The 124,879-nt window shown below is 60.6% G+C and overlaps 16 protein-coding genes and 2 non-coding genes across 28 annotated transcripts in view; 12 read left to right on the top strand and 6 right to left on the bottom strand.

Moving 5' to 3' along the window:
• Window positions 1-3,732, top strand: part of STX5 (syntaxin 5) — a 7,694-nt gene extending 3,962 nt beyond the window's left edge. For both annotated transcript variants that reach the window (XM_053968075.1, XM_053968076.1), the window contains 4 exons: window positions 483-558; window positions 1,157-1,257; window positions 1,346-1,467; window positions 2,588-3,732. In XM_053968075.1, coding sequence (XP_053824050.1) covers window positions 483-558; window positions 1,157-1,257; window positions 1,346-1,467; window positions 2,588-2,747 — 459 coding nt within the window. In that variant the 3' untranslated portion in view covers window positions 2,748-3,732. The remainder of the gene's footprint in view (window positions 1-482; window positions 559-1,156; window positions 1,258-1,345; window positions 1,468-2,587) is intronic.
• Window positions 3,733-3,854: 122 nt separating this feature from the next.
• Window positions 3,855-18,733, top strand: NXF1 (nuclear RNA export factor 1). 2 transcript variants are annotated; one of them, XM_053968069.1, is made up of 21 exons: window positions 3,855-3,934; window positions 4,615-4,795; window positions 5,340-5,463; window positions 6,123-6,206; window positions 6,508-6,612; window positions 7,086-7,166; window positions 7,766-7,835; window positions 7,934-8,022; window positions 8,933-9,040; window positions 9,811-9,920; window positions 10,599-10,635; window positions 11,308-11,376; window positions 11,495-11,550; window positions 12,325-12,432; window positions 14,235-14,293; window positions 15,030-15,145; window positions 15,215-15,257; window positions 15,924-15,996; window positions 16,602-16,784; window positions 18,019-18,079; window positions 18,597-18,733. In XM_053968069.1, the coding sequence occupies exons 1-21, from the start codon at window positions 3,901-3,903 to the stop codon at window positions 18,633-18,635; spliced, it is 1,830 nt and encodes a 609-aa protein (XP_053824044.1). In that variant the 5' UTR covers window positions 3,855-3,900; the 3' UTR covers window positions 18,636-18,733. The 2 variants fall into 2 exon arrangements, with proteins under 2 accessions (XP_053824044.1, XP_053824045.1); XM_053968070.1 differs by having other exon boundaries at window positions 14,241-14,293.
• A 65-nt stretch (window positions 18,734-18,798) lies between these two features.
• On the top strand, window positions 18,799-20,123 carry TMEM223 (transmembrane protein 223). Its single transcript, XM_053968088.1, has 2 exons — window positions 18,799-19,290; window positions 19,610-20,123. Exons 1-2 carry the CDS (start codon window positions 19,026-19,028, stop codon window positions 19,900-19,902), a joined length of 558 nt encoding a protein of 185 aa, XP_053824063.1. The 5' UTR covers window positions 18,799-19,025; the 3' UTR covers window positions 19,903-20,123.
• A 751-nt stretch (window positions 20,124-20,874) lies between these two features.
• Window positions 20,875-21,065, top strand: LOC128802026 (U2 spliceosomal RNA). Its single transcript, XR_008435289.1, has one exon. It is a non-coding gene; the product is annotated as a U2 spliceosomal RNA (small nuclear RNA).
• A 1,072-nt stretch (window positions 21,066-22,137) lies between these two features.
• Window positions 22,138-37,620, top strand: HNRNPUL2 (heterogeneous nuclear ribonucleoprotein U like 2). The gene is made up of 14 exons (XM_053968060.1): window positions 22,138-23,050; window positions 25,683-25,809; window positions 26,649-26,725; window positions 27,512-27,651; window positions 28,616-28,706; window positions 29,295-29,407; window positions 30,403-30,669; window positions 31,448-31,570; window positions 32,181-32,312; window positions 33,118-33,286; window positions 34,571-34,771; window positions 35,631-35,716; window positions 36,400-36,507; window positions 37,488-37,620. The coding sequence occupies exons 1-14, from the start codon at window positions 22,411-22,413 to the stop codon at window positions 37,554-37,556; spliced, it is 2,343 nt and encodes a 780-aa protein (XP_053824035.1). The 5' UTR covers window positions 22,138-22,410; the 3' UTR covers window positions 37,557-37,620.
• A 2,816-nt stretch (window positions 37,621-40,436) lies between these two features.
• Window positions 40,437-43,295, bottom strand: GNG3 (G protein subunit gamma 3). 2 transcript variants are annotated; one of them, XM_053968097.1, is made up of 4 exons: window positions 43,108-43,295; window positions 42,236-42,341; window positions 41,591-41,671; window positions 40,437-41,061 (listed from the first exon to the last, which is right to left on the bottom strand). In XM_053968097.1, exons 2-4 carry the CDS (start codon window positions 42,332-42,334, stop codon window positions 40,933-40,935), a joined length of 309 nt encoding a protein of 102 aa, XP_053824072.1. In that variant the 5' UTR covers window positions 42,335-42,341; window positions 43,108-43,295; the 3' UTR covers window positions 40,437-40,932. The 2 variants fall into 2 exon arrangements, with proteins under 2 accessions (XP_053824072.1, XP_053824073.1); XM_053968098.1 differs by lacking the exon at window positions 41,591-41,671 and having other exon boundaries at window positions 43,108-43,251.
• Window positions 43,296-43,762: 467 nt separating this feature from the next.
• Window positions 43,763-51,481, top strand: BSCL2 (BSCL2 lipid droplet biogenesis associated, seipin). 2 transcript variants are annotated; one of them, XM_053968073.1, is made up of 10 exons: window positions 43,763-43,803; window positions 45,442-45,701; window positions 46,952-47,033; window positions 47,648-47,791; window positions 48,260-48,394; window positions 48,927-49,024; window positions 50,277-50,409; window positions 50,495-50,540; window positions 50,860-50,931; window positions 51,253-51,481. In XM_053968073.1, the coding sequence occupies exons 2-10, from the start codon at window positions 45,487-45,489 to the stop codon at window positions 51,420-51,422; spliced, it is 1,095 nt and encodes a 364-aa protein (XP_053824048.1). In that variant the 5' UTR covers window positions 43,763-43,803; window positions 45,442-45,486; the 3' UTR covers window positions 51,423-51,481. The 2 variants fall into 2 exon arrangements, with proteins under 2 accessions (XP_053824048.1, XP_053824049.1); XM_053968074.1 differs by lacking the exons at window positions 43,763-43,803; window positions 45,442-45,701; window positions 46,952-47,033 and adding exons at window positions 47,164-47,301; window positions 47,464-47,548 and having other exon boundaries at window positions 47,633-47,791.
• A 683-nt stretch (window positions 51,482-52,164) lies between these two features.
• On the top strand, window positions 52,165-56,724 carry UBXN1 (UBX domain protein 1). The gene is made up of 8 exons (XM_053968087.1): window positions 52,165-52,281; window positions 52,441-52,494; window positions 53,072-53,191; window positions 54,046-54,189; window positions 54,725-54,776; window positions 55,122-55,220; window positions 56,037-56,244; window positions 56,617-56,724. Exons 1-8 carry the CDS (start codon window positions 52,202-52,204, stop codon window positions 56,664-56,666), a joined length of 807 nt encoding a protein of 268 aa, XP_053824062.1. The 5' UTR covers window positions 52,165-52,201; the 3' UTR covers window positions 56,667-56,724.
• Window positions 56,725-57,475: 751 nt separating this feature from the next.
• Window positions 57,476-58,243, bottom strand: DMAC1 (distal membrane arm assembly component 1). Its single transcript, XM_053968099.1, has 2 exons — window positions 57,875-58,243; window positions 57,476-57,642 (listed from the first exon to the last, which is right to left on the bottom strand). The coding sequence occupies exons 1-2, from the start codon at window positions 58,089-58,091 to the stop codon at window positions 57,575-57,577; spliced, it is 285 nt and encodes a 94-aa protein (XP_053824074.1). The 5' UTR covers window positions 58,092-58,243; the 3' UTR covers window positions 57,476-57,574.
• On the bottom strand, window positions 58,112-58,795 carry LOC128801930 (ubiquinol-cytochrome-c reductase complex assembly factor 3-like). The gene is made up of 2 exons (XM_053968100.1): window positions 58,478-58,795; window positions 58,112-58,391 (listed from the first exon to the last, which is right to left on the bottom strand). The coding sequence occupies exons 1-2, from the start codon at window positions 58,595-58,597 to the stop codon at window positions 58,260-58,262; spliced, it is 252 nt and encodes an 83-aa protein (XP_053824075.1). The 5' UTR covers window positions 58,598-58,795; the 3' UTR covers window positions 58,112-58,259.
• A 938-nt stretch (window positions 58,796-59,733) lies between these two features.
• On the bottom strand, window positions 59,734-59,867 carry LOC128802031 (small nucleolar RNA SNORA57). Its single transcript, XR_008435293.1, has one exon. It is a non-coding gene; the product is annotated as a small nucleolar RNA SNORA57 (small nucleolar RNA).
• Window positions 59,868-60,160: 293 nt separating this feature from the next.
• On the top strand, window positions 60,161-61,067 carry C32H11orf98 (chromosome 32 C11orf98 homolog). Its single transcript, XM_053968096.1, has 4 exons — window positions 60,161-60,278; window positions 60,431-60,495; window positions 60,595-60,683; window positions 60,758-61,067. The coding sequence occupies exons 1-4, from the start codon at window positions 60,162-60,164 to the stop codon at window positions 60,844-60,846; spliced, it is 360 nt and encodes a 119-aa protein (XP_053824071.1). The 5' UTR covers window position 60,161; the 3' UTR covers window positions 60,847-61,067.
• Window positions 61,068-61,227: 160 nt separating this feature from the next.
• INTS5 (integrator complex subunit 5) lies at window positions 61,228-64,974 on the top strand. The gene is made up of 2 exons (XM_053968056.1): window positions 61,228-61,299; window positions 62,124-64,974. The coding sequence occupies exons 1-2, from the start codon at window positions 61,244-61,246 to the stop codon at window positions 64,888-64,890; spliced, it is 2,823 nt and encodes a 940-aa protein (XP_053824031.1). The 5' UTR covers window positions 61,228-61,243; the 3' UTR covers window positions 64,891-64,974.
• A 970-nt stretch (window positions 64,975-65,944) lies between these two features.
• Window positions 65,945-69,241, top strand: POLR2G (RNA polymerase II subunit G). 7 transcript variants are annotated; one of them, XM_053968095.1, is made up of 8 exons: window positions 65,945-66,139; window positions 66,269-66,378; window positions 66,711-66,870; window positions 67,477-67,527; window positions 67,829-67,894; window positions 68,369-68,440; window positions 68,854-68,887; window positions 69,059-69,241. In XM_053968095.1, the coding sequence occupies exons 1-8, from the start codon at window positions 66,128-66,130 to the stop codon at window positions 69,070-69,072; spliced, it is 519 nt and encodes a 172-aa protein (XP_053824070.1). In that variant the 5' UTR covers window positions 65,945-66,127; the 3' UTR covers window positions 69,073-69,241. The 7 variants fall into 7 exon arrangements, with proteins under 7 accessions (XP_053824070.1, XP_053824065.1, XP_053824066.1 ...); XM_053968090.1 differs by having other exon boundaries at window positions 66,107-66,139; window positions 68,384-68,440; XM_053968091.1 differs by having other exon boundaries at window positions 66,107-66,139; window positions 68,387-68,440.
• Window positions 69,242-69,447: 206 nt separating this feature from the next.
• Window positions 69,448-80,516, top strand: EEF1G (eukaryotic translation elongation factor 1 gamma). Its single transcript, XM_053968072.1, has 10 exons — window positions 69,448-69,521; window positions 71,549-71,707; window positions 73,748-73,811; window positions 74,248-74,390; window positions 74,997-75,140; window positions 76,310-76,439; window positions 77,161-77,353; window positions 78,018-78,190; window positions 79,429-79,553; window positions 79,786-80,516. The coding sequence occupies exons 1-10, from the start codon at window positions 69,507-69,509 to the stop codon at window positions 79,942-79,944; spliced, it is 1,305 nt and encodes a 434-aa protein (XP_053824047.1). The 5' UTR covers window positions 69,448-69,506; the 3' UTR covers window positions 79,945-80,516.
• Window positions 80,517-84,533: 4,017 nt separating this feature from the next.
• On the top strand, window positions 84,534-107,239 carry AHNAK (AHNAK nucleoprotein). The gene is given in 7 exon segments (XM_053968055.1): window positions 84,534-84,602; window positions 88,016-88,107; window positions 88,502-88,655; window positions 88,969-89,156; window positions 89,921-91,659; window positions 91,661-105,605; window positions 107,169-107,239. Coding segments are annotated over 5 exon segments (16,092 nt in total). The 5' UTR covers window positions 84,534-84,602; window positions 88,016-88,107; the 3' UTR covers window positions 107,235-107,239.
• A 272-nt stretch (window positions 107,240-107,511) lies between these two features.
• On the bottom strand, window positions 107,512-111,075 carry B4GAT1 (beta-1,4-glucuronyltransferase 1). The gene is made up of 3 exons (XM_053967971.1): window positions 109,912-111,075; window positions 108,949-109,818; window positions 107,512-108,480 (listed from the first exon to the last, which is right to left on the bottom strand). The coding sequence occupies exons 1-3, from the start codon at window positions 110,629-110,631 to the stop codon at window positions 108,289-108,291; spliced, it is 1,782 nt and encodes a 593-aa protein (XP_053823946.1). The 5' UTR covers window positions 110,632-111,075; the 3' UTR covers window positions 107,512-108,288.
• Window positions 111,076-121,205: 10,130 nt separating this feature from the next.
• MRPL11 (mitochondrial ribosomal protein L11) lies at window positions 121,206-123,343 on the bottom strand. Its single transcript, XM_053968145.1, has 5 exons — window positions 123,193-123,343; window positions 123,013-123,108; window positions 122,833-122,926; window positions 122,028-122,187; window positions 121,206-121,405 (listed from the first exon to the last, which is right to left on the bottom strand). The coding sequence occupies exons 1-5, from the start codon at window positions 123,322-123,324 to the stop codon at window positions 121,294-121,296; spliced, it is 594 nt and encodes a 197-aa protein (XP_053824120.1). The 5' UTR covers window positions 123,325-123,343; the 3' UTR covers window positions 121,206-121,293.
• Between the last annotated feature and the right edge of the window lie 1,536 nt (window positions 123,344-124,879).

The following is a 124,879-nucleotide window of genomic DNA, read 5'->3' on the forward strand; positions in this document are numbered from 1 at the left end:
CTTTTTCTCTTTTCCTCTTTTTATCTTTTCCTTTTTTTCTCTTTTTTTATATATTCTCTTTTTCTCTCTTTTTCTCTTTTCTCTTTTTCCTCTTTTTTCTTTTCCCTCCTTGCTGTGCCATTTCCTCTTTTCCCACTTTTACCTTTTTGCCCTTTTCTCTTTTTTTTTTTCCTTGTTCTTTTCACCACATCTTTTCTCTTTCATGTTTTTTCCCTTTTCCTCTTTTTTTTTCCTACTTTCTCCTTTTCCCCCCACTTTTCCTTTTTTTACTTTCCTGCTGCTTCTCTCACTTCTTTTTCTCCACTTTCTCCAATTCTGTTCTCCTCCTTATTCCACATTTTCCGCCTTTCTTTGCTCTTTCTCCCCCTCATTTTTTCCCCTATTCCTCCCCAATTTTTCCTGACATTCCCCCCTATTTTCCCCTATTTTTTCTCCCCATTTTCTCTCCCTTTTCTCCCCATTTTCCCCTCGTTTTCCCCCAGAACCTGAAGCAGCAGCGCAGCCGACGGGAACATTTCTCCCGCGCCCCCGTCTCCGCCCTGGCCGCCAACAACCTCAGTGAGCTGGGAATTCCTGGGAATTCCTGGGAATTCCTGGGGGATTTGGGTGGGAACTGAGAATTCCAGGGGAATTGGGGTGGGAAGTGGGAACTTCAGGGGAATTCCAGGGGAATTTGGGAGGGAATTGGGAATTTCAGGGGAATTTCGGGGGAATTCGGGTGGGAACTGGGAATTCCAGGGGAACTTGGGTGAGAACTGGGAATTTTGGGGGAATTCCAGGGGAATTTTGGGAGAATTACGAGTGATAAAATGGGAATTCTGGGGGAATTTGGGTGGGAACTGGGAATTCCAGGGGAACTCCAGGGGAATCTGGGAGGGAACTGGGAATTCCAGGGGAATTTTGGGGGAATTTGGGAGGGAACTGGGAATTCCAGGGGAATTTTGGGGGAATTTGGGAGGGAATGAGAATTCCAGGGGAATTGGGGTGGGAACTGGGAATTGCAGGGGAACTCCAGGGGAATTTGGGTGGGAACTGGGAACTTTGGGGGAATTTGGGAGGGAATGGGAATTGCAGGGGAACTCCAGGGGAATCTGGGAGGGAATGGGGGTTCCAGGGGGACTGGGGTGCCGAGGATTCGGGGGCTCCCCCTCCCCAGGCAGCCCGGCCGTGCTCCAGGCCGAGCCGCAGCGCTCGGGGGCCGTGGCCATCGACATGGACAGCAGGACGAGCCAGCAGCTGCAGCTGCTGGATGAGCAGGTTTGGATCCCCCCCCATAAAAAAAAAACAAAGAAAAAGGGATTTGGGGGCTGTGGGGCAGCCCCAGCAGCCGTGGCCCTGCCCCCAGGACTCGTACATCCAGAGCCGGGCTGACACCATGCAGAACATCGAGTCCACCATCGTGGAGCTGGGCTCCATCTTCCAGCAGCTCGCACACATGGTCAAGGAGCAGGAGGAGACCATCCAGAGGTGCCAGAATCCCCAAAATTCCCCTTCCTGAGCCCCCAAAATTCCCCTCCCTGAGCCCCCAAATTCCCCTCCTTGAGCCTCAGAATTCCCCTCCCTGAGCCCCCAAATTCCCCTTCCTTGAGCCCCCAAGTTCCCCTCTTTGGCTCCCCAAAATTCCCCTCTTTGAGCCCCCAAATTCCCCTCCCTGAGCCCCAGAATTCCCCTCTTTGGCTCCCCAAAATTCATTTCCCTGACTCCTCAAATTTCCCCATAATTTCCCCCCATTTCCTCCAATTTCTCCCCCATTTCCCCCCCATTTCTCTAATTTCCCCCCTGATTCCCCCCATGTCCCCCCATTCCCCCCCCAATTTCCCCGCAATTTCCCCCCTAATTTCCCCCCAATTTTCCCCCTGAATTCCCCCCATGTCCCCCAATTTCCCCTTAATTTCCCCCCTGAATTCCCCCCAATTTCCCCCCAATTTTCCCCAATTTCCCCGCTAATTTCTCCAATATTCCCCCCATTTCCCCCCAATTTCCCCCCAATCTCCCCCTAATCTCCCCAATTTCTCCCCCATTTCCCCCCCATTTCTCTAATTTCCCCCCCGAATTTCCCCCCAAATTTCCCCCCAATTTTCCCCCCAATTTCCCCCCCATTTTCCCCCCTAATTTCCCCCCAATTCCCCCCAATTTCCCCCCATTTTCCCCCCATTTTCCCCCCATTTTCCCCCCCAATTTCCCCCCCAATTTCCCCCCATTTTCCCCCCTAATTCCCCCCAATTTCCCCCCCAATTCCCCCCAATTTCCCCCAATTTCCCCCCATTTTCCCCCCATTTTCCCCCCAATTTCCCCCCAATTTCCCCCCCATTTTCCCCCCTAATTCCCCCCAATTTCCCCCCATTTTCCCCCCAATCTCCCCATTTTTCCCCCCAATTTCCCCCCCATTTCCCCGCAATTTTCCCCCAATTTCCCCCCTGAATTCCCCCCATTCCCCCCAATTTCCCCCCAATTTCCCCCCCAATTTCCCCCCAATTTCCCCCCCATTTTCCCCCCTAATTCCCCCCAATTTCCCCCATTTCCCCCCAATTTTCCCCCAATTTTCCCCCCGATCTCCCCGGCTTTCTCCCCCGCCCGGCCCTGCCAGGATCGACTCGGGCGTGGAGGACGCTCAGCTCAACGTGGAGGCGGCTCACGGCGAGATCCTCAAATATTTCCAGTCGGTCTCGTCCAACCGCTGGCTGCTGCTCAAGATCTTCCTCATCCTCATCGTCTTCTTCATCGTCTTCGTCGTCTTCCTGGCCTGAGACGGCTCCTCCGGGCCCCAAATTCCCGCTCGGACTCGGCCCCGCGGGGCTCGCGCACGGACACGGGGCTGGGACCCCCAGATCCCCCCTGGGACCCCCCAAAACCCCCCCTGGGACCCCAGAACCCCACTGGGACCCCAAAAACCCCTCTGGGAGGTCCCAAAAACGCCCTGGGACCCCCCAAAAACCCCCCTGGGACCCCAGATCCCCCCCCCCCGGGACTCCCCAAACCTCCCGGGAGTTCCCAAAAACCCCCCAGGACCCCCCAAAAACCCCCCTGGGAGCTCCCAAACCCCCCCCTGGGACCCCAAAACCTCCCAGGACCCCAAAACCCCTCAGGCCCCCCCTTTTCCCTTCCTTGGGGGGGGGTTGGGGATCCTGGAACTGCTCTGAGCCCCCTCCCCATGGACCACGGGAGCCCCAAAAAGGGGCTGGGGACCCCCACAGAGCCTGGGACCCCCCAAAAAGGGGTTGGGGAGGGAGGAGACACCCCAGGAGATCTGGGGTGGGGGGGCTGCAGGACCCTCCCCTGGGGGATGGAGACCCCAATGGAAGCTGTGAGACCCCCGGGGTGGGGTGGGGGGGGAGCTGTGAACCCCACGGACATTTGGGGGGTGCGGGACCCCCGTGGGAGCCCCGGGACCCCCAAAAAGGGGGGGGGTGGAGCTCGACACAAAGCCTGGGGGGGCCGTGGGACCCCCTCGGGTCTCCTTCAGCCCCCGGTCAGAGCCTTGGGACCCCGTTCAAGCGCTCGGGGTCCCTCCGGGGGGGCGCAGACCCCCAAAAGGGGCTGCAGGACCCCATTTCCGACCCCCTTGAATTACCGGGGGGGGGGGGGCTGCAGGACCCCCGTGGGAACAGAAGCCCCCCGGTGAAGCCTTGGGACCGCCAGGAAGGGGTCTGGGGGCTGGCCTGAAGCCCGCGGGGAGCCTTTGGGGCGGCTGCAGCCCCCCCCGAGCCCCCCAATAAACCCTGCGCCCCCCCAGCCCCGCCTCGTGGTTTTTTTTCTTCCCGGGCCGGGACTCGAACCCGCGGCCTCGGGGGGGGCGGAAGGGGGGGGAGCGCTTGTGGCGGCCGCGCGTGCGCGGGCGGCCCGGCGGGCGGAAGTGACGTCAGCGGGACGCGCGGCGGGGAGGCCGCGGCGGCGGCGGCGATGGCGGAGGAGGGGAAGGGGGGCGGGTACAGCGGTGAGCGGGGCGGGGGCACCGGGGGCTCGGCGGGCACCGGGGGCGCGCGGGGGGCACGCGGGGAGGGCCCGCAGGGCAGCCCCGGGCCGCGGCGGGGGCCGGGAGGGAGCCCGGCCGGGCAGGCCCGGGGGGGGCGGTAGGCCCGGGAGCGGGGGAGGGGCGGCACCGGGAGGGGAGGGGGGGACACGGGAACGGGGAACGGCACCGGGAGAGGAGGGGAGGGGGACACGGGAACGGGGAACGGCACCGGGAGAGGAGGGGGGGACACGGGAACGGGGAACGGCACCGGGAGGAGAGAGACCCCGGGGAGGGGGCGCGGGGCCGGGAGCCCCGGGGTCGGTGACGGTGCCGGGGGAACGGGGAGAGAGGAGGGAGCACCGGGGAGGGGGACGGCACCGGCAGCGCGGCGGGAGGGCGCCCGCGGCCGCTCCCGGTGTCCCCGGGCCGGCGGCGGTGCCCGGTGTGAGGCTCTGGAGCGGGACGGGGCCGCTCCCGGTGCTCCCGGTGCTCCCGGAGCGGCGGGGAGGGGGCTCGGGGTGATGGAGCCGCGCTGGGAGAGCCCCGGGGCCGGTGCCCGGTGAGGGGTCCGGGATGGGGAGGGCAGCCCGGACCGGGGGAGGGCCCGGGGCCGCTCCCGGTGCCGCTGCCGGTGCCGGTGCCACCCCCGCCGTCCCCCCCAGAGCACGATGACCGTGTGGGCGGGCGGGCGTTCCCGGGGCGGCGGCGGAAGGGCCGGGGGCCGTTCCGGGGGAAGATGTACAGCGAGGTGAACCCCCGGGGCCGCCCCCGCCGCGCCCGCCCCGACGAGGACGACGGCGACGTCGCCATGGCCGAGCCGCACGACGGCCCCCGCGGGCGGTAGTGAGTGCCGGGACACCGGGGCACCGGGGGGCACCGGGGCACCGGGGGAGGTTCCTGGTTATTCCCGGGGTGATTCCCGGGGTGATTCCCGGTTGTTCCCGGCTGATCCTGGCCCATCCCGGGTTATTCCCGGTCATTCCCGGCTGACCGATACCGTTCCCATTCCCGTTCCTGTTCCCGGTTATTCCCAGTTGGGCATTCCCGATCCTGTTCCTGGTGATTCCCCGTTATTCCTGGCTGACAGTTCCCGGTTATTCCCGGGTTATTCCCGGTTATTCCCAGTTGACCGTTCCCGGTTATTCCCGGGTTATTCCCCATTATTCCCGGCTGACCGTTCCCATTCCCGATCCCATTCCCGGTGATTTCCGTCTGACCGTTCCCGTTCCCATCCCGTTCCTGGTGCTTCCCGGTGATTTCTGGTGATTTCTGGCTGATCATTCCCATCCTGTTCCCGGTTATTCCCGGCTGACCGTTCCCGTTCCCCATCCCGTTTCTGATCCCGTTCCCGGTGACTCCCGGTGACTCCCGGTTCTCCCGCCGGCAGCGTGCCGTACGCGCCGCGCTCCGGCCGCCTGGCCAACATCAACATCACGGTGAAACGGGAGCCCGGGGAGCGCGGGGGCGGCGCCGGCCGCGACGGCGGCAGGAGGAGCTGGTTCAAGATCACGGTGCGGGAATTGGGAACGGGAATTGGGAACGGGAATTGGGAATTGGGAACGGGGATTGGGAATTGGGAACGGGAATTGGGAACGGGAATTGGGAACGGGAACTGGGAACGGGAATTGGGAACGGGAATTGGGAACGGGAACTGGGAACGGGAATTGGGAACGGGAACGGGGCCAGGAACAGGATCGGATTGGGAACAGGGGCGAGAACAGGATTGGGAATTGGGAATGGGATTGGGAATTGGGAACGGGAATTGGGAACGGGATTGGGAACAGGATTGGGAACGGGTTTGGGATTGGGAGTGGGAATGGGGTAGGAATGGGATTGGATTGGGAACGGGAATGGCAGTGGGATCGGGTGGGAATGGGATTGGGATTGGATTGGGGGTGGGCACAGAAATGGGGTGGGATTGGGAATGGAATGGGGATTGGATTGGGAACGGGGATTGGGATTGGGCTGGGGTTGGGATTAGGAATGGGATTGGGGTGGGAGTGGGATGGGACTGGGTTTGGGATTAGATTTTGGATTGGGTTTGGGATTGGGATTGGGATTGGGATTGGGTTTGGGTTTGGGATTGGGTTTGGATTTCAGATTGGATTTGGGATTGGGATTGGGATTGGGATTGGGAGTGGGGAGTTTGAGCTCCGCTCCCGTCCCGCAGATCCCCTACGGGAAGAAGTACGACAAGTCCTGGCTGCTGAGCTCCATCCAGAACCTCTGCAGCGTCCCCTTCACCCCCGTCGAGGTCAGCGCCGTTCTGGGGGATTTGGGGCATTTGGGATCCCGGCCCCGTTCCAGCCCCGGGTCCTGAGGGGATTTTGGGGGGATTTTGGGGCATTTGGAGTCTTGGCTCTATTTCAGCCCCAGATCCTGAGGGGATTTTGGGGGGTTTTGGGGGGATTTTGGGGCATTTCGGATCTCAGGAGGGCCCTGTTCCAGCCCCGGATCCTGGAGGGATTTGGGGGTGATTTTGGGGTGATTTTGGGGTGATTTTGGGGGATTTGGGAGCCCAGCCCAGCCCCGAACCCCCCCCGGCCCCGTTGCAGTTCCACTACGACCACAACCGGGCCCAGTTCTACGTGGAGGACGCGACCACGGCCAGCGCCCTCAAACAGGTGTCGCGGAAAATCACCGACAGGGACAACTACAAGGTGGGATTGGGATTGGGATTGGGGTTTGGGGGATTGGGGTTTGGGGTTTGGGGTTGGGGTTTGGGGATTGGGGTTTGTGGGATTGGGGTTTGGGGGATCAGGAGAATGGGATTGGGGTGGGATTTCTGAGATGGCATTTATGGGATGGGATGGGATGGGTTCAGGGATATGGGAGCGGGATGGGATGGGGTTTATGGGATGGGATTTATGGGATGGGTTGGGATCAGGGAGATAGGAATGGGATGGGGTTTATGGGATGGGATTTGTGGGATTTAGGGGATGGGATCGGATGGAGTTTATGGGATTGGATTTATGGGATTTCTGGGATGGATCAGCGAGGTGGGAATGGGATAACTGCAAGGTGGGGGTTGGGATGTGACCGGGCTGGGATTGGGAAGGATGGGATGGCCGGAGTGGGGTTGGAACGGGGCTGGGAACGTTCTGGAAGTTTCTCAGCCCAGCCCCTCCCCCAGGTCGTCATCGTCATCAACTCCTCGGCGCCGCCGCAGTCGCTGCAGAACGAGCTCAAACCCGAGGAGATCGAGCAGCTCAAGGTGGGCCGGGGGCTTGGGGGGCTTGGAGTGGATTTGGGATGGCGCCGGGGTGCTTTTGGGGCTCAGGGAGAGTTTTGGGGTGGTTTGGGGGTGGTTTTGGGGCTCAGGGAGAGTTTTGGGGTGGTTTTGGGGCAGTTTTGGGGATCAGAGGAGGTTTTGGGATGGTTTTGGGGAGGTTTTGGGGCTCAGGGATGATTCGGGGATGGTTCTGGGGTGGTTCTGGGGTGGTTCTGGGGCTCAGAGGAAGTTTTGAGGTGGTTTTGGGGAGGTTTTGGGGCTCAGAGGGGGTTTTGGGGTGGTTTTGGGGCGGTTCTGGGGCTCAGAGGGGGTTTTGGGGAGGTTTTGGGGCTCAGGGATGATTCTGGGATGGTTCTGGGGTGGTTCTGGGGCTCAGAGGAAGTTTTGAGGTGGTTTTGGGGAGGTTTTGGGGCTCAGAGGGGGTTTTGGGGTGGTTTTGGGGAGGTTTTGGGGCTCAGGGATGATTCGGGGATGGTTCTGGGGTGCTTTTGGGGCTCAGGGAGAGTTTTGGGGTGGTTTTGGGGCGGTTCTGGGGCTCAGAGGGGGTTTTGGGTCGGGGGTCTCACCCTGTCCCACCCCAGCTGTGCATGAGCAAGCGCTACGACGGCTCCCAGCAGGCGCTGGACCTCAAGAGCCTCCGCGTGGACCCGGGTGAGCTCAGGGGGTTTGGGGGGCTCTGGGGGGTTTGGGGGGGCTGCAGGGGCCAGCCCTGACCCCGTGTCCCCACCATGTCCCCCCCCTGTCCCCAGACCTGGTGGCCCAGAGCATCGACGTGGTGCTGAGCCAGCGCAGCTCCATGGGGGTGGTGCTGCGCATCATCGAGGAGAACATCCCCGAGGTGGGACCCCAGACCCCTTTGGGACCCCCCTTTGGGACCCCCCTTTGGGACCCCCCTTTGGGACCCCCCTTTGGGACCCCCTTTGGGACCCCCCTTTGGGACCCCCCTTTGGGACCCCCCTTTGGGGACCCCCCTTTGGGACCCCCCTTTGGGACCCCCTTTGGGACCCCCCTTTGGGATCCCCCTTTGGGACCCCCCTTTGGGACCCCCTTTGGGACCCCCTTTGGGACCCCCCTTTGGGATCCCATTCTGATCCCCTCAGACCCCCCCTGGGACCCCAGGGACTTTTGCCCCCGAAATTCTTTTCCTTTCTCCCAAGCTCTCTGTTCCCCCAATCCTCTTTTTTGCCCACCCAAAACTCCTCGTTTTCTTTCTCCAATCGCCATTTCCCCCCATTTCCCCCCATTTCCCCCCATTTCCCATTTCCCCCATTTCCCCCCCATATCCCCCATTCCCCATATCCCCCCATATCCCCCCATTTCCCCCCATTTCCCCCCATTTCCCCCCATTTCCCATTTCCCCCATTTCCCCCCATATCCCCCATTCCCCATATCCCCCATATCCCCCCATTTCCCCCCATTTCCCATTCCCCATATCCCCCATTCCCCATATCCCCCCATTTCCCCCCATTTTTCCCCCCATTCCCCATATCCCCCATATCCCCCGTGTCCCCATGTCCCCCCCATCCCCCATGTCCCCATATCCCCCATTCCCCATTTCCCCCCATATCCCCCATTTCTCCCATTTTCCATTTCCCCCATATCCCCCATTTCCCCCCCATTTTTCCCCCATTCCCCCATATCCCCCATTTTCCCCCCCATTTTTCCCCCATTCCCCCATATCCCCCATTTCCCCCCCATTTTTCCCCCATTCCCCCATATTCCCCATTTCTCCCCCGTGTCCGTCCCAGCTGCAGTCCCTGAACCTGGCCAGTAACCGCCTGTTCCGCCTGGACGACCTGGCCGAGCTGCCCCTCAAGGCCCCGCGCCTCAAAGTGCTCGACCTGTCCCGCAACGAGGTGGGTGCGGCACCCCGAAACTGCCCCTGGGACCCCAAAACTGCCCCTGGCACCCCAAAACGGTCCCTGGGACCCCAAAACTGCCCCTGGAACCCCAAAATGGTCCCTGGCACCCCGAGACCCCCCTGGCACCCCGAGACCCCCCTGGCACCCCAAAACTGCCCCTGGGACCCCAAAACGGTCCCTGGGACCCCAAAACCATCCCTGGCACCCCAAAACGGTCCCTGGGACCCCAAAACCATCCCTGGCACCCCAAAACCATCCCTGGCACCCCAAAACTGTCCCTGGGACCCCAAAACTGTCCCTGGCACCCCGAGACCCCCCTGGCACCCCGAGACACCCCTGGGACCCCAAAACTGTCCCTGGGATCCCAAATCTGTCCGTGGGACCCCAAATCCCCTCTCTGAGCCCCCCCCAGCCCTGCCTGAGACCCCTCTAGGAGCCCCCAGCCCTCTCCATGAGCCCCCCCAGGCACGCCCAGGTGTGCCCAGCTGTGCCAGCTGTGCCCCAGCTGTGCCAGCCATGCCAGCTGTGCCAGCTGTGCCCCAGCTGTGCCAGCCATGCCAGCTGTGCCAGCTGTGCCCCAGCTGTGCCAGCCATGCCCAGTTGTGCCAGCTGTGCCCCAGGCACGCCCAGCCATGCCCAGCTGTGCCCCAGCTGTGCCCCAGCCATGCCAGCTGTGCCAGCCATGCCCAGCTGTGCCCCAGCTGTGCCCCAGCCATGCCAGCCGTGCCAGCTGTGCCCCAGCTGTGCCAGCCGTGCCCTTGCAGCTGAAGTCGGAGCGGGAGCTGGACAAGGTGAAGGGGCTGAAGCTGCAGGAGCTGTGGCTGGACGGGAACCCCCTGTGCGACGCCTTCCGCGACCAGGCCAGCTACATCAGGTACAGGGCACCCCGAAATCCGGGGCACCCCGAAATACAGGGGCACCCCAAAACCCACAGGGACACCCACAGGGACAGCTACATCAGGTACAGGGCACCCCGAAATACAGGGGCACCCCGAAATACAGGGGCACCCCAAAACCCACAGGGGCACCCCGAAACCCACAGGGACAGCTACATCAGGTACAGGGCACCCCAAAATACAGGGGGGACACCCCAAAACCCACAGGGACACCCCAAAACCCAGGGCAGCTACATCAGGTACGGGGCACCCCGAAATCCGGGGCACCCCAAAACCTACAGGGGCACCCACAGGGACAGCTACATCAGGTACGGGGCACCCCAAAACCCAGGGCAGCTACATCAGGTATGGGGGGCACCCCAAAACTCACAGGGACCCACCCAGGGACACCCCAAAACCCACAGGGACCCCCGCAGATCTCCAGGAACTCCCCAGGGTACGACCCCCCCCCAGGCCCCCCCCAAAACCCCCCGGGGGGGGAGGGGCAGGGACAGAATTGGGGGTGTGTGGGGGGGTGACACCAGACCCCCCCCCCCCCGAGTGGGGGTGGGGCAGCTTTGGGGGGGTCTCCTGGGGTTGGGGAGGTTTTGGGGGGGGTTTGGGGGTCCCGGGGGGGCTGCTCAGCCCCCCCCACCCCCCTGTGCCCCCCCCGGCAGCTCCGTCAGAGAGAGGTTCCCGAAACTGCTGCGCCTGGTGAGCGGGGGGGCTGGGGGGTTTGGGGGGGGCTCAGGGGATTTTGGGGGGGCTCTGAAGTGTTTCAGGGGCTCTGAGGGGATTTGGGGGTATTGAGGATTTTTAGGGGGGATTTTTGGGGGATTTGAGGGGCTCTGAGGGGATTTGGGGGAACTTTGGGGAGTTTCAGGAGATTTGGGGGGGGCTCTGAAGAGATTTTGGGGGTCTGGGGGGGGCTCTGAGGTGTTTTAGGGGAGTTTGGGGGGGCTCTGAGGGGATTTTGGGGGAATTTTGGGGGGGTTTCAGAGGATTTGGGGGGTCGGGGGGGGGCTCTGAGGTGTTTTAGGGGAGTTTGGGGGGGCTCTGAGGGGATTTTGGGGGTCTGGGGGGGGCTCTGAGGGGATTTGGGGGAATTTTGGGGGGTTTCAGAGGATTTGGGGGGTCGGGGGGGGGCTCTGAGGTGTTTTAGGGGAGTTTGGGGGGGTTCTGGGGGGGGTTTGGGGGGGCTCTGTGGGGATCCCCTTTTTGGGGGGGGGGACATCCCACGATATTTTTGGGAGGTTCTGACCCGTTTTTGGGGGTTTTTTTTTGGGTTCTCTGAGCCATGGGGGGGTTCGGGAACACCCCCAAATATTTTTGGGGGGGTCCCCATGGATCCCCACCCCCCAAATTTCCCCCTGTGCCCCCCCCCAGGACGGCCACGAGCTCCCCCCCCCCATCGCCTTCGACGTCGAGGCGCCCACGACGCTGCCGCCCTGCAAGGTGGGACCCCCCCCTTTTTGGGGGGTTTCCCCCCTTTTTTCGGGGGGTTTCCCCCCTTTTTGGGGCTCCCCCCCACCCTGGGGGGGTCTCACTGTGTGTCCCCCCCCCCCATTTTTAGAGCAGCTACTTCGGCTCTGACGACCTCAAGGCTTTGGTGCTGCGGTTCCTCCAGCAGTGAGTGCCCCAAAAAAAAACCCCAAAAAACCCCAAAATCCCCTCAAAAACCTTCCCCAAAACCACCCAGAACTCGCCTCAAACCCCCCCCCCCCACCAAAACCCACAAAGCCACCCAAAAATCCCTCAAAAAATCCCTCCCAAACCCCATTTTCCCCCCAAAATCCCCTTTCCCTCACCCCAAAATCCATTTTTTACCCCCATACATTCCATTTTACCCCCCTACATTACCCCCTAAATTTCCCCCCCAAATCCCATATTTCTACCCCAAATCCACATTTTCCTCCCAAATTCCCATTTCCCCCCCATTTTCTCCCACATTCCCATTTTTCCCCCCAAATTCCCATTTCTCCCCCATTTCCCCCCCAAATTCCCATTTTTCCCCGCCCAAATTCCCATTTTCTCCCCCTCAAATTCCCATTTTCTCCCCCCACATTCCCATTTTTCCCCCACATTCCCATTTTTCCCCCCACATTCCCATTATCTTCCCCAAATTCCCATTTTTCCCCCCAAATTCCCATTTCCCCCCCCAAATTCCCATTTTTCCTCCCCAAATTCCCATTTTCTTCCCCCCAATTCCCATTTTTCCCCCATTCCCCCCCCCATTCCCATTTTTCCCCCCCAATTCCCATTTTTCCCCCCCCAATTCCTATTTTCCCCCCATTTTTCCCCCCCAATTCCCATTTTTCCCCCATTCCCCCCCCCAATTCCCATTTTTCCCCCCCCAATTCCCATTTTTCCCCCATTTTTCCCCCAAATTCCCATTTTCCCCAGGTATTACTCGGTGTACGACTCCAGTGACCGGCAGGGGCTGCTGGACGCGTACCACGACGGCGCCTGCTGCTCGCTGAGCATCCCCTACGGCCCCCAGAACACCCCCAGGTGCCAGAGCCCCCAGAACAGCCCAAAAACAGCCCAAAACCAGCCCAAAAACAGCTCAAAAACAGCCCAAAACCAGCCCAAAACCAGCCCAAAAACAGCCCAAAAACAGCCCAAAAACAGCCCAAAACCAGCCCAAAAACAGCCCAAAACCAGCCCAAAAATAGGCCAAAAACAGCCCAAAAACAGCCCAAAAACAGCTCAAAAACAGCTCAAAACCAGCCCAAAAACAGCCCAAAAACAGCCCAAAAACAGCCCAAAAACAGCCGAAAAACAGCCCAAAAACACCCCCAGGTGCCAGAGCCCCCAAAACAGCCCAAAAACAGCCCAAAAACAGCTGAAAAACAGCTCAAAAACAGCCCAAAAACAGCCGAAAAACAGCTCAAAACCAGCCCAAAACCAGCCCAAAAACAGCCCAAAAACACCCCCAGAACACCCCCAGGTGCCCGAGCCCCCAAAACAGTCCAAAAACAGCCCAAAAACAGCCCAAAAACAGCTCAAAAACAGCTCAAAAACAGCTCAAAACCAGCCCAAAACCAGCCCAAAAACACCCCCAGGTGCCAGAGCCCCCAAAACAGCCCAAAAACAGCCCAAAAACAGCCCAAAACCAGCCCAGAACAGCCCAAAAACAGCCCAAAAACAGCCCAAAAACAGCCCAAAAACACCCCCAGGTGCCAGAGCCCCCAAAAACAGCCCAAAACCAGCCCAAAAACAGCCCAAAACCAGCCCAAAAACAGCCCAAAACCAGCCCAAAAACAGCCCAAAAACAGCCCAAAACAGCCCAAAACAGCCCAAAACCAGCCCAAAAACAGCCCAAAAACAGCCCAAAAACAGCCCAAAACCAGCCCAGAACAGCCCAAAACCAGCCCAAAAACAGCCCAAAAACAGCCCAGAACAGCCCAAAAACAGCCCAAAACCAGCCCAAAACCAGCCCAAAAACAGCCCAAAAACAGCCCAAAAACAGCTCAAAACCAGCCCAAAAACAGCCCAAAACCAGCCCAAAACCAGCCCAAAACCAGCTCAAGAACAGCCCCAAAACACCCCCAGAACACCCCCAGGTGCCAGAGCCCCCAAAACAGCCCCAAAACAGCCCAAAAACAGCCAGAACACCCAAAACCACCAAAAAAACCCCAAACAGCCTGAAAACAGCCCAAAAATCCCCCAAATACCCCTAAAAAACCCCAAAAACCCCACAGGGAAAAGGGGAGCAGAGCAGCGCCCCCAGCCCTGTTAAAATCCCATAAAAATTCTGTTTATTCCCATTAAAATCCCATAAAAATCCCAATCATTCCCTGTTAAAATCCCATTAAAATCCCAATTAAAATTCTGTTAATTCCCCGTTAAAATCCCAATCATTCCCTGTTAAAATCCCATTAAAATCCCAATTAAAATTCTGTTAATTCCCCGTTAAAATCCCAATCATTCCCTGTTAAAATCCCATTAAAATCCCAATTAAAATTCTCTTAATTCCCCATTAAAATCCCAATCCTTCCCTGTTAAAATCCCATTAAAATCCCAATTAAAATTCTGTTAATTCCCCGTTAAAATCACATGAAAATCCCCTTAAAATCCTCTTAAAATCCCATTAATTCCCTGTTTATTCGCTGTTGAAACCCCATTAAAATCCTATTAATTCCCCATTAATTTCTCCATAAAATCCCATTAAAATCCCATTAATTCCTCTATAAAATCCCATTAAAATCCCATTAAAATCCCATTAATTCCTCTATAAAATCCCAGTAAAATCTTGTTAAAATCCCATTAAAATCCCACTAAAACCCCACTAAAATCTGCTTTTTGCCCAGGAACAGCCTGAACGAGTATTTCAAGGACAGCCGGAACGTGAAGAAGCTGAAGGACCCCAGTGAGAGCCGGGGGGGTTTGGGGGAAATTTGGGCTTTTTTGGGGTTTTATTTTTAATTTTTAGGGTTTTTTTTCTGGGGAAATTTGGGGTGGTTTTGGGCTTTTTTTGGATTTTTTTTTAGGGAGGTTTTGAGGATTTTTTTTTTTTTTTTAAGGTTTTTTTAGGGGGTTTTGGGGTTTTGTTTTTTTTTTTTTCCCAGGGGGTTTTGGGGGGGATTTTTGGGGATTTTTTAAATTTTTTGTGTGGTATTTTTTTTTTTTTCTGCAGCAGTTTTAGGGAGATTTTTGGGGTATTTTGAGGTATTTTGGGGCAGACTTTGAAAAGTTATTTTGTGGGGTTTTTTTTTGATTTCTGGGGTGGTTTTAGGGATATTTTAGGGAGGTTTTTGGGGCGTTTTGGTGTTTTTTGGGGCACACTTTGAGGTTTTTTTTTGCAGATTTCTGGGACAGTTTTAGGGATATTTTTAAGTTATTTTGTTGTTTTTTGGGGCGCACTTGGAGGGTGTTTTTTGGGGATTCCTGGGGCAGTTTCAGGGATATTTTTAAGTTATTTAGTTGTTTTTTGGGGCACACTTGGAGGGTGTTCTGGGGACCCCCGGGGCGGTTTCAGGGATATTTTTTGGGTGTTTTGACGGTTTTTTGGGGCACACTTGGAGGGTTTTTTTGGGGACCCCCGGGGCGGTCTCAGGCCGCTCTTCCCTCGCTCTGAGGCCGTGCTCGGGCTCTCCCCTGCCCAGCCATGCGCTTCAAGCTGCTCAAGCACACCAGGCTGAACGTGGTGGCGTTCCTGAACGAGCTGCCCAAGACCCAGCACGACGTCAACTCCTTCGTGGTGGACATCTGCGCTCAGACGGTGAGGGGGGGGCTGGGGGACCCCCCCCCCGGGCCCCCCGGAGCCCCCTGACCCCCCCCTGTGTTCCAGAACACGCTGCTCTGCTTCACCGTGCACGGCATCTTCAAGGAAGGCGAGTCCCACTTCCTGTTCTCCCTTCTTCCCTGCTTTTCCTGTTTCTGCCCCCTCTTTTTTCCTCTTTTTCCCCTTTTTTTCCTGCTTTTTTTTTCCCTCTTTTTTCCCTTTTTTCCTCCTTTTTTCCCCCTCTTTTTTCTCTTTTTTCCTCCATTTTTACTCCTTTTCTCCTCTTTTTTCTCCTTTTTTTACTATTTTCCTCTTTTTTCCTCCCTTCTTCCCTCTTTTTCTCTCTTTTTTTCCTTTTTTTCTTCCTTTTTTCTTCCTTTCCCCCTCTTTTTTCCCCTTTTTACTATTTTCCTCTTTTTTCTTCTCTTTTTCCCTCTTTTTTCTCTTCTTTTCCTTTTTTTCCTCCTTCTTCTCTCCTTTTTTTTTTTTTCTTCCTTTTCCTCCTTTTCCCCTCTTTTTTCCCCATTTTCCCACCGTTTTTCCCTTTTCCCCCCATATTTCCCCCACATTTCCCTTATCCCCCCTCCTTTTTTTTCCTTTTTTTTCCCTTTTTTTCCCTTTTTTTCCCCTTTTTTTCCCTTTTTTTCCCTTTTTTTCCCTTTTTTTCCCTTTTTTCCCTTTTTTTCCCTTTTTTTCCCATTTTTCCCCTTTTTTCCCCTTTTCCCCCCGTTTTTCCCCCCTTTCCCCTGTCTCTGACCCCGCCGTGTTCCCGCAGTGGACGGGAAGTCGCGGGACTCGGTGCGGGCGTTCACGCGGATGTTCATCGCCGTGCCGGCCGGGAACAGCGGGTGAGCCTGGCCTAACCTGGGCCTGGATTAACCTGGGCCTGGATTAACCTGGGCCTGGCCTAACCTGGGCCTGGATTAAACCTGGGCCTGGATTAACCCTGGGCCTGGCCCAAACCCTGTGGCTTGTCCCTAAACCCCCTGGTTTGTCCCCTCATTCCCCATTTTTCCCCCCCAAACCCCGATTTTTTCCCCCATAACCCCCATTTCCCCCCAATCCACATTTTTCCCCCCCAACCCCCCTTTTTCCCCCCCAAACCCCATTTTCCCACCCCCAAACCCCGATTTTATTTCCCATAACCCCCATCTACTCCCCCCCAAACCCCCTTTTTCCCCCCCCAAACCCCTTTTTTTCCCCCCAAACCCCGATTTTTCCCCCCCAAATCCCCTTTTATTCCCCATAACCCCCTTTTCCCCCCCAAACCCCCTTTTTTCCCCCCAAATCCCGATTTTTTCCCCATAACCCCCTTTTACTCCCCCAAACCCCCTTTTTTCCCCCCAAACCCCATTTTTACCCCTCAAAACCCCATCTACTCCCCCCAAACCTCCTTTTTTCCCCCCCAAACCCCCTTTTTCCCCCCCCCACCCCATTCCCCCCGTCCCCCCAGGCTGTGCATCGTGAACGACGAGCTGTTTGTGCGCGGTGCCAGCCCCGAGGAGCTGCGCAAAGCCTTCGCCCTGCCCGCGCCCACGCCCTCCTCCAGCCCCGTGCCCACGCTCTCGGCCGAGCAGCAGGAGATGCTGGCGGCCTTCGCCATGCAGTCGGGCATGAACCTCGAGTGGTCCCAGAAGTGAGTGCAGAGCGCCCCGAAACACGGCAGAGACCCCCCAGAACCGCCTGAAAAACGCCCCGAATTGTGTAAAAAATCACCCTGAACTGCCTGAAAAACCCCCCAGAACCGCCTGAAAAACACCCAGAATTGTCAAAAAAAAATCACCCAGAATTGTGTAAAAAATCACCCAGAACCGCCTGAAAAATCACCCCAAATTGTGTAAAAAAACCCTCCAGAACCGCCCGAAAATCACCCCGAATTGTCAAAAAAAAATCACCCAGAATTGTGTAAAAAATCACCCAGAACCGCCTGAAAAATCACCCCAAATTGTGTAAAAAAACCCTCCAGAACCGCCCGAAAATCACCCCGAATTGTCAAAAAAAAATCACCCAGAATTGTGTAAAAAATCACCCTGAACTGCCTGAAAAACCCACCCAGAATCATCTAAAAACCACCCCAGAATGGCCTAAAAATCACCCAGAACCGCCTTAAAAAAACACCCAGAATTGTGTAAAAAATCACCCAGAACGGCCCAAAAATCACCCAGAATTGTCAAAAAAAAATCACCCAGAATTGTGTAAAAAATCACCCCGAACGGCCCAAAAATCACCCAGAATTGTGTAAAAAAAACCCCCCAGAACTGCCTGAAAATCCCACCCAGAATCATGTAAAAACCACCCCAGAATGGCCTAAAAATCACCCAGAACCGCCTGAAAAACACCCAGAATTGTGTAAAAAATCACCCAGAATTGTGTAAAAAATTATCCAGAACTGCCTGAAAAACCCACCCAGAATTGTGTAAAAAACCCCCCAGAACCGCCTGAAAAATCACCCCAAACGGCCCAAAAACCACCCAGAATTGTCTGAAAAATCGCCCAGAACTGCCTGAAAAATCACCCAGAATTGTCTGAAAAAATCACCCAGAATCATCTAAAAACCACCCCAGAACGGCCTAAAAATCACCCAGAATTGTATAAAAAATCACCCAGAACTGCCTGAAAAATCACCCAGAATTGTCTGAAAAAACACCCAGAACTGCCTAAAAACCCCCTGAAAATGGGTCCAAAATCCCTTCAAAAATTGCTTCAAAATGGCTCAAATCAGCCCCAAAAATCCTTTCAAAATTCCCTAAAAATCCCTGGAAAACATCTCTGAAATCTCCCCAAAATCCCCTTGAAAATTGCTCCAAAAAATCCCCCCAAAATCCCCAAAACTCCTCAAAAATCCCCAAAATCCCCCCAAACTCCCTCAGGTGCCTCCAGGACAACGACTGGGATTACGGCCAGGCCGGGCAGGTCTTCACCCAGCTCAAGGTGAGTTGGCCCCAATTCCCTTTTTTCCCATTTATTTCCCATTCCCCCCCCTTTTTTTTTCCCTTTTTCCCCCTCATTTCTTCCATTTGTCTCCCGTTTTTCCTGTTTTTTCCCATTTCTCACCCATTTTTTCCCATTTCTCTCCTGTTTTTCCCCCGTTTTTCCCATTTTTTTTCCCATTTCTCACCCGTTTTTCCCATTTTTTTCCTGTTTTTCCCGTTTTTCCCATTTCTGTCCCATTTTTCCTGTTTCTCTCCTGTTTCCCCCCGTTTTTTCCCGTTTCTCACCCGTTTTTTCCCGTTTCTCACCCGTTTTTCCCCATTTTTCCCATTTCTCACCCATTTTTCCCTGTTTTTTCCCGTTTCTCACCCGTTTTCCCCGTTTCTCACCCATTTCTTCCCCGTTTTTCCCGTTTCTCACCCGTTTTTCCCCGTTTTCCCCGTTTCTCACCCATTTTTTCCCCGTTTTTCCCGTTTCTCACCCGTTTTTCCCGTTTTTCCCGTTTCCCCCGTTCCAGCTGGAAGGGAAGATTCCGGAGGTCGCGTTTCTCAAGTGAACGTTGGAGATCCCCGCCCCCTCCCCGGGCCCCCGTCCCGTGTTCGAGTCCTTTCGGTGCCCCCGAGTTTTGTAAATAAATCGATCGATTATTGATTATTGATTAGTGATTAATGAGTGATCATTGGCTAATGAGCGATAATTGCCCGCGGCGCCTTTAAGGGGGGGGGCACTGAGGGCAGGGCGGGAGCGCGCCAGCAACAAAGATGGCAGCGCGGGGACGGAATCTGATTGGCTGAGCCGGAATTGGAGCCACAGCCGATTGGCTGAGCCGCTACGTGAAAGCCGATTGGCCGCGGCTCCTCTTTCGCCGAAGCCGATTGGCTGGTGCGCTGCGTGACCCGGAAGTACCGCGCGGTGTGACCCGGAAGTACCGGCGGCGCTGCCCGTCATGGCGGCGCGGGCGGCGCTGGAGGTGGCGGCGGCGGCCGCGTCGCGGGACGTGGTTCTGTACGAGCACGACCGCAGCCGCTTCTTCCGCCTCTTGGGGCTCTTCTGCGCGGGGCAGGGGCTCTTCTGGGCCTACCTGGCGCACTTCGCCTTCACGGCGCTGCGCCCCGCGCCCGCTCCCGCTCCCGGTCCCGGTCCCGACGACCCGCTGCGACCCCGCGACAACAAGTGGCGCTTTGCGTACACGGCGTCCTGCCTCACCGTCGGTACCGCGGGAGCGGGGCCGGGGCCGGGACGAGCTCGGGGCGGCGGGAGCGGAACCGGGAGGGAACCGGGAGGAACCGGGAGGAACCGGGATCACCGCGGGCCCGCGGGAGCGGAGCCAGACCGGGCTCGGGGGAGGAGACCGGGACACCCCGGGGTCACTCCAGGGTCACTCCAGGGGCACGGGAAGGGCTCGGGGGGGCGGCACCGGGAGCGCACCGGGACCGAACCGCGCCGAGGGCAGCGGCACCGGGCCCGGGCGGGGGGGAGGTGCCGAGGCTCCCGGGCCGTCCCCAGCGCGTCCCCCCGCCGTGTCCGCAGGCTCGCTGACGGTGGCCGCGGGCTGGCTGCTGCCGCTGCGCTCGGTGCACCGGGTGACGCTGCTGCGGGGCGGCTCCGCCGTGGCGCTGCGCACGCCGGGCCCGCTCGGCCTGGGCCGCCGCACGCTCACGGTGCCGCTGCGGGACGTGTCCGGCCGCGCCCACCGCAGCGAGGCCGCCGCCGCCGTCCCGGTCAAGCTCCGGGGCCGCCCGTTCTTCTTCCTGCTCGACACCGGCGGCATCCGCGAGCCCCGGCTCTTCGACGTCACCGTGGGCGCCTTCCGCGGCTTCTAGGGGACACCGGGACAGCGGGACACCGAGGGGACACCCCGGGACACCCCGAGCACACCGTGGGGACACCGGGGGGACACGGGCAGGACACGGCGGCGGTGGCACCTCCTGACCCCCGGTGTGCCCCCCCCGGTGTCCCGGGACAGCGCCGTTGTCACCCGCTCTCCCCCCCCGCAATAAAGGCTTGGACCCCCCCCGGCTCTCGGGGGGGGATTTTGGGGTCACCCCGGGATTGTCCCTTTGTGTCACCCCCCCCCCCCCCCAAAGCAACGGGGGGCACCGAGGCGGGGGGGGCGCCCCGCAAACCGCGGCACCCCCGCGTGTTTTGGGGGGGGGATTTGGGGTCCCCCCTGCCCTGGGGGGGATTTGGGGTCTCCCCCCCCCACCCGGGGCAGGTTTTGGGGCGCTCGGAGCCGTTCCGGGGGTTTGGGGTGCGGCCTTGGCCTCAGCCGGGGCCCTTTTGGGGGTCCCAGAGTTCCCCGGCCCCCGCCGGGTCCTTGGGGGGGAGGTGGGACCCCAATGGGAACAGCGGCGGGGGCGGGGCGAATGCAAATGAGCGGGCGGGAATTAAAATAAAAACGACAAGAGGCGGGGTTATGCTAATCAACAGCCGCTGGGAGATGAGGCGGGGCGAATGCAAATAAGGGAGCGCAGTCGGCCAATCACGATGCGAGGCGGGGAAAAAAAAAGCGACGGGCGGGGCCATGAAGGAATGCCGCGTGACTGTTTGCGTAAAGGGCGGGGTTATGTAAATTGTCCGCGACAATATGCGCGAAGTGCATCATGGGAGGATTTTTTGGGGGGCTATTTCGGGTTTTCGGGGTCAGGGGCGTGCGGGACGCGGGCGGGAGGTGCGGGGCGAGGCGGGGAAGGAGGCGCGGAACGGGAGCGGGCGGGCGCGGCGGCGGCGCGGGGGTGTCCGTGAGGTGCGGGCGGGCCGGGCGGGCCCGGGCGCTGCGCGGGCCGAGGGCCGGTATCGCTTCTCGGCCTTTTGGCTAAGATCAAGTGTAGTATCTGTTCTTATCAGTTTAATATCTGATACGTCCTCGATGAGAGGACTTCATATTAAACGGATTTTTGGGCTCGGGAGTTGGACCCGGAGCTTGCTCCCTCCGCTCCGCGCATCGTCCCGGTATTGCAGTGCCTCCGGGAACGGTGCACCCCCACCGGGGACCTAATGCAGTGAAAAACAGATTTAATTATTTTTAACGTTTATCTTTCAACATTTTATCGCGGGTTTACCGGCGAGGCGCGCCCGGTTCGGTACCGGAGCGGCCCCGCGGGTCTCCGTGAGGGCTCTGGCCCGGCCCGCTCCGGGTCTCCCCTCACAGCGCGCCGCAAAATGGCGGCGCCCTCCCCGCGCGGCTTCCTGAGGTTAAACTGCGTCATTTCGGCGCTTTCCGGGTGAAAGCGGAGATTTGTGCGGGTAAAAATAAACGTTAGCAATGTTTGAAGTGTGCGAACGGAGATTCGAAGGGTTTTATTGAATGAATCCTTGAGTTAGGAGCGGCAAGGGGCGGAGGGGCACGCGAGTTTCCTGAGTGAAACGCGGCGCAGTCTCCGCCTCCGCGCTTCTTCCGCGCCCGCTCCCAGTTTCAAAGGAAGCAAATCTCGTTTATTTTCTGTATTTTACACATTTTCAACCCTTTTCCCGCTCCCCCCCCCGCCCGCGGGCCGCGCGCGCTCCCCGCTTCATCCACCGAAACAAAATGGCGGCGGCGCGGCGGGCGGGAAACTGCGCGTGAGGCGAGCGCCCCCCTCCCGTCCCCCCCCCTTCGCCCTCATCCACCAATCGGAGCGCGGCTTTTCGCCGTCGCCGGGCAGAACAGCGCGGCCGGGGCCAATCAGAAAATCCGAGCGGCTGGGCGCGGGCCGCGCGCGGGGGGAAGGAGGAGGAGGAGGGAAGGAGGGGAAGAGGCGAAGCCGCCGCCACACTCGCGGCGACCGTTGCGCACGTAGGTGGGGCTGAGGGGAAGAAGGGGGGGGGAAGAAGGGCGGGCGCGGCGCCTGCGCGCGGCGCGCGCCGCCCCGACCGCGCCTGCGCGGCGCCTGCGCGGCGCGGCGGCGCGGGCGGGGCCGGGCGCGGCGCGCAGGCGCGGCGCAGGCGCGGTGGCGGCGGCGCGCGGCGCGCGGGGGGGGGGCGCGGCTGAGGGGCGGCGGCGGCGCAGGCGCGGCTGAGGCGGCGGCGGCGGCGGGAGCGGGACGGGCCCGGCGATCGCTCCGCGCTCCGGCCGCCCCCTCCCCGCGCCAGCGGCGGCGGCCCCGCCTCGCGCTCTCGCTCTCTTCTCCCCCCACCCCCCCCCCTCCGCCCCGTCCCTTCTCCGCCCCCTTCCTTCCGCCCCTTTCCTCCCTCAGTCCCCGCCCCGCGGCCTCGGGCCCGGCCCGGCCTCGCGCTCCGGCCTCGGCGCCGCCGCCTCAGCGCGCCCGCGCTTCCGCTTCCCTTCCCCCCCCCACCCCGGCCCCGCGGCCGCTTCCCTCCCCCCCCCCCTTTCCCCACACACCGGCCCCGCCATGGACGTGAAGCGGCTGAAGGTGACCGAGCTGCGGGCCGAGCTGGGCCGGCGCGGCCTGGACGCCCGCGGGCTGAAGGTGGAGCTGGCGCAGCGGCTGCAGGAGGCCCTGGACGCCGAGATGTTGGCGGCGGGGCCCGAGGAAGGCGGCGGCGCCGGCGGCGGCGGGGGAGGCCCGGCCGCGGCCGCCTCGAGCTGCGCGGGGGAAGCGGGGCCGGCGGGAGCCCCCGGCGGGCGGCCCCGCGGAGGGGATGAGGAGGAGGAGGAGGAGGAGGAAGAGGAGGAGGAAGAGGAGGAGGAGGAGGACGAGGAAGCGCTGCTCGCCGACGAGGACGAAGCGGCCGCCGCGGCCCCCGAGGCGGCGGCGGCCCCGGCCCAGCCCGGCCCCCCCGGGGAGGAGGAGGAGGAGGAGGAGGAGGAAGAGGAGGCGGCCCCGGCCGAGCCCGCGGGGTCGGAGCCGCTGCAGCCGCCGCAGGAGGAGGAGGGAGCGGCGGCCGCGGCCGAGGCTGAGGCGGCCGAGGGAGGAGGAGGAGGAGGAGGAGACGGCGGCGGCGTGAACGGGGCCGAGCGGCCGCCGGAGGAGGCGCCCAGCGGGGACGAAGCGGCCGCGGCCGAGGCCAAGGAGGAGGAGGCGGCGGCGGGTGAGCGGTGGGGGAGAGCCCCGGGACCGGGAACGGGATCCCCGAAACCGGGAAAAGAACTCCCGGGAACGGGAAAGGGATCCCCGAAACCGGGAAAAGAACTCCCGGGAACGGGAAAGGGATCCCCGAAACCGGGAAAAGAACTCCCGGGAACGGGAAAGGGATCCCCGAAACCGGGAAAAGAACTCCCGGGACCGGGAACGGGATCCCCAAAACCGGGAAAAGAACTCCCGGGGCCGGGAATGGGATCCCCAAAACCGGGATCGGACCCCCGGATCTTCGGGAGGGACCCGCGGGACCGGGAAAAGAACCGGGGGATGCTCGGGAAGGATCCCAAAAAGTGGGAAAAAAATCCCCCAAAAACGGGGAAAATCCCCCAAAATGGGGAAAAAAATCCCCCGGAGCCTCGGGAGGGACCCCTCACGAAATTCCCGTTTTTCCCGAAATCCCGATCTCGGTCCCATTGCCGGGTGTTTGGGGGATAAAATCGGGATAAAATCGCATTATTGACAGGGAAAATCGGGATTTCCGGGAGAAAATCGGGATAAAATTGGGATAAAATCCCGTTCTCCACAGGGAAAATTGGGATTTTGGGGAGAACATCGGGATTTTGGGGATATGGGGAAAAAACATGAGGGAAAAATTAGGGAAAATTCCGGGTTTTTAAGGGAGAAATTTGGGATGTGGGAAAGTGAAAGTTTAGGAGGGAAAAACCCTGATTTTTTTTGTGGATTTTGGAGGGAAATTTCACAGGTTTGAGGGGGAAAATCGTGAATTTAGAGAAATAATCCGGGGAGAAAATGTTGGGAAAATTGAGGGGATTTGTTTGAATGAGAAATTTCTGGGTTTGGGAAAAGTTTTGGGAATGGGGGGGGGGAAAAAAAGTGGATTTTTGGAGGGAAAATCCTGGGATTTGAGGGGAAAAAATTGCTCATTTTGAATGAAATAATCTGATTTTTGTGGGAAAATTCATATTCTGGGTGGATTTGTGGAGCTTGGATCAGCACGGAACAGAACTTTATTGGGAACAAAGTGAAATTTTTCCCATTTTTGTCCCGAATTTTGATTTTTGAGGGATAAGAGCTGGAGAATTTCCATTGTAGGACGTTGGGTAAACCCCAAAACTGGAAATATTTCCACTCGTTGGATTTTTTTAGGAAGTTTTTGGCCAAACAAATGGAAAAATTGGGAATTTTTTGTGTTTCCTTGGATTTTCCTGTTGAATTTTTAAATTTTTTCCATTTGGATTTTCCAGTTTTTAGTAAACCAACGGATCTGGAGCTGGAATTTTCCCTTTTCCATGAGAAATCCATGAAAAATCCCAGGGGAATTTTACTTTTTTTGAAGGATTAGAAGCATTTTTGTGGCTTTTTTAAGCCTTTCCCACATTCCAGCTGGGAAAACTCATTCAAACTCCAAGAGTTTCACAAAATTTAATTCATTTTTAAGGAAAAAAAGAGGAATTTTAGGTGCTTTGCACCACTTTAAAAACTGGGAAAATCCAGAAAAGTGGGAAAAAATTCCAAAAACTGAAAATCCTCATGGAATGCTTTGATGGAAGGAATTTTTAAGGAAAAAATTGGAATTTTAACTCCTTTTTGCCACTATAAACCCCAGAGAATCCATCCGAACTCCCTGGTTTCCGTGGAATACCCATTAAAAACCCAAGATTTTCATGGAATATTTAGCTTTAATTTGATTTTTAAAGGAAAAAAATCGGATTTCAACCAATTTTTGTCACTGAAAATCTGAAATTTCATTAAAGCTCCCAAATTTCCCGGGAATTCTTTGACTTAATTAATTTGAAGGGATTTTAATCCTTTTTGAGCTTTTGAAACCAAAGATCCCCATTAAACCTTTGGAATTCCCATGGAAAATTGGGGTTAAATTCAAATTAAAAAAAAAAAAAACAAAAAACAATAAATCTGAATTTTAACCCTTCTTCACCCGGGAAATTGTATTTCCTGGGAAAAGCTGGGATGTTTTGGGGGTAAATCAGTAAAATCAGGGATGTTTTGGGGTGAAATCAGGGATGTTTTGGGGATAAATCAGTAAAACCAGGGATGTTTTGGGGATAAATCAGTACACCCAGGGATTTTTGGGGTAAAATTTGGGATGTTTTGGGGTGGAATCAGTAAAATCAGGAGTATTTTGGGATGATTTTGGGTGAACTCGGGGATGTTCTGTTGTGAAATCAGTAAAATCAGGCATATTTTGAGGTAAAATCAGGGATTTTTGGGATGGAATCAGTAAAATCAGGGATATTTTGGGATGGAATCAGTAAAATCAAGGATTTTTGGGATGGAATCAGTAAAATCAGGGCTGTTTTGGGGTGAATTCAGGGCTGTTTTGGGGTTAACCCAAGGCAGTTTTGGGGTGAAATTTGGGGTTATCCCAGGGCAGTTTTGGGGATGTTTTGGGGTGAATTCAGGGATGTTTTGGGGTAAATTCAGGGATGCTCTGGGGTTAACCCAGGGCAGTTTTGGGGTGAATTCGGGGCTGTTTTGGGGTTATCCCAGGGCAGTTTTGGGGATGTTTTGGGGATGTTTTGGGGTTAACCCAGGGCAGTTTTGGGGTGAATTTGGGGCTGTTTTGGGGATGTTTTGGGGTTAACCCAGCGCTCTCCTGGCAGGGGAGGAGGAGGAGGACAAGGCCAAGGCGGCCGAGGCCGAGCGGCGCGGGGTGAAGCGGCTGCGGGACGAGAAGGACGAGCACGGGCGCGCCTACCACGAGTTCCGCGAGGAGGCCTACAACAGCCGGTGGGCAGCGGGCACGGCTGGCATGGCTGGCACTGCTGGGCATGGCTGGGCATGGCTGGCACTGCTGGGCATGGCTGGGCATGGCTGGCACTGCTGGGCATGGCTGGGCATGGCTGGGCACTGCTGGGCATGGCTGGGCATGGCTGGCACTGCTGGGCACTGCTGGCACTGCTGGGCACAGCCTGGCACTGCTGGGCATGGCTGGGCACTGCTGGGCATGGCTGGGCATGGCTGGGCACGGCTGGGAACTGCTGGGCACAGCCTGGCACTGCTGGGCATGGCCGGCACTGCTGGGAACTGCTGGGCATGGCTGGCACTGCTGGGCACGGCCTGGCATGGCTGGCACTGCCGGGCATGGCTGGGCATGGCTGGCACTGCTGGGCACTGCTGGGCACAGCCTGGCACTGCTGGGCAAGGCTGGGCATGGTTGGCACGACCTGGCACAGCCTGGCATGGCTGGCAGGACCTGGCACTGCTGGGCACTGCTGGGCACAGCTGGGTAATGCTGGCTTGGCCTGGCACTGCTGGCACAGCCTGGCACGACCTGGCGCTGCTGGGCATGCATGGGCCCTTCATGGGCATTTCCTGGCATTTCTGGGAGTTTTCCCCCGGAATTTGGGATTTTTTCCCAAACTTTGAGATTTGCCCCCCAGAGTTTGAGATTTCCCTTCCAGAATTTTGGATTTTCCTCCAGATTTTGGGATTTTCCCAAACTTCGGGATTTCCCCCCCAGGATTTGGGATCTCCCACCCAGAATTTGGAATTTCCCCCCCAGAATTTGGGATTTCCCCCCAGGATTTGGGATTTTTCCCAACTTTTGCCATTCCCCAACCCCACAGATCCAAATCTCCGCTGCCGCCCGAGGAGGAGCCGCCGGAGGGGGAGGAGGACGAGACCCTGGTGATCCTCGACACCTGTACGGGAATTTGGGGAATTTGGGGAATTTCTGGCATGAGCTGGGAGATTCCTTTTGGGATTCCGGGCGTTCTTCAGGGATTTCAGGAATTTGGGGCCATTTTGGGGGGGGGATTCTTTGGAATTTGGGGAGAGATTTTGAGACCGTCTGGGGATTTTTTGTGGATTTTGGAATTTTTGGGATGATTTGAGGTTTATTGGGGTGATTTGGGAAATTTTTGGGATGATTTGAGGTGGGTTTGGCTCCATCCAAGGTGGGTTTTGTGAAAAAAATCCAGGAATTTTGGGGTTTGAGGTGACTTTGCCTCAATCCCAGGCGGAATTTTGGGGTAAATTTGGGGATTTTTGTTGGGATTTCAGGGATTTTGGTTGGATTTGGGGTGGGATCGAGAAATTCCAGGTGGATTTTTGGGGTCATTTGGGCCATTTTGGAACTTGAGCTGGATTTGAGGCACCCCAAGGTGAATTTTGGGACAATTTGAGAATTTTTACTTTCGGGGCCATTCTGCCCCAATCCTGGCCAGGATTTTGGGGTAAATTTGGGGATTTTTGTTGTGATTTCAGGGGTTTTAGTTGGATTTGGGGTGGGAATGAGAAATTCCAGGTGGATTTTTGGGGTCATTTGAGCCATTTCAAAACTTGAGCTGGATTTCTGATATCCCATTGTGGATTTTGGGACAATTCAAGGATTTTTGCCGCTCTGCCCCGATCCCGGCCGGGATTTTGGGGTAAATTTGGGGATTTTTGTTGGGGTTTTGGGGCTGGAATTGGGGTTTTGCCTCCCCAGACACGTCGGACCTGCAGTTCCGGGCGAGCCGGGACCGCTACGGGGGGCAGCCGCTCTTCTCCGAGCGCTTCCCGGGGCTCTGGGCCGGCGCCCGCAGCACCCACGGAGTCACCCACGGCCGCGTCTGCTTCCAGGCCAAGGTGGGACCTGAACGGGGGGAAACGGGGAAAAATCCCGGGGGAAAAGGGGAAAAATCCCGGGGGAAATGGGGAAAAAATCCCGGGGGGAAATGGGGAAAAAATCTCTGGGGAAATGGGGGGAAATCCCGGGGGAAATAGGGGGAAATCCTGGGGGAAATGGGGAAAAAATCCCTGGGAAATGGGGAAAAAATCCCTGGGAAAAGGGGAAAAATCCCTGGGAAAAAAAATCCCTGGGAAAATGGGAAAAATCCCTGGGGAAATGGGGAAAAAATCCTTGGGAAAAGGGGAAAAATCCCGGGGGAAAAAGTCACAGGGAAAATGGGAAAAATCCCTGGGGAAATGGGAAAAAATCACAGGGAAAATGGGAAAAATCCCTGGGAAAAAGTCACAGGGAAAATGGGAAAAAATCCCGGGGAACATAGGGAAAAATCCCAGGGGAAATGGGAAAAAATCCCCAAGAAAATGGGAAAAAATCTCAGGGAAAATGGGAAAAAGTCCCCAGAGAGCAGAGGGAGTGCAGTGGAGGGGAAAAGGGAATTTGGGGGGAGGTTTAGGGGATTTTAGGAGGTTTTTGGGGATTTTTGGGGTGTTTTGGAGGGGATTTAGGATTTTTTTGGGAGAGTTTGGGGTTTTTTTGAGTTTTTCGGGGATTTTGGGTGGGTTTGGGGTGTTTTGGAGGGGATTTAGGGTATTTTGGGGTGGGTTTTTGGGGGGTTTTGGGGTTTTTGGCAGTGTTTGTGGTTTTGCAGGGTAGTTCAGTGGTATTTTGGGATAGTTTTAGGAGGATTTGGGGGTTTTGGTGCCTGTTTTGGGGTTTTTTGGTGCTTTTTAGGGGGGTTTTGTGCCTATTTTAGCGGGTTTTGGGACTATTTGGGATTTTTTGGGGGATTTTTGCTGTCTTTGTTTCCCTTTCCCTGCTCCGTTCCCGAATTTTTTGGAGCCCAAATCCCGAATTTCCCTGCAGGTGTCGCAGATCCTCCCGGGGAAGGAGGGGAGCTCCGAGGTGCCGCTGCTGCGCGTGGGCTGGTCCGTGGACTTCTCCCACTCCCAGCTGGGTGAGACCCCAAACCCCTGAAATCCGCCCCAAATCCACCCCAAACCCCTGAAATCCGCCCCAAATCCACCCCAAATTCCCTGAAATCCGCCCCAAATCCACCCCAAACCCCTGAAATCCGCCCCAAATCCACCCCAAACCCCTGAAATCCGCCCCAAATCCACCCCAAATTCCCTGAAATCCACCCCAAATCCACCCAAACCCCTGAAATCCACCCCAAATTCACCCTAAACCCCTGAAATCCACCCCAAAGTCACCCCAAAACCCTGAAATCCACCCCAAATCCCCTGAAATCCACCCCAAATTCACCCCTAATCCCCTGAAATCCACCCAAAATCCACCCTAAAGCCCTGAAATCCACCCCAAATCCAGCCCAGAATCTGAAATTCCAGCCCAGGACCCCCAAATCTGTCCAGGATCCCCAAAATCCAGCCCCAAATCCAGCCCAGAATCCCCAAATCCACCCCAAAATTCCCTTTCCCCATCCCCAAATCCCATCAGTATTCCCCCAAATTCCCCTCCCCATCCCAAATCCACCCCAAAATTCCCCAAATCCACCCCAAAATTCCCTTTTTTTGCCCCGTTCCAGGGGAGGACGAGTTTTCCTACGGCTTCGACGGGCGGGGGCTGAAGGTGGAAAATGGAAAATTCGAGGAATTTGGGGAGAGCTTTGGGGAAAACGACGTCATCGGCTGCTTCGCGGTGAGAACGGGGGAAAAACGGGGGAAAACGGGAAATTTATGGGGGAAAAACTGGGGAAAATGGGAAAAAAATGGAAATTCATTGAAAAAAACTGGAAATTCATGGGAAAACACGGGGAAAAATGGGGAAAAAAATGGAAATTCATTGAAAAAAACTCGGGAAATCAGGAAAAAAGGGAAAAACAGGGAAAAACAGGAAAAATTAGGGAAAAAAGGGGGAAATCAGAGAAAAAGGAGAAAAATGGGCGACACCGAAAAATTGGAGGAAAAAGGGAATAAATCAGTAAAAAAGGGGGAAGATCAGGAAGAAAACAGGAAAAATCAGGAGAAAATGGGAAAAATCAAGAAAAAAGGGAAAAAAATCAGGGAAAAACTAGGAAAAAGACAGGAAAATGCTGGGAAAAATCAGGGAAAAATCAGGAGAAAATGGGAAAAATCAAGAAAAAAAGAGGAAAAAATCAGGGAAAAACCAGGAAAAATCAGGAAAACACTGGGAAAAATCAGGAGAAAAAGAGGGAAAAACCAGGAAAAATCAGGAAAAAGGCAGGAAAATGCTGGGAAAAATCAGGAGAAAATGGGATAAATCAGGGGAAAACCAGGAAAATGCTAGGAAAAAATGGGAAAAATCAAGAAAAAAGGGAAAATGTTGGGAAAAAAGGGAAAAATCAGGAAAACATTGGGAAAAAAATGGGAAAAATCAGGGAAAAAACAGGAAAAATCAGGAAAAAATGGGAAAAATCAAGAAAAAAGGGGGAAAAATCAGGGAAAAACCAGGAAAAAGGCAGGAAAATGTTGGGAAAAACAGGAAAAATCAGGAAAACATTGGGAAAAAAACAGGAAAAATCAGTAAAAAACCAGGAAAAATAGCAAAAAAAAGGGAAAAATCAGGGAAAAGTCAGGAAGAATTGGGAAATCTCGGGGAAGGAGGCAGGGGATGCCGGCGCGGCCTCGCCGCAGCCGCAGCGTGGCCGGGGCCGCCCCTCTCCGCTCCCGCAGGACTTCGAGGACGCCGAGCTGGTGGAGCTGTCGTTCTCCAAGAACGGGCGGGCGCTGGGCGCGGCGTTCCGCGTGCCCAAGGCGGCGCTGCGGGAGCGGGCGCTGCTGCCCCACGTGCTCTGCAAGGGCTGCGCCGTCGAGCTCAACTTCGGGCAGCGCCCGGAGCCGCTGGCGCCGGTGCCCGACGGCTTCGTCTTCATCCACGAGGTGCCCGCGCCCGAGAGGGTCCGGACGCCCGCGGGGCCCAAGAGCACCGAGGAGTGCGAGGTGGGCACGGGGCGGTGGGAATGCGGGGAGGGGTCTGCTGGGAATGAGGGGAGGGGTCTGCTGGGAATGAGGGGAGGGATCCGCTGGGAATGCGGGGAGGGATCCGCTGGGAATGAGGGGAGGGATCCGCTGGGAATGAGGGCAGGGATCCGCTGGGAATGAGGGGAGGGATCCGCTGGGAATGAGGGGAGGGGTCTGCTGGGAATGCGGGGAGGGATCCACTGGGAATCCTGGTGTTCATCACTCTGGATCCGCTGGGAATCCAGGCGGGGATCCTCTGGGAATCTGAGAAGGGATCCACTGGGAATCCTGGTGTTCATCACTGGATTCACTGGGAATCCAGGCGGGGATCTGCTGGGAATGTGGGGAGGGATCCACTGGGAATGCGGGGAGGGATCCACTGGGAATCCTGGTGTTCATTGGTCTGGATCTGCTGGGAATCCAGGCACAAATCCACTGGGAGTCCTGGCAGGAATCCAGGCAGGGATCCACTGGGAGTCCTGGCAGGGATCTGGCAGGAATCCAGGCAGGGATCCACTGGGAATCCTGGTGTTTGTTCCTCTGGATCCGCTGGCAATCCCAGCCCTGTTCCATCTGGAATCCTGTGCCCCGTTGCTCTGGATCTGTTCTGCTGGGAATCCCTGAATTCCCTCCCTGTGGATCTGCTGGGAATCCCAGTGTTGATCCCTGTGGATTTACTGGGAACGCCAGCAGGGATCCCCTGGGAATCCTGTGCCCCTTTCCCCTGGATCCATCGGGAATCCCGTGCTCTCCGCAGGTGCTGCTCATGGTGGGGCTCCCGGGCTCCGGGAAGACGCAGTGGGCACAGAAACATTCCCAGGAAAACCGGGACAAGCGCTACAACATCCTGGGAACCGAGCGGGTCCTGCACCAGCTCAGGGTCGGTGTCGGGCGGCACGGGGGGGGATCCGTGGGATCCTTGGGAATGGTGGGAAGAATGGGATTGATTGGATAATGGGGTGGGTGGGATCTCCCTCCTGCACCAGCTCAGCATCATCAGGAAAAACTGGGAATTTGGGGTGGGAATGGGATCAGGGAAACGATCCCATGGATGGAATCCACGGGATAACGAGATCCACGAATAACGAGATCCATGGGATTACAGGATCCATGGGATTATGGGATCAGGGAGATAATGGAATCCATGGGATTACAGGATCCATGGGATTATGGGATCAGGGAGATAATGGGATCCATGGGATAACAGGATCCACGGATAACAGGATCCATGGGATAATGAGATCCATGGATAATGGGATCATGGGTTGGGATCTTTGTCCTGCACCAGCTCAGGGTGGTGGAGGGAAAACAGGAACGATGGGATGGATAGGATGGAATAACGGGATGGCACGGCCGGGAAATCTGGGAATAACAGGATGGGATTTCTGGGATTTGTGGCCCGGACAGAGCCAGGCTCCCCAAGCCGGAGCTGCCCCAGGCTTCCCCCCTCCCCGTGCTCATTCCCAAATTCCGGAATTCCCGGTCCGCAGACGCGGGGGCCGGAGCCCGAGGAGGAGCTGGACGCCAAGAGCCGGGATCTGCTGACTCAGCAGGCGGCGCAGTGCCTTAGCAAGCTGGTGCAGATCGCCCCCCGCGCCCGCCGCAACTTCATCCTCGACCAGGTACCCGGGGAGTCCGGGGAATCGGCTCAGGGATCCGGGGAATCGGCTCAGGGATCCGGGGAATCGGCTCAGGGATCCGGGAAACCAACCCAGGGACCTGGGAAACCGACCCAGGGATCCAGGGAATCAGATCAGGAATCCGGGGAATCGGCTCAGGGATCGGGGAAACCGACCCAGGGATCCGGGGAATCGGATCAGGGATCCTGGGAAAGTGGCTCAGGGATCCGGGAAACCGACCCAGGGATCCGGGGAAAGTGGCTCAGGGATCCAGGAAATCGGCTCAGGGATCCGGGGAATTGGCTCAGGGATCAGGGAAACCGGCCCAAAAAACCAGCCCAAGGACCCAGGGAAAATTGGCATAGGAATCAGGGAAAACCGGCTCAGGAGTCCAGGGAAACTTGCTCGGGAATCTGGGAAAACCAGCCCAGAGATCCAGGGAAAACCCTTCCAAAAATCCCAGGAAAAGACCCCAAAAATCCATGGAAAGCCCCCAAAAATCCCCATTCCAGATCCCAAACCCCTGGTTTTTTCCCTGAATTCCTCATTTTTTCCCCCCAAATCCCATTTTTTCCACCCAAATCCCCATTTTTCCCCCCAAATCCCCATTTTTTCCCCCAAATCCCCATTTTTCCCCCAAATCCCCATTTTTCCTCCCCAAATCCCCATTTTTCCTCCTCAAATCCCCATTTTTCCCTCCAAATCCCCATTTTTTTCTCCCCAAATCCCCATTTTTCCCCCCCCAAATCTCCATTTTTTTCCACCCAAATCCCCATTTTTCCCCCCAAATTCCCATTTTTCCCCCCAGTGCAACGTGTACAACTCGGGGCAGCGCCGGAAGCTCTCGGCCTTCAAGGGCTTTTCCCGGAAAGTCGTGGTGATCGTCCCGCCGGAGCCGGAGTGGGAGCAGCGCCTGCAGCAGCGGCGCCAGGCCGAGGGCGACGACGTGCCCGAGTCCGTCATGCTGGAGATGAAAGGTGGGAAAAACGGGGGGAAAAAACTGGGAAAATATGGGGGGAAATCCCGGGAAAATGGGGGGAAATCCCTGGGAAAATGGGGGAAAAAACGGGGAAAATATGGGGGGGAATCCCTGGGAAATGAGGGAAAAAAATGGGGGAAATCCCTGGGAAAATGAGGAAAAATATGGGAGGAAATCCCAGGAAAATGAGGGGGGGGAATATCCCTGGGAAATGAGGGGGAAAATGGGAAAAACCCCTGAGAAATGGAGGAAAATCCCTGAAAAATGAAGAGGGGAGAAATAGGGAAAATCCCTGGGAAAAAACAGGGAAAATCCCCGGAAGTGTCATGACATCAGCACCAATTTTCCCCCGGTAAATTCTGTGTTTTCCCCCGTTTCTGAGCCGGTTTTTCCCATTTTCCCCCGTTTCTGATCCGGTTTTTCCTGTTTTCCCCCATTTCTGAGCGGGCTTTTCCTGTTTTTCCCCGTTTCTGAGATGGTTTTTCCTGTTTCCCCTTGGCTTTTCCTGTTTTTCCCCATTTCTGAGCCTTTTTTCCCTATTTCCAAGCTGGCTTTTCCTGTTTTTCCCGTTTCTGAGCTGTTTTTTCCTGTTTCCCCCCGGCTTTTTCAGTTTTTCCCAGTTTCCAAGCCAGTTTTTCTCATTTTCCCCATTTCTGGGCCAGTTTTTCCCCATTTCTGATCTGTTTTTTTCTTGTTTTTCCTGTTTCTGAGCTGTTTTTTCCTGTTTTCCCCCTGGCTTTTCCCGTTTTCCCCCGTTTTCGAGCCAGTTTTTCCCTGTTTCCGAGCCGGTTTTTCCCTGTTTCCAAGCTGGTTTTTCCCGTTTTCCCCCGTTTCCGAGCTGTTTTTCCCCATTTCTGAGCCGTTTTCCCCCGTTTCCGAGCCGTTTTTCCCCATTTCCAAGCCGTTTTTTCCCGTTTCCGAGCCGTTTTTCCCCATTTCCGAGCCGTTTTTTCCCGTTTTTCCCCATTTCCGAGCCGTTTTTTTCTGTTTTCCCCGTTTCCGAGCCGTTTTCCCCCGTTTCCGAGCCGTTTTTTCCCGTTTTTCCCCATTTCCGAGCTGTTTTTCCCCATTTCCGAGCCGTTTTTTCCCGTTTTTCCCCATTTCCGAGCCGTTTTTTTCTGTTTTCCCCGTTTCCGAGCCGTTTTCCCCCGTTTCCGAGCCGTTTTTTTCTGTTTTCCCCGTTTCCGAGCCGTTTTCCCCCATTTCCAAGCCGTTTTTTCCCGTTTTCCCCCGTTTCCGAGCCGTTTTTCCCCATTTCCGAGCCGTTTCCCCCCTTTCCCAGCCAACTACTCGATCCCGGAGAAGAGCGAGTACGTGGACGAGGTTCTGTTCGGGGAGCTGGGCCGGGACGAGGCGGCGCCGCTGGTGCTGCGCTGGAAGGAGGAGGCGCGGAAGCAGCTGCCGCCCTCGGAGAAGCGCGGCAACCGCCGCAACAACCGCAACAAGCGCAACCGGCAGAACCGCAACCGCGGCCAGGGCTACGGTCAGGGGCAGCGACGGGGAAATGGGGGAAAAACGGGGGGAAACGGCATCAAAATGGGGTAAAATGGGGAAAAAACTGCATCAAAATGGGGAAAAATGGGGAAAAAATGGGGTAAATGGGGAAAAAACTGCATCAAAATGGGGTAAAAATGGGGTAGATGGGGAAAAAACTGCATTAAAATGGGATACAATGGGGTAAAAATGGGGTAAATGGGGAAAGAATTGCATCAAAATGGGGTAAAAATGGGGTAAATGGGGAAAGAATTGCATCAAAATGGGGTAAAAATGGGGTAAATGGGGAAAAAATTGCATCAAAATGGGAAAAAATTGGGTAAAAATGGGATAAATGGGGGAAAAACTGCATCAAAATGGGATGCAATGGGGTAAAAATTGGATAAATGGGGAAAAATTGCATTAAAATGGGATAAAATGGGGTAAAAAAGGGATCTGGGATCTGGCAGAACCACAGCCGCGGCCAGGGCTACGGTCAGGGGCAGAAATGGGGGGGAAAATGGGATATAAATGGGGAAAAATTGAGGAAAGTGGGATAAAACGGGGTAAAAATGGGATCCAGCTGGGATAGGGAGTGGGAATGAGATTGGGATGTGGGAGAGAGAAAACAGGGATGGGGGTGGAGGTAGGGATGGGCTTTGGGCGGGGTTTGGGCTGGGTTTGAGGGGTTTTGGGCTGGGTTTGGGGTTTGGGTTTTGGGCTGGGTTTGGGCTGGGTTTGAAGGTTTTGGGCTGGGTTTGGGCTGGGTTTGAAGGTTTTGGGCTGGGTTTGGGCTGGGTTTGAAGGTTCTGGGGCCGCTCCCCGTGCCCCGCTCTGATCCGTTGCCGTTCCCGGTGCCGGTGCCGCAGTGGGGGGGCAGCGCCGGGGCTACGACAGCCGCGTCTACGGGGGCCAGCAGCAGCCGCAGTACTGGGGCCAGCCCGGCAACCGCGGGGTGAGCGCCCTTCCGGAACCTTCCGGGCATTCCAGCATTTCCTGGGGCGTTCCTGGGCCCTTTTGGGGCATTTTTGGGGCATTTTTGGGGCATTTCCCACTTCCTGGTCATTCCCAGGGTCACTCAGGGCATTCCTGGGGCATTTCCAGACCAGTTTTGGGCATTTTGGGGCATTTCCAAGGCAATTCCAGCAGTCCCAGAGTCACTCAGGGCATTCCTGGGGCGTTTCTGGGCTGGTTTGGGGCATTTTTGGGGCATTTTTGGGGCATTTTTGGGGCATTTCCCACTTCCCGACCTTTTCCTGGCTGTTTCCCATTGCTCCCTCCGGGCACTTCCCGGCGTTCCTGGGGCAGGTCCTGGGCATGAACTCCTTTAAAGTGGGTTGCACTGGGTTCTTTTCCTGGTTTTAAACTGTTTTTTCCTGGTTTTAACTGCTCTGGGCTGGTCTGAACTGGTTTGTGGACCAGTTTAAACCGTTTTGGACTGGTTTAAGCGGGCCTGAACTGGTTTGATGTGGTGTAGACTGGTCTGAGCTGGTTTAGATGGGTCGTTGCCACTTTGAACTGTTTTTTTACTGGTTTTAAGGTTTTTTGCCATCCTTTCCTGGTTTGCCCTTGTCTGAACCGGTTTGTACCGGTTTGTACTGGTTTGTACTGGTTCTAACTGGTCTCCCTTGCCCCCAGGGCTACCGGAACTTCTACGAGCGCTACCGGGGCTACGACGATCGGTTCTACGGCCGCGACTACGACTACAACAGATACCGCGACTACTACCGGCAGTACAACCGCGAGGTGGGGCTCGAACTGGGCCAAACTGGGCTAAACTGGGCTAAACTGGGCTTAAACTGGGCTAAACTGGGCTAAACTGGGCTTAAACTGGGCTTAAACTGGGATCTACACCAGGGTTAAACTGGGGTTACACTGGGGTCAGTACAGCAGATACCGCGACTACTACCGGCAGTACAACCGCGAGGTGGGGCTCGAACTGGGCTAAACTGGGCTTAAACTGGGCTAAACTGGGCTTAAACTGGGATTTATATCAGGGTTAAACTGGGATTTATATCAGGGTTAAACTGAGATTAAACTGGGATTTATATCAGGGTTAAACTGGGGTTAAACTGGGATTTATATCAGGGTTAAACTGGGATTTATATCAGGGGTAAACTGAGATTAAACTGGGATTTACACTGGGTTTAAACGGGGGTTAAACTGGAATCTACACCAGGGTTAAACTGGGATTAGACTGGGATTTATACCAAGGTTAAGCTGGGCTTTACTCCAGGGTTAAACTGGGATTTACTCTGGGGTTAAACTGGGATTTACTCCGGGGTTAAACTGGGATTTACTCCGGGGTTAAACTGGGATTTACTCTGGGGTTAAACTGGGATTTACTCTGGGGTTAAACTGAGATTTACTCCAGGGTTAAACTGGGATTTACTCCGGGGTTAAACTGGGATTTACTCCAGGTTGTAAACCCCAGAAATGCCCGAGTCTAACGGGAACTTTGAGGTGGAACTGGGGCAATTCTGGGGTGAAATTTGGGGATTTTGGGGTGAAATTTGGGGACTTTCAGGGTGAAATTTGGGGATTTTGGGGTGAATTTTGGGGATTCTTGGGGTGAATTTTGGGGACTTTCAGGGTGAAATTTGGGGATTTTTGGGGGTGAAATTTGGGGATTTTTTGGGTGAAATTTGGGGATTTTTGGGGGTGAATTTTGGGGATTTTTTGGGGGGGTTCTGCCCTCCCAGTTTAAACCAGTTCCCCTCCCCCAGTGGCAGAACTACTACCAGGACAGAGACCGGTACTACAGGAACTACTACGGCTACCAGGGCTACCGGTGAACCCCGGCCCATCCCAAAAAATTCCCGAAAATTTTGGGGAGGTGGGGGCGGGGCAGGGGGGGGAGGGGAAAAACAAAAAAAAAAGGGGGGGGGGGGGAGAAAAAAAACGGGGAGGGGGGAGGGGCTGGAAAAAACAACGTGGGGGAGGGGAGGGTGGGGGAAAGAGAGGAAAAAAAAGTCAAAAAAAAAAGGGGGAGAAAAAGGAAAAAAAAAAAAAGATGGAAAATGTAAATTTTTTTTTTAAAGTTTGTTGAAAGAATTTTGTTGTAATTGTATAAAAAAAAGCGCAAAAAAAGAGGGAGAAATGAACAAAATCGCAGGTGTTGGCGGCGGGGGAGGGGCGGAGGAGGCGAATTTGGGGGGAAAAATGGGAAAAACGGGAAAATTTCCCTCCCTGGGGGAGACTGGGGCGGTGGGGGAGGGGTTTTGGGGGGAAAAAAGGGGGAAAGGGGCAAAAAATCCCCCCCAAATCTTCCCCTCCCCCCCTCCCCCGCGATTCCCTGGAAACCCTTGGGGTCTTTTGGGGGATTTCAGTGGAATTTGCTGAATTTTGGGGAGATTTTGGGGAATTTGGGGGCAATTCCCAGGGAAAAGGGGGGGGTTGGGCCCCCTCCCCCCTCAGGGGGTCGTTAATTGCTGTTAATGAGGAGGTTTTCATTAATTAATCATTAATTTGAATGGGGGGCCTGGGTTAATGAGCAGGCCTGTCCTTGATTGGGGTCCCTTCGTGAATCTGTTAATTAACAGCTCATTATTTCATTAATTATTTCATTAGTTCATTAACGGCTCTTTCATTATCAGAGGATCTCCGTTAATTAGCGGAGCCCCTAAATTTGGGGTTTTTTTCCTTTAACTTTGGGGATTTTTAGGGGGATTTTTGGGGTTAATTTTTGGGGTGTTTTTGGGGGACTTTGGTTTTTTTTTTTAATTATTTTTTTTTTTTAGTTTTTTTTTTTTTTCATTTTAAATTTTTTCCTTTGTTTTTGTTTTTTTTTTCCTTTTTTCTTTGGAATTTTGGGGATTTTTCCTCCCTCCTCCCCTCCCCCATCCTCCAGCGTGAGAACCCCCCCTCCCCAAAAAAAAAAAAAAAAAAAAAAAAAAAGAAAAAAAAAACCCAAATTTGGGATTTTTCTTGGTTGGGGGGGGGGGAGGGGCGGCGCTGCCGCTTTCGGGGCTTTTTTTCAAATAAAACAAAAACACCAAAAAAAAAAAAAAAAAAAAAAAACTAAAAAAACCCCAAAACCAACCCCAAAAATCCGTGGAAAATTCTTTTTTTTGGTTTTTTTGGTTTTTTTTTTTTCCTGGGTTTTGGGGGTCCCTCCCCGCCCCTCCCCCCGCCGGGTTTCGCCCCCTCCTCCCCTTCTGGTGTCGTTCCTTCCCTTCTTGGGGTCAAAAATGACAAAAAAAAAAAAAAAATTCCCCAAATTCCCCCCCCGAGGTGGGGGAGGGGCGGCCTCGACCCCCCCTCACCCCTCCCCTCCCCCCCCCCCCCCCAGGCCGTGTCGGGCGGTTTTTGTCCCTTTTTAGAAATAAAGAAAATTCGCTTGAGCCCAGGGCGGCCTCGGGTGCTGTTTCTGGGTTAAAACTGGGCCTAGAAGGGCTTTGGGGGGGTTAAACCCGGTCTGGGGGGGTTAAAACTGGGTCCAGATGGGCTTGGGGGAGGCTGGAATTGGGTCTGGGGGGGTTAAAATTTGGCTTAGGGGGTTAAACTCGGTCTGGGGGCTTAAACTTGGTTAAAATGGGGTTGGGGGGGGTTAAAACCGAGGTGGGGAGTTTAAAATGAGGGTTAGTGGAGGGGGAGGGGTTAAAACTGAGTTTGGGATGGTTAAATTGGGTTTAGAGGAAGTTTAAGGCTTAAACTCGGGCCTGGTGCTGAATTTGGGGCTTAAACCCAGTCCTGGGACTGGCAGGGTTTAAACCTCGGTGGCTCTGGGGTTAAACCCAGGCCGGAGTGCGAACTTGGGCCGGGTTTAAAGGAGCTGGGCTGGGTTTTGGGGCCTGGGCTTAGGCCTGGGCCTGGTTTTATCCTTTGGGCCTGACCGGGGGCCCCAGACCAGGTTCTGGGCTTATTTCTGAGGCCGCTGTGAAGCCGCGCCGTCTTTAAGCCAAAGCGCAGCTGCTAAACGCTAATTAATGACTGCAATTAAAAGATTTAATTGTTTTCTTTCCTTCCCGCGGGCCGGGCCTGCTCCGAGGCCTCAGGCTTGCTCTCGGTTGCCATGGCAACCGGGCGGGCCGTGGGTGCCGCCATCTTGGCTGCGGCCGGCGATGACGTAGCGGGAAAGGGGGGGGAATAACGGGGGGGCTCCCCCGCCCCCCACGGGGATTTTTGGGGGTCTCGAGTGGGGGAGGGGCTCCCGCAGAGCCCCCCCGTGGGCCCCTTCTCCCTCCCGCCGCCATTTTGGAAGCGGGCGCGGAGGCCGCGCCGCGTGCCGCCATTTTGGGTGCTGGGAGGCGCCATCTTGGGGCGGCCGGATGTCCAATGCGCATGCGTAAGTGTCATGGCGGCGTCCTCTGGAAGGAGTGGGCGCCGCCATGTTGTACGTGGGGCCCTGAGGGGCTCGGGCAGCTCTTCCTCCTTTATCTTCCTCTTCCTCCTCATTTCTTCCTCCTCCTCTTCCCCATTTTTCTTCCCCCTTCTCCTCCTTCCTCTTCCTCCCCTTTCCTCCTTTTCCTTCCTCCCTTTTCTTTCTTCCTCCTCCCCCAACCCCAAATTCCTCTCTCTGCCCCCTCCCCCCATCCCCCCACCCCAAATCCCCATCCAAAATTCCCCTCCTCCCCTTAATTTTGGGAAATTCCTCCCCCCACCACCCCAATTCCTTGCCTCCCACCCCCCAATCCCATTCTTCTGGGGATCCCCAAAAAGGCCCCGGCCCCGTCTGTGCCGCCAAGTGTTTATTTGGGGGGGGGGCACCCCAAAACGGGGGGAACCCCCCCCTTTAACCCCCCCGGGGGTCCCTCAGAGCCGGAATTGGGGTGGGGGTCGGTGCTGGGGGAGGTGAGAGATGAAATTTTGGGCGTGTCCTAAAGTTTGGGGGTCCCCATTTTGAGGGGGGGGGTGGGGAGTGATGAGGGGAGGGGGAATTTGGGGGTGATTTTAGGGGGGGGTCTCCAGAACCTTCCCTGAGTCCATCCTTGAAGCCTTTTTGGGGTGGGGGGACCCTCAAAACCCCCCAAATTCTGAGCTGGGACCCCACCCATGGCTTTTTGGGGGGGGGGGTCCCCAATTTAGGGGGGAGGTCCCGGCTGTGGGGGGGACCCCAAATGAACCCCCCCCCCCCTTCATTTCCGCCTCATTTTTGGGGTGAGATCGGCGTTAAATTTTACGGGGGTGTCCCGAAATGTGAGGGGGGGTCCCCCAAAACGCGGGGGGGGCTCAGAGGAGGGCGCAGAAGAATTTCTTCTCGCGGAAGGGATTCTCGGAGGTGGGCACGGGCGTGAGCAGGGGGTCCTCGCACGCGTGCGCCTCGCAGTAGCTCAGCAGCTCCGCGGCCGCCTTGGACACCTGGGACGGGGAGAAACGGCCCGAAAACACAGCTGGGACCCCAAAAATTACACCTGGGACCCCCAAAACCACACCTGGACCCCTAAAAACACACCTGGGAACCCCGAAAACACAGCTGGTACCCCCGGAAACACAGCTGGGACCCCCAAAAACACAGCTGGGACCCCAAAAAACACAGCTGGGACCCCGGAAACACAGCTGGGACCCCAAAAATTACACCTGGGACCCCTGGAAACACACCTGGAACACCCAGAACCACCTGGAAACCCCAAAAATTACACCTGGAACCCTGGAAACACAGCTGGGACCCCAAAAAATTACACCTGGAACCCCCGAAAACACACCTGGGACCCCCGGAAACACCTGGGACCCCAAAAAACACAGCTGGGACCCCAAAAATTACACCTGGAACCCCTGGAAACACAGCTGGGACCCCGGAAACACAGCTGGGACCCCAAAAAATTACACCTGGGACCCCCAGAACCACTAGGAAACCTCAAAAACACACCTGGAAACACCAAAAACACACCTGGGACCCCCAAAAATCACAACTGGAACCCCCAAAACCACCTGGAATCCCCGGAAACACACCTGGAACACCCAGAGCCACCTGGAAACCCCAAAAATTACACCTGGAAACCCCAAAAATCACAACTGGAACCCCCAAAACCACCTGGAAATCCCAAAAACACACCTGGAAACCCCAAAATACACCTGGATCCCCCAAAAACACACCTGGAAACCCCAAAATACACCTGGATCCCCCAAAAATTCACCTGGAAACCCCAGAAATTCACGTGGGACTCCCCAAAACTCCCCCAGAGTCCCAAATCCATCCCTGGAACCCCAAGTCCTGCCCTGGTCCCCCCCAGCCCCTCCCAAATCCTCATTTTTACCCCCCCAAAATCCACTTTTAACCTTTCAAATCCCCTTTAAATCCCCCCAAAATTTCCTAAATTCCCTTTTTTTTACCCCAAATCCCCTTGAAACGCCCCCAAATCCCATTTTTTACCTCCCAAAAGCCCATTTTACCCCCCCAAAATCCCTTCTCACCCTTCAAATCACCTTCAAACCCCCCCAGACCCCCCAAATTCCTCATTGTTTCACCCCAAATCTGCCTTTTCCCCCTTTTTGCCCCTATTTTTTCCCATTTTTTCCCCTTTTTCCCCCAGACCTTCACCCGGCACAGGCTGGCCTCGATCTTCAGCTGCTCCACCATTTTCCGGGCCTGGCCCACGCTCAGGGTGCTGCTGGGGGGGGGCTCGCCCTTCATGGGGGGGCTGCGGGGGCACCCCAAATTTGGGAACGCCCCCAAAACCCAAAAACCCTCTAAAAATCCCCAAAACCCCCCAAAAACTCCCCCCCAAAAATTAAAAAAAAAGAAAAAAAATCAGAAAATCTCCCATAAATGAGATGTTTCCCCTCTAAAAAAAAAAGCCTCTTCCCCAAAAGCCCAAATTAACCGCTCGAGCCAAAATTTGGGACCCCCCAAAACCCAAAATTCCTCCAAAAAAAAACCCCAAAAAATCCCCCCAAAATTAAAAAAAAAAAAAAAGAAAAATCCCTCATAAATGTGATGTTTCCCTTCTAAAAAAAAAAAAACAAAAAACCAAATCCTTCCCTGAAAACCCAAATTAACCCCTCGAACCAAAATTTGGGACCTTCCCAAAAATCCCAAACCGCCCAAAAAAACCCTCAGAAATAACCCAAAAAATTAAAAAACGCCCAAAAAAATTAAAAAAAAAACAAAAACCCACCCCAAAATCCCCAATGAAAACGGCGTTTCCCCCTCAAACCCTCCTGGGAAAATCCCAAATTTCCCCCAGCCATAAATCCCCCCCCCCCAAAATCCCAAATTCCAGCCCCCCCAAATTCCCCCCCCCGACCCCAAAATCCCCAAATTCCCCCAATTTTCACCCCAAATCCCTCCCCCATCCTCCCCCCCCTTTCCCCCCGACCCCCCCCAAATTCCCGGGATTTTTGCCCCCCCCCCCCAATCCCCTCCCCCACCCCCCCGACCCCCCAGTCCCCCCGCCCCTCCCCCACCTGTGCAGGACCCGCGGCCGCTCCGGTCCCGGCGATGCTCGGAGGGGGCGGGGCCTGCGGTGGGGGAGGGGCGGGGGCCACGCCCTTGCCCCTCCCTCCCCTTCCCCCCCCCTCCCCAATTTTGGGGGCGCCTCTAAACCCCGCCCCTCCCCCCCTAAATGGGGAGGGGGTGGGGGAGGGGCGGATTTCAGACACCCCTCCCCCCAATTTTGACCCCACCCCAAACCCTTCCAGCCCCACCCCCCCAAAATCCCCCTCAGGACGCCCCAAAATCCTCATGGGGCCCCCCCCTCCCCAAACTCCCCCTGACCCCGCCCACCCCCTTGGGACCCCTCCAAACCCCCCCAGGAACCCGCGGTGCCCTCAGGGAGCCCCGCCCAGACCCCTGGGGACCCCAAAATCCCCCCGGGACCCCCCAAAATCCCCCAAATCCCCCCCCCAAAAAAAACACCTCCCCCTGTTGCCATGGAAACGGGGAGGGGCCCGGCGGGGCCGCAGTGGGCGGGGCGGGGGCGGGGCCAGCGCAGGCGGGCCCGCAGTGGGCGGAGCCAGTGGGGAACGCTTAAATACAGGGAGGGGCGGGGTTAAAGCTAAGCGCGACCAATGGGGTGAGTTGTGGGCGGGGTTTGCAGCCGGAAGCGGCGGGCCCGGGGGCGTGGCCAGGGCGTGGCGGGAAGCGGGAGGTGCCGGCGTTCGGTAAGGGCTAGGGGGCCCCCCAAAAAAACCCCCAAAATTTCCCCAAAATCCCCCCCAAAACCCCGAAATTCGCCCGGAAAACCGCCGGAATCGCATCCGGGAGCCCTGAAAACCCCCGGGATCCGCCCGCGGCGCCGAAAATCCGACAAAATTCCCTCAGAAACTCCTCGGGAATCCCGAAAATTCTCCCCGAAATCCCAAAATTGGCACCAAAATCCCCCAAATCCTCCCCAAATCCCCTCCGAGACCCCCGAAATCTGCTGCTTACCCCGAATATCCCCCAAAATCGCCCCAAAATGCCCCAGACTTCCCTCCGGGACGCCCCAAATCCATTCCGGGACCCCCCAAAATCTCCCGAAATCCCCAAAAAAATCTCCGGGAATCCCCAAAAATCTCCCGAAATCCCCCTAAAAATCCTCCCTGGGATCCCAAAGCCTCGAGTTGCCCCGAGTTTCGGGACTGGGGATGGAAATTTTGGGCATTCCACCCAAATTTTGGGGTGGGGGAGGGGTGGGGCCGCCCCTCCCCCCCCCTCACCTCTGCCCCGAATTCCGAATTTTGGGGTGGGGGAGGGGATTTTGGGGTGGGAAAGGGAAATTTGGGACCCCGCTGGAGATTTTGGGGTCTGGGGAGGGAATTTTGGGGTTCCCCCACGGATTTTGGGGCGGGAAGGGTGTCCCGGAATTTTGGGTTGGGAATTTTTAGGGAGGGAAATTTTGGGGAAGGAATTTTGGGGTGGGAATTTTGGGGTGGGAATTTTGGAGAGGGCATTTTGGGGTTCCCCCAGGGATTTTGAGGTGTGGGAGGGAATTTTGGGGTGGAATTTTGGGGAGGGGATTTTGGGGAGGGAATTTTGGAGAGGGAATTTTAGGGAGGGAATTTTGGAGAGGGAATTTTGGGGTGGAATTTTGGGGCAGGAATTCCGGGGAGGGAATTTTGGGGTGGGAATTCTGGGGAGGGAATTTTGGAGAGGGAATTTTAGGGAGGGAATTTTGGAGAGGGAATTTTAGGGAGGGAATTTTGGAGAGGGAATTTTGGGGCAGGAATTCCGGGGTGGGAATTTTGGGGTGGAATTTTGGGGTGGGAATTCCGGGTAGGGAGTTTTGGGGTGGGAATTTTCGGGAGGGAATTTTGGGGTAGGAATTTTGAGGTGGGAATTCCGGGGTGGGAATTTTGGGGTGGAATTTTGGGGTGGGAATTTTGAGGTGGGAATTTTGGGGAGGGAATTTTGGGTCGGGAAATTTTAGGGAGGGAATTTTGGGGTGGGAATTTTGGGTAGGGAGTTTTGGGATGGAATTTTGGGGTGGGAATTTTGGGGAGGGAATTCCGGGGAGGGAATTTTGGGGCGGGAATTCCGGGGTGGAATTTTGGGGCGGGAATTCCGGGGTGGGAATTTTGGGGTGGAATTTTGGGGCGGGAAATTTTAGGGAGGGAATTTTGGGGTGGGAATTCTGGGTAGGGAGTTTTGGGATGGAATTTTGGGGCGGGAATTCCGGGGTGGAATTTTGGGGAGGGAATTTTGGGGTGGGAATTTTGGGGCGGGAATTCCGGGCTTCCCTCGCGGCGGGGGGCGGGGCACATCCCCTCCCCTCCCCTCCCCCACCCCTGACCCCTCCCCTCCCCCCCCTCTCTCCGCAGCTCCTCCCCCTCCCATGGGGTTCCCCTCCCCTCCCCCCGCCCGCCATGGCTCCGGGGGGGTTCCCCGCGGCCCCGCCCCCGCCGCTGCTCACCTGGGGGGCTCAGGTGGGGCGGGGGGCGCGGCGGGCGCTGCTGCGGGGGGCGCTGGGGCTGAGCCTGGCGCTGCTGCTGCTCTGGGCCTCGCTCTTCCTCTACGGCTCCTTCTACTGGGCCTACCTGCCCGCGGCCGCCGTGCTGCGCCCGCTGCACCTGGCCTTCAGGTGAGGGGCTGCGGGGCTGGGGGGGGGTTTGGGGGGTTCAGGTGGGGCTGGGAGGGGGTTTGGGGGGTTCAGGTGTGTTCAGGTGTGTCCAGGTGGGATTCAGTTGTGTTCAGGTGTGTCCAGGTGTGTCCAGGTGGGATTCAGTTGTGTTCAGGTGTGTCCAGGAGGGGTTTGGGGGAGTTCAGGTGTGTTCAGGTGGGGCTGGGAGGGATTTGGGCGTGGCCAGGTGGGGCTGGGAGGGGTTTTGGGGGAGTTTTGGGTGTTCAAGTGGGGCTGGGAGGGGTTTTGGGGGGTTCAGGTGTGTCCAGGAGGGATCCAGGTGTGGCCAGGTGGGGTTTTGGGGTAGTTTTGGGGGGTTCAGGTGGGGCCAGGAGGGATTCAGGTGTGGCCAGGTGGGGCTGGGAGGGATTTTGGGGGGTTCAGGTGGGGCCAGGTGTGTCCAGGAGGGGTTGGGGGGGTCCAGGTGGGGTTGGGAGGAGTTTTGGGGGCTTCAGGTGGGGTTGGGAGGGGTTTTGGGGGAGTTTTGGGTGTTCAAGTGGGGCTGGGAGGGGTTTTGGGGGGGTTCAGGTGTGTCCAGGAGGGATTCAGGTGTGGCCAGGTGGGGCCGGGAGGGGGTTTGGGGGGTTCAGGTGTGTCCAGGAGGGATCCAGGTGTGGCCAGGAGGGGCTGGGAGGGGTTTTCGGGGGTTCAGGTGTGTCCAGGTGTGTCCAGGAGAGATTCAGGTGTGGCCAGGTGGGGTTTTGGGGTAGTTTTGGGGGGTTCAGGTGGGGCCGGGAGGGATTCAGGTGTGGCCAGGTGGGGCTGGGAGGGATTTGGGGGCAGTCAGGTGTGGCCAGGTGTGTCCAGGAGGGGTTAGGGGGGGTTCAGGTGTGTCCAGGTGGGGTTTTGGGGTAGTTTTGGGGGTTCAAGTGGGGCTGGGAGGGATTTTTTGGGGGTCCAGGTGTGCCCAAGTGGGGTTTTGGGGGGTTCAGGTGTGCCCAGGTGAGCTTTGTGGGGTTCAGGTGTGCCCAGGTGTGCTTGGGGAGGCAGAATTTGGGGTGAACAACCCTAAAATAACCCTTTAAAAAAAAAAACCCACCAACACCAAAAAAAAAAACCATTAAAAAAAAACCCCTAAAAGTGCCCCGTTGGTTTCCCTGAGCACACCTGGGCCAGGTGAGGCTCGGGGGGGTTCTGGGGTGGTTTTGGGGGGTTCTGGGGGGCTTCAGGCCCCGATTCCGCAGCCCTGAGCCCGATTTTGGCCCCCCCAGGTCGGACTGTGACAGCCCCGGGCCCGAGCTCTGCTCCTTCCCCTCGGCCAACGTGTCCCTGCTGGGGGAGCACCGCGAGAAGGTTCCGGAAAACCCCAAATTCCGGGGGCTCGGGGCTGGGGAGGGGCCCGGGAACGGCCTTAAAAACGGGGGGGGGGGGGGGGGGGTCAAAATACCCCAAAAATGTGGGGCCAAAGTACCCCAAAAATGGGGGAATCTGGGGCCAAAATGTCCCGAAAATGTGAGGCAAAAATGTCAGTTGTGCCCAGCTGTGCCCAGCTGTGCCAGGTGTATCTCAGGTATATCCCAGGTGTCTCCCAGCTGTGCCAGATGTATCTCAGGTGTCCCAGGTGTATCCCAGCTGTGCCCAGGTGTCCCAGGTGTACCCAGGTGTATCCCAGCTGTACCCAGGTGTGCCCAGCTGTACCCAGGTGTATCCCAGGTGTACCCAGGTGTCCCAGGTGTACCCAGGTGTATCCCAGCTGTACCCAGGTGTGCCCAGCTGTACCCAGGTGTATCCCAGGTGTATCCCAGCTGTACCCAGGTGTGCCCAGGTGTATCCCAGGTGTATCTCAGGTGTGCCCAGGTATATCCCAGGTGTATCTCAGGTGTATCTCAGGTGTATCCCAGCTGTGCCCAGCTGTACCCAGGTGTGCCCAGGTGTATCCCAGGTGTACCCAGGTGTGCCCTCCGCAGGTGCTGCTCTACGGGCAGCTGTACCGGATCTCGCTGGAGCTGGAGCTGCCGGAGTCGCCGGTGAACCGCGAGCTCGGGATGTTCATGGTGACCCTGACCTGCTACGGCGCCGGCGGGAGAACGCTGGCCACGGCCGCGCGCTCGGTACTGGGAGGGACTGGGAGGGACTGGGATGGGACTGGGATGGACTGGGATGGACTGGGATGGACTGGGAGGGACTGGGAGGGACTGGGAGGGACTGGGAGGGACTGGGATGGACTGGGACGGACTGGGAGGGACTGGGAGGGACTGGGATGGGGTTTGGGATCTCTGGGGTGGATTTGGGGTCTCAGGGCGGGTTTGGGGCAGGTTTGGGGTCTCAGGGTAGATTTGGGGTGGGTTTGGGGTCTCAGTGCGGGTTTGGGGTTTCAGGGCAGGTTTGGGGCAGGTTTGGGGTCTCAGGGTGTCTTTGGGGTGTCTTTGGGGTGGCTTTGGGGTGGGTCTGGGGTCTCAGGGCAGGTTTGGGTGGGTTTGGGGCGGGTTTGGGGCAGGTTTGGGGTCTCAGGGTGGGTTTGGGGTGTCTTTGGGATGGATTTGGGGCGGGTCTGGGCTGAGCCCCCCCGGCCCGCCCAGGCCATGCTGCACTACCGCTCGCGCCTGCTGCGGGCCCTGCACACCGCGGCCTTCGCCGGCCTCTTCCTCAGCGGCTTCGCCGAGCAGAGCCAGACCCTGGAGCTGGAGCTGATGGCGCGCTACCGCGAGGACCCCGTGCGCCGGGGGGCTGGGGGCTCCTGGGGGAGATCTGGGGGTCCTGGGGGGGATCTGGGGGTCCTGGGGGGGTCCCATGGGGAGTTTGGGGCTCCAGGGGGGACTTTGGGTGGATTTTGGGGCTCCTGGGGGGGATTTGGGGGGGATTTTGGGGGTCCCGGGGTGGTCTGGGGGTGTTTTGGGGGTCCCGGGGTGTTTTGGGGGTCCCGGGGTGGTCTGGGGGCTGTTTTGGGGGTCCCGGGGTGTTTTGGGGGTCCCAGGGTGGTCTGGGGGCTGGTTTGGGGGTCCCGGGGTGTTTTGGGAGTCCCGGGGCGGTTTGGGCTGGTTTTGGGGATCCCAGGATGTTTTGGGGGCTGTTTTGGGGGTCCCGGGGTGGTCTGGGGGTGTTTTGGGGGCTGTTTTGGGGGTCCTGGGCTATTTTGGGGGTCCCGGGGTGTTTTGGGGGCTGTTTTGGGGGTCCCGGGGTGGTCTGGGGGCTGTTTTGGGGGTCCCGGGGCAGTTTTGGGGTGCCTGACCCCCCGTGTTCCCCCAGTACACGCCCACCGTGGGGGCTCTGGTGGAGATCCGCAGCCGGCGGGTGCAGCTCTACGGGGCGCGGCTGCGCGTGCACGCGCACTTCAGCGGCCTCAGGTGCGCCTGGGCCTGACCCGGGCCTGACCCGGGCCTGAACCGGCCTGAACCGGCCTGAACTGGGCCTGAACCGGGCCAGAACTGGGCCTGAACTGGCCTGACCCGGGCCTGAAACGGGCCTGACCCGGGCCTGACCCGGGCCAGAACTGGGCCTGAACTGGGCCTGAACCGGCCTGAACTGGGCCTGAAACGGGCCTGAACTGGGCCTGAACTGGGCCTGAAACGGGCCTGAACTGGGCCTGAACTGGGCCTGAACTGGGCCTGAACCGGCCTGAACTGGGCCTGAACCGGGCCAGAACTGGGCCTGAACTGGCCTGACCCGGGCCTGAAACGGGCCTGACCCGGGCCTGACCCGGGCCAGAACTGGGCCTGAACTGGGCCTGAACCGGCCTGAACTGGGCCTGAAACGGGCCTGAACTGGGCCTGAACTGGGCCTGAAACGGGCCTGAACTGGGCCTGAACTGGGCCTGAACTGGGCCTGAACCGGGCCAGAACCGGCCTGAACTGGGCCTGAACTGGGCCTGAACTGGGCCTGAACTGGGCCTGAACCGGGCCTGAACCGGCCTGAACTGGGCCTGAACTGGGCCTGAACCGGCCCCAAACTGACCCCAAAGCTGCCCCAGACCCCTGAGCTCAGCCCCAGCCCGGCCCCCAGGTGTGCCCCACTTCTTGTCACACCTGTGACACACCTGTGACACACCTGTCCCACCTGTATCTCACCTGTCACAACTGTCACCTGTCCCACCTGTATCTCACCTGTCCCACCTGTATCTCACCTGTCACACACCTGTATCACCCCTAACACACCTGTGACACACCTGTATCTCACCTGTCACACACCTGTATCACCCCTGACACACCTCTCCCACCTGTATCTCACCTGTATCTCACCTGTATCTCACCTGTCACACACCTGTATCACCCCTGACACACCTCTCCCACCTGTATCTCACCTGTATCTCACCTGTATCTCACCTGTCACACACCTGTATTGCCCCTGACACACCTGTCCCACCTGTATCTCACCTGTCACACACCTGTATCTCACCTGTGACACACCTGTATCTCACCTGTCCCCCGTGTCTCACCTGTGACACACCTGTGACACACCTGTATCTCACCTGTATCTCACCTGTCCCACCTGTTTCACACCTGTCACACCTGTATCACACCTGTGACACACCTGTGACACACCTGTATCACACCTGTGACACACCTGTATCTCACCTGTCCCACCTGTCCCACCTGTCAGGTACCTGCTGTACCACTTCCCGCTGACCTCGGCCGTGCTGGGCGTGGCCGGGAATTGGGCGCTGCTGGCGCTGCTCACCCTGGGGGGGTACCTGCAGTGGGGGCGGGGCCCGCGCCCGCCCCGCCCCGCCCAGGTGAGCCGCGATGGGGGAGGGGCTTGGGGGGATCGCCCCTCCCCCAGCCCTGAGCTCACCTGAGCCCCTCCCCTACCTGTGACAGGAGCGGCCGAGCCAGGGAGGAGCCCCCGGGGAGGGGGAGGGGACAGGTGAGAGGGGAGGGGACAGGTGAGAGGGTGGGGGACAGGTGAGAGGGGGAGGGGACAGGTGGGAGGGTGGGTGAGGGGACAGGTGAGAGGGTGGGGGAGGGGACAGATGAGGGGGGAGGGGCAGGGGACAGGTGAGAGGGTGGGGGAGGGGACAGGTGAGAGAGGAGGGGAGGGGACAGGTGAGAGGGGGAGGGGAGGGGGAGGGGCTGCAGGATTTGGGGGAACTTCGGGAAGTTTTGGGGGGAGTTGGGGGGGATTTTGGGGAGGATTTTGGGGGGGTTCAAGGTGATTCATGTTTTCGTTCTTGCCCCTCCCCCAGCCCCAGACCTTTCAGCCTCCCCCCAAAATCCGGAGGAGCCCGAAATCCTGGGAGCCTCGGAGCCGAGCCAGGGTGGGGGAGGGGCAGCGCCCCAAAAACACCCAAAATCGGGGGGGGAGGGAGGGGGGAGGGGGGAGGGGCCAAAAGGGGGGCTGGGGAGGTCAAAGAGGGGGGTGGGGCTGAGGTTTGGGGGAGGGGCCCAACTTTGGGGGGGAGGGGCTCAATTTTTGGGGGGGAGGGGACCAGTTTTAAAGGGGGAGGGGCCAGGTCTGGGTGGGAGGGGCCAAATTCTAGGGGGAGGGTCCAGGTTGTGGGGGAGGGGCCAGGTTGTGGGGGGGAGGGGGGACACATATTTTGGGTCTGGGGGCTCTGACCGCCCCTCCCCCCCCCCAGACCCCGCCCTCCTCAGCGCCGTCAACGCCCCCAGCGAGGAGGGGGAGGGGCAGGAGGAAGAGGAGGCAGAGGGGGAGGGGCAGGAGGAAGAGGGGGTCACCCCCACGCCCCTCCCCCCCCTCCCGGACGGCCCCTCCCCCCGCCAGCGCCACCTCTGCTCCAGCTCCTGAGCCCCTCCCCCCCCCCAATTTTGGGGGGGTCTCAATAAAGGCTTTGGCCCCTCCCCCACCTCCCAAAATCGGGTTTGGTTCCATCCGGCGTGGGGGGAGGGGCGGGCCGGTGCCGGGACCCCCCAAATCCTCCCCAAATCCCCCGAATTTGCCCCCCAAAAAAATCCTCGCAGCCCCTCTCAAGAACCCCCAAAATCCCCCCAAAATCTTTACCCACGGGAAGGTCCTGGGGGAGAATTTTGGGGTTTTTGGGGCATTTTTGGGTGGGTCTTGGGGTCGCTTTAGGGCAGTTTTGGGGTATTTTTGGGGTGATTTTGGGTGGGTTTTGGGTACTTTTGGGTGGGCTTTTTTGGGGTATTTTGGGTGGATTTTGGGTGGGTTTTTTGGGGTAGTTTTGGGGTCACTTTTGGGGTATTTTTGGGTGTGTTTTTAGGGGTATTTTTGGATGGGTTTGGGGGTAATTTCGGGGCGGTTTTGGGTGGGTTTTTTTGGGGTAGTTTTGGGCGGGTTTTGGGGTCACTTTTGGGGAATTTTTGGGTGAGTTTTTAGGAACATTTTTGGATGGGTTTGGGGGTAATTTTGGGGCATTTTTGGGTGGGTTTCGGGTGGTTTTAGGAGGGGTTTTGGGGATGTTTTTGGGTGAGTTTTGGGGTCACTTTAGGGCGGTTTCGGGTTCGTTTTCGCCGGGCGCGCTCTCGCCGCGTTGTGTCCCGTCCCGGCCGCCGTCCCCGCGTGACCCCGCCCCCCCGGCCCCACGTGACGCGACGCCCGGTGCCGCCATGATGGCGGCGGGCGGCGGGGCCGGGCCCGGGCGGGCCCTGGAGGCGCTGCTGGAGATGGGATTCGGGGCCCGGCGCGCGTGAGGGCGGCGGCACCGCGGGGACACCGGGGGAGGGCGGGGGGGAGCAGCCGGGGCTTCCCGGTGACCGCAGCGGGGCCGGGAATGGGATTTGGGGGGTTGGGGGGAGGCCCCGGAGCCCCCCCCGGGACCCCCCCCGTGACCCCCCCGGTCCCGCAGGGCGAAGGCGCTGGCGCTGACCGGGAACCGCGGCGTGGAACCGGCCATGGACTGGTGAGGGGGGACCCCAAAAACAGCCGGGACCCCCCAGAAACGATCCCGGGACCACAAAAAACCCTCAGGACCCCCTAAAAACACCCCGGGACCCTAAAAACAGCCGGGACCCCCCAAAACCCCCCCCAGAAATCGCCCCGGGACCCCCAAAATTCCCCTCAGTGCCCCAGAAATCCCCCCAGGATCCCCAAAAACCCCTCGAGACCCCAAACCCCCCCCAGGGACCCCAAAAACCCCAATACTCCGCTGGGTCCCCAAAATTCTCCCCGGGACCCCAAAAACCCCGTGAGACGCCCCCCAAAGAATCCCTCCAGGACCCCAACATCCTCCTGGGGACCCCCAAAAACCTCCTGGGACCCCAAAAACCTCCCAGAAGCCCCAAAATTCACCCCGGGACCCCCCAAAAACCTCCCAGGACCCCGAAAATTCACCTCGGGACCCCTAAAATTCTCCCCAGGATCCCACAACCCCCCTGGGGACCCCCCAAAAACCTCCCAGAACCCCCAAAATTCACCCCGGGACCCCCCAAAAACCTCCCAGGACCCCCCCAAACCCCCCTGATTTTGGGGTCCCCCAGGCTGGTGGCTCACGAGGACGACCCCGACTCGGACCCCGAATTCCCCCCGGATTTGGGGGCGCTGCCCTCGGGCCTGGGGGGGCCCCGGCAGCCGCCGGCCCCAGAGGACGAGACCCAGAAGTGAATTTGGGGTCCGGGGGGGGAAATTTTGGGGGTTTGGGGAGGACTTGGGGGTCCCAGGAAGAACTGTGGGGCTCAAAGGGGGAATTTTGGGGGGTTCAGAGTGGAGTGTTGAGGTTCAGAAATACTTAGGGGCTCGGGGATATTTCTGGGTTCAGAGTGATTGATTTTGGGGTTCAGGGTGGTTTTGGGGTATTTTTGGGTGGGTTTTTTTGGGCTGGTTTTGGGAGGGTTTTTGGGTGGGTTTTGGGGTATTTTTGGGGTGTTCAGGCTGGTTTTGGGGCTCACAGTGATTTTGGGCTTCAAGGGTATTTTGGGGCTCACAGTGGTTGATTTTGGGGCTCACCGTGTTTGTTTTTGGGGCTCACACTGATTTGTTTTTGGGGCTCACACTGGTTGATTTTGGGGCTCGGACATTTTGGGGCTCTCACTGATTGATTTTGGGGCTCACACTGGTTGATTTTGGGGCCCACACTGATTGATTTGATTTTGGGGCTCACAGTGTTTGTTTTTGGGGCTCACAGTGGTTGATTTTGGGGCTCACACTGATTGATTTGTTTTTGGGGCTCACCCTGGTTGATTTTGGGGCTCACAGTGTTTGTTTTTGGGACTCACACTGGTTGATTTTGGGGCTCACAGTGTTTGTTTTTGGGGCTCACCGTGGTTGATTTTGGGGCCCACACTGATTGATTTGTTTTTGGGGCTCAGGCTCCTCTCCGAGGCCGGGCAGGAGCGGCGGGGGCTCAGTGACCCCGGGATTTTGGGGCTCAGGGACATTTTGGGGCTCACAGTGTTTGGTTTTGGGGCTCAGGGACATTTTGGGGCTCACTGATTGATTTGTTTTTGGGGCTCAGGCTCCTCTCCGAGGCCGGGCAGGAGCGCGAGCGGCGCCGCCGGGGGCAGGAGCTGGCCAAGCTGCGGGAATGGCGGCGGGACGAGGAGCGGCGCCGCGCGGCCGAGGAGCGGCGCCGGGACCGGGCCGAGGAGCGAGCGGCGCGGTGAGGAAAATCAAAACCCCAAAACGTGGCGGAAATTGCCCGAAATCGCCCGAAACTTCCCCAAATTTCCCCCCAAAAAAAACCACCGGGAGGAGCTGAGTCCTCCCCGCCGCCAGGGGGCGCCAAAATGGGGGGGGAGAAAGCGCCCTCAGGAAAAATGGCGGGAAAAGCCCTCAGGAAAAATGGCGGGAAAAGCCCTCACGACAATGGCGGCACCGCGGGGATTTCGAGGGGACAAAAACCCCTCAGGATTCCCTCAAACCTTCAGGACTCCCCAAATTCCCACCCTAAAACCTTTTGGGGACCCTCCCCGAGCCCCCAAACCTGAGGGTGCAGCCCTGAAACTTCGGGGGTTCCCCTGAAGGCCCCTGGGATCCCCCAAATTCCCCCAGCATCCCTCAGGTCCCCTCAGGATCCCCCAGATCCCCCCGGGATCCCTCGGATTGCCGCAGCCCCTCCCGATTTTTAGGAATCCCTAAAATTTTGGGAACCCCTGAAAATTTTGGGGTTCCCCCCCCCCCCAAAATTCCCACAGGCAGAGGGTGCGGGAGAAGATTGAGCGGGACAAGGCGGAGCGGGCGCAGAGGGTGAGCGGGACCCCGGGGGATTTGGGGGATCCCGGGGGATTTGGGGGATCCCGGGGGATTTGGGGGGAGAACCCAAAGGATTGGGGGGGGATCACAAAGGTTTTGGGGAATCCCAAAGGATTGGGTGGATCCAAAGGGATGTGGGGGGATCCCACAGAATTTTGGGGATCACAAAGGATTTGGGGGGGGGATCCCAGGGGATTTTTGGGAGATCCCAGGGGATTTTTGGGGGAACCCACAGGATTTCGGGGGATTCCCCGGGCTGGGGGCCCCGGGGGGATCCCCCGAGGACACTTTGGGGTGCAGCCCCGCCGGGGACCCCCAGATCCCCCCCTGCCCCCCCAGTTCGCCCCCGCGGCCGCCCCGGAGCCCCCCCAGGAGCCCCCCCAGGAGCCCCCGCAGGCGGCGCCGGCGCGGCGGGAGCACGAGCACTGCCGGATCCAGGTGGGGCTCTGGGGGATCCCCGACGGCATTGGGTGAATTTTGGGGGGATTCAGGGCGGGTTTTGGGTACACTTCTGCTTATTTTGGGTACGTTTAGCTGGAATTTGGGTTGTTTTGGTACATTCTGGGGAGATTCGGGTGGATTTTGGGGTGGTTCGGGTGGATTTTGGGTTATTTGGACACGTTTTGGGGTGACGCAGGTGGATTTAGGGTTATTTGGGTTCATTTTGGGGTATTTTTGTACATTTTGGGCTATTTGGGTTCATTTTGGGGTGACTCAGGTGGATTTTGGGGTATTTTTGTACATTTTGGGCTATTTGGGTTCATTTTGCGGTGATTCAGGTGGGTTTTGGGGTGACTCAGGTGGATTTTAGGCTATTTGGGTTCATTTTGGGTTGTTTGGGTTCATTTTGGGGTGACGCAGGTGCATTTTGGGGTATTTTTGTATATTTTGAGCTATTTGGGTACATTTTGGGGTGATTCAGGTGGATTTTGGGCAGTTCTGGGTTCATTTTGGGCTATTTTTGTACATTTTGGGCTATTTGGGTTCATTTTGGGGTGACTCAGGTGGATTTTGGGGTGACTCAGGTGGATTTTGGGGTGACTCAGGTGGATTTTGTGCGGTTTTGGGTACATTTGGGGGTGACTCAGGTGGATTTTGGGGTGACTCAGGTGGATTTTGGGGTTCATTTTGGGGTGACTCAGGTGGATTTTGTGCGGTTTTGGGTACATTTTGGGGTGACTCGGGTGGATTCTGTGCTGTTTTTGTTCATTTTGTGCTGTTTTTGTTCATCCCGGGCCGTTCTGCCCCGCCCAGCTCCGCCTCCCGGACGGGCGCGCTCTCACCCAGAGCTTCCGGGCGCGGGAGCCGCTGGCGGCCGTGCGGCTCTTCGTGGAGCTGCAGGGGGGCCCGGGGGGCCCGGGGGGCGACACGGGGGGGCCCCCCCAGCCCTTCTGCCTCCGCACGGCCTTTCCCCGGCGCCTCTTCACCGAGGAGGACATGGAGAAACCCCTGCAGGAGCTGGGTCAGCCTGGGGGGGTCTGCAGGGGTCCCCGGGAGGATCTGGGGGGTCCTGGGGGGGTCCTGGGGGCATCTCCAAACGATTTCGGGGGGTTCCTGGGGGATCTCTGACGGGTTTTGGGGGATTCCTGGGGGGGCTTGTGGGGGTCTCCAGGGGATTTGGGGGGTTCTTGCAGAGATTTGGGGGTCCCCGAGGGATTTTTTGGGGTTCAGGAGGGCCTTTTTGGGGTTTTTTTTTTGATATTTCAGCGGTTCACAGAGAATTTGGGGGGTCCTGGGCGGTTCTGGAGCCATTTGGGGCTTTCGAGGGGGGGAAATTTTGGGAATTTGAGGATTTTTTTGGGGTCCTCACATCTCTCCCCCCCCCCTCTTCCAGGCCTGGTTCCCTCCGCCGTCGTCATCGTGGCCAAAAAGGAGGGGAGCTGAGGGGGGGCACCCCAAAACCCCCCGAAAAAACCCAAATAAACCGGAAAAAAACCCAAAAGGACCTGAAATAAACACAAACCAACCCCAAATGAACCTGAAAAAACCCCAAATGAACCCCCAGTAAACTCAAGCGGACCTGAAATAAACCCAAAAAACCCAAACCAACCCCAAGTAAACCCAAAGCAACCCCCGATAAACCCAAATCGATCTGAAATAAACCCAAAACAATCCCAAATAAACCCCCAAAAAACCCAAAAGAAGCCCAAAAACTAAAAAAAAAACCACCACAAACCAGCCCCAAATAAACCCCAAACACCCGAAATAAACCCAAATGAACCCCAAAAGCCTGAAAAAAACCCCACAAATGAATCCCAAAAAACCCAAATGAACCCCAAAGAGCACAAAAGAAACTCAGATTAGCCCCAAACAAATAAAAAGAACCCAAGAAAATCCCCAAGTAAACCTGAAAAAACCCCAAAAATTGAAAAAAACCACAAATGAACCCCCAAAAAACCCAAACGAACCCCAAAAAGCACAAAATAAACTCAAATTAACCCCAAACAAATAAAAAGAACCCAAGAAAATCCCGAAGTAAACCCGAAAAATAACCCAAAAACTGAAAAAACCCACAAATGAACCCCAAAAGCCCCAAATGAACCCCAAGAAGCACAAAATGAACTCAAATTAACCCCAAACAAATAAAAAGAACCCAAGAAAATCCCCAAATAAACCCGAAAAAAACTGAAAAAACCCACAAATGAACCCCAAAAGCCCCAAATGAACCCGAAAATCCCCAAAAGCACCCGAAATGAAGCGCAGAGAAAGGCGAAATGAGCGGACCCGGGGCGGTGGAGGCCGCAGGAGCCCCCGCGGCTCTCGGGGTCGCTCCCGCCGTTTATTGCGGTCCCTCAGGGCTCCCGGCGGCGCCTCCGTCCCACGGGGTCGGCGAGCACGACGATGGCCCAGGCGCCCAGAGCTGCGGGGGGACACGGGGGGACACCTGAGCTACACCGGGGCACAGCCCGGGAGCCTCGCCCGCCCGCGGGAACGCCACCTCCTCCCCGTGCCCGGCGTTTTGGGGAGAATCTGAGCGGATTCGGGGAAGGCCCTGAGGGCTTCGGCGCCATTTTGGGCCATTCCCCCCCCCCCCGTTTCCATGGCAACCCCACCGCAAGGCCCCGCCCCCTCCCCGTGGCCCCGCCCCTCACCGGCTGCCAAGGTGATCTGGGCGATGGCGGACGTGGAGGGGGGGATGCCGTTCCTCATGGCGCTGCGCGGGCCCTGGTACAGCCACACGGCGGCCATGAGCAGCCCCGCGCCGCTCAGCAGGCGGCAGCTCCAGCAGCCGCCGAGCTCCTCCCGCGGCGAGGCCGCCCCGGGCCCCGGCGCCGCGCCCGGCCCGGCCTCCGCGCCCCGCGGCGACATGGCGGCACCGGAAGAGGCGCCGGAAGCGTCCGTGGTTTATAGTACTGCGCGCGCACACGCGCAAAACAGTTCCGTGGGCAACCGCACCCAGCGCTGATGGTTCCGGGGAAATGGGGGGGCCCCGGGAAACGGCCGGGGAGGGCGCCCGGTGGTTTCACGGTGCTGACGTCACTTCCGCCACGGCACCCCCCGCTGCGCCACGTTGTCGTCGGTCTCGGCCGCCTCGCGCAGGGCCGCCATGATCAGCTCATTGTGGCGCCGCCGATGCGCCAAAGTCGCGGCGTCCGCCCCGGCCCGTCCCTGCCGAACCGGGAGAAACAGGAGGGGGGGCGTTCACCGCCGGTTCCGGTCCCCGAGACGTCCCCGCCGCTCCCTTCTCCCCGTACCTTCAGCGGCTGCTGCCGCTCCTGCTCGCCGCCCGCCAGCGCCGCCCACAGCAGCAGCCCCAGCCCAACCGGGACGGCGCCGCGGGCGAGCGCCCGAGGCCACCGCCGATCCAGCGCCATGGCCCGCCCTGTCCCGGCCCCGCCGCCACTTCCGGGGCCGCTCTGGCCCACGGGGAAATCATAGAGACGGCGGAAAGAGGACCGGAAATTCTCCCCGCATCACCGGGATCATAGAGACGGCGGCCGGGAGGACCGGAAATTCCCCCCGCCACAACGGGATCATAGAGACGGCGGCTAGGGGGACCGGAAATCTCCTCTGCCGTACCGGGATCATAGAGTCGGCGGTAGGAGGACCGGAAATTCCCCCCGCATCACAGGGATCATAGAGACGGCGGCTAGGGGGACCGGAAATCTCCTCTGCCGTACCGGGATCATAGAGTCGGCGGCTGGGAGGACCGGAAATTCCCCCCGCCACACCGGGATCATAGAGACGGCGGCTAGGGGGACCGGAAATCTCCTCTGCCGTACCGGGATCATAGAGTCGGCGGTAGGAGGACCGGAAATTCCCCCCGCATCACCGGGATCATAGAGACGGCGGCCGGGAGGACCGGAAATCCCCCCCGCCACACCGGGATCATAGAGTCGGCGGCTGGGAGGACCGGAAATTCCCCCCGCCACACCGGGATCATAGAGACGGCTGCTAGGGAGACCGGAAATGTCCTCTGCCGTACCGGGATCATAGAGTCGGCGGTAAGAGGACCGGAAATCCCCCCCGCACACCGGGATCATAGAGACGGCGGCTGGGAGGACCGGAAATTCCCCCCGCATCACCGGGATCATAGAGACGGCGGCTAGGGGGACCGGAAATCTCCTCTGCCGTACCGGGATCATAGAGTCAGCGGAAAGAGGACCGGAAATTCCCCCCGCCACACCGGGATCATAGAGACGGCGGCCGGGAGCACACGGAGCCCGGCCTGACTCCCTCCCACCGTCGTTCCGGGGCCACGGAGCGGCTCCAGCGCCGGGAAGGGAACGGGAGACTCCCCCCCCTTCACTCCGGAACGCGCCGCCACCGAGAGAAGCCACGCGATGACAGTGGTACAGATTTATTTATTTAGGATTAAATGCACGAAATTATCCATCCGCCGCCGGCGCGGTCCCGTGACGTTCCCGGTCCTTCCTCAGGCCCTGCAGAGGAGAAAAGGGCAGTGAAGCGGCGGCCCCGAGCGCTCCGGAGCTCCCGGGCCGCGACAGGGCCTTGTCCCGGCGTGTGAGGGTGGGACCGGCGGACGGGGCCGCCGGCACCGAAGACTTCGCGCCGGTCGCTACTTTCCCTCCGCACATCACAGACCCCGGCACGGCGCCGCCGGGGCCCGCCAAGAACGGGAGGAGCGTCCCGGTGCCGCCCGCGCGGTTTTAGGCCAAATTCCCACCGCAAACACGGAACCAACCCCGGCGCTCACCCAGCGCAGAAAGAAATTCTCGCCTGGCGGCGGCTCTTTTATAGAGCCAGAGTGTGGGCGGGGCCACGGGGACTGCCACCAATCAAAGGCGCCGGCGCGCGCACACCAACCAATGAGAACAAAGTAAAGGAAAAGGGGCGGTAATCTAAACGGTATTAGAATATGGGCGGGACTCTCGCAAGCGCAGCCAATCAGAGCCCGGCCCGCGCGCTCAGGGGCCAATGATATCTGCGGGGAGGGGCAAAGGGGTGAGGGGCTCTGCGACCGGAAGTGCGGCCGAACCGGAAGTGGCGGCCGGCGCGATGGGGATCGGCGGCAAAATCAACCGGCCCCGAACGGTGACCGGGGGCTCCGGGGGGCTCCGGGGCGGCCCAGGAGGGGCCCGGCGGGAGGGAGAGCGCGGGGTTGGCGGAAATCCCGGTCCCCACGCGGCTCCCGGTAACCGGTACCGGGGGCGGGATCTCCGGTAACCCCCGGTTCCGCCCCGCAGGAGCTGCGCAAGAAGCTCTTCAAGCGGCGGCGGGAGCGGGCGCGGGGGCGGCGGCAGAAGCGGCGGTGAGCGCCCCTCCCCCCCCCCCCCCCCCCCCCGCGCCCGGTGTCCCCCCGGTGTCCCCCCGGTGACCGAGGCGGGTCCCGGGGCTCTCTCCGCTCCAGGTCGGTGTCGGTCGCGGCGGTGTCGGCCCCGCTGTGGGGGAAGCGGCAGCGGAAGGAGCTGAAGCGGCTGCGGTGGGCGGCGCGCGGGGGTGAGCGGGGGAGGGGACACCGGGGGCGGCACCGGGGGTGGCACCGGAGCTCTGAGCCCGCCCGGTGTCCCCAGCGCTGAAGGCGGCGGCGACCGAGGGGAAGAGGCCGCGGGAGGAGGCGCCGAGCGGCGACGTGGAGATGGCGGAGGCGGCAGCGGAGTGACCCCAGCGCCACCAGTGCCCCGTGCTGCCATCGCCGGGGCCCCCTCGCTGTCCCCGGTGTCCGCGCCAGGGCCGCCGGATTGTCCCCGGTGTCCCCAGTTTGCACCGGTGGCCCCAGTCCCCAGTCCCGTCCCAGTGTCCTCAGTCCCAGTGTCCCCATTCCCAGTCCCAGTGTCCCAGTCCCGTCCCAGTGTCCCCAATAAACGCGTTCTCTCCTCTCTGTCCCCGCGTCTGTCCTGGGGTGGGGGAGGGGAGGGGACACCTTTCACGGTGACACCGCAGGGAGGGGCGGAACCACCGCGCGCGGCCGCAGGGGCGGGGGGGGTGACGTTTGCGGGCGGCGCTCCCGGCGCATGCGCAGCCGCCCGGCCCGGCCCGGCGCCGCCGCCGCCGCCGCCATGTCGGCGCTGTGCGACCCCCCCGGCGCCGCCAGCCCCCCCCGGCCCCCGCTCAGGTACCGCGGGAGCGGGGAGGGGACACCCCGGGGTGGGGAGGGGAGAGCCCCGGGACCCCCGGGGCTGGGGGAGAGGCGGTCCCGGGAGCCGAGCCCTGACCCCCCCCCCCCCTTAGCGACCCCCGGAACCGGGCCCGGCTCCCCCCTCAGCGACCCCCGGCCCGCCCCGGTTCCGCTTTCGGGACCCCCGGGCCCCCATCCCCGGTTGGAGCCCCCCCGGCCGGTGCGGGACCCCCGCCTCCCTCAGCCCTGGGGGGCGGCCCTGGGGGTCGTCCCCGCCCCTTTTTAACCAATTTAAACCCTTTTAAACCCCTTTTAACTTCCCTTAAACCCTTTTTGAAGCCTTTTGAACCATTTAAAATCGATTTTAACCCCCCTTAAACTCTTTGAAACCCATTTTAACTCCCTTTAAACCCTTTTAAAACCCCTTTTTTTACCCCATTTTACCGCATTTTACCCCCTTTAACCCCATTTTACCCCTCATTATCCCATTTCACCCCCATTTTAACCCCATTTTACCCCTCATTATCCCATTTCACCCCCATTTTAACCCCATTTTACCCCTCATTATCCCATTTCACCCCCATTTTAACCCCATTTTACCCCTCATTATCCCATTTTACCCCCATCTTACCCCTCATTATCCCATTTTACCCCCATTTTACCCCCATTTTACCCCTCATTATCCCATTTTACCCCCATTTTACCCCCATTTTACCCCTCATTATCCCATTGTACCCCCATTTTACCCCCATTTTACCCCTCATTATCCCATTGTACCCCCATTTTACCCCCACTTTAACCCCGTCCCTCCCTCCCCGCAGCGCGCAGGAGCTCTCGCAGGAGGTGAAGGCGTTCCTGAGCGGGCTGGACCCGGCGCAGGGCACGCCGCTGTCGCCGGCGGCGCACGCCCGCTGCGCGCTGCGCCTGCTGCGCTGCCTGCCCCCGGCGCGCCACGCCGCGCTGCAGCACCTGCGCGGCCTCTTCGACGAGCAGGTGTGCGCCCACCTGCTGCAGCGCGAGGCGCCCGCCGCCGCCGCCGCCGCCGCCAAGGCCTCGCCGGGCGCCGAGGCGCTGCAGGAGGCGCGGCGCGCGCTGGCCGAGCTGGTGGCCGCCAACCCGCGGGCCTGGGCGCCCGGCGTGGCCGCCTGGGCCAGCGAGCTGATGGGGCAGCTGAGCAGCAAGTACGCCGGGCGGCCCGGGGTGCCGCCGGCCGCCAGCCTCAACGAGCTGCTGCAGCTGTGGATGGCGTGCCCGGCCACGCGGGCGCTGCTGGACATCTACAGCCAGTGCCTGGCCGCCATGGCGGGCAGCTGCCCCGACGCCTGCGTGGACGCGCTGCTGGACACGTCGGTGCAGCACTCGCCGCACTTCGACTGGGTGGTGGCGCACGTGGGCTCCTCCTTCCCCGGCACCATCATCAGCCGCGTGCTCTCCTGCGGCCTCAAGGACTTCTGCGCCCACGGCGGCGGCGCCGGCGGCGAGGCGGCGGGCGCCGACAAGCGGGCGCCCAAGATCGCCTCGGTGGTCGGCATCCTGGGCCACCTGGCGTCGCGGCACGCCGGCAGCATCAAGCAGGAGCTGCTGCGCATGTTCCACGAGAGCCTGGGCTCGCCCCGCGAGCACCACAAGGCCACGGTGCCCTTCCTGCTGCAGCTGGCGCTGATGTCGCCGGCGCTGCTGGCCACCGTGTCGGCCGAGCTGGTGGACTCGCTGAAGCCGCCGGTGCTGAACCAGCTGCACCAGCACTTCTCGGCGCTGCCCCGCGACGAGCTGGAGGGCGTGGTGGGCGTGGTGGTGCACCTGCTGTGCCACACCTCGGCCGGCGCGCTGCGGACGCTGCGCTTCCTGCTGGCCACGGCCGCGCCCGCCTCGGTCATCGCCGCGCCGGGGCCGGCGCTGCACGAGGGCGTCCGCGAGGCCTGCGAGCGCCTGCTGCAGCTGCTGCTGCTGCACCTGCAGAAGCTGGTGCACGGCCGCGGCTCCGCCGGCCCGGCCGACTGCCCGGCGCGCCCGGTGCCCTTCCTGGAGGCGCTGCGGCCGCACGTGCGCGAGCTGTGCCAGGACGCGCTGCGGCTGGAGCGGCGCCGCCGCCTGTGGCAGCACCAGCTGCTGGCGCTGCTGGCGGTGCACTCGGCGCCGCACGGCGCGGCCGAGGCGCTCTTCTTCCTGCTGGCGCTGGCCCGCACGCCCGAGGAGCTGGCGCTGGCGCCGCAGCTGCACGCGGGGCTGCGCGCCGTGCTGCCCGACCCGCTGCCCGCCGCCGTGGCCGCGGCCGTGGCGCAGATCCACGCCGGCCGCCTGCCCGAGCCGCAGCTGGCGCAGCTCCTGCGCAACCTGGCGCTGCTGCTGCAGCCCCGCGACGCCGACGGCGAGCCGGGCGAGCCGGCGCTGGGCGCGGCGCTGGCGCGGCACCTGCCCGACCTGGCGCAGCTGCTGCTGCACCCGCGGGCCGAGGTGGCTGAGGCGGCGTGCCGGCTGCTGGCCGCCTGCCCGCTGCCCCGGGCGCTGCCGCCGGCGCACCTGCTGCCGGCCGTGCGCGCCGCCGTGCGCCGCTTCTTCGCCGGGCTGCGGCTGGGCGACGCGGCCGCGCTGGCCCCCGGCGTGCGGCTGCTGGCCCGGCTCAGCGCCGTCAGCCCCGCGGCCGCCAAGGCCGTGCTGGCGCAGCTGGTGGAGGGCGCGCTGGGCGGCCGCGACGCCGAGCTCTTCGGCGGCGGCGCGGCCGAGCCGGACGGGCGCGAGGCCGCGCCGCCGCCGCCCGCCAACGCCGCCGCGGCGTCGCTGCTGGACGACAACCGGCGCTTCACCGCCGGCCCCAACGCCGCCGGCGGCGTCTGGTCCGTGTTCCACGCCGGCGTCATCGGCCGCGGGCCCAAGCCGGCGGGCGGCGGCGGGCGGCGCGGCGCCGAGGAGCTGAGCCGCAACACGCAGACCTTCCTGAGCCTGGTGCTGCGCTGCTGCCGCGGCTCCGGCCCCGCCGTGGGCGCCGAGGCCGCCAAGGCGGTGGCGGCGGCGCTGGTGGAGGCCGTGTGCCCCGAGGCGGCCGGCGCCGAGCTGGCCTGGCCGCCCGAGGAGCTGGCCCGCGCCACGGTGGAGCGGGACCTGCGCATCCTGCGGCGCTTCCGGCAGCACCCGCTGCTCTTCCCGCTGCTGCGCCTGGTGGCCGGCGGCCGCCCGGCCCTGTGCTACTGCTCCGTGCTGCTGCGCGGGCTGCTGGCCGGGCTGGTGGCCCACTGGGACGCGTGCCGGGCCGGCAGCACGGCGGCCTCGCCCTGGCACCTGCGGGCGTCGTGCGCGCTGGTGGCGCTGCTGGCCGAGGGCTCGCTGCTGCCGCCCGTGCTGGGCAACATGCACGAGCTGTTCCCCGAGCTGGCGCCCTTCGAGGTGCACCTGCTGCTGCTCAGCGTCTGGGGCTACCTGCGCGACAACAGCCCCCTGCCCCAGAAGTTCACCTTCCAGCCCGAGCTCGGCGTCTTCCGCCGCGACTTCGGCCGCGACGGCGACCTGGGCAAGCACCTGGCCGTGCTGCACAGCGTGCTGCACCGCAACATCCACCGCCTGGGGCTGCTGGCCGCGCGCTTCTACCCCTGAGGGGACCCCCCGAGAGGGGGTTTGGGGGGGGGGTCGGGGCCGGGGGAGCCCCCCCCGGGGGCGGAGGGGGGGTTCTGGGGGCGCGGGAGGCGCCGGGAGTTGGGGTTTGTAATAAAAAGAGAAGGAACGGAGAGAAGGGTGTGGAGTGTGGGGGGGGGGGGGGTCTCGGGAGGGTTTGGGGGTGTCCAAAGGAGGTTTTGGGGGGGTTCCCATGGGTGTTTGGGGGGGGAGGCTTAAGGAGTTTGGGGGGTCCTGGGGGTTTTGGGGGGGTCCCAGAGGTCTTTTGGGCCTCCCGAGGGTCTTTTGGAGGGGGTGTTGGGAGGGTCTGGGGGTGTTCAGAGAGGGTTTGAGGGATCCTGGGGGTATTTGGGGGGGGTCTCGGGAGGGTTTGGGGGTGTCCAAAGGGGGTTTTGGGGTTCCCATGGGTGTTTGGGGGGGCTTAAAGACTTTGGGGGGGATGGTCCTGGGCGTGTCCAGGAGGTCCTTGGGGGTTTTGGGGGGTCCCAGGGGTCTTTTGGGCCTCCCGAGGGTCTTTTGGAGGGGGTCTCAGGAGGGTGTGGGGGTGTCCAAGATGTTTTTGAGGGTGTCCAGAGGGGGTTTTGGGGGGTCCTGGGTGCCCCTGGGGGTGTTTTGGGGGGTCTCGGGAGGGTCTGGGGGTGTCCAGAGAGGGTTTGAGGGATCCTGGGGGTATCTGGGGGGGGGTCTCAGGGAGGGTTTGGGGGTGTCCAGGGGGTTCTGGGCATGGTGGGGGGGTGTTTAGAGGGGGCTCAAGGGGTTTGGGGGGGTCCTGGGGGTCTCAGGAGGGTCTGGGGATGTCTCGGGGGTGTTTTGGGGGGTCTTGGGAGGGTCTGGGGGTGTCCAAAGGGGGTTTGGGGGGGGGGTCGCGGGGTATTTCGGAGGGTCCCGAGGGTGTTTTGGGGGGTCTCGGCAGGGTCTGGGGGTGTCCAGGGGGTTCTCGGGTGTCTGGGGATGGTGGGGGGGTGTTTAGAGGGGATTTGGGGGGGTCTTGGGGAGTCCCGGGGCCCGCCTCATCCCTGGCCCTGTCAATCACGCGCCTGTCCCCGCCCACGGGTCCAATCTGACCAATCACCGCTCTTTCTCGGGCCGTAGCCCCGCCCATTCTCCCCAGCGCCACGCTCGGCTTGGTGGGCGGGGCTTCGCGCACTGGCGGCCAATCAGCGCCGCGCTCGGCGGCGGCAGGGCGTCACTTCCGGCGGAAGCGGCGGCGGCCCCGAGGATGTTTTACCACGTGAGTGGCACCGGGGGGTCACGTGCGGCACCGGGCGGTCACGTGTCAGGCCGGGGGGGGGTCCCGGGGGTGTCCCCGCCCCCCCGGGGGGGTCCCGGTGGCTCCCGGTGACCCCCGGTGCCCCCCCAGATCTCCCTGGAGCACGAGATCCTCCTGCACCCCCGGTACTTCGGGCCCAACCTGCTCAACACCGTCAAACAGAAGCTCTTCACCGAGGTGGAGGGGACCTGCACCGGGAAGTGAGCGCGGGGCACCGGGGGGGAACCGGGGGGGAGCCGGGGGGGAGCGGGACGGCCCGAAAATCCCACAAACAGACCCGGAAATCCCGAAAAAATAAACCCCAAATTAAATCAATTCCAGGTACGGGTTTGTGATCGCCGTGATCCCCATCGATAACATCGGCGCGGGGTGACACAAACCCCAGTTAATCACTAATAAATCAATAATTAATTATAAATTAATTAATTCAGATATGGATTTGTCATTGCTGTCACCACCATCGATAACATCGGCGCGGGGGTGACACAAACCCCAGTTAATCACTAATTAATAATCAATTAATCAATTCCAGGTACGGGTTTGTGATCGCTGTCACCACCATCGATAACATCGGCGCCGGGGTGATCCAGCCCGGCCGCGGGTTCGTTCTCTACCCCGTGCGCTACAAGGCCATCGTGTTCCGGCCCTTCAAGGGCGAGGTGGTGGACGCCGTGGTCACCCAGGTGAACAAGGTGTGGTCACTGGGGGGTCTGGGGTCACCTGGGGGGGTCTGGGGTCACCCAGGTGAACAAGGTGTGGTCACTGGGGGGTCTGGGGTCACCCAGGGGGGTCTGGGGTCACCCAGGTGAACAAGGTGACAATTCCGGGGTCACCCTTTCTGTCCTTTCCTGCCCCTTCTCATCTCTTTCTGTCCCCTTTCGTCTCTTTCTTGTCCTTTTTTCTCCCCTTTTTGTCCCATTTTTATCGCTTTTGTGTTCAATGTTGTCCCTTTTTATTTATTTTTATCCATTTTGTCCCACTTTTCTCCCTTTTTGTCCCTTTTTGTCCCTTTTTATTCATTTTTACCCCATTTTGTCCCACTTTTCCCCATTTTTGTCCCTTTTTATTCATTTTTACCCCATTTTGTCCCACTTTTCTCCATTTTTGTCCCTTTTTGTCCCACTTCTGCCCCTATTTGTTTTTTCCTGTCCCTTTTTATCTCTTTTTGTCCATTTTTGTCCCATTTTTGTCCCATTTTTGTCCCATTTTTATCCCTTTCCTGCCCCATTTTTGTCCCTTTTTGTCCCTTTTTGTGCCTTTTTGCCCCATTTCTGCCCCTTCTTGCCCCGTGTCCCCAGGTCGGGCTCTTCACCGAGATCGGGCCGATGTCCTGCTTCATCTCCCGCCACGTGAGGGGACCCCAAAAACGGCCCCGGGGGAGGGGGGCCCCGAAAACGGCACCCAAAAATGGCACTGGGGGGGAGGGGACACCCCAAAATGGCACTGGGGGGGAGGGGACACCCCAAAATGTCACTGCATGGGAACCCCAAAATCCCCCCTTGGGGCTCTCCCTGACCCCTCAAACCCCCCCACCCCGAATTCCCCCCCCCCAAATTTCCCTCGGGGACCCCAAAATCTGCCCCCAAATCCCTTTGGGGGACCCCAAATCTGCCCCTGGGGACTCCCTGACCCCCCCCCTGTCCCCCCCAGTCCATCCCCTCCGAGATGGAATTCGACCCCAACTCCAACCCCCCCTGCTACAAAACCGTGGACGAGGTGAGGGGGGGCCGGGGGGGATTTTGGGGGGTCCTGGGGGGATTCTGGGGGGATTTTGGGGGTCCCCGGAGGGTCCTCGGTGGACTTTGGGGGTCCTGGGGGGATTTTGGGGGATTCTGGGGGGACTTTGGGGGTCCTGAGGGCAGCTCTGGGGGGTTTTGGGGGAGATTTTGGGGGGCTCTGGGGGGATTTGGGGGTCCCGGGGGGTTTTGGGGGAGATTTTGGGGGGCTCTGGGGGGGGTTTTGGGGAGATTTTGGGGGGAGTTTGGGGGTTTTGGGGGAGATTTTGGGGGGCTCTGGTGGGATTTGGGGGTCCTGGGGGGGTTCTGGGGGGATTTGGGGGAGATTTTGGGGGGTTCTGGAGGGTTTGGGGGTCCCGGGGGGGGGCTCTGTGGGTCCTGGGGGGGTTTGGGGGAGATTTTGGGGGGCTCTGGGGGGAGTTTGGGGGGTCCCCAATGCCCCCTGCCCCCCCAGGACATCGTGATCCAGCAGGACGACGAGATCCGGCTGAAGATCGTGGGGACGAGGGTGGACAAGAACGACATCGTGAGGGGGGGGGACCCCAAATTCTGGGGTGCTGGGACGGGGGGGGGGATCCCAAAACTGGGGGGGAAATCCTGAAAATCTGGGGGGAAATCCCGAAATTTAGGTGGGGAATCCCCAAAATTGTGTGTGGGGGGGGGAAATCCTGAAAATCTGGGGGGAAATCCCAAAATTTGGGGGGAAATCCCAAAATTTGGGGGGAATCCTGAAATTCTGGTGGGGATCCTGAAACCTGGGAGGAAAATCCCAAATCTGGGGGGAATCCTGGTGCTTGGGGGGAAATTCTGGGATTTTGGGAGGGGGGGGGAAATTCCCAAATTTGGGGCGGAATTCCCAAATTTGGGGGGTCCCAGCTCCAGGTGGGGGGGTCCGGGTGAGCCCCTCCCCCTGACCCTCCCCCCTCCCTCCCCCCACAGTTTGCCATCGGCTCCTTGATGGACGATTACCTGGGTGAGTTTGGGGGGTCCCGGGGGGATTTTGGGGGGTCCCAGGGGGGTTTTGGGGGTCCCGGGGGGGGTTTGGGGGTCCCGGGGGGATTTTGGGGGTCCCAGGGGCGTTTTACGGGTCCCAGGGGGATTTTGGGGCCGGGGGGTCCCTCATCCTTCCCTTTCCCCCACCCAGGCCTCGTCAGCTGAGCCCCGGGAGCAGCCGGGACCCCTTCCCAATTGCGGCCCCCCCCAAAATTTGGGGGTCCCTCCCCCCTCCCCAATTTTTGGGGGGTTCTGGTGGCTGGGCCCCCCCCCCCGGAGCTGGGGGGGCTCTGCCTTCCCTCGCCTCAATGCCAATAAAAGATTTCTCCCCCCATTTTCCGCCTGTTTCTCTTCTTTTGGGGGGCTCCGGGAATTTTGGGGGGGGTCTTTACCTCGGAGCGGGCCCCACCCCGCCATCGCCGGTTTAAGGCGGCATCGCCCCTTTAATTCAACCCCCCCGTTTCCACGACAACCGTCCCGTTCCGCGCTTTACGGTGCCGCGCGCCACTGCCGTGCTGTTCTTCCCCCCCCCCCACCACACACACACCCCCTTCCGCGCTTTACGGCCGCGGCCCGGCCTTCTCTCCGCGCTCTCCAAGATGGCGGTGTCCGGGGTGAGTGCGGCCGCCGCCGCCATCCGCCGCCATCCTCCTTCCCCCGCCGCCCCGCCGCCTCCCCGCCGCCACCGGGGGAGCCGCGGGGCGCCGGGGATGCGGCTGGGCCGGCTCCGGAGCCGCGGGGAGGCTGCGGGGGGCGCGGATGGCGGCGGGAAGGGAGCGGGGAGGGGGGGGAGGCCTGAGGGGAGCCGGGCGGTAGGGCCGGGGTGGGGGGGGGGGGCTGTGTCCCACCCTCGGGGACACTCGGGGACACTCGGGACACTTCGTGTGACACCCCTGGGGACACTCGGGGACCCCCCCGCCCCAATTTCCCCCCAAATCCCGCCTGGGGACCCCAAAACCCGGCGGGTTCAGGGCCCCGATTGAGTCCCCCGAGCGGGGCCCTTTGTCACCCCCCCGCGGCCCCGGGGACATTTGGGGACACTTTGGGGACATTTGGGGACCCCCTGAGCCCCATTTCCCCAAAGCCCGAGGCCCGGGGGGGGTCCGGGGTTTGGGGTTCGGCTCCCGGGGCGCTTTTGGGGTCGCCCCTTTGCGGGACCCCCGGTGCCACCCCCGGGTCCCAAATCCTGGGGGCATCTTGGGGACATTTAAGGGACATTTTGGGGACATTAAAGGGACATTTTGGGGACACTTTAAGGGACAGTCTGGGGACGTTTTTGGAGACACTTTAGGGACATTTTAGGGACATTTTGGGGACAATTTAGGGATATTTTGGACACACTTTGGGGACTCCTTAGGGACACTTTAAGGGACGTTTTGGGGACTCTGTGGAGACACTTTGGGGACACTTTAGGGATGTTTTGGGGACACTTTAAGGGACCTTTTGGGGACACTTTGTGGACATTTTGGAGATTTTTTGGGGACATTTAAGGGACGTTTGGGGGACCCTGTGGGGACACTTTAAGGGACATTTTGGGGACACTTCAGGGACCCTGTGGGGACAATTTGGGGACACTTTAAGGGACACTTTGGGGCCCTGTGGGGACACTTCGGGGATGCTTTGGGACCCTGTGGGGACATTTTGGGGACAATTTGGGGACACTTTAAGGGACACTCTGGGGATGTTTTGGGGACACTTTAAGGGACACTCTGGGGACACTTCGGGGATGCTTTGGGGACCCTGTGGGGACAATTTGGGGACCCTGTGGGGACACTTTAAGGGACGTTTTGGGGATACTCTGGGGATGTTCTGGGGCCGCACTGGGGACACTTTAAGGGACACTCTGGGGATGTTTTGGGGACCCTTTGGGGCTGCTCTGGGGACACTTTAAGGGGACAATTTGGGACCCTGTGGGGACGTTTTGGGGACAATTTGGGGACCCTGTGGGGATGTTCTGGGGCTGCTCTGGGGACACTTGAAGGGACACTCTGGGGATGTTTTGGGGACACTTGAAGGGACACTCTGGGGACGTTTTGGGGCTGCTCTGGGGACCTTTTGGGGACACTCTGGGGACACTTTAAGGGACACTCTGGGGACCTTTTGGGGCCGCTCTGGGGACAATTTGGGGACCCTCTGGGGCTGCTCTGGGGACACTGTGGGGACACTCTGGGGACGTTTTGGGGACCCTGTGGGGACACTTCGGGGACGTTCTGGGGACACTTTAAGGGACACTCTGGGGACGTTCTGGGGACACTTGAAGGGAAACTCTGGGGATGTTTTGGGGACCCTTTGGGGCCACTCTGGGGACACTCTGGGGACACTCTGGGGACGTTTTGGGGACACTCTGGGGACCCTGTGGGGACACTCTGGGGACATTTTGGGGACACTCTGGGGACACTTGAAGGGACACTCTGGGGACAATTTGGGGACACTCTGAGGCCGCTCTGGGGACACTTTAAGGGACACTCTGGGGACCCTGTGGGGACACTCTGGGGACGTTTTGGGGACACTCTGGGGACACTTTAAGGGACACTCTGGGGATGTTTTGGGGACACTCTGGGGATGTTTTGGGGACACTCTGGGGACGTTTTGGGGACACTCTGAGGACCCTCTGGGACACCGGTGGCGCGGCTGTCCCCAGACCCTGTACACGTACCCCGAGAACTGGCGCGCCTTCAAGGCGCTGATCGCGGCGCAGTACTCGGGCGCGCGGCTCCGCGTGCTCTCGGCGCCGCCGCACTTCCACTTCGGCCACACCAACCGCAGCCCGCAGTTCCTGCAGAAGTTCCCGCTGGGCAAGGTGGGTCCCGCCCCGAAAACCCCCAAAAAAATACCAAAAACAGGAAAAAATACCAAAAAAACCAAAAAAAATCGTAAAAATCCTAAAAAAAAAAAACCAAAAAAACCTCAAAATGTGGGGGTTTGGGTTTTGGGAGGTTCAGACCCCGCAGTTCCTGCAGAAGTTCCCGCTGGGCAAGGTGGGTCCCGCCCCGAAAACCCCCAAAAAATCCCAAAAAAAAACCAAAAAACCCCAAAAAAAACCCAAAAAACCAAAAAAAACCCACCAAAAACCCAAAAAAAAAACCAAAAAGAAACCCAAAAACCCCAAAAGAAACCCCAAAAGAAACCCAAAAACCCCAAAACAAACCCAGAAACCCCAAAAGAAACACCAAAAAAACCCAAAAACCCCAAAACAAACCCAGAAACCCCAAAAGAAACACCAAAAAAATCAAAAATCCCAAAAGAAACCCAAAAGCCTCAAACGAAACCTAAAAGAAACGCCAAAAATACTCAAAAATCCTAAGAAAATCCCAAAAGAAACCCCAAAATCCTAAAAAAACCACCAAAATGCTAAAAAAAACCCCAAAATGTGGGGGTTCGGGGTTTGGGAGGTTCAGACCCCGCAGTTCCTGCAGAAGTTCCCTCTGGGCAAGGTGGGTCCCGCCCCGAAAACCCCCAAAAAATCCCAAAAGAAACCCAAAAACCCCAAAAGAAACCAAAAAGAAACCCCAAAAAATACTCAAAAATCCCAAAAAAAATTCTCAAAATCCTAAGAAAACCCAAAAAAAAATCTCAAAAATCCCAAAGGAATCCCAAAAGAAACCCAGAAACCCCAAAAGAAATCAAAAATCCCCAAAATGTCTCGGGGCATTTGGGGTCTGGGGGGTTTTGGGGGATTTGGCATGCGGGGTGGGAACTCGACGGTTTTGGGGGGGCACTTTGGGATTTTGGGGGGATTTGGGATTTTTGGGGTGGGAACTGGAGTTTTTTTGGGGGGATTTTGAGGTGGGGATTTGGGGTTTTTGGGTCAGAACTGGGGGGTTTGGGGGGATTTTTGCGGTTTTTTGCAAGGTTTTATGGGGTTGTGGTTTTGTTTGTTTGTTTCTTGGGGGGGGTTTTGGTGTTTTTGGGTGGTTTTGGGGTTTTTTTTTGTGGTTATTTGGTTTTTTGGGGTTTTTTTTGGGGGGTTGAGGTTTCTTGGGGTTTTTTTTGTTTTGGGGTTATTTTTGGGTTTAACGGGGTTGTTTTGGGTTTTTTGGGATTTTTTTGTTGTTTTGGGGTTATTTGGGGGGTTTTGTGTGGGTTTTTTGGGTTATTTTGGGGGTTTTTGTGTGTTTTTTGGGGTTATTTTGGGGTTTTTGGTGTCATTTTGGGTTTTTTTGTGTGGTTTTGGGGTTATTTTGGGTTTTTTTGTGTGGTTTTGGGCTTGTATTGGGGTTATTTTGGGGTTTTTGGGGTTTTTTGGGTTTTTTTTGGGGTTTTTTGTGTGGTTTTGGGGTTGTTTTGGGTTATTTTGGGGTTATTTTGGGTTTTCTGTGTGGTTTCGGGGTTATTTTGGGGTTATTTTGGGGTTTTTTGGGTTTTTTGGGTTTTTTGTGTGGTTTTGGGGTTATTTTGGGGTTTTTTGGGGTATTTTGGGTTTTTTTGGGTTATTTTGGGTTTTTTGTGTGGTTTTGGGGTTGTTTTGGGTTATTTTGGGGTTATTTTGGGTTTTCTGTGTGGTTTCGGGGTTATTTTGGGGTTTTTTTTTTTTGGGTTTTTTGGGTTTTTTGTGTGGTTTTGGGGTTGTTTTGGGTTATTTTGGGGTTATTTTGGGTTTTCTGTGTGGTTTCGGGGTTATTTTGGGGTTTTTTGGGTTATTTTGGGTTTTTTGTGTGGTTTTGGGGTTGTTTTGGGTTATTTTGGGGTTATTTTGGGTTTTCTGTGTGGTTTCGGGGTTATTTTGGGGTTTTTTTGGGTTATTTTGGGTTTTTTTGTGGGTTTTGGGGTGGTTTTGGGGTTATTTTGGGGTTTTTGTGTGGTTTTTGGGGTTTTTTTCTCACCCCACGCTCCCCTGCAGGTCCCGGCCTTCGAAGGCGACGACGGCTTCTGCGTCTTCGAGAGCAACGCCATCGCCTACTACGGTGGGCAGTGAGCCTGATTGGCCTTAATTAGCTTAATTGGCCGCTTCTGCTGCTCCTCGGGCTTATTGGTTAATTAATTAATCGATCGATTGATTGGTTGATTGATTGAGTAACCCTTTCCTGGAGCTCAGAGTCAATCACTGATGGCTCGTTAGTGATCCCTCTTTGCTCATTAACGCCTCCTCTTGGCCTTTAATGAGTCCCTCCCCTAATTAATTATTCTCCTGACTAATTAATTGCTCTCCTGGCTAATGAGTTAACCCCTTGTTGCCCAGTGAGCGTGGAGGGGGCAGCACCAACTTCATCACTTTGTTCCCCATTGATGATCCCCCATTATCACCTCCTCCTGGATTTTAACGAGTCCCTCCCCTAATTAACCATTCCCCTGGCCAATTAACGAGCCCGGTGGGTGATGAGTTAACCCTTGTGTCCCCAGTGAGCACGGAGGAGCTGCGGGGCAGCACGCCCGAGGCCGCGGCCGCCGTGCTGCAGTGGGTGAACTTCGCCGACAGCGACGTCGTCCCCCCGGCCAGCACCTGGGTGTTCCCCACGCTGGGCATCCTGCACTACAACAAACAGGTCTGGGGATTCTGGGGAATATTTAGGAATTTTTGGGTTTTTTTGGGAATTTTTGAGGGATTTTTTGGGAATTTTTGGGGGATTTTTTGGGAATTTTGGGGGTTTTTCTTGATTTTTTTTAAATCGTTTTTTGGGTGTTCCCCACGTTGGGCATCCTGCACTACAACAAACAGGTCTGGGGATTCTGGGGAACTTTTGGGAATTTTTGGGTTTTTTTGGGAATTTTTGGGGGTTTTTTTGGGAATTTTTGGGGTTTTTCTTGATTTTTTTTTAAATCGTTTTTTGGGTGTTCCCCACGTTGGGCATCCTGCACTAGAGGAAACAGGTTTGGGGAATTTTGGGATTTTTTTTTTTTGGGGAATTTTTTGAGGATTTTTTTTGGCTTTTTCTTGATTTTTTAAAATATCTTGGGTTTCTCTCCCCAGTTTAAAATATCTTGGGTTCCCCTCCCCAATTTTGGGTTCCCCTCCCCAATTTCAGGGTTCCCCTGCCCAGTTTTTGAATTTCCCTCCCCAGTTTTGGGTTTCCCTTCCCAGTTCTGGGTCCCCCTCCCCAGTTTCGGTGCCCCCCCCCCAACGTCTGCCCCCTCCCCCTTTGTGCCCCCAGGCCACCGAGGTGGCCAAGGAGGAGGTCCGGCGGGTCCTGGGGGTCCTGGACGGGCACCTGAGGACCAGAACGTTCCTGGTGGGGGAGAGGGTGAGCCTGGCCGACATCAGCCTGGTGTGCGCCCTGCTCTGGCTCTACAAGCAGGTACTGCCTCACCTGGGGGGGTTTGGGTCATTTTGGGGGGATTTGGGTCATTTTGGGGGGATTTGGGGCCATTTTGGGGGGATTCGGGGGGGTTTGGGTCATTTTGGGGGCATTCAGGGGGGTTCAGGGAGGCTCAGCCTGGTGTGCGCCCTGCTCTGGCTCTACAAGCAGGTACTGCCTCACCTGGGGGGGTTTGGGTCATTTTGGGGGGATTTGGGGGGATTCAGGAGGATTTGGGTCATTTTGGGAGGATTTGGGACCATTTTGGGGGGATTCAGGGGGATTTGGGTCATTTTGGGGGGATTTGGGTCATTTTGGGGGGATTCGGGGGGATTTGGGTCATTTTGGGGGGATTTGGCGCCATTTTGGCTGTCCCAGGTGCTGGACCCCGCTTTCTGCAGCCCCTTTGGGATCCCAGGTGTATTTAGGGTGTATCTCAGGTGTATCTCAGGTGTATCTCAGGTGTTTCAGGTGTATTTAGGGTGTATTTCAGGTGTCTCAGGTGTATCTCAGGTGTATTTCACATGTCTCAGGTGTATTTCAGGTGTATCTCAGGTGTGTCTCAGGTGTATTTCAGGTGTATCTCAGGTGTTTCAGGTGTGTCTCAGGTGTATTTCAGGTGTTTCAGGTCTATCTCAGGTGTCTCAGGTGTATCTCAGGTGTATCTCAGGTGTATCTCAGGTGTATCTCAGGTGTCTCAGGTGTATCTCAGGTGTATCTCAGGTGTTTCAGGTGTATCTCAGGTGTCAGGTGTGTCTCAGGTGTATCTCAGGTGTATTTCAGGTGTCTCAGGTGTGTCTCAGGTGTCTCAGGTGTATCTCAGGTGTATCTCAGGTGTCTCAGGTGTATCTCAGGTGTATTTCACATGTCTCAGGTGTATTTCAGGTGTATCTCAGGTGTGTCTCAGGTGTATTTCAGGTGTATCTCAGGTGTTTCAGGTGTATCTCAGGTGTATCTCAGGTGTCTCAGGTGTATTTCAGGTGTTTCAGGTGTATCTCAGGTGTCTCAGGTGTATCTCAGGTGTATCTCAGGTGTATTTCAGGTGTCTCAGGTGTATCTCAGGTGTCTCAGGTGTATCTCAGGTGTGTCTCAGGTGTATCTCAGGTGTATCTCAGGTGTATCTCAGGTGTATCTCAGGTGTATCTCAGGTGTGGTTTTTGTCCCCCCAGGTGCTGGACCCCGCGTTCCGCGGCCCCTTCGGGAACGTCACCCGCTGGTTCCTCACCTGCCTGAACCAGCCCCAGTTCAAGGCCGTGCTGGGGGAGGTGCAGCTGTGCCAGAGGATGGCCCAGTTTGACGGTGGGGACACCTGGGGGGGTGGGACACACCTGGGGGGGTGGGACACACCTGGGGACACACCTGGGGGGGTGGGACACACCTGGGGGGGTGGGACACACCTGGGGACACACCTGGGGGAGTGGGACACACCTGGGGACACACCTGGGGGGGTGGGACACACCTGGGGGGGGGGGACACACCTGGGGACACACCTGGGGGGGTGGGACACACCTGGGGACACACCTGGGGAGGTGGGGACACACCTGGGGACACACCTGGAGTTTTTTGAGGTCAAAAAAGGGGCAGAAAAAGCGAATTTTAGAATAATTCAAAAGGATTTTTTCCAGGTAAACAAAAAAAAAAAAAAAAAAAGGCAGAAAAAGCGAATTTTGGGGCAATTTAGAAAGAATTTTTTTTGAGATGAAAAAGGGGCAGAAAAAGTGGATTTTGGGGTAATTTAAAAGGGTTTTTTGAGGTAAAAATTGAATTTTAAGAAAGTTTAAAACAGTTTTTTTGGGGTAAAAAGAGCAGAAAAAGTGGGTTTTAGGATAGTTTAAAAGGGATTATTTGAGATAAAAAGGGGCAGAAAAGGCAAATTTTTGCATAATTTGAAAGGGTTTTTTTGACATAACAAAAACATGGAAAATGCGAATTTTTGGGCAGTTTTTGAGTAAAAAAACTCGATTTTTTTTTTTTTTTCAATTAACCTGTTTTTTTTTTTTAATTTTTTTTGGGGGATCAGCCAAGAAGTTTGCGGAGAGCCAGGCCCGGAAGGAGAAGGAGCCCCCCAAGAAGGAGAAGGAGCCCCCCAAGAAGGAGAAGCCCCCCAAGAGGGAGGAGAAGCGGCCGGAGCCCGACGAGGACCTGGACGAGTGCGAGCAGGTCCTGGCAGCCGAGCCCAAGGCCAAGGACCCCTTCGCCCACCTGCCCAAGAGGTGGGGACACACCTGGGGGCACCTGGGGGGCACCTGGGACACACCTGGAACACCTGGGACACACCTGGGACACCTGGGGGGCACCTGGGACACCTGGGACACACCTGGGGACACCTGGGACACACCTGGGGGGTACCTGGGACACACCTGGGACACACCTGGGACACACCTGGGGGGCACCTGGGACACACCTGGAACACCTGGGGGACACCTGGGACACACCTGGGGACACCTGGGACACACCTGGGGGGTACCTGGGACACACCTGGAACACCTGGGACACACCTGGCACACACCTGAGACACCTGGGGGGCACCTGGGGACACCTGGGACACACCTGAGACACCTGGGGGCACCTGGGGGGGCACCTGGGACACATGGGGGGCACCTGGGGACACCTGGGACACACCTGGGGGGCCGCTGGAAGAGGTTTGGGGGCACCTGGAACACCTGAGGGACACCTGGGGGACACCTGGGGGGGTTTGGAGTCACTTTGAGGGGTTTGGGGTCACTGGGGGGTTCAAGGTCACTCTGGGGTCACTCTAAGGGGTTTTGGGGTCACTCTGAGTGGTTTGGGGTCACTCTGGGGGGTTCAGGGTCACCCTGAGGGTTTGGGGTCACCCTGGGGGTTTTGGGGTCACCCTGACTGTCCCCCCTGTCCCAGCCCGTTCATCCTGGACGAGTTCAAGCGCAAATACTCCAACGAGGACACGCTGGGGGTGGCCCTGCCGCACTTCTGGGAGCACTTTGACCGCGAGGGCTGGTCCCTGTGGTACTGCCAGTACCGCTACCCCGAGGAGCTGAGCCAGACCTTCATGAGCTGCAACCTCATCACGGGTGGGTCCTGGGCCTCACCATCCCCGTCTTCACCCTCGTCCTCGTCCTCGTCTTCATCCTCATCCTCTTCTTCATCCTCGTCCTCATCCTCTTCTTCATCCTCGTCTTCATCCTCATCCTCTTCTTCATCCTCGTCCTCTTCTTCATCCTCGTCCTCTTCTTCATCCTCTTCTTCATCCTCATCCTCTTCTTCATCCTCGTCCTCGTCCTCTTCTTCATCCTCGTCTTCATCCTCTTCTTCATCCTCATCCTCGTCCTCTTCTTCATCCTCTTCTTCATCCTCGTCTTCATCCTCTTCATCCTCTTCTTCACCCTCGTCCTCGTCCTCTTCTTTATCCTCGTCTTCATCCTCATCTTCATCCTCATCCTCGTCTTCATCCTCTTCTTCATCCTCATCCTCTTCTTCATCCTCGTCCTCGTCCTCTTCTTCATCCTCGTCTTCATCCTCTTCTTCATCCTCGTCTTCATCCTCATCTTCATCCTCATCCTCGTCTTCATCCTCTTCTTCATCCTCATCCTCTTCTTCATCCTCTTCTTCATCCTCGTCCTCTTCTTCATTTTCATCCTCATCTTTATTCTCTTCTTCATCTTCATTCTCATCCCTGTCCCTGTCCTTGCCCTTGTCCTTCCCCACCCCAAGGAGCTCCCCCAGACCTTCATCCTCCTCCTCCTCCTCCCTGCCCTTCTTCCCTCCCTTCCCTTTCCCTGCTGTTTCCTTTTTCCTGTGTTTTGCTCTTTTTTCCTTGAGTTGTTTCCTCTCCATTTTCCGTTCCCTTTTTCCTCTCCCTTTTCCCTTTTTTCTCTCTTTGCTCTCAATTTCCCTCTCCCTTCCACCTCTCTCCTGTTTCTTCTCCCTTTTCCATCCATTTTTCCTGTTTTTCCCATTTTTCCCTTTCCTGGGGACATCCCAGCACCTGCATAAATCCCTTTCCTCTCCTTTTCTCTCCTTTCCTCTCCTTTTTTCTCCTTTTCTCTTCTTTTCTCTCACTTTTCTCTCCTTTTCTCTCACTTTTCTCTCCTTTTCTCTCTTTTTCTCTTCTTTTCTCTTTTCTCTCACTTTTCTCACTTTTCTCTCACTTTCCTCTCCTTTTTTCTCCTTTTCTCTCACTTTTCTCTCACTTTTCTCTCCTTTTCTCTCTTTTTTTCTTTTCTCTTTTCTCTCACTTTTCTCTCCTTTTCTCTCACTTTTCCCACTTTTCTCTCACTCTCCTCTCACTTTTCCCCGTTTTTTCCCCCAGGGATGTTCCAGCGCCTGGACAAGCTCCGGAAGAACGCCTTCGCCTCCGTGGTGCTCTTTGGGAAGGACCACGACAGCAGCATCTCGGGGGTCTGGGTGCTGCGGGGGCAGGAGCTGGCCTTCACGGTGAGCAAATCCCAAAAAATCCCAAAATGGCCCCAAAAAAATCCCAAAAAATCCATGGGGTGGCGTTTAGGGGGAGAAAACCCCAAAAATTCCCATTAAAATACCCCAAAATCCTTGGGAATTCTGTATTTCCATGGGGTTTTTGCTCAGATTTTTTTGCGGTTTTCACAGGAAACCCGGGATTTTTGTCCCTAATTCCCATTTTCCCTGTTTTTTCCCCCCGTTTTCCCAGCTGTGCCCGGACTGGCAGGTGGATTACGAGTCCTACACCTGGCGCAAGCTGGACCCCGACAGCGCCGAGTGCCGGACGCTGGTGACGGAATATTTCATGTGGGAGGGCGAGTTCCAGCACGTGGGCAAGCCCTTCAACCAGGGCAAGATCTTCAAGTGAATTCGGGCTGAAATCCCGGGATTTTGGGGCTGAAATCCCAGGGTTTGGGGCCCTGCAACCAGGGCAAGATCTTCAAGTGAATTCGGGCTGAAATCCCGGGATTTTGGGGCTGAAATCCCAGGGTTTGGGGCCCTGCAACCAGGGCAAGATCTTCAAGTGAAATTGGGCTGAAATCCCGGGATTTTGGGGCTGAAATCCTGGGATTTTGGGGCTGAAATCCCAGGGTTTGGGGCCCTTCAACCAGGGCAAGATCTTCAAGTGAATTTGGGTTCAAACCCCGGGATTTTGGGCTCAAATCCCAAGATTTCGGGGCCCTTCAACCACTTCAAGGTCTTCAAGTGAATTTGGGCTCTAATCCTGGGATTTTGGGGCCCTTCAAGATCTTCAAGTGAAATTTGGGCTCAAATCCCAGGATTTTGGGCTCAAATCCCAGGATTTCGGGGCCCTTCAGGCACAGCAAGATCTCCAAGTGACCCCCTGGAATTTTGGGCTGAAACCCCGGGATTTCGGGGCCGTGCGGGAGCTGCGCCTCTCCAGCCCCGATCCAATAAAAAATCTGGGACAGGACGAGACTTCGGAGTGGTTTGGGGTTTTTTTGGGGGGGTTGGGGTGGATTTGGGGCGTTTTGGGCCATTCCAGAGGGTCCCAAAGGGCTCCAGAGGATCCCGGGCTGGTCCAGAATCCTGATTTTTCCATAAAATCCCTCAAAACCTTCACTCAGAAGGAGAACTGGGAGCGCTCCCGGAATTCTGGGGGAATCCCGAGGAATTCGGGGCAGGAATTCCGGAATTTTGTGGGAATCCCCCCCGAATCCCCTCCCCCCACATTTGGGGGGGTGGGCTGAGATTTGATTCGGGGCCTGGGGGAGGGGCCAATCCCAGTATAAACCAGTAACCGCCACCAAAACCAGTTTGGCCCCCCCCATTTCCTTCCTGGGCTTCCCCTCCCCCCCCCCCCCCCGTGACAGCGCCAGATGTGGCCCCGCCCCTCCCCCACCCCCGCGGCCACATCTGGATCCAGTTTGGTCCCACTCCGGGCCCAGTTTAGCCCCAGTTTGGTTCCAGTTTAATCCCAGTTTAATCCCAGTTCAGCCCCAGTTTAGCCCCAGTTCAGCCCCAGTTTAGCCCCAGTTCAGCCCCAGTTCAGCCCCCGTTTAATCCCAGTTCAGTCCCAGTTTAGCCCCAGTTCAGTCCCAGTTCAGTCCCAGTTTAGTCCCAGTTCAGTCCCAGTTCAGCCCCAGTTTAGCCCCAGTTCAGTCCCAGTTTAGCCCCAGTTCAGTCCCAGTTCAGCCCCAGTTCAGCCCCAGTTCAGCCCCAGTTTAGCCCCAGTTTAGCCCCCGTTCAGTCCCAGTTTCTCCCAGTTTCCGCCTTTCCGCGGCCGCGCCCTCCTGAGTCACCCCCGGGCGGTGCCAGCGCCCCCCTCCCCCCCCGACATTGTCCCCAAACCCCCCGGGTGTCCCCAGAGTCCCCTCCCCCCCCCGTGTCCCCCCCGGGCCCCTCGGCCGCGCCCCCCGGAGCGGGGGGGACACGAGGGGACACCTGGCCCAGGTGTGGCAGGGAATCCCGCGGGCGCTGCCACGCCCCGGTGCCACCAGGTGTCCCCAGGTGCCACCGGCTGCCACCGCGGTGCCACCACCGGGCGGGGCCGGGCCACGCCCGAGTGCCACCCCCCCCCCCCCCCAGCGCCACCAAAGTGCCACCAGGTGTCCCAGGGCGAGCTGGCACCGCCCAGGTGCCACCAGCCGCTGTCCCCTCCTGTCCCCGTGCCCGTCCCGCGGGAATTCCGGGGGTGCCCCCCCCGCTGCCCCCCCCACACCCCCCTGCCACCCCCCCGTTGTCGCCCACGTGTCCCCTGGCGCGGCCCCCCCCGCCCGCGGTGGCCCCGGGCCAGCGCGGAATCCCAAACATCCCAAAATCCCAAACATCCCCCCCACCCGCGCGGGGGGGCCGCGCCCGCCCTCCCCTCCCCCTCCCGCCGCCCCGGGGGGGTCCCCTCGTGTCCCCAACCCCCCCCCCCCGGGCGGTGCCACCCCCCCCCCCCGCGTCCCTTTCCAGCGGTGCCGCCACATCTGGAGGGGACAGCGGATCCCCCCCGCCCCCCCCCCCATCCGCCCTTTTTTTGGGGGGGGGGGGGGTCAGCCCCGCCCCGCCCCCACCCCAGCCCCGCGGGGACCCCCGGGCCGGGTGGGGGTCGCGGGTGTCCCCCGGTGTCCCCCCCGCCCCCGGCGTGGCGCGGGGCCCGGAGAGGGGCGGGGGGGGGGCGGGGGGGATGAGGCAGCGCTCGGGAATGCGCCGGGATTTGGCACCGGAGGCTCCGGGACCGCCCGGGAGCGGCCCCGGGAGCGGCCCCAGAACGGGCCCGGGATCAGCCCCAGAACCGCCCGGGAACGGCCCCAAAACGGCCCCGGGATCGGCCCCAGAACCGCCCCGGGCACGGCCCCAGAACGGGTCCAGAACCGCCCGGGAACGGGCCCGGGAACGGCCCCAGAACCGCCCGGGAACGGGCCCGGGAACGGGCCCAGAACGGGTCCAGAACCGCCCGGGAACGGCCCCAAAACGGCCCCGGGATCGGCCCCAGAACCGCCCCGGGCACGGCCCCAGAACCAAGCGGGAGTGGCCCCAGGAGCGACCCCAGAACCGACCGGGAACGGCCCCAGAACCGCCCGGGATCGGCCCCAGAACGGCCCCAGAACGGGCCCAGAACGGCCCCAGAACCGCCCCAGAACCGCCCGGGAACGGGCCCGGTTCCACTCGGGAACAGCCCCGGGATCGGCCCCGATCCCAGCCAGGAATGGTCCCAGAACCGGCCCCAAAAAAGCCCCAAAAGGGCCCCGGGAACGGCCCCAGCACGGTCCCGGTACCAGCCTGGAACGGAACCAGAACCGGCCCGGGATCGGCCCCGGTCCCACCGGGAACGGCCCCAAAACAGCCCCAGAACAGCCCCAAAACGGCTCCAAATGACCCCAAAACGGCCCCAAAACGTCCCCAAATCAGCCCCGGCCCCACCGGGAACAGCCCCAGAACCGCAGGTGGGGAAAGAGGGATCGGGAAGGGGAATTTGGGGGAATTTGGGGGAATTTTGGGAAAATTTTGGGGCAGTTTAGGAGAATTTGGGAGAATTTGGTGAGAATTTGGGAGAATTTTGGGGGAATTAGAGAAAATTTTGGGAGAATTTCAGGGAATTTGGGGGGAATTTGGGAGAATTTGGGCGGATTTCAGGGAATTTGGGAGAATTTGGGGGAATTTGGGGGGAATTTGGGGGTTCAAGGGTGGGAAATGTCCCAGATTTTGGGAAGATTGCGGCTCCCAGTATGGACTGGGCCAAACTGGGAGCAGCACCTGAGGGTCCCGACTCCCCCCAGGGCCCCCCCAGGGCCCCCAGTTCCAGTTCTGGGATTTTTTTGGGGGGGCCGGGGGTTTTGGGGGGGTCTGGGGTCACTTTTGGGGGTTACCTGGGGGGGCGGGGCTTGGGACTCACCTGGGGGGGAGGGGCGGGAATTTGGGGGGGCTGGGGGAGGGGGGAGGGGAATCCGGGACTGGGGGGGAGGGGAGGGGGGGTCCCGGTCCGGGATTGTCCAGTGGAACCCGGACCGGAACCGGGACCGGAACCGGGACTGGAACCGGGACTGGAACCAGGACTGGAACCAGGACTGGAACCGGGACTGGAACCGGGATCGGAACCGGGATTGGACCGGGTCAGGAACCGGACCAGGACCGGGATGAGCTCGGGAACGGGAGCAGGAGTGGGGCTGGAGTTGGACCGGGTCAGGAACCGGGAGCGGGATCGGATCAGGACCAGGACTGGAATCCCGGGATCGGAATTGGACAAAAAAACAGAACCGGGACCGGACCGGGATCGGAACCGGGACCGGAACCGAGATCAGAACTGGGATTGGATCGGGATCAGAGCCGGGACTGGAGCGGGATCAGAACCGGGATCAGAACTGGGACCAGAACCGGGATCAGAATTGGGACCAGACTGGGATCAGAACCGGGACCGGAACCGAGACCAGAACCGGGACTGGAGCGGGATCAGAACCGGAATTGGATCGGGATCAGAACCAGAACTGGACCAGGACTGGGATCAGAACCGGGACTGGGATCGGGATCAGAACTGTCCGGGGAGAGGGTCCGGGCTCGGAACTGGGATGGGATCGGGACCGGGATCGGGACCAGAACCGGGATCAGACCGGGCCCAGAACCGGGATCAGAACTGGGACCAGAACCGGGAGCGGACCGGGCCCAGAACCGGGATCAGAACTGGGACCAGAACCGCCCCGGACCGTGCCCAGAACCGGGATCAGAACTGGGACCAGAACCGGGATCAGAACCGGGAGCAGCCCGGGCCCAGAACCGGGATCAGAACCGGGAGCAGCCCGGGCCCGCTCCGTGCCGAACCCTCGCCGTGCCCCGCGCCGGCCGCTGCCGCTCCGGGGCTGTCCCGGGCCGCTCCCTGTCCCGGGGCCGGGCCGGGCCGGGCCCTCCCCGCGGGGCGGGGGAGGCTCCGCCGCCCTACAAGAGCCGGGACCCGCCCGGGCGCGGCCACTCCGCACGGACCCGCCGGGGCCGCTCCGGGACCGCCGGCACCGGCACCGGCACCGCCGCCAGGACCCGGCACCGGGCATGGCCCGGCCCGGCAGCTGAGCCCGCAGCGCGCAGGTACCGGCGGGGACGGGACCGGGACGGCACCGGGACGGGACCGGGAAGCGCCGGGACGGGCGGCGGCTCCGGGAGGGGCGAGCGGGGGTCCCGGGACGGTCCCGGGACGCTTCTGGTGGTCCCGGGAGTTGCCGGGGGGGGGGTCGGGAAGTGTCCGAGGGAGTCCCGGGGGGCTCCGGGAGCCCCCGGACCGCAGGGAGGTGTCGCGGTGGTCCCGGGACGGGCCCGGGGGGCTCCGGGAGCGCCGGGAGTTGGTCCCGGTGGTCCCGAGGGTGTCCCGGGGGTGTCCCGGGGGGTTCCGGTGGTCTCGGGGGTGTCCCCGGCGGGTTCCGGTGGTCCCGGGAGCGCCGTGGGGGTGCAGGGGGGGTTCGCTGAGGGTCTCGGGGGGGCTCCGGGACCGCCGGGGGGTCGGGGGGGTTCGTTTATCCCGGGGGGCTCCGGGAGCGCCGCGAACCCCGCGGTGTTTGGGGAGGTGGGGAAACCCACGCGTGTCCCGTGACCGCTCCGGGAGCTCCCGGGGGGGGTCCCGGGGGTCTCCCGAGCCGGGCGGGGCAGCCCCGGGCGGGTCTCGGGGGTCCCGGGGGTCCCGGGGCGTCCCGGCCGCGCTCAGGGCGTGGCCCCCCCCCGCCCCCCCCCCTCCGGCCGCGCCCGGGGAGTCCCCGCTGGGGGCGGGGCCGCGGCTCCCCCCCCTCCCCCCACCCCGGGCCCCGCCCGGACCGGGGGGACCCCGGTGGGGGGGTCCCGGTGCCGATTTTGGGGCGGGGGATCCCCGGGATCCCGCGAGGGCGCGGCCGCGCGTGGGCGCTCGGTTAATGAGGGTTCGGTAATTAACGCTCATCAGCGCCGGTTTCAGCGCGGGGGTGGCGCTTTTGGAGCGGGGGGGGGGGGGGGGGCGGCGTTGATTTTGGGATTCCCAACCCCAAACCCCCCCCCTCGAGGGAGGGGTCGGTGGGGAGGGGGGTTCTGGAGAGGGGGGAGGGGGCGCGGGATCCCCCCCCCCCTTCCCTACCCCCCCCCCTCTTCCCGCTGCGGTTTTTGGGGCGCGGCCGCTCCCGGGCTCCACTTCCCCCTCTGCCCCCCCCACCCCCCCCTTGGGGACACCCCCTCCCCCTCCGGGGGGCGAGGACCCCCCCCCCCGACCCCTCGGGGACCCCCAGATTTGATTTGGGGTGGGGGGCGGTTCCTCTGCGCGCCGCCCCCCCCCCCTCTCTGAGCACTTTTTGGGGGGGCTCCCGAGGGTGGGGGGGGGGTGCGGTTTTTGGGGAGGGGGCCCGGGCGGGGCCGGGGACACCCCCGGAGTGTCCCGGCGCCACCGCGTGTGGCCGCGGGCAGCGTCCGGGCAGGACCCGGTGGAACCGGTCCGGGACCCTCCCGGAGCCGCGCGGTCCCCGCCGCCCGCGGGACTCTCGCTCCAGCCGGTCCGACCGGTACCGGCCGCGGGGCCCCGCCCGCTCCTCCTCCTCCTCCTCCTCCTCCTCCTCCTCCTCCTCCTGGTCCTGCCGTTTTTGCCCCGTTTTCCCCCGTTTTTCGCCCCGATTTTTCCCGGTTTTTTTTTTTTTTGGGGGAAGGTTTTCCGGGATTCGGCGTTTCCCGGGAGGCTCCCGGGCCCTGCGTCACCGGCCCCGCCCGGCCCGGGGGGGGGTCACAGCCCCCGGGCACCCCCGGATTTGGGGGGTCCAACCCTCCCCTGCCCCCGCCCCCAAATCCGGGTGGGGGTTGGGGGGCGGTGGGGGCGGTGGGGGAGGGGCTGGGGGACCCCCGGTTCTGGTGACAAAGTGACAGCAGGAGGTGACATCGGGGGGGAGGGGTCGCGGGGGGGGGGGGGGGGCGACACCTCCCGGGGGTCCCTCGGGGAGGATGAGGAGGGTGCGGGGGGTGACACCCGCGGGGGGGGTGGCGCATGAGGATGACGAGGGTGGCACCCATTGGGGGGGGGTCCCGGGGGCGACCCCCCGTGCCCCCCCCGTGCCCCCCCCGTGCCCCCGACGCCCCCCAGGGCTGGTGGCCCCCGTGGGGACCCCGGTGGCGGCGGCCGGGGTGACACGGGTGACATCTCATCCCCCCCCGCCCCCCCCGTCCCTCTGCGGCTTTTTGGGGGCGGGGGGGGGGTCGGGGGGGGGGGGGACTGGCCACTAAAAATACCGGGCACGTGGTTTTCACCCCAAAAATAGCGCGGGCGCGGCGGCGGGGGGGTGGCATTGCTGCGGGGACACCGAGCTGTCCCCTGTGTGTCCCGGGGGGGGGGGGGGTTGGTGTCGCCCCCCCCGAGCCGCGGGGGGACCTCGGGCAGGGGGGGAAGGCAGAGGAGGAGCGGTGGGAAATGCTGGGAACTCCTGGAAAAGGCGGTTTTGGGCTCATTGCTGGGCCCTGGAAGCGCCCGCGGGGCCGGGCCGCTCCCAGCGCTCGGGGCCGCTCTGAGTCACCCCCGGTCCCCCCCCCGTGTCCCCCCCCCGGTCCCCCCGCCCCGCTCTGAGTCACCAACCAGTTTGGCCGCCACCGAGCGGAGCCTTCCAGAGCCTTCCGAGGCCGGGCTGCCCCTTTTGGGGACACCCCCGGGGCGGGGGGGACACCCCGGGGGGGGCAGCGGGCGGCACCCCCCCCCCCCGCAGGTGCCCCCCCCCCCCCCCCGGGGGGACACTCCGAGGTCCGGGCTGTGACAATCCCGGCGTTGTCACCTCCCCCCCCCCCCCCGCCCCCTTTCAGGGTCCCCTCCTCGTTTTTTTTTTTGGGGGGGGGGGTTTGAGCAGGGAAAGGACGGAAAAAAACCAAAAAAAAAAAAAAACCAACAAAACAAAAAAAAAAAAAAACAAACTGAAATTCTCTAAAAACGGAGGAATTCCCTCAAAACTTCCGAAGCCGATCTGGGGGTAGGGGGGGCTCGGGGACAGGGGACAGGGGACAGGGGACAGGGGATGGGGGACATTCCCACGCTGCCCCGCCCTTCCCGACCCCTCCCCTTCCCCCCGCAGCTCCAGAATTCCAGCAAATCCCAAAAATCCCAAAAATCCCAAAAATCCCGCGGGCTCCGAGCTGCCCCTTTGGGGACGCGGTGGCCCTCGGGGCCAGGGGACAGCGGGGGTGTCGCCAAAGTGTCCCCGAGCCGGGTCACGGTCTCGGTGGGGGGAAGCGGGGGGGAAGGGACTGAGCTTCCCGGTGTCCCCCAATGTCCCAGGGGTGTCCCGGGGGTGTCCCCATGTCCCGGGGGTGTCCTGGGGGGTGTCCCCGTGTCCCGGGGGTGTCCCGGGGGGTGTCCCCAATGTCCCGGGGGTGTCCCGGGGTGATGTCCCCAATGTCCGGGGGTGTCCCGGGGGGTGTCCCGGGGGGTGTCCCCGTGTCCCACCATGTCCCCGATGTCCCGGGGGTGTCCCGGGGGGTGTCCCCGTGTCCCACCATGTCCCCGATGTCCCCTCCAGGCTGGGAGGTGACACCGGAGCCGCCGCGAGGTTCCCGAGCGAGGGCCGAGGATTCCTGGGGCGGATCCGGCCGGGACCGGGACCCCACCAAGGTCAGCGGGGCCGCTCCGGCCCCTCCCGGCCCTGGCCGGACTCACACCCGGTGTCCGGCCAGGGCCCTGCCCCCACAGCCCGTGTCCAGCCCCACCCTGACCCCCTGACCCCGTGCCCAGCCCACGCCCCGTGTCCAGCCCCGTGTCTGGCCCCACGCTGACCCCACAGCCCTGTGCTGACCCCCTGACCTCCTGGCCATGTCCAGCCCTATGTCCGGCCCCACGCTGACCCCCTGACCCTGTGTCCAGCCCCGTGTCTGGCCCTGCACTACCCCTGACCCTCCGGCCATGTCCGGCCCCGTGTCCAGCCCCGAGCTCACCCCCAGCCCCACGTCCAGCCCCGCGCTGACCCCTGAGCCCGTGTCCGCTGACCCCCGGCCGTGTCCCGGCGCAGATGGAGCGCGAGGAGGAGACGCGGGAGATCCTCCTGCCCAACTGGCAGGGCAGCGGCTCCCACGGCATCACCATCGCCCAGACCGACGACGGCGTCTTCGTGCGGCGCGTCCAGCAGAACTCGCCGGCCGCCCGCATGGGCGTCGTCAAGGAAGGTGGGGACGCCTGGGGGGCTCTGGGGGCACCTGGGGCGTGCTGGTGGCATCTCAGGAGCTTCTGGCTCCGTCCCCGTGGGCGGTGAACCCACGGTCGCTCACGGTGGTGACAGGGGGGTTCTTCCCTGAGAGTTTTGGGGTTCAAAATGGGAATTTTGGGGTTGTTTGGTCCGTTTTGGTGGCACCTCAGGCGCTTCTGCCTCCGTGCCCGTGGGCGATGACCCCGCGGTCACTCACGGTGGGGGCGGGGGGGGGGTCCCCGCCGGCGTCCCCCGCCCCCAAACCCCTGACCTGGCCGTCCCCTGTCCCCCAGGGGATCAGATCGTCAGCGCCACCGTCTACTTCGACAACCTGCAGTCGGGGGAGGTGGCGCAGCTGCTGCAGACCATGGGCCACCACACGGTGGGACTGCGGCTGCAGCGCCGCGGCGACCGCTCGCCGCTGGCCGGACAGAGCTGCGGCCAGCTGGCCTTGGCGCCCGGCAGCCCCGAGGTCGTGCTGGTGAGTGGGGGGGGCGAGGAGGAGGAGGAGGAGGGGGAGGAAGGATGGGGGTGATGTGAGGGGGAGGATGGGGAGGACGAGGACGAGGAGAATGGGGATGAGGGTGAAGATAAGGATGAAGATGGAGGTGACAAGGGTGAGGGTGAGGATGACGATGAGGATGGGGGTGGGGAAGAGGATGGGGATGAAGATGGGGATGAGGATGAAGATGAGGATGAGGATTGAGGATGAGGATGAGGATGGGCAGGGGGAAGAGGATGGGGATGAATATGGGGATGGGGAAGAGGATGGGGATGAAGATGGGAATGAGGATGAAGATGAGGATGAGGATGAGGATTGAGGATGAGGATTGAGGATGAGGATGAGGATGAAGATGAGGGTGAGGATGGGGATGGGGATGGGGATGGGGATGGGGATGGGGAAGAGGATGAAGATGAGGATGAGAATGGGGAAGAGGATGAGGATGGGGATGAAGATGGGGATGGGGATGAAGATGGGGATGAGGATGAGGATGAAGATGAGGGTGAGGATGGGGATGAAGATGGGGATGGGGAAGAGGATGAAGAGGAGGATGAGAATGGGGAAGAGGATGAGGATGGGGATGAAGATGGGGATGGGGATGAGAATGGGGAAGAGGATGAGGATGGGGATGAAGATGGGGATGGGAAAGAGGATGAAGATGGGGATGGGGATGAGAATGGGGAAGAGGATGAGGATGGGGATGAAGCAGCGTGCAGCGCTCACCGGCGCCGTCTCCTCCGCAGAGCGGCGATGACGAGGAGTACCAGCGCATCTACACCACCAAAATCAAACCGCGGCTCAAGTCCGAGGAGGGGCCGGAGGCCGAGGCCGGGGGGACGCAGAGCAGGACCATCACGGTCACCCGCAAGGTCACCGCCTACACCGTGGACGTCACCAGCCACGACGGCGACCTCAGCGTCATCGGCGGCCCCGACTTCAACGTCCACGTCCCCACGCCGGAGCTCGGGACCACGTCCGGTGCCGATGTCCGAGCGGGGCCGGGGAACCTGCCCGGGACACCTGAGGGGCTTCACCTTCAGCCCCAGAGCCAAATTCCTGGTGGAGAAACTGGAAAATCCCTCCCGGGCTGGAAGGGCTCCGGTGCCTTCCCGGGGTCGCCCCGCATCGAGGCCAACGGACAGTTTGGAGAGCTGGACGGGTCATTCCACGCCGTGGGGCTGGACGGGCAGGGCCACGTGACCGGCGGGGCTCCGTGTCCGCAGGGAGAGGTCGGCGGCTCCTCGCCACCCGTGGATGTGGGGAAAATCAAGATCCCGACATTAAAAATCCCCAAATTCGGGTTCCAGGCCGGCGGCGACGCCGCGGCCCCGCAGGTGGGCGCCGGGATGGACGTCACCTGCTCGCCCGTGCCGGGCGTTTCCTCCCCGTCCGGCAAAGCCCCCGCGCCGCAGGTGGACGTGGCGGTCAAAGGCGCCACCAAGGTCCCCTCCCCTCCGCTGGACGTCCCCGGCGTGGAGGTCCCGGCCCCGGACGGCGCCAAGGGGAAAATCAAAATCCCGCACTTGACCTTCCCCAGATTCACCGCCCAGGGCGACGGCGCCACCGCGGAGGTCCCCAAGGGCGTGGCTGTCCCCGAGGTGGCCCTGGAAGGAGAATGGAAAGGCCCCACCTTCAAGAAGGTGGAAACGCCCCAAATTTCGCTGTCGGACGTGAACCTGAACCTGAAGGGCCCCAGAGGGGAAGGGGACCTCAAAGGACTCGGCCCCAAGGGGCTCCAGGTGGACCTGAAGGGTCCCGAGGTGGAAGTGGCCGGGCCAGGGCGTGGCCTGAAGGGCGTGGGGATGGACGTTGACATGAAGGGGGTGAAGGGAGGAGTGGACGTGTCCCTGCCGACGGTGGGGGGCGAACTGGACCTTAAAGGGCCCCAAATTGGGGTGGAGGTGCCCGGAGTGGACATCAAAGGCCCCGCGGTGAAGATGCCCGAGATGAGCGTCAAGACCCCCCAAATCTCCGCGCCCGACGTCGACCTGAGCCTCAAAGGGCCCGGAGTGAAGGGAAATCTGGATGTTTCTGCCCCAAAACTGGAAGGGGAGCTGAAAACCCCCGGACTGGACATCAAAGGCCCCAAAGTCGAGGTTGGGAGCCCAGAAATGGAGATCCAGGGGCCCGAGTGCAAACTGAAGTTCCCCAAGCTGAAAATGCCCAAATTTGGGGTGAAGGGAGAGACCCCCAGCGTCGATGTGACCCTTCCCAAAGGGGGGGTGGACGTCTCTGGCCCCAAGGTGGACGTCAGCGTCCCGAGCGTGGACATCAAGGGCCCCAAAGTGGACATTGAAGCACCTGAAGTGGACGTTCACGGCCCCGAGGGGAAGTTCAAGATGCCCAAGTTCAAAATGCCCAAATTTGGGATGCCCGGGGTCAAAGCAGAAGGTCCAGAGCTGGACGTGAACCTCCCAAAGGGCGGCGTGGAGGTGTCCGGCCCCAAGGTGGACGTTGAGGCGCCGAGTTTGGACATCCAAGGGTCCTGAAATGCACCTCAAGGCCCCCAAAATCTCCGTGCCAGACGTTGACTTGACCCTGAACGGTGCCAAGGCCAGCGGCGACCTAGACGTGTCCGTGCCAGGCTTGAAGGGCCCCGAACTGGACATCAAAGGCCCCAAAGTGGAGGTTGAAGCCCCAGATTTGGATGTCCAAGGCCCCGAGGGCAAACTGAAGTTCCCCAAGCTGAAAATGCCCAAATTTGGGGTGAAGGGAGAGAGCCCCGACCTCGAGGTGGCCCTTCCCAAGGGCAGAGTGGACGTTTCAGGTCCCGGCGTCGCCGTTGAGGTCCCCGGCGTGGACCTGAAGGCCCCCAAGATGAAGGTGCCTGAGGTGAGCATCAAAACCCCCCAGATCTCCATGCCCGACATCGACCTGAACCTCAAAGGGCCCAAAGTCAAGGCAGATTTGGACGTTTCCACCCCAAAACTGGAAGGGGAGCTGAAAACCCCCGGACTGGACATCAAAGGCCCCAAAGTCGAGGTTGAGGCGCCGGATTTGGACGTCCAAGGCCCCGAGGGCAAACTGAAGTTCCCCAAGCTGAAAATGCCCAAATTTGGGGTGAAGGGAGAGAGCCCCGACCTGGAGGTGACGCTCCCGAAGGGGGAAGTGGACATTTCCGCCCCCAAGGTGGACATCGACGTCCCGAGCGTGGACGTGGAAGGGCCGGAGGTCAAAGGGAAAGGCCTCAAGTTCAAAATGCCCGACCTCAACGTTCAGACCCCAAAACTCTCCATGCCAGACGTGGATCTGGGCTTGAAGGCCCCGAAACTGAAAGGGGACGCCGGAATTTCTGGGCTGAAGGGCCCGAAAATCGACGTGAAAGGCCCCAAAGTGGACGTGGAAGGTGCCAAAATTGACGTGAAAGGCCCCAAAGTGGATGTGGAAAGTCCCAAAATTGATGTGAAAGGTCCCAAGTTGGATGTGGAAGGTCCCAAGTTGGATGTTGATGTGCCCGAGGTGGACTTGGAATGTCCAGAAGGGAAGATGAAAGGCCCCAAATTCAAGATGCCGAAACTCAACATCAAATCCCCCAAAATCTCGATGCCGGACGTGGATTTGAACCTGAAGGGACACAAAGTGAGGGGAGAGGTGGACGTGTCCCTCCCCAAGGCCGAAGGTGACATCAAGGGGCCGAAGGTGGACGTGGAGGTCCCGGATGTCCACCTGGAGGGCCCAGAGGCCAAACTGAAAATGCCCAAAATGAAATTGCCTCATTTCAACGTGTCTGGCCCCAAGCTGGAGGGGGCCGAGGTGGACGTGGCCCTGCCCAAAGGAGAGGTGGACGTCTCTGGGCCGGAGGTGGACATTGAGGGGCCGGAGGTGGACGTGGGAGGAGCGGAAGGGAAATGGAAAGGTCCCAAATTCCGGATGCCGAAGCTGAACATCAAATCCCCCAAAATCTCGATGCCGGACGTGGACCTGAACCTGAAGGGACCCAAAGTGAAGGGAGAGGTGGACGTGTCCCTCCCCAAGGTGGAAGGGGAATTGAAAGCTCCAGAAGTGGACATTAAGGGGCCGAAAGTGGACGTGCAGGTGCCCAGCGTGGATTTGGAGGGTCCTGAGGGGAAGATCAAAGGTCCCAAGTTCAAGATGCCCGAGATGCACATCAAGACCCAGAAGATCTCCATGCCCGACGTGGACATCAGCCTCAAGAGCCCCAAGGTCAAGGGCGATGTGGACGTGTCCCTTCCAAAGCTGGAGGGTGACCTGAAGGGCCCCGAAATTGACATCAAGGGCCCCAAAGTGGACGTTGATGTGCCAGATGTGGACATTCATGGCCCTGAGGGAAAATTCAAGATGCCCAAGTTCAAGATGCCCAAATTTGGGATGCCCGGGGTCAAGGCAGAAGGTCCCGAGGTGGACGTGAACCTCCCGACAGGAAACCTGGATGTGAGTGGCCCCAAGGTGGACATTGAAGGTCCAGAGGTGGACGTTGATCTCCCAGAGGGGAAGGTGAAGGGCCCGAAGCTCAAGATGCCCGAGATGCACTTCAAGACCCCCAAGATCTCCATGCCCGACATCGATTTGAATCTAAAGGGTCCGAAACTGAAGGGAGATGTCGATGTCTCTGTCCCTAAGCTGGAGGGTGACCTGAAAAGTCCCGAAATTGACCTCAAGGGCCCCAAAGTGGACATTGAGGCACCTGATGTGGACATTCACGGCCCTGAGGGAAAATTCAAGATGCCCAAGTTCAAGATGCCCAAATTTGGGATGCCCGGGGTCAAGGCAGAAGGTCCCGAGGTGGACGTGAACCTCCCGACAGGAAACCTGGATGTGAGTGGCCCCAAGGTGGACATTGAAGGTCCAGAGGTGGACGTGGAGCTGCCAGAGGGGAAGGTGAAGGGCCCCAAGTTCAAGATGCCCGAGATGCACATCAAAGCCCCCAAGATCTCCATGCCTGACATTGACCTCAACCTGAAGGGCCCCAAAGTGAAGGGGGACGTTGACGTTTCCCTTCCCAAAGTAGAAGGGGACATGAAGGGTCCCGAAATTGACATCAAAGGCCCCAAAGTCGATGTTGATCTCCCCGACGTTGAACTGGAAGGTCCCGAGGGGAAGATCAAAGGCCCCAAGTTCAAGATGCCCGAGATGCACATCAAGGCCCCCAAGATCTCCATGCCCGACGTCGACTTCAGCCTGAAGGGCCCCAAGGTCAAGGGTGATGTTGATGTCTCTGTCCCTAAGCTGGAGGGTGACCTGAAGGGTCCTGAACTGGACATCAAGGGCCCCAAAGTGGACATTGAGGCACCCGATGTGGACATTCACGGCCCAGAAGGAAAATTCAAGATGCCCAAGTTCAAGATGCCCAAATTTGGGCTGAAGGGAGAAGGCCCCGAGGTGGACGTGAACCTCCCGAAAGGAGACCTGGATGTGTCTGGCCCCAAGGTGGACGTGGAGATGCTGAGTGTGGACATTGAGGGCCCCGAGGGGAAGATCAAAGGGCCCAAGTTCAAGATGCCCGAGATGAACATCAAGGCCCCCAAGATCTCCATGCCCGACATCGACCTAAACCTGAAGGGCCCCAAAGTCAAGGGGGGTGTGGATGTCTCCGTCCCCAAATTGGAGGGCGACCTGAAAGGTCCGGAGGTGAACATTAAAGGTCCGAAGTTGGATGTGGATGTTCCTGACGTGGATGTTGAAGGTCCCGAGGGGAAGTGGAAGGTACCCAAATTCAAGATGCCGGAGATGAACATCAAGGCGCCGAAATTTTCTCTGCCTGATGTCGACCTGAACCTGAAAGGTCCCAAAGTGAAGGGAGAAGTGGACGTGTCTGCCCCAAAAATAGAAGGTGACGTGAAAGTGCCGGATCTGGAGTTGAAAGGACCCAAAGTGGACGTGGATGTCCCCGACATTGAACTGGAGGGCCCCGAGGGGAAGATCAAAGGCCCCAAGTTCAAGATGCCCGAGATGCACTTCAAGGCCCCCAAGATCTCCATGCCCGACTTTGATCTGAACCTCAAAGGCCCCAAAGTGAAAGGAGACGTGGATGTGTCCGTCCCAAAAATTGAGGGAGATTTGAAGGCCCCAGATGTTGACATCAAAGGCCCCAGAGTCAATGTCGACCTCCCCGACGTCGAACTGGAGTGTCCTGAAGCGAAGCTGAAGGGCCCCAAGTTCAAGATGCCCGAGATGCACTTCAAAACCCCCAAGATCTCCATGCCCGACATCGACCTGAACCTCAAAGGCCCAAAACTGAAGGGGGATGTGGACATTTCTGCCCCTAAACTGGAAGGTGACCTGAAGGGCCCAGACGTGGACATCAAAGGTCCTAAATTGGACATCGAAGCTCCTGACGTGGACATTGATCTCCCCGAGGGGAAGGTGAAGGGCCCCAAGTTCAAGATGCCCGAGATGCACTTCAAGGCCCCCAAGATCTCCATGCCCGACTTTGACCTCAACCTGAAGGGCCCCAAGGTCAAAGGTGACGTCGATGTGTCCGTGCCAAAGCTCGAAGGGGACCTGAAAGGGCCGGAGGTGTCACTGGAAGGTCCAAAGGTGGATGTAGAGGTGCCCGACGTGGAGCTGGAATGTCCGGAGGGGAAGATCAAAGGCCCCAAGTTCAAGATGCCCGAGATGCACATCAAGGCCCCCAAGATCTCCATGCCCGACTTCGATCTCAACCTGAAGGGCCCCAAAGTGAAGGGGGACGTCGATGTGTCTGCTCCAAAACTGGAAGGGGACCTGAAGGGGCCAGAAATTGACATCAAAGGCCCCAAAGTCGATGTTGACCTTCCTGATGTTGATCTGGAGTGTCCTGAGGGGAAACTGAAGGGCCCCAAGTTCAAGATGCCCGAGATGCACTTCAAGGCCCCCAAGATCTCCATGCCCGACATCGACCTCAACCTGAAGGGCCCCAAAGTGAAGGGGGACGTCGATGTGTTTGCTCCAAAGCTGGAGGGAGACCTGAAAGCCCCAGACATCAACATCAAAGGCCCCAAAGTCGATGTTGATCTCCCCAATGTTGAGCTAGAGTGTCCCGAGGGGAAGATCAAAGGTCCCAAGTTCAAGATGCCCGAGATGCACATCAAGGCCCCCAAGATCTCCATGCCTGATGTCGATTTCAGCCTCAAGGGCCCCAAGGTCAAGGGGGACATCGATGTCTCTGTCCCAAAGCTGGAGGGTGACCTGAAGGGTCCTGAACTGGACATCAAAGGCCCCAAAATGGACATTGAGGCACCCGACGTGGACATTCACGGCCCAGAAGGAAAATTCAAGATGCCCAAGTTCAAGATGCCCAAATTTGGGCTGAAGGGAGAAGGCCCCGAGGTGGACGTGAACCTCCCAAAAGGAGACCTGGATGTGTCTGGCCCCAAGGTGGACGTGGAGATGCCGAGTGTGGACATTGAGGGCCCCGAGGGGAAGATCAAAGGTCCCAAGTTCAAGATGCCTGAGATGCATTTTAAGACCCCCAAGATCTCCATGCCTGACATCGACCTCAACCTGAAAGGTCCCAAGGTCAAGGGAGATGTTGATGTTTCTCTTCCAAAAGTGGAAGGGGACCTGAAGTGCCCTGAACTGGACATTAAAGGCCCCAAAGTCGATGTTGACCTCCCCGATGTTGAGCTGGAAGGACCCGAGGGGAAGATCAAAGGCCCCAAGTTCAAGATGCCCGAGATGCACATCAAGGCCCCCAAGATCTCCATGCCCGACGTCGACTTCAACCTGAAGGGCCCCAAGGTCAAGGGGGACGTGGACGTGTCTCTTCCAAAGCTGGAGGGTGACCTGAAGGGCCCCGAAATTGACATCAAGGGCCCCAAAGTGGACGTTGATGTGCCAGATGTGGACATTCATGGCCCTGAGGGAAAATTCAAGATGCCCAAGTTTAAGATGCCCAAATTTGGGATGCCCGGGGTCAAGGCAGAAGGTCCCGAGGTGGACGTGAACCTCCCGACAGGAAACCTGGATGTGTCCGGCCCCAAGGTGGACATTGAAGGTCCAGAGGTGGACATGGAGCTGCCAGAGGGGAAGGTGAAGGGCCCCAAGTTCAAGATGCCCGAGATGCACATCAAGGCCCCCAAGATCTCCATGCCCGACATCGACTTCAACCTCAAAGGCCCCAAACTGAAGGGGGACGTTGATGTCTCAGTCCCCAAACTGGAGGCTGACATGAAAGCCCCAGACATCGACATCAAAGGCCCCAAAGTCGATGTTGATCTCCCCAGCGTTGAGCTGGAAGGACCCGAGGGGAAGATCAAAGGCCCCAAGTTCAAGATGCCCGAGATGCACATCAAGGCCCCCAAGATCTCCATGCCCGACGTAGATTTCAGCCTCAAGGGCCCCAAGGTCAAGGGGGACATCGATGTCTCTGTCCCTAAACTGGAAGGTGACCTGAAGGGTCCTGAACTGGACATCAAGGGCCCCAAAGTGGACATTGATGTGCCCGATGTGGACATTCATGGCCCAGAAGGAAAAATAAAATTCCCCAAGTTTAAGATGCCCAAATTTGGGATGCCCGGGGTCAAGGCAGAAGGTCCCGAGGTGGATGTGAACGTCCCGACAGGAAACCTGGATGTGAGTGGTCCCAAGGTGGACATTGAAGGTCCAGAGGTGGACGTGGAGCTGCCAGAGGGGAAGGTGAAGGGCCCCAAGTTCAAGATGCCCGAGATGCACATCAAGGCCCCCAAGATCTCCATGCCTGATGTTGACTTCAACCTGAAGGGCCCCAAGCTGAAGGGGGATGTTGATGTCTCCCTTCCAAAGCTTGAAGGTGACCTGAAAGGCCCCGAAATTGACATCAAAGGCCCCAAAGTCGATGTTGATCTCCCCGATGTTGAGCTGGAAGGTCCCGAGGGGAAGATCAAAGGCCCCAAGTTCAAGATGCCCGAGATGCACATCAAGGCCCCCAAGATCTCCATGCCCGATGTCGACTTCAGCCTGAAGGGCCCCAAGGTCAAGGGTGATGTTGATGTCTCTGTCCCTAAGCTGGAGGGTGACCTGAAGGGTCCTGAACTGGACATCAAGGGCCCCAAAGTGGACATTGAGGCACCCGACATCGACATTCACGGCCCAGAAGGGAAAATTAAAATGCCCAAATTCAAGATGCCCAAATTTGGCTTTTCTGGGCCGAAAGTGGAAGGCCCCGAGGTGGACGTGAACCTCCCTGAGGCCGAGGTCAACCTTTCGGGTCCAAAGGTCGACGTTTCTGTCCCCGACCTGGACATTGAAGGCCCTGAAGGGAAACTGAAGGGCCCCAAGTTCAAGAAGCCGGAGCTGCAGTTCAACGTCCCCAAGATCTCCATGCCCGACATCGACCTGAACCTGAAAGGCCCCAAACTGAAAGGTGACCTCGATGCTTCTCTTCCCAAGGTCGAGGGCGAGCTGAAAGGCGCCAAACTGGACGTCAAGGGGCCAGAGCTTGAGCTGGAGGGGCCAAAGGTTGACCTCGAAGGAAAAGCTAAAAAATCCAGGTTTAAACTTCCCAAGTTTGGCTTTTCTGGCCCAAAGGTTCAAAGCCCCGAGGTGGATGTGAAGCTTAAAAAACCTGAGGTGGAACTGTCCGGCCCCAAGGTCGAGGTCCAGGCTCCGGATTTGGACATCCAGGGAAAATCCAAAGGCTCCAAATTCAAAATGCCTTTTCTGAACATTTCTTCACCCAAAGTCTCGATGCCGGACGTGGAGCTGAACCTGAAGGGGCACAAAATGAAAGGGGAGTTTGACCTGTCCACCCCCAAAGTGGAAGGGGAGCTGAAAGGACCTGAGGTGGACATCAAGGGCCCCAAGGTCAACATCGAGGCCCCTGACGTGGACGTTCACGGCCCCGAGGGGAAAATCAAAATGCCCAAGTTTAAAATGCCCAAATTTGGTGTTCCTGGGTTTAAAGGGGAGGGGCCAGAGGTGGACGTGAACCTGCCAGGAGGAGAACTGGACGTGTCCGGTCCTAAAGTGGACATTGAAGGTCCAGAAGTGGACATTGAGGGGCCGGAGGGGAAGATCAAAGGCCCCAAGTTTAAGATGCCCGAGATGCACATCAAGGCCCCCAAGATCTCCATGCCCGACATCGACCTCAACCTGAAGGGCCCCAAGGTCAAGGGGGACGTGGACGTGTCCCTGCCCCAGGTGGACCTGAAAGGACCCAAGGTGGACGTGGAAGTTCCCGACATCGACGTTGAAGGTCCGAAAGGGAAAATCAAAGGCCCCAAATTCAAAATGCCTGAGATGAACATCAAAGCTCCCAATCTCTCCATGCCGGACTTGGACCTCAACCTGAAAGGCCCCAAGGTCAAAGGTGGGGTGGACGTCGATCTGTCTGCACCAAAAATTGAAGGGGACCTGAGCTTGCCGGACGTGGATGTCAAAGGCCCCAAGGTGGACATTGAAGGTCCAGAGGTGGACGTTGAAGGGCCAGAGGGGAAGATCAAAGGCCCCAAGTTCAAGATGCCCGAGATGCACATCAAGGCCCCCAAGATCTCCATGCCCGACGTTGACTTCAACCTCAAAGGCCCCAAATTGAAGGGGGACATCGATGTGTCTGCTCCAAAGCTGGAGGGTGACCTGAAGGGCCCCGAAATTGACATTCATGGCCCCAAAGTGGACGTTGATGTGCCAGATGTGGACATTCATGGCCCTGAGGGGAAATTCAAGATGCCCAAGTTCAAGATGCCCAAATTTGGGATGCCCGGGGTCAAGGCAGAAGGTCCCGAGGTGGACGTGAACCTCCCGACAGGAAACCTGGATGTGAGTGGCCCCAAGGTGGACATTGAAGGTCCAGAGGTGGACGTGGAGCTGCCAGAGGGGAAGGTGAAGGGCCCCAAGTTCAAGATGCCCGAGATGCATTTTAAGACGCCCAAGATCTCCGTGCCTGACATCGACCTCAACCTGAAGGGCCCCAAATTGAAGGGGGACGTTGATGTTTCCCTTCCCAAAGTGGAAGGGGATCTGAAGTGCCCCGAACTGGACATCAAAGGCCCCAGTGTCGATGTCGACCTCCCTGATGTTGAGCTGGAAGGTCCTGAGGGGAAGGTGAAGGGCCCCAAGTTCAAGATGCCCGAGATGCACTTCAAGGCCCCCAAGATCTCCATGCCTGACTTCGATCTCAACTTGAAGGGCCCCAAAGTGAAAGGAGATGTGGACGTGTCACTGCCAAGCGTGGAAGGAGATCTGAAAGGGCCGAAGGTGGATGTGAAAGGCCCCGAATTCGATGTTTCTGTCCCAGATGTCCAAGTTGAGGGCCCTGATGGGAAGATCAAAGGCCCCAAGTTCAAGATGCCCGAGATGCACATCAAGGCCCCCAAGATCTCCATGCCCGACTTCGACCTGAACCTGAAGGGCCCCAAATTAAAGGGAGATGTTGATGTGTCTGTCCCCAAGCTGGACGGGGACCTGAAGGGCCCAGACATTGACATCAAAGGCCCCAAAGTTGATGCTGACCTTCCTGATGTTGACCTGGAAGGGCCTGAGGGGAAGATCAAAGGCCCCAAGTTCAAGATGCCCGAGATGCATTTTAAGACCCCCAAGATCTCCATGCCCGACATTGACCTGAACCTGAAGGGCCCCAAAGTGAAGGGGGACGTTGACGTTTCCCTTCCCAAAGTGGAGGGAGACCTGAAGGGTCCTGAAATTGACATCAAAGGCCCAAAAGTCGATGTCAACCTCCCCGATGTTGAGCTGGAAGGACCCGAGGGGAAGATCAAAGGCCCCAAGTTCAAGATGCCCGAGATGCACATCAAGGCCCCCAAGATCTCCATGCCCGACGTCGACTTCAACCTGAAGGGCCCCAAGGTCAAGGGGGACGTGGACGTGTCCCTTCCAAAGCTGGAGGGTGACCTGAAGGGCCCCGAAATTGACATCAAGGGCCCCAAAGTGGACGTTGATGTGCCAGATGTGGACATTCATGGCCCTGAGGGGAAATTCAAGATGCCCAAGTTCAAGATGCCCAAATTTGGGATGCCCGGGGTCAAGGCAGAAGGTCCCGAGGTGGACGTGAACCTCCCGACAGGAAACCTGGATGTGTCCGGCCCCAAGGTGGACATTGAAGGTCCAGAGGTGGACGTGGAGCTGCCAGAGGGGAAGGTGAAGGGCCCCAAGTTCAAGATGCCTGAGATGCACTTTAAGGCCCCCAAGATCTCCATGCCCGATCTTGACCTGAACCTGAAGGGCCCCAAATTGAAGGGGGACATTGATGTTTCTCTTCCCAAAGTGGAAGGGGATCTGAAAGGCCCTGAACTGGACATCAAAGGCCCCAAAGTCGATGTTGATCTCCCCAGCGTTGAGCTGGAAGGACCCGAGGGGAAGATCAAAGGTCCCAAGTTCAAGATGCCCGAGATGCACATCAAGGCCCCCAAGATCTCCATGCCTGATGTCGATTTCAGCCTCAAGGGCCCCAAGGTCAAGGGGGACATCGATGTCTCTGTCCCAAAGCTGGAGGGTGACCTGAAGGGGCCTGAACTGGACATCAAAGGACCCAAAATGGACATTGATGTGCCCGATGTGGACATTCATGGCCCAGAAGGAAAAATAAAATTCCCCAAGTTCAAGATGCCCAAATTTGGGATGCCCGGGGTCAAGGCAGAAGGTCCCGAGGTGGACGTGAACCTCCCGACAGGAAACCTGGATGTGAGTGGTCCCAAGGTGGACATTGAAGGTCCAGAAGTGGACATTGATCTCCCAGAGGGGAAGGTGAAGGGCCCCAAGTTCAAGATGCCCGAGATGCACATCAAAGCCCCCAAGATCTCCATGCCCGACCTTGACCTGAACCTGAAGGGCCCCAAGGTCAAAGGTGACGTGGATGTGTCCCTGCCCAGTGTGGAAGGAGAGCTGAAAGGTCCTGAGGTCAACATCTCCGCTCCCGACGTCACCATCGACAGCCCCGAGGGCAAATTCAAACTGCCCAAGTTCAAGATGCCCAAATTCTCCATGCCTGGGTTCAAAGGGGACGGGGTGGACACGGAGCTGACCCTCCCCAAGGGTGACGTGTCCATTTCAGGCCCCAGCGTGGACGTGGAGGCTCCGGAGCTGAGCGTGGATGGGAAAGCCAAAGGTCCCAAATTTTCCATGCCCGAGATGCACATCAAGGCCCCCAAGATCTCCATGCCTGACATCGACCTCAACCTGAAAGGCCCCAAGCTGAAGGGGGATGTTGATGTCTCCCTTCCAAAGGTCGAAGGTGACCTGAAAGGCCCCGAAATTGACATCAAGGGCCCCAAAGTCGATGTCAACCTCCCCGATGTTGAGCTGGAAGGTCCCGAGGGGAAGATCAAAGGCCCCAAGTTCAAGATGCCCGAGATGCACATCAAGGCCCCCAAGATCTCCATGCCCGACGTCGATTTCAGCCTGAAGGGCCCCAAGGTCAAGGGGGACATCGATGTCTCTGTCCCTAAACTGGAAGGTGACCTGAAGGGTCCTGAACTGGACATCAAGGGCCCCAAAGTGGACGTTGAGGCACCCGATGTGGACATTCACGGCCCAGAAGGAAAATTCAAGATGCCCAAGTTCAAGATGCCCAAATTTGGGCTGAAGGGAGAAGGCCCCGAGGTGGACGTGAACCTCCCGAAAGGAGACCTGGATGTGTCTGGCCCCAAGGTGGACGTGGAGATGCCGAGTGTGGACATTGAGGGCCCCGAGGGGAAGATCAAAGGGCCCAAGTTCAAGATGCCCGAGATGAACATCAAGGCCCCCAAGATCTCCATGCCCGACGTCGACTTCAACCTGAAGGGCCCCAAGGTCAAGGGGGACATCGATGTCTCTGTCCCAAAGCTGGAGGGGAACCTGCAGTGCCCAGATGTCGACCTCAAGGGCCCCAAATTGGACATTCATGCGCCAGATGTGACCCTGGAAGGGCCCACGGTCAAGATGCCCGAGATTCACGTCAAGACCCCCCAGATCTCCATGCCCGACATCGACTTGAACCTGAAGGGCCTGAAGGTCAAAGGTGACGCTGACCTGCATGGCCCCAAGCTTGAGGGGGGTCTGAAGGGGCCCGAGGTCGACATCAAAGGCCCCAAAGTCGACATCGAGGGCCCGGCGGTCGACGTTGATGGTCTGGAGGGAAAAGTGAAACTGCCCAAAATGAAATTGCCCAAATTTGGCTTTAAGGGCGAAGGTCCTGACGTGGACGTGAACTTGCCGAAGGCCGAGGTGGATCTATCTGGCCCCAAGGTTGATCTCAGCCTGCCGGAGGTCAACGTTGAAGGTCTGGAGGGCAAAGTGAAAGGTCCTAAACTGAAAATGCCCGAAATGCACGTGAATGTCCCCAAAATCTCCATGCCCGAGATAGACTTGAACTTGAAAGGCCACAAAACCAAGGGCGGCTTTGATATTTCCACCCCAAAGGTGGAAGGTCACCTGAAAGGCCCCGAGGTCGAGCTCAAAGGCCCAGAATTGGGGGTCAAAGGCCCCGACGTTGATGTTGAATGTCCTGACCTGAGCGTCGAGGTCCCAGAAGCCAACATCAAAGTTCCCAAGTTCAAAAAGTCCAAATTTGGGTTTGGAATGAAGAGCCCCAAGGCGGAGGTGGATTTACCTGAGGCGGAGCTGAACGTGGAGTCACCTGAGGCCCACCTGTCCACCAAGGGGAAGAAGAGCAAGTTCAAGATGCCCAAAATCCACATGAGCGGCCCCAAAGTGAAGGGGAAGAAGGGGGCGTTCGACGTGAATGCGGCGGGGGCCGAGCTGGACGCGGAGCTCAACGTCGCCGGCCCCGACGTCACCGTCGGGGGCAGCGCCGCCATGAAGTCCCCCAAAGGCAAGAAACCCATGTTTGGGAAGATCTCCTTCCCGGACGTCGAATTCGACCTCAAATCGCACAAATTCCGCGGGGAGGCCTCGGTGGGGGTCCCGAAGGTCGAGGGCGATCTGGAGGTCAAGGGCGACCTCAAGGGCCCGAGCCTCAACGCGGATGTTGAAGGTCCTGACGTGAACCTGAAAAGCCCAAAATTCAAACTCCCCGGGCTCCAGGTGGGCGTGGGGGATGTGAAAATCGGGGGGGACCTGAAGGGCCCCGGGATCGACGTCACCCTCCCCTCGGCCGCGGCGCCAGATGTCGATCTCAGCGTGAAAGGACCAAAAATAAAAGGTGAAGCTGGCGTTGCCAGAGCACAACTGGAAGGTCCCGAGGTGAACCTGGGATGGCCCAAGGGGGGGAAAATGGGTTTGGGGCTGGAAATGCCGGACGTGAGCTCGGACGTGGACGTGAAGCTCAAAGGGCCCCAAATCTCCAGCCCCGAGTTGGAGGGGAACCTGAAAGGACCAAAATTAAAGGGAGATTTGGACATTTCGGGCTCCGTGGAAGGGCCCAGCGTCGCCCTGGACACGCCCGGCCTGGACCTCGGCGGCCTGGGGGGGAAGGTGAAGCTGCCCACGGTCAAGTCCCCGACGCTGGAGGTCACGGGGGGCGTCCCCTGCTCCGTCCAGTCCCCGGGGGCCGCCCTGGACCTCAGGGGGCCCTCGCTGGACGTCTCCGCCCCGGATTTGGATGTCAACGCGAAAGGACCAAAGTTGAAAGGAGACGTCGGCGTCAAATTCCCCCAGGCGTCGGCAGATGACTCCGGCTTCGAAATTTTGGGGGGCACCATCAAGCTGCCGTCCCTGAAGCTGCCCCAGTTCAGCATCTCCAGCCCCGGCGTGGACGGAGGGGACGCGGGGGTCACTCTGGAGGGGCCCCAGGTCAAGGCGGGGCTGAAGGGCTCCGGTCTGGGGCTGGAAGGTCCCGAGGTGGAACTGAAAGGGCCGAAATTCTCTGCGCCGGACGTTGACCTGAGGCTGAAAGGACCAAACGTGGACGTGGCCGGTGACATCAAAGGGTCAAAGGTCAGCGTGGAAGCCCCTCATGGAGGGGTGGGCGTCCACCTGGAGGCTCCGGCCCTGGAAGTGTCCGGCTTGGGATTGAACGTCAACGTGAAAGGGCCGAAGGTCAAAGGCGGGGCCGAGGTGACGCCGCCGTTGGTCAGCGCCGCTTCCGGAACCTTCCAGGCCTCCGGCCCCAAGGTGGGCGCCGAGGGCGGCCAGGTCAAAGTGTCCTTCCCCAAGCTGCGGATGCCGAAATTCATCTTCTCCGAGCCCGAGGCCAAGGGCCGCGAGGTCGGGGTGGACGTCGACTTCCCCGGCGCCGACGCGGCCGAGCCGGAGCCGGATGAGGCCGAGGCGAGGCTGAAGAAATCCAAGCTCAAGATGCCCAAATTCAACTTCTCCAAGCAGAAGGGGCGGGGTGGCGGCGGCGCCCCGGGCTGCCCCGAGGCGTCGGGCTCGGTGTCCGGCTCCAAGGGCGACCTCAAGAGCTCCAAGGCCAGCCTGGGCCCGGCCGAGGGCGAGCCGGAGGCCGAGGCGCCGGCGGCCAAGGCCAAGTTCTCGCTGTTCCGCAGCAAGAAACCGCGGCCGCGCTCGTCGTCCTTCAGCGATGACCACTCGGCCGAGCCGGACGCCGCCAGGCAGCCCAAGAGCAAATTCGGGACCTTCGGGGGCATCGGCTCCAAGGCCAAGGGCTGCTACGAGGTGACGGCCGGCGACGAGGACGGGGGGCGGGCGCCGGGGTCCCCCCAGTCCCGCCTGTCCTCGTCCTCGTCCTCCGAGGGCGTCGCCCGCGCCGGGCTCCGCGTGCCCGGCCTGGAGCTGGCGGTGGCCAAGCGCAAGGAGTGACCCCGGGGGGACGAGGGGCGACCCCCGGGGGGTTGTACATAGGCCGGGACAGAGGGACCCCCACGTGTACAGAGGGGGGGAGGGGCTGGGGGTCCCCCCCCCCGGATTTTGGGGTCCCCCCTGTGCCAAGAGCTTCACTTCTTCCCTCTCCCAATTCATCTTTTTTTTTTTTTTTTTTTTTTTTTTTTTTTTTTTTTTTTTTTTTAATATATTTTTATTGGGGTTTATTTCGTCCCCTGTTTTTTTCCTCCCTCCTCCCTCCCCCACAAAATATTTTCAGTGTTTGGTTTGTGGAAATGAAATTTTTTTTTTGTCTTTTTTTTTTTTTTGGTCGTTTTTTTTTTTTCCCTCCATTTTTTTTTTTTTTTGACCTTTTTTTTTTTTTTTTTTTTTTTTTTTTTGCGGGGCTGAAGGTTCTCTTGGGTCAATGGATTTATTCAATTTTTGGCTTTTTGGTTTGTGAAAGAAATGAAACCAAAGCTGTGGATTTTTTTTATTTAAAAAACCAACCAAACCTGTGGATTTATTTAAAAAAACCTAACCAAAACCATGGGATATGTTAGAAAAACAATGCAAAAATGTGGATTTACATAAAAAAAATAAACCAAATGAAATGGAATTACTAAAAAAAGACCCAAAGTAAAAATGTGGATCCACTAAAAAAAGATTTATTAAAGAAATGAAGATAAAAATACAGTAAATAAAAGAATTAACAGAGACAAAATTGTATCTGTTGAGAAAATAAACCAAAGAAAATGAGATGTATTACAAAATAAAATTAAATGGATTTATCCAAAGAAATAAACCAAAAAATATGGATTTATTGAGCAGAATAAACTAAAAAAGAAATGGATTTATTAATAAAATAAACCAAAACCATGAATTTATTACTAAAATAAACCCAAATCATGGATTTACTAATAAAAACAAACCGAACCCACGGGTTCCTTAATAGAAATAAACCGAAAAAGTGGATTTATGAATAAAAACAAACCGAAAAACACAACTCTGACCTCTGGACCGGAGACGGGAAATTGAATCCGTGGCACAAGACCCGGAGCTCGAATGACTCCAGGGAGGACGGAGCCAGCCCAGAGCCACTCCCGAGGTTTTCCCTGCAGCTTTATTTTCATTTTTTTAGCTGTTTTATGGCAGTTTTTTTGTTGCTTTTGTTACAGTCTTTGTATTATAATTTGATAAAAGCGCCCGTTTCTGTCTTGTTTAGCCCCAAAGTCGAAAGGTGCGTCAGGCGTCCCGGGATAAAAAAAGTTTTGTTTATGAGGATTTTTTTTTTGGGGGGGGGGGGGCGGGGAAAGTTTAAATAAAATTTAAATAAATAAATTTTAAAAATATATATATAAAAAAAAAAAAAAAAAAACAACAAAACCAACCAAAAATGGAAACCTGTTCCCTTTGCAGCACTTTAACGGCGAATTAACGGGAGAAGAACCAGGGTGGAAATCGCAAATAAAAATCGTTTATTAACCGCGGCTTCGGCGCGCTCCGGGTTGTTTTTCCAGCTCAAAATTTGGGGTTTTGCGCTCAAATCGGATCCTCCCTCTGGATTTTTGGGGGGGGAGGGGGTCACAACCCCCCACACCCCCCCAAACAAAAAAAAAAAATTTGGGAGATCCTGTCCCTCCCCCCACCTCGGATTTCAGGTCCCCTCCCCCACCCCATGGCCCCTCCCCTCCCAAATTCGGGGTTTCCCCTCCTCCCGTTGCCCCTCCCCCCACCCCAGGCCCATTTTGGGGCCCCCCCCGTTCGGTCCTCCCGCCCGCCAGGGGGCGCTGCTGCGCGCGCCCGCCCTTTCTACGCATAGGGGACCGGAAGTCGGCCATGTTTTTTCCCGATGCATGACGGGAGCCGTAGTCCCATAAACGAGCAGCACTTCCGGCCACGCGCTTCTGATGCATGATGGGAACTGAAGTTCAATTTTTAAAGGCAAAACCGGAAGTTGCTTGGCGGCCATGTTGTCTCCGGCGTATCCTGGGAACTGTGGTTTTTTTAATCGCGGCGGAAGTTCGGCCATGCTGGCACCCGAGGCACGCTGGGAGCTGTAGTTTGATGTGATAAACAACCCGGGCGGGGCACTGGTCTGTACTGGGCCTTACTGGTCTGTACTGGAGGCAGCTGCTCACCCCGCCCCGCCCTCATGACGTCACCCACACAGAGGCATCATGGGTAGGTGCCCAAATTTACCGAGGGACGGTCACGCCCGTGTCCAGGGGGCATCCAGGTGTCCACGGAGGCTCCCCAGGTGTCCCAGGTGTGTCCCCAGGTGTCCTGGCAGGTCCTCAGCTGTCCCCAGGTGTTCACACCAGGTCCTTCAAGCGTCCCCTGGGGGTTCCCAGGTGTCTCAGGTGCGTCCGAGGCGTGCCCCAGGTGTGTCCCAGGTGTCCATCGGGGGCTTCCCCGGTGTCCCAGCTGTGTCAGGCGTCCCCAGGTGTTCAAAGCAGGTCCCTCACGTGTCCATCGGGGGGTTCCCAGGAGTCCCAGGTGTGCCCCAGGTGTGCCCCAGGCGCGCCCCAGGTGCGGCTCAGCAGCGCCGGGCGGAGCCGGGGTAGCGCAGCCGCAGCTCCTGGCGGAAGGCGCGGAAGCGGCGGCGGTTGAGGCCCAGCTCGGCCTCGCGGCTCCGGTGGAACCCGCCCGGCTCCTTGAAGCCCCGGTGGGTGACGAAGGCCCCGTCCAGCACCGCGAAGCGGAACCCGGCCACGTGCAGCTCGCAGGCCTGGGGGGCACGGGGGGGTCACGCTGAGACCCCAGGGAGACCCCAGAGACCCCCCAGAGACCCCCTGAGATCCCCCAGAGCAGCCAGAGACCCCCAAAGCACCCACAGAGACCCGAGGGAGACCCCAGAGACCCCCCAGAGTCCCCGGAGAGACCCCCCCAGAGACCCCCAGAGACTCCCAGAGACCCTCCAGAGACCCCCCTGAGATCCCCCAGAGCAGCCAGAGACCCCCAAAGCACCCACAGAGACCCCAGAGAGACCCCAGAGACCCCCCAGAGTCCCCGGAGACCCCAGAGTCCCCAGAGAGACCCCAGAGCACCCACAGAGACCCGAGAGACCCCCCCAGAGACTCCCAGAGACCCACCAGACCTCAGAGACCCCCCCAGACCCCCACAGAGACCCCACCCCACAGCCACCATGACCACCCCATAGCCACCCCCCGAGCCCCAGCCCCCCAGCCCCCCTGACCTGGCTGATGCGGTTGAAGCCGTACTGGAGGAAGCTCTCGTCGAAGCGGGGCACGCCGCGGGCGGGGGCCACGAAGAACGGCTCCCAGGGGTCCCTCCAGGCCGCCTCGTAGGCCACGCGCAGCCGGGGGCCCGGGGGCAGCGCCCGCCAGCGGCCGAAGTCGGTGGGGGCCTGGCAGCGCGGGCACAGCGCCCCGTAGAACGGGCGCGCCTCGCCCGCCGCCCAGAGCCGCAGCAGCTCGGCCTTGGAGCCCGGCGGGCGCCGCCGGCCCCGCACCTCGAAGGCCGGCAGCACGAAGAGCGCCCGCGCCCAGGGCGGCTCCGCAGGGCGGGCGGCACTCGGGGCACGGGGGGCGCCCAGGCCGTGGGGGTCACCCGGGGCATTGGGGTCACCCGGGGCATTGGGGTCACTCAGGGCATTGGGGTCACTCAGAGCCTTAGGGCCATTCAGGGTGTGGGGGTCACTCAGAGCATTGGGGTCACTCAGGGTTTTGGGGTCACTCAGGGTTTTGGGGTCACTCAGAGCCTTAGGGCCATTCAGGGTGTGGGGGTCACTCAGAGCATTGGGGTCACTCAGGGTTTTGGGGTCACTCAGGGTTTTGGGGTCACTCAGAGCCTTAGGGCCATTCAGGGTGTGGGGGTCACTCAGAGCATTGGGGTCACCCAGGCTTTTGGGGTCACTCAGGACACCTGGGGCTTGCAGACCCCCGGGGTCTTTGGGGCCCAATGAAGTTTTGGGGTTCTTGGGGACGCTGGGGACACCGGGGTCGCTCAGGCCATCGGGGCCCCCCAGGACATGGGGGACCCCCGAGGTGTTGGGGACCCTCAGGCCACCAGCAGCCCCCAAAGCTTTGGGGTGCCCCAAATCCCCCTGAGCCCCCAAATCCCCCTGAGCCCCCGCAGCTTTGAGGTCCCCGTGTCCCCCCCCGTTTTGGGGGTGCAGCCCCCCCTGCCCCCCCCAGTTTTGGGGGTCCAGCCCCCCGTCCCGCAGCAGCGCCAGGAACCCCTCGCGCAGCCCCGGGCTGGGCACCACGTCGGCGTCCACCAGGAGCACGAAACGCCCCCCGGATTGGGGCGGGGGTCCCCCGCCGGGGCCCCCCCCGGCCGCCCCCTCCCAGGCCACGTTCCGCAGCAGGTTCCCGGGGTACGGCACCCCCAAGGCGTAGCTGGGGGGGTCGGCGGCCGCCAGCCGCGCCAGCGCCCCCCGGCACCCCGCGCCGTCCCGGGGGGCTGGGGGCGGCCCCGGGGCGGCCCTCGGGGGGGGCCCCGCCGCCCCCAGCACCACCTGCAGCCTCAGGCGGCCCCGCAGGCCCCGGCAGGGCCCCCCCAGAACGGCCAGCAGCTCCTCCAGCCCCCCCCGCGGCTCCCCAAAAACGGCCACCGACAGCGGCCCCCCCCAGGGCCCCCCCAGCGCCGCCGCCGCTCGCCCGGGGCTGCCGTGGGTGGCCAGCACCAGCTCGGGCCGGGGGGCGCGGGCCCAGCCCGGGGGGGCTCCCAGGACGTCCCAGTAGACCCGGAAAGCCCCCGAGGCGTCCAGGAGCCCCCGGGGGGGGCGGCGGGGCCGGGGGGCGGCGGGCGGGGGGCGCGGGGGGGGCAGCGCCCGCAGGTAGAGGGTCTGCAGCAGCGCCAGCGCCCCCAGCAGCCACGCGCAGCCCCCCAGAAACCGGCCCCGACCCCGGCCCATGGCACTGCGGGGAACTGGGGGCACTGGGAGGGGAGACTGGGGGGACTGGGGGGCACTGGGAGGGACTGGGAGGGGACTGGGAGGGGAGATTGGGGGACTGGGAGGCACTGGGAGCTACTGGGGGGCACCGGGAGGGCTCACAGGGCTGGACTGGGAGGGTGCTGGGGGATACTGGGGGTTACTGGGAGGATTCTGGGGGTCACTGGGGCCGGCGCGGAGCCGGGACCAGTCCGGCATGCTGGAACCAGTACGGGGTTACTGGGACCAGTACGGGGGTGCTGGGATCAGTTTGGGGCCACTGGTCCCAGTTTAGGGGGTGGGGAGGAGGGTCCGGACCCAGTTCCGAGGGGATCGGGGCCAGTTTGGGGTCACCGGTCCCAGTTTGGGGTCACTGGGACCAGTCTGGGACTCACCGCGCTGCGCCGCCGCCGGGAGGGGCTGCGCATGCGCGGGGCGGGGGAGGCGTGGCCTCTGGCCCGGGGGCGGAGTTATGCAGATTAGCTCGCGACACGTTGTGGGCGCAGTTTCATCGCTCGGGGGCGTGGTTTGAGCTTTGTGGGCGTGGTTTCTGCGCTGGGGGCGGGGCCCGGTGGCTCCGGCGAGACCCCCGGGACCCCCAAATCCCCCCAGATTCCCTCAAATCCCTCCAAATCTTCCCAAATTCCCCCAGATCCCTCCAAATCTCACCAAATCCCCCCAAATCCCCCCAGATCCCTCCAAATCTCCCCAAATCCCCCAAAATTCCCCGAAATCCCCCCAAATCCCGGAGTCTCCCCCAAATTCCCGGCTCATTCCCACTCCTGGACCCTCCCCGGTAATCCTGGGGCTCCCCCGAGTTCCTGTGTCCCCCCCCAAACCCCCGAGCTGTCCCCAATTCCTGCGTCCCCCCTCCCCAAATCCCCGCCCCCTCCCCAAATTTCCCCGCGAAGAAGCTGCCGCAGGCTCGGGGACCTCGGGGGACACTTTTATTGCCGGGGGGACATTGGGGACATCGGGGGCACCACCGGGGGCTGGGGGGGGCCACCCCCGGCTGCCCCTCGGCCGTTGGGGACGTTGGGGACACGGAGCCGGGACGGTGGCAGTGTCCCCCGTCCTTCATCGGGGACATTGGTGACACCGGGGTCGCGACGGGCTCGGTCCGTGGGGCTGGGGACACCGAAAGGACGTCGGGGACACCGGGGTGTCTCAGTCTTTGATCCCGGTGACGAGCGGGTCCCGCGTCCCCCGGGGACGTTGGGGACATTGGGGTCTCGGTGCCTTGGGCTCGGTGACATCGCGCTGCGACGTGTCTCGGGGTGGGGGCGTCGGGGACGTCGGGGACATCGGGGGACGTCGGGGACATCGGGGGCTCCGAGTCACGATGTGTCTCAGCCCCTCGCGCTGGGGACCTTGGGGGCGCTGGGGACATCAGGCCAGGATGTCCCTCGCAGGGTGTTGGGGACACTGGGGACACCGAGCCGTGACCTGTCCCCACCCCGCGGGCTGGGGACACTGGGGACACCGAGCCACATGGTGCCTCAGCCCCGGGGCTCGGGGGGGTCGGGGGCGCTGGGGACAGCACTGGGGACTTTGGGGACATCAAGCCACATCGTGCCTCGGTCCCCCCGCGTTGGGGACATTGAGGGTGACACCCACGGAGGGGGGGGAGGGGACACACTTTTGGGGGGGACTCTGCCAAAAACGCAGATTCCGAGGTGGGGGCGGGGGGGGGGGGAGGTGACAGGCACGGGGGGGGGGGGGGTGACAAGGGACAGGGACACTCCGGGCTGGGGGGAGGGGCACAGGCTCCTACGGGGGGTCCCAGCCCCCACCCCAGCGACCCAAAACATTTTTGGCGACGGGTCCTGGCGCGGGGGGGGGGGGGGGGGGCGGGAGGGGGCAGGGGACAGAGGGGACACGAGGGACGGTCCCCAGGCGTCCGGGCTGGGGGAGGGGGGGGGCCACCAGCCCCCCCCCAATTACCTTAGAGACTCGTTACGAGTTAAATTAGCACGAGCGGCCCCGGGGGGCGGCGGGCGGGGGCGGCCGGGGCCGGGGGGACGCTGGCCCGGGCCGGGGTGACAATGACAATATGCCATACTGGGGGCAAGTCGCGTCACAGACTTAGTTCAGAACGACGGGGCGCGCTGGCTTCCGGCTGCGGGGACAGAGGCCACGCGTCAGGGACACCCCAAAAAACCCTAAAAACCTCCCCCAAAACCGCCCTCAAAACCCCCCCAAAAACCGCCCCAAAACCCCCCTAAAAAACCGCCCCAAAACCGCCCCAAAACCCCCCTAAAAACCGCCCCAAAAAAACCCCAAAAACTCCCAAAACCCCCCCCGCCAAACCCGCCCAGAACCGCCCCAAAACACCCCGGAGTCCCCCCTGTCCCCCCTGTCCCCAACCCCCCAAGCCAAAAAGGGACCCCAGGGTTGTCCCTTGTCCCCAAAAACGGACCCGGGGGGGGAGGGGGCTCCGCGACCACCCCCCACCCATCCAAGCCTCCCTTCTTCACCCCCGAACCCCCCTGGGGACCCCCGGGCAGCCCCTGGGAGGGGACGCGGCTGTTGGGGACCCCTCCCCGTGCGTGCCCCGGTCCCTGTCCCCCCCCCCCCTCGCCCCGTCACCCCCCTGGGACCCCCCCGGCCCCCCACCTTTGCGGAAGGCGTCCTGGAGGCGGCTCTGGGGGAGTTGATACAACTCAGCGAAGGGGTCGCGGGGCGACCGGGGCGGGGGCGGCGGCGGCCGGGGCCCGGGGGTGCCCCCCGAGGGTCGCCGGGGGCCGCCGCGGGTGGCGATGGCCGCCAGCCCCTGCAGCAGCCGGCGCAGGGCGGGCCCGGCCGGGGGCGCGGGGGGCGGCGGCGACGTCTCGGGGGTCAGCAGAGAACCGGGGGGACCCCCCGGGACCCCGCCCGGGCTCTCGGGGCTCGGCGGGAGCTTCTCGGGCGCGGCCTCGGGGGGCTCGGGGGGCCCGAAGGCGAACGGGGGCGCCTGGCGGGGGGTGTAGGGCGGCGTCCAGGTCTCGGCGCCGCCGCCGGGGGTCTCGGGGACCCCCAGCCCCGGCGCCAGGCGCACCAGCCCGAGCGGGGGGCGCAGCGCGGCCGCGGGGGCGGCGATGGAGGCGCCCAGGGCGAGGCCGAGGTCGGGGTCGGCGAGCGAGGGGTCGGCGCCGACGTCCGGCCGCCCCCCCAGGCCGGGGCAGGCGCCGGCGCCGAGCGCGGCTCCCACGGCGAAGCCGAGCGCCGAGCCCGGCCCGGAGCCGCCGTCCGAGCCGGGGCCGGAGCCCAGGCCGAGCCCGGCCGCGGGGACGACGTCCGGCGCCAGAGCGGCGCCCACGCCCAGGCCGATGTCCATCTCGGGCCCGAGGGCCGCTCCGACCGCCAGGCCGACGCCGGAGCCGAGGCCGGAGCCGACGGCGAGGCCGGCGTTGTGTCCGAGCCCAGGGGTGTGTCCGAGGCTGGAACCGTGTCCGAGTCCAGAGTTGTGTCCGAGCCCGGTGTTGTGTCCGAGCCCGGTGCTGTGTCCAAGTCCAGCGTTGTGTCCGAGTCCAGAGTTGTGTCCGAGGCTGGAACCGTGTCCAAGTCCAGAGTTGTGTCCGAGCCCGGCGTTGTGTCCGAGTCCAGCGTTGTGTCCAAGGCCGGAGCCGGCTCCCACGGCCAGTCCGGCGCCAGACGGGAGATTCGAGCCCACGTTGGCTCCCAGGGCGGCTCCGAGGGCGAGTCCAGCCCCGGCTCCGGCCCCGACGGTCACTCCGATGTCCGGGGGCAGCGCGGCGGCGCCGATGTCCAGCCCCACGCCGGCCCTGAGGTCGGCCCCGATGCTGAGGGCCACGCCCGCCCCGATGCCGGCGGTCACTTCGGCCGCGCCGTCCTCCCCGAGGTCAGTGCCGAGGGCGGGGCCCACGTCGGCTCCGGCCGCCACGCCCAGGCCGATGTCCACTCTGACGCCGCCTCCCACGCCGAGGCCGATGCCGGCGTCCGAGCCGAGGCCGTGGCCGACGGCGTCTCCGAGAGCGTGGCCGACATTCGGGGGGACGCCGGCCCCGAGGCCGGGCTCAGCGGTGGCCGCAGTGGTGGCCCCGAGGCCGTGTCCGAGGGTGGCCCCAAGTCCAGAGTCAATGGTGGCCGTGGCGTTGGCTCCCAGGCCGTGTCCAGTGCCGGCCCCCAGGCCGTGGTCAGCGGTGGCCGCAGCGCCGTGTCCGAGGCCGTGTCCGATGCCGGCCCCCAGGCCGGGCTCCACGCCGCTGCCCAGGGCAGCTCCGAGGCCGTGGCCGATGGTGGCCCCGAGGCCGGGCTCAGCGGTGGCCGCAGCGCCGTGTCCGAGGCCGTGTCCGACGCTGACCGCCAGGCCGACGGCTCCGACGTCATCGCCCAGGCCGGGCCCCACGCCGAGGTCCAGCCCGGGCCCGAGGTCGCCGCCGGGGAAGTCGAGGCAGGGCCCGAACGGCTCCGGGGGTCCCGGGGGGGCTTCGGCCGCCAGCTGCTGCCGCAGGCACCAGGCCTCGGCCTCGCTGCGGGGGGACACGGCGGTCAGCGGGTCTGCGGCCACCAGTGTGTCCCCAAGGGTGGACAGACCCCCTGGGTGCTGAGCACTGACCGCTGACCACTGACCATTGAGCGCTGAGCACTGACCACTGAACACTGACCACTGACTGCTGACCACTGACCACTGACTGCTAACCACTGAGTGCTGACCACTGACCATTGAGCGCTGACCACTGAGTGCTGACCACTGACCATTGAGCGCTGAGCACTGACCGCTGAGCGCTGACCACTGACTGCTAACCACTGAGTGCTGACCACTGACCATTGAGCGCTGACCACTGAGTGCTGACCACTGAGTGCTGACCACTGACCACTGACCGCTGAGCACTGACCGCTGAGCACTGACCGCTGAGCGCTGAGCACTGACCTGATGACGAAGTTGTGGGCGAGCAGGGCCGGCCCCTCCGGCCGCAGGCGGGCGTAGACCCACGTCCAGCCCAGGCCGTCCTTGCGCTGAAGCCGCGTCACCAGCTCCCCCCGCGCCTCCGGCCCCGCGCCGGCTGTGGGGACACGGAGCGGTCAGTGGGGACATGGAGGGGTCAGTGGGGACATGGAGGGGTCAGTGGGGACACGGGGATGGTCAGTGGGGACATGGAGGGGGGGCCGGCACGGCCGGGGGGACAGGGACGGGAGAGGGGTTGGGGACACGGGGACACCAACGAGGACGGGGTATCCCCAGGGCCGTGCAGGACGCCAGGGGACACCGAGGACATCGAGGGGACAAAGTGACAGTGGGGGGGACACCCAGGGTGACGGGGGCCACCCGGAGGCACCCCGGGCATGGCAGGGGCAGGCGGGGAGGGCACAGGGACACCCAGGGCACCCCGGGGACACTGACCGAGGCGCAGGTGCTGGCGGGCGACGTGGCCGAGGTCCTCGGGGTGCAGCAGGCGGTACCAGGAGCGGCCCAGCAGCTCGGCCCGGCCGTAGCCCAGGTGCACCAGGACACTGCGGACACCGGCCCGGGGTCACTCGTGGTCACTCGCGTCCCTCCCCCGGACATCCGGACCCCCGGCCAGCCCCGCCGCGGCCCAGGTGAGCCCCGCCCGTCCCACCTGTCCGAGATGTCGAGCAGGGCGAGGTCGCGGGCGTGGCGGCTCTGGAAGGCCGGCAGCAGGAGGCAGTCGGGGCAGGGCCAGGGCGGGGGGTCCAGGGGGGCGCAGAAGGCCACGAAGAGCGCGGGGGCGGCGCCGGGGGGCCCGGGGGGCTCCTGGAAGCGCCCCCGCAGCAGCACCAGCTTGCGGCCGGCGCTCGGGCGGCGAGAGGCGCGGGAGGTGGTGAAACGGCAGCGGAAGAGGCGCTCTGGGGGGAGAGGGGGGGCGTCGGTCACTCTGTCCGGCTGTCCACCCCTCTGTCCGGCTGTCCATCCCTGTGTCCGGCTGTCCACCCCTCTGTCCTGCTGTCCACCCCTCTGTCCGGCTGTCCATCCCTGTGTCCGGCTGTCCATCCCTGTGTCCGGCTGTCCACCCCTCTGTCTCCCCATCCATCCCGTCCCTTCCCTCCCTCTCCTCCCTGCCCGTCCCCCCAGACCCCTCCGGACCCTCCCGACCCCCCCAGACCCCCCGGCAGCCCCGGGACCCCCACCCACCTGCCTGGGGGGGCCCGGGCAGGCTCAGCTGGTGCCGCACCAGGGGGTGATCGGCGGGGTCCAGCAGGTCGTAGATGCTGTCCCCTTGTGCCACCAGGTCCACCTGGGGGGGCAGGGAGGGAGGCCGGGGTGAGCCCCCGGCACCCCCGGGACCCCCCCAGCGCCCCCCGGGACCCCCGCCCGCCCCGGCCCGCCCAGGTGCTCACCATGGAGTGGCCCAGGTGCTGCGCCACGTTGTCGGTGACCCCGACCAGCTTCCCCTCGCGGGTCACGGCCAGCAGGAACCCGGGCAGCGACGCCACCAGGTCGGCGAGCTCCGGCCCCCCCAGCAGCTCCAGGGGCGCCCCCCGGCTCGGGCCTGGCGTGGGGACACGCGGGGACAGCGGTCAGCGGCCGCCCGGCCCCTCCGTGCGCTGTCTGTCCCCTGCGGCCCCGAGGCGTCACCCACGGAGCCGCCGCCGGCACCGGAGCCCTCCCCGTGCGCAGCCAGCTCCGGTCCCTGTCCCTGTCCCTGTCCCTGTCCCTGTCCCTGTCCCTGTCCCTGTCCCTTGTCCCAGCCGCAGTCCCTGTCCCCGATCCCCGATCCCGGTCCCTGTCACCGATCCCCTTCCCGATCCTCGATCCTGGTCCCGATCCCCGATCCTGGTCCCGATCCCCGATCCTGGTCCCGATCCCCGATCCCGGTCCCTGTCACCGATCCCCGATCCCCAGTCCCTGTCACGGATCCCGGTCCCCGTCCCGCTGCCCCGCCCGGTCCCCGCCGCTCTCCGCGGTGCTGAACGGGAACCTCCGGCCGCTCTCCGCGGTGCTGCACCGGTCCCGGTCCCTGCCCGCGGTGCTGAACGGCCCCGGTCCCGGTCCCTGTCCCCCTCTCTGTCCCGCTCCCAGCCCGGTCCCCGCTCCCGGCAGCGGCTCCCGTCCCTGCCTGACGCCGGTGGCTGCTGCCAGCCCCGTGTCATCCCCGGTCCCTTTCCCGGTGCCATTCCCGGGTCGATCCCGGCTCCCATCCCCGATCCCCGATCCCATCCCGGTGCCACCCCTGGTGCGGGTCTCATCCCAGTCCCGTTCCCGGCTCCATCCCCGGTCCCGGCTCCATCCCCGGTCCCCGCTCCATCCCCGGTCCCGTTCCCGGCTCCATCCCCGCTCCCCGCTCCATCCCCGTTCCCGGCTCCATCCCCGCTCCCCGCTCCATCCCCGTTCCCGGCTCCATCCCCGCTCCCCGCTCCATCCCCGTTCCCGGCTCCATCCCCGGTCCCGCTCCATCCCCGGTCCCGTTCCCGGCTCCATCCCCGTTCCCGGCTCCATCCCCGGTCCCGTTCCCGGCTCCATCCCCGTTCCCGGCTCCATCCCCGTTCCCGGCTCCATCCCCGGTCCCGTTCCCCGCTCCATCCCCGCTCCCGCTCCGTCCCGCACACCTGGCCGCAGGCAGGCGCCCTTGCGGGTGTAGATGCAGGCGAGGGCCATGACGTGCAGGTAGGAGAGGCGCGGCCGGTCGCCGTCGGGCAGCGGGAGGAGGTCGCGCAGGGCGCGGATCTGGGCGTTGATCTGGTCCCGCCGCGCCTTGGAGGCGCCTTTGGTGGAGCGGAGCATCCTCCGCCCGCGCCGCCGCCCGGGGCCGCCGCTTTATGCGCCCCGCGGCCCCGCGTCAGCGCCGCGTCACCGGCCCCGCGCCGCCCCCCGCGCGGGGGGGACACCGGGGACGCGGGGGGGACGCGGCGGCCGCGTCACCGCTGACGCTGACGCACGAGGGGGGAGGGGAGGCGCGGGGGGGGGGGGGGGGGGGCGGGGAGCGCGGAGGGTTCGCACCGAAATTGGAGATGGAGCGGGGAGAGGGGCGGGGCGGGGGGCGGGGGGGAGGGGAGGGGCGCGGGGACACGCCCAGGGTGGGGGAGGGGGTGGGGGGGACTGGGGGGGGAGCGGGGAGTCAGCGGGGGGGAGAGGGAGGAGCCCGGGGGGGGGGTGAGGGGCGAGATGGGGGGGGGATGGTTGGAGGGGTCAGTGGGGAGAGGGAGGAGATGGAGGAGTCAATGAAGGGTCAATGGGGAGATGGAGGAGTCAATGGGGAGATGGGGGAGGCAATGAAGGGTCAGTGGGGAGATGGAGGAGTCTATGGGGCCAATGGGGAGATGGAGGAGCCAATGAAAGGTCAGTGGGGAGATGGAAGAGGCAATGGGGAGATGGAGGAGTCTATGGGGAGATGGAAGAGCCAACGGCGTCAGTGGGGTGATGGAGGAGCCAATGGGGAGATGGAGGAGGCAATGAAGGGTCAGTGGGGAGATGGAGGAGTCTGTGGGGCCAATGGGGAGATGGAACAGCCAACGGCGTCAGTGGGGAGATGGAGGAGCCAATGAAGGGTCAGTGGGGAGATGGGGGAGTCTATGGGGCCAATGGGGAGATGGAGCAGCCAATGGGGAGATGGAGCAGCCAGTGGGGAGATGGAGCAGCCAGTGGGGTCACTGGGGAGATGGGGGAGCCAAGGGATGGAGGGAGAGGGTCAAGGCGGGGATGGAGGAGCCAATGGGGGTCAAGGGAGAGGGTCAAGGAGTGGGGGGTCAGCGATGATGGACGGATGGAGGGAGGGTCAGCAGGGGGAAGGAGGGGTCAGTGGGGAGAGGGAGGAGCCAGTGAGGGGCTGGGGGGGGGAGGGAGCAGCACTTGGGGGGCTGGGGGGGCTCCGGGTGGGGAGGGGCGGTCAGTGGGGGAGGGAGAGGGTCCAGCATGGCCGGAGGGGGGTCAGAGTGACCACAGAGGGGTTGGAGTGACCACAGGAGGTGTGGGAGTGACCACCGGGACATTGGAGTGACCACAGAGGGGTTGGAGTGACCACCGTGGGGTTGGAGTGACCACCGGGGCATTGGAGTGACCACAGGAGGGTCGGAGTGACCACAGAGGGGTTGGAGTGACCATGGGAGAGTCGGAGTGACCACCGGGCCATTGGAGTGACCACACGGGGGGTCGGAGTGACCACCGGGGCACTGGAGTGACCACACGGGGGTCAGAGTGACCACCGGGGCATTGGAGTGACCACACGGGGGGTCGGAGTGACCACAGAGGGGTTGGAGTGACCACAGGGGGGTCGGAGTGACCACCGGGGCACTGGAGTGACCACAGAGGGGTTGGAGTGACCACAGAGGGGTTGGAGTGACCACCGGGGCACTGGAGTGACCACAGAGGGGTTGGAGTGACCACCGGGGCACTGGAGTGACCACAGAGGGGTTGGAGTGACCACCGGGGCACTGGAGTGACCACCGTGGGGGTCAGCGCGGCCGGAGGGACCCCAGGACGAGGCGGGGGGGGGACCCGAGCGCCCCCTCCCCCCCCGGGCCTTTGGGAACCCCCTCTCCCCCTCCCTCCCCCCTCGCGCGGGCGCCCCCGGCTTTGGCTCCTCCCCCCGCCCCTCCCCCCGCCGCTCCGCCGCTGCCAAATTTGGGCGCCGAAGCCGCGGAGCCAAAAATAGCGCGGGGAGCCCAAAATAGCGCGGGGGGGCGGGGCCGCGCCGGGCGGGGCCGGGACCCCCGCGGAGCCTTTTTTGGGAGTGGGGGGGAGGGGACCTGGGCAGGGAGACCCCGCGTCCCCTCCCCCACCACAGATTCGGGTGTCCCCCGCCCCCCCCCGAGCCTTCGGGACCCCCCCCAAAATTCCCGAGTTTCCCCCCCCCAAAATTCGCGCGGGTCCCCTCCCCCCCCCATTCCCGGGGTCTCCCCGAATTCCCGGGGATCCCCCCCGCGGCCCCCCCCCCCGCGGCGTTTCCATGGCAACCGCGGCGGTTTTTGGGGGGGGGGGGAGGATGAGGAGGGAGGGGGGGGGATGAAGGAGGAGGGGAGAGGGAGGATGAGGATGGGGAGGAAGGGGGAATGAGGATGAGGAAGGAGCTGGAAAGGGGGGGGAGGAGGAGGAAGATGAAGGAGGATGAGGATGGTGGAAGAGGGGATGAAGATGGGGAAGGTGAGGATGAGGGGGAGGAGGATGAGGGAGGATGAAGGAGGAAGATGAGGCAGGGAAAGGAGGAAGATGAGGCAGGGAAAGGAGGAAGATGAGGGAGGATGAAGGAGGAAGATGAGGCAGGGAAAGGAGGAAGATGAGGCAGGGAAAGGAGGAAGATGAGGCAGGGAAAGGAGGAAGATGAGGCAGGGAAAGGAGGAAGATGAGGCAGGGAAAGGAGGAAGATGAGGGAGGATGAAGGAGGAAGATGAGGCAGGGAAAGGAGGAAGATGAGGCAGGGATTGGGACGGGGATGAGGAAGGAGGGGAGGAAGATGAGGGAGGATAAATGGGATGAAGGAGGAGGATGAGGCAGGGATTGGGATGAGGATGAGGAAGATGAGCATGCTGAGGATGAAGGCCCAAGGCAAACGCGGCAGAAGAGCCCCAACCCCCCCCCCCAAAAGAGACCCCAACCCCCCCAAAACCGGCCCGGACATTTTGGGACCCCCCCCCAAATTAAAAACCGCAAGGTGGGCGGGTCTGTGGGAGGAGCTCTTTATTTGGGGGTGGGGTTTTGGGGGTTCCCCCGAGTTTTGGGGTTTTTTCGGGGGGTTTTTGGGGGGGGGGTCACTTCTTCCGGGCCCCCCCCTCGTCCTCCTCCTGCCCGTCCGGGGCGGCTGCGGCCGCCTCGAGCTCCCGGCGGCGCCGCTGGACATCGGCCACGGCCTGGGGGGTCAGCCTGGGGGAGGGGCGGGGGGCAGGGGTCAGCTGGGGGAGGGGCGGGGGTCAGCTGGGGGAGGGGCGGTTTTTGGGGTGTTTTTGGGAGATCAAGGGCAGTTTCGGGGCAGCCTGGGGCAGTTTTCGGGGCTGGTTTTGGGGCTGTCTATGGGCTCACGGCCGGTTTGTGGGTCAGTTTTTGGGGGGCTGTTTTGGGGGTCTCAGGGTCAGGTTTGGGTCGGTTTTTGGGGGGTGTTTGGGTCAGTTTTGGGGGTCTCAGGGTCAGTTCTGGGGGTCTCAGGGTCAGTTCGGGGGTCTCAGGGTCAGTTTGGGGCTCTCAGGGTCAGTTCTGGGGGTCTCAGGGTCAGTTTCGGGGTCTCGGGGTCAGTTCTGGGGGTCTCAGGGTCAGTTTCGGGGTCTCGGGGTCAGTTCTGGGGGTCTCAGGGTCAGTTTTGGGGTCTCAGGGTCAGTTCCTGGGGCAGTTCGGGGGTCTCAGGGTCAGTTTGGGGGTCTCAGGGTCAGTTCGGGGGTCTCGGGGTCAGTTCCGGGGTCAGTTTGGGGGTCTCAGGGTCAGTTTGGGGGTCTCAGTGTCAGTTTGGGGGTCTCGGGGTCAGTTCTGGGGTCACTTCGGGGGTCTCTCCCACCTGGGCACCACGTGCAGGCCGAGGCTGCGGGCAGAGCCCACCAGGGACCCCACGAGGGCGGGCAGCGGCGTCCCCCGGGCCGTCACCGCCGGGTCCCTCTGCTTGGCCACGGCCACCTCGAAGAGCTGCGCCAGCGACACCAGCCCGGCCGGCTCGTGGCCTGGGGGCTGCGGTCAGCGACCCCCCAGACCCCCCCACTCCTCCAGGAACCCCAAAATCCACCCGAAAATCCCCCCAGAACCCCGAAATTCCCTCAGGGAGCTCAAATCCCCCCCAGGATCCCCAAATTCCCCCTCAGCATCCTCGAATTCCCTCTCAGGACCCCAAATTCTCCCTCAGGATCCCAAATTCCCTCTCAGGATCCCCAAATTCTCCCTCAGGATCCCAAATTCCCTCTCAGGATCCCAAATTCCCCCTCAGGATCCCCAAATTCTCCCCCAGGATCCCAAATTCCCTCTCAGGATCCGAAATTCCCCATCAGGAACCCAAATTCTCGCTCAGGATCCCAAATTCCCTCTCAGGATCCGAAATTCCCCATCAGGAACCCAAATTCTCGCTCAGGATCCCAAACTCCCTCTCAGGATCCCAAATTCCCCCTCAGGATCCCCAGTTTCCCCTCAGGATCCCAAATTCCCTCTCAGGATCCCAAACTCCCTCTCAGGATCCCCAAATTTCCCCCAGGATCCCCGAATTCTCCCTCAGGATCCCAAATTCTCTCCCAGGATCCCCAATTTCTCCTCCGGACCCCTCCAGCCTCCCCAGAAGCCCCCAGGTTCTCCCCCAGGACCCCCAAATCGCCCCTGACCAGGTCTGGCCGATCCTTTCTCCACTCCGGCCACGGCCTTGAGGAAGTAGGAGGTTGGGGGGGTCCCGATGGTCAGCGAGTAGGTCCGGTCAGGCTGGGGGGCAGCGGGGGGTCACGGGGGGTCACTGGGGGGGTCCCGGTGCCCCGGGGGGATCCCGGTGTCTCCCTCCCACCACTCACATGCACGAGCAGCCGGACCCTCAGCGGGACCCCGGGTTTGATGTCCCGGGTGCGCTCGTTGAAGTCTTTGCAGAAGGCGGCGATGGGGACCCCGCGCTGAGGAGGCACCGGGGAGGGGTCGGGCCGGGCCGCGGGGGCACCGGGACACCCCTAAACTTCCTCCCGCCCCGTTCCCCGCACCTGCCCCAGCACCGGCCCCAGCGGCGGCCCCGGCGCGGCGCCCCCGGCCGGGATGAGGATCCGGACGGGCCTCGGGGCCGCCCCCTGGCCCGCCCTGGCCCCGGCCCGCACCGAGCGCGCCGCCCGCGACATGGCGGCGGCTCCGTGAGGGACCGGCGGTCACGTGGCACGAGGGGCACCACGGAGCCAATCAGGGGCGAGGAAGGGAGGGGCGGGGCCGGACGGAGCCAATAGGAGGGCGAGGGGGGTGTGGCTGAAGGGGGGCGGGAAGATCGTGAGGGGAGGAGGGGCGTGGCCAACAACTGGCGCGAAAACTCCTGAGGGGAGGGGGCGTGGTCTGAGGGCTGGGTGGGCGGGGCTTGGGAGAAGGGAGGGGGATCCCCGCCCCTCCCCCACCCGGGGATTCCCCCGAGGGGGATTCCCCGCCCCTCCCCCACCCGGGGATTCCCCCGGGGCATCCCCGCCCCTCCCCCACCGCAGCCTCACCTGGGGGCTCCCGGCGGAGCGCGGAGGGGGAGGGGCAGCGGGGGGAGGGGCAGGAGGTGGGGGGAGGGGTCCGAGGGCAGGAGAGGGGGGGGGTCAGGACCCCTCCCCTCCCCCTCCCCCTCCCCGGCCCCTCCCCCGCTCCCGCAGCCGCCTCAGGAGCTCCTCGTGGGTCCCCGCCCTGCGGGCCAGGGGTCAGAGGTCACGGGGGGGGGGGAGGGGAGGGTGACAGAGACCCTGCCCCGACCCCTCCCCCTCCCCCTCCCCAGGGACCCCCAGAACCCCCCCAGTTCCTAAAGGAGCCCTCAGACCACCCCCAAATCCCCTCGAACCCCCAACTGAGCCCCCCAAAGTCCCTTTAAGCCCCCAGACCCCCTCCCAGCCCCCCCCGGACCCCCCCGGACCCCCCCCCGGACCCCCCCGGGACCCCCCCGGGACCCCCCCGGACCCCCACCGGCTCCGGGCTCTCTCGTAGGCCGCGCGCAGCTCCCGGTCCTGCTTGTCCAGGAAGGCGGCGTGAGCCCCGGCCACGTACCTGGGGGGGCAAAATGCACCCCAAATCCAGGGGGATGCACCCCAAATCCACCCCCAAACCCAGGGGGATGCACCCCAAATCCACCCCCAAACCCAGGGGGATGCACCCCCAAATCCACCCCCAAACCCAGGGGGATGCACCCCAAATCCACCCCCAAATCCACCCTCAAATCCCGGGGCATCGCCCCAGACCCTGACCCATTTCAGGATCCAAGTTTTGGAGCCCCCAGCCCCATTTCAGAGCCCCCAGCCCCAGTTTCAGAGCCCCCAGCCCCATTTCGGGGTCCCACCTGTAGGCCAGCGCGTGGGCCAGCCCCCCCAGGGCCATCAGCAGCAGGAGCAGGGCCAGGAGCCGCCCGTGGGAGGCCCGGGGGGGGTCCCGGGGGGGCCGGAACTGCTCCCAGTACCGCCGGTTCTCCTCCCAGTACCGCCGGCGCTCCTCCCAGCCGGGACCGGCGCCGCTGCGGACACGGCACCGCTGGGACCCCCCGGGACCCCCCCCGGGACCCCCAGGGACCCCCAAGACCCCCCCCGGGACCCCCAGGACCCCCAGGGACCCCCCAGGGACCCCCTCAGGGACCCCCCCAGGACCCCCCCAGGACCCTCAGGGATCCCCCAGGACATCCCAGAACTCCCAGGGACCCCCAGGACCCCCCCAGGACCCCCAAGA

The sequence above is a fragment of the Vidua chalybeata genome, chromosome 32 (assembly GCF_026979565.1).
Source record: "Vidua chalybeata isolate OUT-0048 chromosome 32, bVidCha1 merged haplotype, whole genome shotgun sequence".
Classification (NCBI taxonomy): Eukaryota; Metazoa; Chordata; class Aves; order Passeriformes; family Viduidae; genus Vidua; species Vidua chalybeata.

What these genes read in the sequence shown, in the direction of transcription:
- NXF1 (XM_053968069.1), top strand. Translation starts at nt 3,901, where the DNA reads ATGGCGGAGGAGGGGAAGGGGGGCGGGTACAGCG. An exon ending in GAGCCTCCGCGTGGACCCGG is followed by an intron (nt 7,836 to 7,933) that starts GTGAGCTCAGGG and finishes CCCTGTCCCCAG; the next exon opens with ACCTGGTGGCCCAGAGCATC. An exon ending in TCGACCTGTCCCGCAACGAG is followed by an intron (nt 9,041 to 9,810) that starts GTGGGTGCGGCA and finishes GTGCCCTTGCAG; the next exon opens with CTGAAGTCGGAGCGGGAGCT.
- HNRNPUL2 (XM_053968060.1), top strand. Translation starts at nt 22,411, where the DNA reads ATGGACGTGAAGCGGCTGAAGGTGACCGAGCTGCGGGCCGAGCTGGGC. An exon ending in GAGGAGGCCTACAACAGCCG is followed by an intron (nt 25,810 to 26,648) that starts GTGGGCAGCGGG and finishes CCAACCCCACAG; the next exon opens with ATCCAAATCTCCGCTGCCGC. An exon ending in CGTCATGCTGGAGATGAAAG is followed by an intron (nt 33,287 to 34,570) that starts GTGGGAAAAACG and finishes CCCCTTTCCCAG; the next exon opens with CCAACTACTCGATCCCGGAG.
- INTS5 (XM_053968056.1), top strand. Translation starts at nt 61,244, where the DNA reads ATGTCGGCGCTGTGCGACCCCCCCGGCGCCGCCAGCCCCCCCCGGCCC. An exon ending in CCCCCCCGGCCCCCGCTCAG is followed by an intron (nt 61,300 to 62,123) that starts GTACCGCGGGAG and finishes CCCTCCCCGCAG; the next exon opens with CGCGCAGGAGCTCTCGCAGG.
- BSCL2 (XM_053968073.1), top strand. Translation starts at nt 45,487, where the DNA reads ATGGCTCCGGGGGGGTTCCCCGCGGCCCCGCCCCCGCCGCTGCTCACC. An exon ending in TGGCCACGGCCGCGCGCTCG is followed by an intron (nt 47,792 to 48,259) that starts GTACTGGGAGGG and finishes CGGCCCGCCCAG; the next exon opens with GCCATGCTGCACTACCGCTC. An exon ending in GCCCGCCCCGCCCCGCCCAG is followed by an intron (nt 50,410 to 50,494) that starts GTGAGCCGCGAT and finishes TACCTGTGACAG; the next exon opens with GAGCGGCCGAGCCAGGGAGG.
- GNG3 (XM_053968097.1), bottom strand. Translation starts at nt 42,334, where the DNA reads ATGAAGGGCGAGCCCCCCCCCAGCAGCACCCTGAGCGTGGGCCAGGCC. An exon ending in CCAGCCTGTGCCGGGTGAAG is followed by an intron (nt 41,672 to 42,235) that starts GTCTGGGGGAAA and finishes TGGGGTTTCCAG; the next exon opens with GTGGCTCTGGGTGTTCCAGG. An exon ending in GTGATTTTTGGGGGTCCCAG is followed by an intron (nt 41,062 to 41,590) that starts GTGTGTTTTTGG and finishes TCCCCGTCCCAG; the next exon opens with GTGTCCAAGGCGGCCGCGGA.
- DMAC1 (XM_053968099.1), bottom strand. Translation starts at nt 58,091, where the DNA reads ATGTCGCCGCGGGGCGCGGAGGCCGGGCCGGGCGCGGCGCCGGGGCCC. An exon ending in CCAGATCACCTTGGCAGCCG is followed by an intron (nt 57,643 to 57,874) that starts GTGAGGGGCGGG and finishes GTCCCCCCGCAG; the next exon opens with CTCTGGGCGCCTGGGCCATC.
- UBXN1 (XM_053968087.1), top strand. Translation starts at nt 52,202, where the DNA reads ATGATGGCGGCGGGCGGCGGGGCCGGGCCCGGGCGGGCCCTGGAGGCG. An exon ending in GGATTCGGGGCCCGGCGCGC is followed by an intron (nt 52,282 to 52,440) that starts GTGAGGGCGGCG and finishes CCGGTCCCGCAG; the next exon opens with GGCGAAGGCGCTGGCGCTGA. An exon ending in GTGGAACCGGCCATGGACTG is followed by an intron (nt 52,495 to 53,071) that starts GTGAGGGGGGAC and finishes GGGGTCCCCCAG; the next exon opens with GCTGGTGGCTCACGAGGACG.
- LOC128801930 (XM_053968100.1), bottom strand. Translation starts at nt 58,597, where the DNA reads ATGGCGCTGGATCGGCGGTGGCCTCGGGCGCTCGCCCGCGGCGCCGTC. An exon ending in AGCGGCAGCAGCCGCTGAAG is followed by an intron (nt 58,392 to 58,477) that starts GTACGGGGAGAA and finishes CCGGTTCGGCAG; the next exon opens with GGACGGGCCGGGGCGGACGC.
- POLR2G (XM_053968095.1), top strand. An exon ending in CCTGCTTCATCTCCCGCCAC is followed by an intron (nt 67,528 to 67,828) that starts GTGAGGGGACCC and finishes TGTCCCCCCCAG; the next exon opens with TCCATCCCCTCCGAGATGGA. An exon ending in GCTACAAAACCGTGGACGAG is followed by an intron (nt 67,895 to 68,368) that starts GTGAGGGGGGGC and finishes CTGCCCCCCCAG; the next exon opens with GACATCGTGATCCAGCAGGA.
- EEF1G (XM_053968072.1), top strand. An exon ending in TGCTCTGGCTCTACAAGCAG is followed by an intron (nt 75,141 to 76,309) that starts GTACTGCCTCAC and finishes TTGTCCCCCCAG; the next exon opens with GTGCTGGACCCCGCGTTCCG. An exon ending in GAGGATGGCCCAGTTTGACG is followed by an intron (nt 76,440 to 77,160) that starts GTGGGGACACCT and finishes TTGGGGGATCAG; the next exon opens with CCAAGAAGTTTGCGGAGAGC.
- C32H11orf98 (XM_053968096.1), top strand. Translation starts at nt 60,162, where the DNA reads ATGATATCTGCGGGGAGGGGCAAAGGGGTGAGGGGCTCTGCGACCGGA. An exon ending in GGGCGGCGGCAGAAGCGGCG is followed by an intron (nt 60,496 to 60,594) that starts GTGAGCGCCCCT and finishes TCTCCGCTCCAG; the next exon opens with GTCGGTGTCGGTCGCGGCGG. An exon ending in GCGGTGGGCGGCGCGCGGGG is followed by an intron (nt 60,684 to 60,757) that starts GTGAGCGGGGGA and finishes CGGTGTCCCCAG; the next exon opens with CGCTGAAGGCGGCGGCGACC.
- MRPL11 (XM_053968145.1), bottom strand. Translation starts at nt 123,324, where the DNA reads ATGTCGCGGGCGGCGCGCTCGGTGCGGGCCGGGGCCAGGGCGGGCCAG. An exon ending in TGGGGCCGGTGCTGGGGCAG is followed by an intron (nt 123,109 to 123,192) that starts GTGCGGGGAACG and finishes GTGCCTCCTCAG; the next exon opens with CGCGGGGTCCCCATCGCCGC. An exon ending in GAAAGGATCGGCCAGACCTG is followed by an intron (nt 122,188 to 122,832) that starts GTCAGGGGCGAT and finishes CGCAGCCCCCAG; the next exon opens with GCCACGAGCCGGCCGGGCTG.
- TMEM223 (XM_053968088.1), top strand. Translation starts at nt 19,026, where the DNA reads ATGGCGGCGCGGGCGGCGCTGGAGGTGGCGGCGGCGGCCGCGTCGCGG. An exon ending in GGCGTCCTGCCTCACCGTCG is followed by an intron (nt 19,291 to 19,609) that starts GTACCGCGGGAG and finishes CCGTGTCCGCAG; the next exon opens with GCTCGCTGACGGTGGCCGCG.
- B4GAT1 (XM_053967971.1), bottom strand. Translation starts at nt 110,631, where the DNA reads ATGGGCCGGGGTCGGGGCCGGTTTCTGGGGGGCTGCGCGTGGCTGCTG. An exon ending in ACGGGGGGCTGGACCCCCAA is followed by an intron (nt 109,819 to 109,911) that starts AACTGGGGGGGG and finishes TTGGGGGCTCAG; the next exon opens with GGGGATTTGGGGCACCCCAA. An exon ending in GCTTCAACCGCATCAGCCAG is followed by an intron (nt 108,481 to 108,948) that starts GTCAGGGGGGCT and finishes CGTGCCCCCCAG; the next exon opens with GCCTGCGAGCTGCACGTGGC.